The 144,179-nt window shown below is 43.6% G+C and overlaps 1 protein-coding gene and 1 pseudogene across 1 annotated transcript; both read right to left on the bottom strand.

The window, feature by feature from the left end:
* Positions 1-41,211: 41,211 nt before the first annotated feature.
* On the bottom strand, positions 41,212-119,200 carry RYBP (RING1 and YY1 binding protein). The gene is made up of 5 exons (XM_049776955.1): positions 119,167-119,200; positions 117,698-117,823; positions 42,518-42,694; positions 42,324-42,422; positions 41,212-41,780 (listed from the first exon to the last, which is right to left on the bottom strand). Exons 1-5 carry the CDS (start codon positions 119,196-119,198, stop codon positions 41,528-41,530), a joined length of 687 nt encoding a protein of 228 aa, XP_049632912.1. The 5' UTR covers positions 119,199-119,200; the 3' UTR covers positions 41,212-41,527.
* Positions 119,201-125,127: 5,927 nt separating this feature from the next.
* Positions 125,128-125,259, bottom strand: LOC126014669 (uncharacterized; annotated as a pseudogene).
* Between the last annotated feature and the right edge of the window lie 18,920 nt (positions 125,260-144,179).

Genomic DNA, 144,179 nt, shown 5'->3' with positions numbered 1-144,179 from the left:
CTCTACCTCCCACCACCCACCTTCTCCCAAGGAGCCATGTCAGAGAAGAGAAAATAATTAGTCATTAAAACAAGTGCTCCAGGAACATGACAAACGTCAAGTCTGATCTCACAGCTGGGAGTCGTCCTGACATTTAAAACATTCACAGCCCCTCCTGATGCTCTGATGCATCCACTCTCTGCTTTCCTAAGTCATAGTTGGTGGCATAGAGAACCCTCAGGCGACCCAGCCAGAGCAGACACCATGTGCCCCCAGAGAGCAGTGTCATCTGTCATCTGTCTGGTAGAACTGGCATCACACAAAAAGTGTCCCATTTAACAATGTCAAAGCCATGCCCCACTTTCCACCAGCTGCCCATTCACCTGCTTGTCTATCTACCTACAAGCCCAGCCATTCATCTCTTCATTTGTTCAGCCATCATCTATATATCAACCAATCTATCCAGGCCTCCATTTACCTAGTCTACCCATTATCGACCAATCCACCATCCATTCATCCATTCATCTACTTATCCATATATCCACCTACCAATCTATCTACCCATTTACCTATTTATCAACTACTCATCCATTCATTTACTTGTCCATTCTGCTACCTACTCATCTACCCATCGATCAATCCATCCATCCTTTCACTCACCATTTCTTTCATTTACCTATTCACTCATACATTTTTATACTAACCTAGCCAGCCATCCATTTCATCATCCAACCATCCATTCCAACCCATTCCATTCATTTGTCATTCAACCCAGGCAACAAATGAACATTTAATAGGTACCTACAAGCACTCATGAATTCATTAATTTATCCAACAAGCATGCTTTTGCAGTTACTATTGATTTATTCACTCAACCAACATATACAGAAAACTTCATACCAATTTTTTTCATCAATGAGCATATGCTGTTTATTCATTCACTTGGGCACTTATGACCAGGCAGCAATCATTTATTCATTCATCTAGTAAACATTTGAGCAACCTCCCTTTGGTACTTCAATCAGCAAACAGACCAACTGAACACTTCCTGCAAGAGCTTATTCTAGGCAGTTGGGACACAGAAATGGGAAAAGGCCATGCCGGTAAGCCACAAAGAGTCTAAGCAAGAACATACATCCATCACCAGCTCACTACTTCATGAAGTTGTCATCACATTCTGAAAGATAACGGTGGTATGGGAATGGAGAGATAGTATGATGTTTAAGGTGCTTGCTTTGCTCACACTGGCACAGGTTTGATCCCTTTATGGTCCCCTGAGTACCACCAGGAATGATCCCAGAGCATAGAGCCAGGAGTAAACCCTAAGAACTGCCCACTGTGGCCTAACTTCCCCCCACTCTGCAAACAGACTTTGAGGAGAGGCACAAAACTCAGCTGAGGATGCTTTCAAGGAATCCTGAAAGAATCAGGGTAGGGGTAGGGGTAGGGATGTGACTTCTCCATCAGCCTGAAAATCATTACCACCTAGCTGTCTTCCCACTTTGATTTCCACCTGAGCATCTTGCATAGAAAGGCAATGAGCAAAGGCTCATTGGGCAGAGTGCGATGCAGGCAGCATCAGTGGCGCCTGATCAAGGACGAGTGTTCTGTTATTTGTCCTTTTTTCTTGTATGCTATATTTTTATTGTCACAGTAGAAGCTTATTCATCTGTTTTTTAAATTGAATCACCATGAGATAAAGTGAAAAAGTTGCTGATGGTTGAATTTCAGTCATACAACGTCCTTCACCCATTCACCGTACCCATCCCTTCATCAGTGTTCATTTCCCACCAACAATTTCTTCAGTTTCCTCCCAATGTGTCCCTATCCCTACTTCCAGTCTGCCTTGAAGTTCCTTATAGCAGTTAGCCAGAAAGAGATGGGAGCGAGTTCCAGATCTAAGGCCAGCAGACCCAGTTCGTGGAGCTCATGAGCAGGACTGAGGAGCTAAGCAAAAAGTTCCTGCAAAAAGTGATAGCAGAGAAGGAAGGCTATGTACAGCAGTTCTCAAAGTTTGTTCCCCGGAGCAGAACATTCACAAAGGCATGATCTCACCATCTTGAGCCCAAGCCCAGTTTTGTGGGCCTCAAAAACCCAGGCTGGGTTAGCAGCCAGAGAATCCACCCACTCTGTGTGTCTGTGTGAGGTCAAAATGTGGACATGGGGCTGGAGAAATGGTACAGTGGGGAAGGTGCTTCCCCTGTGTACAGCCAACCTGAAGTAGATCTCTGGCACCATATATGATCCTCTGAGCACTGCCAAGAGGGATCACTGAGTATGAAGCCAGGAATAAGATAAATCCTGAGCACAGCCAGGTGTTATCCAAACCCCCCCACACACACACACACACACTACCACTTTAGAAAAAAGGATATGGGATCCTGAGGATTGTCTGGGGGCTGGGAGTTGTCTTCTACTGTAGGGAGGCGAGCAGAAGGAGACAAGTCAGGTTCCCATGGAGAGTGTTTGCCAACAGATTTGCTTTCCTTACCAAATAATAAAATGCCTTTCGCTGCAACTTGCTGACAGGGAAACAAGGGTCAGAGAAAACGTACTAGAAGAAGGGAGAGAAAATGCTTTCAGGCTTTGCTTGAGGGGTTGGGGAGGGCCGAAGGAGGGAGGGCCGAAGGAGGGAGGGCCCAGTGAAAGTCCAAAGGTGACAAAGCTTCGACTCCTAAAGGCAAGGGACAGTTTCTGTCTCAGATCCCAGGTCCCCAGGCCAGGGAGCTGCCTGATCTGGAGGTTGTGCCTCTCCCCCACGCCTGTCACACGTGGGATGTCACAGGAAACAATGTGGCTGCGGGGGCGGAGGCCTGGCGGCAGGCATCACAATGACTCTCATTTCCTAGGAAACTGGGAGTCGCACTTGTACCTTTGCTGGGAGCCTCCGCATTTGGAGCAGTCATGTGACTCCGGCAGCTATTTTTAGCCTCCCCAGCTCTGTGTTGTAGGAAGAGTGATTTGATGAAAATACTAAACTCATTAAAAGCCTGGGGGATGGGGAGGGGAGAAGGGGCCGCTGGTTCCCAGACTATGCAGCTGAGCAGCAGCAGCTCCTCCAAGGAGATGCCAAGGCTGCCACAGCTGGGCTTTGGTGTCTCCACCAGTCTGTGCTCTGGGGAGGGGGCAGGGGCAGGCAGGGGGGGGGGTGTAGGCGGTGGAGGCCTAGGCTCACCCAATCACTTGCATCATTTTACCTGTGGCCTTTTAGTCCCACATGGAAAAGAGATGATGCACCCAGAATGTGAGAGAGCAACATCCTTTTCACAGATGAGAAAAGTAAGACTGAGGGCCGGAGAGATAGCATGGAGTAGGGCGTTTGCCTTGCATGCAGAAGGACGGTGGTTCAAATCCCGGCATCCCATACAGTCCCCCAACCTGCCAGGAGCGATTTCTTTTTTTTTTTTCTTTTTTTTTTTTTCCGGCCTTACCTGGTGATGCTCAGATGTTACTCCTGGCTATGCACTCAGAAATCCCTCCTGGTTAGGGGGACCATATGGGACGCTGGGGATCAAACTACGGTCCGCCCTAGGCTAGTGCGCCCAAGGCAGACTCTTATGGCTTGCGCCACTCTCAGGCCCCTCCAGAAGCAATTTCTTTTTTTTTTTTTTTGGTTTTTGGGCCACACCCGTTTGACGCTCAGGGGTTACTCCTGGCTATGTGCTCAGAAATCGCCCCTGGCTTGGGGGGACCATATGGGACGCCGGGGGATCGAACCGCGGTCCTTCCTTGGCTAGCGCTTGCAAGGCAGACACCTTACCTCCAGCGCCACCTACCCGGCCCCCAGAAGCAATTTCTGAGCGTAGAGCCAGGAGTAACCTCTGAGCGCTGCCGGGTGTGACCCCCCCCCAAAAGAAACCCCCAAGACTGAGATAAGAACTTGTTTCAGGCACTCTGGGGGAAGCTGTGGTATCAGTACTGTGTATGAAACCTTATCACTCAGTATTGTCAGTCACAGTGCCTACCATTAAGACCTATCAAAAGAGGCTGGAGAGGGACCGGAGAGATAGCATGGAGGTAGGGCGTTTGCCTTGCAAGCAGAAGGTTCGTGGTTCAAATCCCAGCATCCCATATGGTCCCCTGAGTCTGCCAGGAGCGATTTCTGAGCATAGAGCCAGGAGGAACCCCTGAGCATTGCCGGGTGTGACCCAAAAACAAAAAAAAAACAAAAACAAAAAGAGGCAGGAGAAATTGTACTGTGGGTAAAGAGCTTGCCTTGCATGCAGCCAACTCGGGTTTGATCCCCAGCACCAATTCCGATCCCAAGCATTGTCAGAAGTAATTCCTGAGCACAGAGCCAGGAGTAACCTCTGAGCGCTGCCGGGTGTGACCCCCAAACTTAAATAAATAAATAATATCTTGTTTCAAAGGGACCAGAAGATAATACAAGGGATGGAGTGCTTGGGTCATGCAAATGCAGACAACCCCTGTTTACTCCCCTGTACCATATAGATCCCTTCAAGCACTGCTAGGAATGATCCCTGAGCACAGAGCCAAGAATGAGCCTGAGTACTATCAGGTACTTGTTTTGGGTCATTAGAGTAAAATGTGGAAATCCAAGACTCAATCTCTAGGCCCTCTAGCCTGGAATTTGCCCCTTACCCATCCAGACAGAGGGAACCCCACCTGGATTAACCTGCTGTGGACCCAGAGAAATGTAGATGAGAGGGCAAGTTTATGGGCTTATGACATTCAGCCAGCTCCTCCCGCTCAACATAATGCTCTACTGTCATTATCAACTGTGTTCGATACTTGAATGTCCTATATTTTCCCTCTACACTGGAACTCGGAGTAAGTCTTGTTGAAAATTTGGCCCTTTTCACCAGTAAAGCTCTCCCTGAGCCATGAACCTACTTTCCCCCATTGCCTTTTCTTGCTCCAGTTTAGGACAAAAAAAAAAAAAAAAGACCTTCTTTAGAATGTGGTCAGTGGGAAAGATGCAGTCTCTGCCTCTTGCCAGTTGTATGCCCTGCCCCTCCTTTCTGAGCCCTCGTTTCCTCTTCTGTAAAATGAAGACAGTAGTTCTCAAACTGCCAAGATGAAATATGACTGACTCTGTGGCTAGTTCCTGGCACGGAGCCAGGCATGCAGTAGTTGTCAAGGTTTGCTGGGGAGAAGAAAGATAGTCAGTACTCCCGGGTTCAGCCCCTTTTCCTGGAGACCTCTGCCACCTGCCCAGCTTTCTTGCCTGACTTGACTTCCCCAAGCAAGAGTCGCAGGGGTTATGAAGTCGCCTGCAGCATGGTCATAGGTTCTTCTGTGGTTCCTCCATTTGCACTGTTGGAGTCTACTCTGCTCTGACTGTCTTGGGGCTACATTCAGAAGTGCTCAGGATTACTCTGAGCTTGGCTCTGAGTTTAGAAATCATTCCTGGCAGAGCTTGGGGGATCAAATGCAGTGCTGGAAATCAAATAGGTTGACTTCATGCAAGGCAAGTGCCTTCCCCACTGTACTATCACTCCAGCCCTGTCATTGGAGTCTTTAAGGCAGATCCCCAGGATCCTTGAGGCTCCCATCTTGCAAGAACTCTTACCATGAAGCCGGTGTTTCAGCTGATGCAAAAGACATCACTAACTCCACCACTGATCAAACACATCCATGTTCAATGTTACATGTGCGCTTGCCCTATGAAGTCAGTAGGAAGAAAAGTCTCTTCTACGATTGCAGAAGAACAGAAGAATGAGCATGAGTAAGAAAATAACCCTGGGGGCTGGAGAGATAGCATGGAGGTACGGCATATGCCTTGCATGCAGAAGGACAATGGTTCGAATCCCGGCATCCCATATGGTCCTTCAAACCTGCCAGGAGTGATTTCTGAGCATAAAGTCAGGAGTGACCCCTGAGCGCTGCTGGGTGTGACCCAAAAACCAAAAAATAAAAAGGAAAGATAAAAGAAAATAACCCTGAGGACTGGAGAGACAGCATGGAGGTAGGGCGTTTGCCTTGCATGCAGAAGGGCGGTGGTTCGAATCCTGGCATCCCATATGGTCCCCCGAGCCTGCCAGGAGCAATTTCTGAGCATAGAGCCAGGAGTAACTCCTTAGTGCTGCCGGGTGTGGACCCCCCCCCCCAAAAAAAAAGAATCCTGGGTGAGAAATGGACAAAGCCTCCCTGCAAGTCATGGGAGTGTGGGGAACTGTGAGTTTTCAAGGAAGCCACTTCTGCCCAAAGACTCCTAACCCCACACTAAGATGCCGGAGTGAGGAACATTGGGGAAGGGCCTTGGACCCAGCCCACCTCTACACTCAGGTCAAGAACCTCCTCCAGTCCAACACGGTGAATGTCCTACAAGCCTCTGCTCCCCTCTTTCCTCCTATGGCTCAACCAGCCCAGACAAACCTTCCCATAGCTCAAACAATTGGTAAGAAAAAGCTAAAGGGACTGTCAGAGCAAAGACAGTTTTTCTGGAGACATCAATCCATGCTTCTAGGAGATGCTGTAGGCATGAGGGATTCAGGAGATGGCAGAAGACCACCAGGAGACCTAGGCAGAATTGCATTTTACCTCTGAAGTATGCCCTGAATCAGAGCCATCCCAATTGCAGTGCTCCCCACAAGTCTGTAGTCCTCAAGATCCCTTAGAACAGCACCCATCACACTCTGTTCCCAAGCCCTGAATGTGGGGCAAATGTCTTCAGAGGAGGAACAGATTGCTAAATTGGCTGAGGCGCAAGTCTGAGCTGTGACAGATGCAGGAGGTCAAAGCCAGTCTTCCCATATCGAGCAGGCAGATTAGAAGGATATTCCACAAGTCTCACAGGCCCCACCTCCTAGGGCATTAATCTGTGGCTTGACACACCATCTTGGCTGTCTTCCATACCTTGTCTCATACCACACCCTCAGGACTTCCCGAGGCCCTTCACATCCTTGCTTCAGAGTCTGCTATTGAGGTAACCCAGCTCCCACCTCCAACATGCCTGCAGCCAGCCACTCACTGCTGTTGGCCTGCATCAGGGCCTCCCTAAATTTCTGCCTGTGAGAATACAGTGACTTCCACAGCTTCTAGAAATGAAGGTTGTCTCAATCCTCTCTTCTACCTTTACAGGGTGGCTCAGAGCCAGACCCTGGACAGATACCAGCCTCTCCTTCACACATGAGGGACGCCCCCTCAGGGAAGGTCAGCATTTCCCAGTAACAATCATCAAAGTTGGAGTGTTGGAAGACTTAAGTCTACAAGCCTTGAACTCATCATAGTGTGGCTTGTAGCCCTTCCAGCCAACTGGCTCACTTCCCTACCCAGGGCTATTTTACTAGTTGTTTGCTTTTGGTTTTCTGGTTTGGGGACCACACCCATCTCAATACTCAGGGGTTACTTCTGGCTCTGTATTCGGGAATTCTTCCTGGTGGTGTTAGAGGGGCCAAATGGAATGCCTGGGATCAAACCCAGGTAGACCACCAGGACTGATCCATGAGCCTAGAGACAAGAGAAAGCCCTCAGCACTTCCAGGTGTAGCCCAAAAGCCAAAAATTTAAAAATAAACTAAAGGACTCGGTCTCCACCATTTCTCATTCCTCTGTTACCTCCTCTGGCTTTAGGAACTTCAGCCCTCATCCCTGCACTCCAGACTACTATTATCTGTAACAAGGGAGGTGTTTAGGTTTGGCATTCTGTGTGATATAATCAGCGGGTGTTGTGTCAGGACTTGGACCCCATTTGTCAGTTTCTAAACCTACAGAAAAGACTCCTAAACCCCCCAATATAATAGTCACTACAAACCCATCCACAGGAAATTGTTGGTAGAAGGCAGTTTCTAACTTTGTTTCTAGAAATTTCCAGAAGTGTCAGAAAAGGTGTGAGCTGAGTTCCAGATGCTTCTCCCACACAGCTGTTCTCAGTTACCAAGAGACTCTTTAAATCACCTGTGCTTAGTTGCTTCAAGAGCCCCACGCCTGCCTCTTTCTCCCACCAGCAGGACCTCGATGCAGGAAGAAGCACAGGATCACACAAGTAGAATTCACAAAGCCAAAAGCACTAGCATGCCATGAGGTCTGGGCTACCTAGGCCAGGATGGGGAAGGTCAGTAGGATCCTCCAAGAGCAGTGACAGAGGATGAATTATAGCAGACTTTGAAGACAGAAGCTAACTCTGCTCCCTGCCTAGCTGGATGGCATTGGGCAAGTCACCTCTCTCCACCTCGGTTTTCTCATCTGTGAAATGGGAGAATAATGGCATCATCAGTATAGATTCACTGTGAAGATGGAATGAGAGAGACCAGACCAGCTCATTCGCTGCCTTGCTCAAAGGCAACTCCAGACAGACAGAGCAATGAAGCAGGTAGCAAATCTAACTTTTCAAGCATGCCCACCTGGGTCTCGATTTGTCAGGCTTTCCTCACAGTGTGATTTGACAACTATCTCACTGAGAGGAGGATCCCTGTTCCCTCCCTAAGAATCTGGGAAGATCTGGGATTTCCAACGTGAAAACCCCCCTGAGTCTACTGGATCACAATCTCCATGCTATAAGGAAGCCCACACAGACCCACTGAGAGACTCAGTTGGAGAAGAAAGGAAGTACTGAGCCGAAAGCCCAGCTGGGCTTCCAGTCACCAGGCAGCACCCACCACTGGCCACAAGCACGCATCATCCTTGAAAGTGTTTCTTATATTCTCCGTGTCGCTGCCTCTGCTTCTGCCATTTAGAACTGAGACAAAGTTCCCTCACCAACCCCAGTTCAACTGCAAACTTATGAGGAAAATATGCAAAGGCTATTTTTATAAATGTGTTTGTTCTGAGGCCACTACCAGCTTCCTACCCCCTAACCCCATCCCATCCACCCCAGCAGTGCTTAGGGCTGGACTTTTGGCCCTGACTCAGGGATCACTCCCTGTGGGGCTCAGCGGTTATGCTTAGGTCAATGCATTTGGAGGCTGCTTTGTTTATAGCACTTAATAACTCATTCAAAGAGTCGGAGGAACTCATTCCAGGTCACACAGCTGGTCAGTAGAACCGAAGCCACCAGCATCTGGGGCAGTTCTCTCCCTTTCACATTCCTCACCCAATGGATGAAAGCAGGACTCTGAAAATGGAAGAAACCTGCTCAAAATCTCACACAGCAGGTGTTAGAGGGTGACATGTTTCTTCTGCTTTCTCTTCCAGATAACGACATATTGAACCATGAACACCGGTACTTAAAGATGTCATCTCTTTGGAAATAAAGCTTTTTCAGAGTAACCAATCTTGTTAACAAAAGGTCATTGGACCCTCATGCATTTTGGTGCCCTGATAAGAAGGGGACATTAGATCCCATGATAGGACACAGAGAGGCTGCCATCTATTAGCTTGAAGCCACAAATCAGGAGAAGTTGGTTCTCCCTCAGAGCTTTAGACAAAGCCAACTATGTAAGCATGTGGCAATAAATTTCAGTTGCTTGAGTTACCTCATCTATGGTATTCTGTTATGGTAGCCCTAGGAAACTAGTACAGCTAGTAAGTGGGAACACAGCACAAGTTAACCTGGGTTAACAATTTTGTTCTATTGCCTTTATCTCAGGCGTCTGGGAAGACTTCCTGGAAGGAGTGACATCTAAAATCTTAAGGAATGGGGCCTGAGTGATATAGCACAGTCGTAGGGCATTTATTTGCCTTGCACACTGCTGACCCGGGACGAACCCGGGTTTGATACCCAGCATCTCATATGGTCCCCTGAGCCTGCCAGGAGCGATTTCTGAGTGCAGAGCCAGGAGTAACCCCTGAGCACTGCTGGGTGTGCCCCTCCCCCCACCCAAAAACAATATCTTAAGGAATGCACCGGAATTGACAAAGAGTTGATGGGAGGGAAAAGTGCTCTTTGTAGAGGGGAAAGTATATACTGTGGGGTGCCAGGAAATTGTCTCAGGGATTGCAGAAGCTAGTGGATGGAACCGGCTCTAGAGAGGGCCCAGGCTGGAGCTGTGCCCAGAGGCGGGTGCCCGAGGCCTTTGTTAATCCAGCAGGCAGGCTGCTTGGATGTCATCCCAAGGGCAGTGGGGAGCCATCTGCCTTTTTCTTTGAGTCTTGTCGCCCTGCTGGAGGCCACACTGGGCCAGCTCCTCCGGAGCAGGAAGAGGGAAATGGTGGGTTTGTGCAGAGCACAGCAAGGGAGGAACTGTCTCCTCAGAGTCCCTGGGCTCCCAGCAGGCTCTGAGGGCCTCATCACAGCCTAGTGTGACAGAGTCCCACAGAGCTGCTGGGGCGGAAGCCTCAAGGGGCCTTGACAGGAAAGGCCTAAGGACAACCCCACAGGAGGCAGGCGACCACATGGAGGGGGTGGCAGATGGAGACCCCCGCCCCTGTGTCCAGGCCTCTTCTCTCTGAGCTAAGCCCCAGCCTCTCTACCCCTCAGACAACTTGAGTTTCTGAAGCATCCAGGGAGCTGCAGTCCTGAGTCTGCCACCCCATCTGATGGCTGCCCAGACACCCGCTGTCCCAGCTCTACTCCCTCTTGTCAGCACACTTCCTATTCCTATCAGGTGAGAAAGAAACCAAGTGGGGAGTGATTCCACACACAAGAAAATATCTAAATATACCCTCTCCCCTACCCAAAGGAAAAGAATCCACAAAAGAGTGAAAACTCCTGGACTGGAGCCATTGGATAGTGGATCAGGTGTTGTGTTTGCCTTGCAAGCGGGTGACTTGAGTCCCATTCTCATCATCCCATATGGTCCCATGAGCATGCCAGAAGTGATTCTTGAGAGCAGAGCCAGGTGTGACCCAAAAACAAAAGCAGATTTTACAAAGAGTGAAAACTCCTATCTGTTTGTAGGGGGAGAAGAGGTCGAAAAATACAGGGGGATGTTCAGAGATAGAGCCCAGCAGATGGGGCTGATAAGCCCCCATTCTCTCGGGCACCATCCTGGTATACCATAGGCATGGAGGGGTCCCCAACAGGAGTAGGAGAATGAGGATGTGGGTGGTTATGGGGATGCAAAGAGGGAACTGCCTATAGGTTCCTGAGAAGCAGCCTGAATGCCTGGGAATGCTGGAGAGTCTGTCCCCTTAGGGCCAGAAGAGTCTTGGGGAGAAGGAAGTGGCCCCCAGATCTCCATCCCTAGGGAGGCTGATTAGCCCCACTTCTGTGATCCAGATACAAAGGTACAGGTCTGGCCCACCCACCCCAGGGGCCTGGAGCATTAGGCTAATCTGAAAAAAGCAAGTCTGCTAAAGGAAGAGGAAGAAGGAACAGGAACGAGAAATAAGAAGCAGGGAGGGAGAAACAAACCTGTAGGCAAAGACAGACCTACTGGCTGAAGGAGGCCAGTCTTGAATACCCACCCCTCCGGGAGAAGGAGAAAGAGACCTGGTAGAAAAGAGAGGGAGAAGTGAGGGAAAGAGCGAGAACAGATCCAAGGAAGGGAGATGAGTCCAGGGAGAGGTGCAAGGAGAGAAGGGGAGAGGCGAGGAGAGCTGCAGACAGGAAGCCAATGAGGTCACAGAGCTCTCCCTTGTTCCCTCACTGCCCGACTGTGCAGGTGTACAGGGGCAAACCCCATCCCCAGTTTGCCCCACCCTGTCTCTCCACACCACACCCCTGCCCACAGGTCTGCAGATGTCAGAGGCGAGAGCCACCATTCACCAGGCTCCCCACCCAACTGAAACCCCAGCAGGGGCGAATACCCTATCTCAGACCTACTGTGGCCTCAGGAAGACTTTCTGCACCCAGGGAGTGGAGAAGATTTGCATGCAACATCCCATGGCTGAGCCTACATCTCAGACAGTCTGGCCCATGAGAAACCCTCTGGACTCGGGGTCCACATGCCCCCCACCATGTTTGGAGCTTGGATTTCTAAAGAAAGTGGAAACCACAGGTGGCAGCAGCTCCCTGTGAGGAGGAACAAGAAGTCATGGGGGTGGGAAGGGAGGCAGCAGGCTAAAAGTGAGGGTCTGTCTCTCTGAAGGGGAAGGGCCTAGGAAATCGGGGTTGGGAACAGAGACAGGAGGCACTGGGCTCTCTCTCCAGATTAAGGAAAGGCCCATGTCACCCCCATGGGCCAGGGCTCAGTCATTTCTGGCACTGCTCCTTCCAGCCTGTGACTGAGCAAACTCCTCCTGCTCCTAAAACCTCTTTCTCTCTGTGAAACAGGAAAGGAAGAGCCACTCTCAGGGTTGGCAGGGGGAGGAGAGACTTTGTCATGCTAGAGAGTCCTAAGCCTTAGGGCTGGAAGCTAGGTCATGGGGTAGGATATTCCTTGCAGGAGTTTTCCCCCAAAACCCTTCTTTCTGGGCCCGGAGAGATAGCACAGCGGCGTTTGCCTTGCAAGCAGCCGATCCAGGACCAAAGGTGGTTGGTTCGAATCCCGGTGTCCCATAGGGTCCCCCGTGCCTGCCAGGAGCTATTTCTGAGCAGACAGCCAGGAGTAACCCCTGAGCACCACTGGGTGTGGCCCAAAAACAACAACAACAACAACAACAACAACAAAACCCTTCTTTCAGAGGACTTGCTTAAAAAAACTTGGTCCGAAGTCAGTAAAGGCAAACTGCCCCGAGCCCTCTCCAACCAGCATGGTTTCCCAGGCCTTCATTTGACCAGAAAGGTGGGGGAAACCTCAGCTAAAGTGCCTGGTGTGAAAAAAAAGGACAGAACTCGGGCTAGGAGGACACAGAGCACCCTTCTGCTGAGCAGCACCTCCACTCAGCAGGAGACAGCCTGTCTCTCAGGCTCCAGTGCTTCTCCCTCACTTCTCCCTCGGGCTGAGAACGCCTGGCTGGCTCCCAAGCTGGACACCTGCCAGTATTTGCCAGGGAATGAGCACCATGGGGAGTCCTGTCAGCTCCCTCGTGGGATGGCCCCTGGAGGGAGGGCACAGGAAAGCCGTGAGCGAAACGTCTTTGTTCCAGACACTTGTGAAGGAAAAGCTGCTGCAGGAAGATGCCAGTCAGTCTGGGTCATGAAACTTCTGCCAGCAGATTGTCCTTCAGGGCCCTTCTGCTCAATGTAGGTGCTATGGGGGGGGGGAGGGCCAAGATGTAGGGGCCTGAGCAGTTCTTCAGAGGAACTGTTTGCAACAGGATGTTCTGAAAGGAAGAGACAGGCAACGAGGCAGGGTGTGTGTGTGTGTGTGTGTGTGTGTGTGTGTGTGTGTGTGCGCGCGCGCGCGCGCACGCGCGCGCGCATGCCCACTCCAGTAATGCCAGTAGCACTGGGAGATGTCCTGGGCAGGATTTGAGCCAACGGGGCCAGATTAGCTGTGTATCCAAGAAGAGGAAGTTGGAGCAGAGTTGGAGTTGGGAATAGAATTATAAGGGGAGTGGGAAGGGGCTGTCCCCCAACATGGTCCTATGCTTTCATGCACCCCACCCCACCACTGGATAAAGCACTGGGAGTCTCTGCTCGGAGAAGTTCTTCAGGATCACCAGATAGAAACCTCCTCACATACACACTGTGTATGTCCTCTGTGGTCCTTCAGACTGTGGATGTTCCACGGGACACCTGCCAGTTTATTCTCTAGCATTTCCCTGAAGGCCCAGGAGTGTGTGATCAGGACTGTGCAGGCCACATGGGGGAAAGCATGGTACTGACTAGGACTAACCAGTACCTAACCAGGACTGACTGTTAGAACTCATTAGTCCTTGGGGCCAGAGAGATAGCATGGAGGTAAGGTGTTTGCCTTGTATGCAGAAGGATGATGATTCGAATCCTGGCATCCGATATGGGTCCCCTGAGCCTGCCAGGAGTGATTTCTGAGCGTAGAGCCAGGAGTAACCCCTGAGCACTGCCAGGTGTGACCCAAAAACCAAAAAAGAAAAAAAAATTCACTAGTACTTAACTAGGACTGGCTATAATGACCAACCCTCTAGCCCCTAATCAGGACTGCCTAGGCCAGGCCCTGGAAGGCAGCCAGAAGGATTGGCACTCACTGCCTGCTGACCTGTTAGCTACTTGATGTCATGGCCTTGGCAGGCTGCTGACTGAGGGGTGCCTGACTCACTAACACACTTACTCCACAACAAGGTGACTTCCTGTGACTTCGCTTTGCTCTGACTGAGGTTCCATGAGGCTGGTGGTCCTGATTAGACTCACCGATGATGAATAACAGTCCTGACAGATGCTTTGTGAAGGTCTCAGTGGAATTCTGGGGGCAGGGACAAGGAGTCCCTCTCACACTGACCAGGTGCCTCAGGTCTGGAGAGGGCTCCCAACCTCTACCGTGTACTGACTATGAGCTTCGCCCACCGGCTGGATAGAGAGTGTTTCCAGGGGGCTGTGGCTGAGTGTTGGCAACCATCCAACTATTATAAATGGCCTGTGCCCAACTGACAGTCCTGCCTGGCTAGAACAGGTACCAGCCTATATCACCAACTGTCCATCTGCCTCAGCCACTGCATAGGATTCAGTGGACACAGGTGTTGGCTGCCTGCTCGCTGGGCCCTGGAGGTTACATCTGACGTGTTGGGCGGTGTCGCAGAGTCTGACCGTGACACAGTATCTGCTTGGCTGGTTGGCAGATGGAGATGAGCCCTGACTGTGAGACAGTGGCTGACTGACTAAATCACTGACTCACTGACTGAAGGGGGCTTGTCACATTATGGTGGTGGCTGCATAAGCCTGACTGATTTCATTAAATCCAACCAGGAGCTGACGCCCACTGCCAGGCTGGCTCACCATGTGGCTGCAGCGGCCATGGCTCCTGGCCTGCTTTCACTCTGACCCTGGCTGCCTTGGAGTCTGACTGTGAGACGAGGCCAGACTGGCGGCTTTTCCTGTAAACACAGCCGCCTGTCCCAGAACCATTAAGAGGCCCTTTGGGGAGCTGCTGCTGCCTGAGGGACAGAGCAGCTTCTGTGGAGCAGCTGGGACAGGAAGGGGGGCAGGGCTGGCCCACATGAAAAGTTCTCCACCTTGCCCCTGCTAGGGCTGGCGCTCTGGCACATTCTCTTCGAGCCCTATTTCTGGCTCCAGTCTTATAGCTGCTTTATTGGGGGGAGACAGAGTTGGGAGCCTATAAAACAGTGAGCTAATAACTCAGTGACAGGGCTCCAATTAGGGTGGCCTGGGGGTGGATGGAGGTGCACAGGCCATGGAGGTGGGGCACCATGTCTGCTGTTATGGGGTTTGGGCAGGGGCCAGAGAGCCCAAGGAAGGAGCTCCCCCTTAGCCACCCTTTGTTGTCTCCTCCATTTTACAGTGTAGGGCATGTCCCCATACCATCAAATGGTGACCCAGACAAGCAGTGGCCTTACTATTGTAAAGGCATAACAGCAGCTGTATTGTGTGTACATATATATGAGCATGGATATATATATATACACATGTGTATGCTTGCATTTGCTTTCTCTGCCTCTGAGTCACCTCCCCAGCCCTGGTGATAACTCTCCAGGAAGCAGAGGTGACCTTTGCCCTAGAGCCCCACATCTCAGAGCCTCAGTTCATTCAAGGTCTGGTGCCTTTTCCACTTGCTGAATCAGGAATCACATCACTATGGTCAGTGCTCCTTGAGCTTGTAGGGCAAGAAATGAAACATAATCCACAGAGACCACAGCTCCGCGCCTTACACCAAGTACAGAAGCAAGAGCTGTGAACTTTCATGAGTCTCATGGGGAGCTGAGGATCACTCTGTACTTCAAAACCAGTGTACCTTAAAGCCATGAAGCTCAGTCCAGAGTGAAGGGAGGCAGTGGTGCATCAGGCAATGCTCTCTCAGAGCCCAGCCGGGCCTTTCCCGAAGTCCCATTCCCAAAAAATCAGACACACCCTCAGGCTCCAGAGACTCCTGGGAGTCCCTGTGTCTGAGCCCCCAGGACCAGAGACGAAAAACAAGAGGAATGCTCTGTGAAGAGCCAAGGACCTGCTGGTCAAGGAAAGTCCCAGGAAGACCCAGACCCTCCTGTGAGCCCAGAAAAATCTCTTCTGTGGGGCTGGAATATTAATATTCCACTATAAGTACAGTGTATTGTGTTGTGCCCAACATCCCACCAGTGTCTTTGCCAAATGTGGTACTAAAAATCAAACAAAAACTCCACTTCCAGGGCTGGAGCAATAGCACAGCAGGTAGGGTTTGACCCCCAGCATCCCATTGCTAGAAGGAAATAGTAAAATGTAAGTTTAGAATTAACTGCTGTTTTGCCTCTGTAATCTTGCTTTGCTTTAGACATGGGACATAAAGGCTGTTGCATTCCAAGAAATACCAGGATGGTCAGATAGTTTAAGTAAACCAGCAGTAAACTAAGGAGACTAATTGTACCCGGGACAAATTATATTCGGGGAACTGAGGACATCCAAATAAAATGTGGGTCACCTGTGGGCACTCAAATGGTCTCTAAGCCCACCAGTGTGCAGTATCCTGAGTACAGAACCAGGAGTAAGCCCTGAGCATCGCTGAGTGTGGCCCAAAACCAAACAACCAAAACTGAGGTTTTGGACTCTGTCCTGCCCTACCCTTCCTGGGTCTTTTTATTCCTGACCAGCTTTTCCTGTCCCCATGGACTCCAGTCCCATGAGTTGGTAGGGTGCCCTCGACTGCTTATTCTCCGAGCTCTTGAACTTCGAACAGTACCCCGCCTACATTCAGCTCTAGCTCTACAGCTGGCTAAGTCCCAAATGTCTCAGCCCCACCTCTTCCTTCTCTCCTGCCCCTCTGGACTATTCAGCACATGCTATGCTCTTTCACTACATGGGTCCTTTTCTGCTTTCCTGTCAGAAGAGCTACAGCTCCTACTCCCTGAGCCCTCAATGAGAATTCCCTGAGAATGCAGAGAGGCTGGGCCCACCCACTATGAGGGGAATAGCATTGCTGGAGATGTGCTTGCGGGTGCAACTGTGTCTGGGGCCAGGTAGCAGGTCTGCAGAGAGGGTGCATGATAGGAACACTTGCCCCCCTGAACCTTCTTCTGGAGCTGAAAACATGGAGGATGACCCCAAGATCAGTGCTACCATAAACCCCTGGTGGAAATGGGAAGACTGAGGCCCAGAGGACAGAGGTCACTGGTCTAAGGGTTAGTCCCGTTGACTGACTCCTGATTCTGACGAGGATAGAGGAGGCCCTACTGCTCCTTGAGGAATGACCTCTCTGGGAACCTTCATGACCCCTGTTGCCATCTATGCTGGGAGGTTGGGAAGGGCCAACAGCCTTTGTTCTCTCTGGAGAACTGGTTGCAGTTTTCCTGTGAGGCAGAGTTTTTGTTTTGGAGCTAGACCTGGAGACGCTCAGCGGTTACTCCTATTCCTTCACTCAGGAATCACTCCTGTTAGACTCGGGGGACCATATGGTGCTAGCTCCGAACTCTAGATCCATCCCACAAAGACCTTGAGGAGACAAACCAGTACTGCAAAAAGACAGAGAGGAGTTTTCTTTAAATACCAGCATGCTAGGGCCGCATGCACCTCTCATAGGTCTCACAGGTGAGACCCAGGTCCATCTTACATTCTTGTTTTTCTATAATTTTAGAATGTATTGACTTGGGGCCAGAGGATGGCATAGCAGTGGCGCATTTGACTTGCACATGGCTGACACAGGATGGGACCACGGTTCAATTCCCTGGTTTCCCATATGGTCCCCCAAGCCAGGAGGGATTCCTGAGTGCATAGCCAGAAATAACCCCTGAGTATCACCGGATGTGGCCCAAAATCCACCCCCCCCAAAAAAAAAAGTATTGACCCATTGCTTAGGGGTAAACTGGTTAGTAAAAGAAGAACTCAGGTGCCAGCTAGATAGATTTTATAGATTTCGCTGACTAGATAAATTTAAGGCCCAGTTGGGGCTCTACCTCTGTGTGTCAGAGTATGAAGCTTACTCTCCAAAGCCTGCTGTACCCTTGGCTTGGAAAGCTCCCATCCCTTCCTTCCTTCCTCTCTCCCTAACATTTCACCTCTCCCTCCTTCTAGCTTCCCTCCCTTCCATTCACCTTCCTTCCCTCTCTTTCTTACTTCCTTTCTTACTTCTTTCCTTCCTTTCATTCATCCATCTTTCCTTCTTTCCTTCCTTCCTCTCTCCCTTTCTTTCTTCTTTCCTTTTCCTTCCTTCCTTCCTACCTTCCTTCCTTCTTTCCTTTCTTTCCTTCCTTCCTAGTATGGTACCCTTGGGGGAGTCTGTCAGGGGGGGCCCCCTCTCTGCTTTAGGATCTCCTGATTCCTCTCTGCTGCTGGCTTTTGGTTGGAATTTGTCTCCTCCAGCACAAATGTAAGCAGAGTCCAACTGCCTTCCCACTTTCTCAGAAACCTGCAGCCATGCTAGGTACAGGCACCTGCAGTTCAGCTCCCAAGAAGGGACTGAGCCTGGCCACAGAGCCAGCAAGAGGCACTGTTGGTTATAGCTATGCCTGATAGCTGAGAAAGCTGAGGACCACCCTGTGATAGCCTAGGAAACAGGCAAGAGTAAAGAGTCCCTGTGCTAGACAGTAGGTGTCACAGCTGACAGCCACCCTGGGAAGAGGCCCCTTCACTCTTGCTCAACTGCAGACCCAAAATGGACAGAGCCAGGCACAGTGAAGGGGGTTCAGACAGCTTGTGTTGAGAGAGGAACCAGCCTGCCCTCAATTGCACTAGGAGCACAGCTCTGCATCCACATACTTGCTAGCCCCATCCTCCCTCTCCCATTCCCTCCCTGCCTTTCTTCCTGCTCACCTCCTCTCTTCTTTTCTTCCCTCTTCCTCTCTCTTCTCTCTTCTTCCCTCTCTTCTCTTCTTTCTTGGTCTCCTTTCTCTCTCTTTCACCCCTTCCCCTTCCTCCCCCTTTCCTCTTTCTCTCTCCTCTCTCCCACTCTCACTTCTCTTTCTCCTGCACATCCATGCAATACATAAAGCACTTTATCTCCAAAGCCAAGAAAGAAAGAAAGAAAGAAAGAAAGGAAGGAAGGAAGGAAGGAAGGAAGGAAGGAAGGAAGGAAGGAAGGAAGGAAGGAAGGAAGGAAGGAAGGAAGGAAGGAAGGAAGAAAGAAAGAAAGAAAGAAAGAAAGAAAGAAAGAAAGAAAGAAAGAAAGAAAGAAAGAAAGAAAGAAAGAAAGAAAGAAAGAAAGAAAGAAAGAAAGAAAGAAGAAAGAAAGAAAGAAAGAAAGAAAGAAAGAAAGAAAGAAAGAAAGAAAGAAAGAAAGAAAGAAAGAAAGAAAGAAAGAGAAAGAAAGAAAGAAAGAAAGAAAGAAAAAGAAAGAAAGAAAGAAAGAAAGAAAGAAAGAAAGAAAGAAAGAAAGAAAGAAAGAAAGAAAGAAAGAAAGAAAGAAAGAAAGAAAGAAAGAAAGAAAGAAAGAAAGAAAGAAAGAAAGAAAGAAAGAAAGAAAAAGGGTGCTAACCCCTGCCTTGCCATCTCTTCTCTACCTGCTCTCCACAGGGAACCTTTGTCATATAACAAAATATAACAAAAATCTAATCGCTTCCCACTACCAACAGGGTCAGTAGGAGCCTGTACCTACAAGTCACATTCTCACCACCGGAAACTACATCAGGGAACACTGGCCTGATTTCCATGTATCTGATGTGCTGAGCAATTTCCAACCTCAGGACTTTTGCATGTGCAGTGCCATTTCTAGAATATTTTCTCCACCCTATTTTTTCACCCCAATTTTAGGTCTTAGTTCAAACATCATTTTCTCCAAGAACCCTCCCTGTCATTTTTCTCTGTTCTCACATCCAGCTGATTTCCTCTTGATCAGTAAGTATCTACAATCAAGGCTGTTCCTTCTTTGGTTATTGATTTGGGGGTCACCTCTGGTGATGCTACAAGGCTATCTGGACAGTGCTCAGGGGACCACAAGATGCTGGAGATAGAACCTGGGCATCCGGCTTGCAAAGTATGGGCTACAGCTCTCGTGCCATCTCCTCACCCTATCATTGACTTTGAATCTCTATTCTGCTCTGTGCCACATGCCCCATGAGAGCAGAGGCAGTGCTGCTCCATTGCCTAGTGCTAATGGGTAATGGTGGGTATTTGTTGGGCACAGTCCTGGTCAATAAGACTCCTGAATCTTATTCCCCTTTCTTCTCTTCCTGCCTGTAAGCATTCAGAAAACAGTACTCTGAAAGTCTGATAAAGATCCAGACAACCTTACAGAGACAAGCACTCAGCCCAGCACTCAGTGAGGTTGTGGGGCCCATCCCTCAGCTCAAGTCCTTTCCTTAAGGGTGAGAAATGGCGATCAGTGAAGAGGTGCCTCTGTGCTTGTGGTATAGGAACTGTCCCCTAAGAAGTATTTGCTTTGCATGCTGGAGGCCTGGGTTCAATTCCTCACACTCTGTATAGGTCCTGGAGTAACTCTAGGATTGACCTTGTTTCTAAGGTCTTCTGCCATACCTTCCCTTACAGGGAGGCAAGAGCAATGGAAGCGACACCACATGACTTCACCTTTGGTTTTGGATGCCTTCCACCCTCCTTCTACGAAAGCAGGAATTTTGGGCCTATGAGAGTGGGGTTGGGGGAATAGTTTGTACAGGCACGACAAAACTTTTCCACCCTCTAGCCCCTAGTGAGAGGAGTCAGAGCCTGCCAGAGCAAAGCTGGTGCCAGGGCAGCAGGAAGGGGTGTCATGTGTCGTGTGACTTGTGGGCTCTGTGGGCAAACAAGCTGTGACTCTGGGCCCTTGCCCAGGAGGACAGGAAGCTTGCTTCAGAGCCTGGGTTCCACTCACCCACCCCTCATGGACAGCTGCACCCCCACCCCCCAAGCTTAGCTTGACCTACTTTCTCCCTCTACCAGGGAAAATCGCTGCTTCTATGTCACAGCCCAGGACATCTGCAGCTCCCAGAGACTGTCCTCTCACCTCTCCGGAATAAATAAGCTGCTATCAGAGGCGAGAGCTCAGTTTATTCAGGTGTACACCCACCCCGCCCCCAAAGGAGCCTGGGCTCTAGACATAGCTAGATCCAACACTGAAATAGCTTCCTCCCTCTGTCTACCTCCTCCTCCCTCAGCCTCTGTCCTCCTTCCTCTCTCTGTCTTTCTCCTCTCCCTTGCTCCCCCTTCCTTCTTCCCTCTCCCTTCCCCTCTTCCCTGCTACCTCCTCCCTCTTTCCTCCCTCTCCTTAATCTGCCCACCTCTGGGGTCTCCTGGGAACATAAGGATGCATCTAAAAACTGTCTTTCTGAACCTTGGGAATTGTGGAGTAAATTGTGTTGTGAGGACTGCAAAGAAGTCCTCAGGGCCCTAGGCCTGAATGAAGGGGAATCTGAAGCATTAGCAAGGCAGATTTTTTTTATTTTTTCCTCCCTTTATTTATTTTTTTGTTTTTTTGTTTTGGCTTTTGGACCACACCCAGTGGTGCTCAGGAATTACTCCTGGCTCGACGGACCATATGGGATGCCAGGGATTGAACCTGGGTCCATCCCAGGTCGACCACATGCAAGGCAAAGACCTTACCGCTATGCTACCACTACTCTTTCTTTCTTTCTTTCTTTCTTTCTTTCTTTCTTTCTTTCTTTCTTTCTTTCTTTCTTTCTTTCTTTCGTTCTTTCTTTCTTTCTTTCTTTCTTTCTTTCTTTCTTTCTTTCTTTCTTTCTTTCTTTCTTCTTTCTTTCTTTTTCTTTCTTTCTTCCTTTCTTTCTTTCTTTCTTCCTTTCTTTTTCTTTCTTTCTTTCTTTCTTTCCTTCCTTTACTTTCTTTCTTTCTTTCTTTCTTTCTTCCTTTCTTTCCTTCTTTCTTTCTTTATCTTTCTTTCTTTTTCTTTCTTTCTTTCTTTCTTTCCTTCCTTTTCTTTCTTTCTTTCTTTCTTTTCTTCATTCTTTTTCTTTCTTTCTTTCTTTCTTTTCCTTCCTCTTCTTCTTTCCTTCTTCCTCCTCCTTCCTTTCTTTCTTTCTTTCTTTCTTTCTTTCTTTCTTTCTTTCTTTCTTTCTTATCTTTCTTTCTTTCTTTCTTTCTTCCTTCCTTCCTTCCTTCCTTCCTTCCTTCCTTCCTTCCTTCCTTTCTTTCTTTCTTTCTTTTCTTCCTTCTTTTTCTTTCTTTCTTTCTTTCCTTCCTTCCTTCCTTCCTTCCTTCCTTCCTTTCTTTCTTTCTTTCTTTCTTTCTTTCTTTCTTTCTTTCTTTCTTTCTTTCTTTCTTTCTTTCTTTCTTTCTTTCTTTCTTTCTTTCTTTCTTTCTTTCCTTTCTTTCTTCCTTCCTTCCTTCCTTCCTTCCTTCCTTCCTTCCTTCCTTCCTTCCTTCCTTCCTTCCTTCCTTCCTTTCTTTCTTTCTTTCTTTCTTTCTTTCTTTCCTTCCTTCCTTCCTTTCTTTCCTTCCTTTCTTTGTCTCTCTTCCTTTCCTTCCTTCCTTCTGGTTTGTTACTTGCATCCTACAACCAGTTTATTTATTTTGATTGTCCATCACACAAATGCAAATAAAACTAAGATGTGTGAATAGTGACAGCATTTGCTACAACTTTAATTCAGAAGGAAGAGACATACATGACGAGGGGGTGGGGGTGAAAGCCACTATTCTATTCAATCGGTGACACTGAGTATCCACGCTTCATTTCCTTTGGAAACAAACATACAGTGAGCAGGGATTTCAGGGTCGACTGACAAGCAGCCTCTGCAGCCTTCTGCACTCTATTTCACAGCCTTCAGATCTAACACGCATTGTGCACCTTGGCTCAAAGTCACAACCATCATTTAGTGCATCAGAGCCATGACCAGTGGGTGCATCTCTGCGACGCAGAGACTAAACCATGCACCCACACCCACATCCCAGACTAGAACTAAGCCCTAATCCCAAAGCTTGTGCTTTAAATCATCACTTGAGGTAATCCTGGCAGTGTCCAGTGCTGGGGTTATCCTGGGTCAGTGAAAGTCATCTCCTTCTGAATGCACACCCCACTTCCCAGAAAGCTCAGAATATATCCTTCTCTTTCTACACTTACTGTTGGATCCTGTGAGTGGGGGTCCTCCAGCTCCTCCTTCCTTGCCTGGGGAGAATGAATCTTGTAGCCCCCTCCTCTCTGCAAGAATGGCCCCCTCAAAGTGCAAATTATCTTCCCTGAGCACAGAGTTGGGCCTGGGAACTGCAAAGGGCACTGAATTGGCACCTGGCAAACTTCAGGTATCATGGTGTAGCCTCTTCCTAGCCATGTGGTCTCAGTATTTGCCCTGGACCTCTGTTTCCCCAGTTGAGAGAAGGACACTAACTTCATAGTTTCCCTACACTTTCTCATAAGACACAGAATGAGAGCACAGACCTGAGGTTGTTAAATGACTCCCAACTGACCATCAGGGAGGAGAGTTCTAGGTCTCAGGTTCCTGCCTTCAGCTGGGGCACAATCCAACCTTGACAACTCAGCTCAGCCAGATGCCCTCTCCAGCACAAACATTATTGGATCTAAATAGCCACAAGTGCAAAGGACTTTTTTTTTTTTCAAAAAGCCTCAAAATGTAAGTTGCAAAGACTCTGTTTGACCAAATTAAAAACAAAAGTTTTCAATCAAGCTGGAGTGCTTGCCTTGCATGTGGCCAACCTGAGTTCAATCCCCAACATCCATATGGTCCTGTGAGCACCACAGGAGTGATTCCTAAATACAGAACCAGGAGTAACCTATGAGCATGAGCCTCCAAACACAAAAAAAATATTCTAATAAACATAACTCATTTCAAGTCATGGTCAGAAATGAGTGAATTGATTGTAGAAGTTTCCAGACTCCCACTTCCAATGACCTGGGCTTGGGAAACAGGTCACACAGGGGGGCCCCTGTGTGTCCTGGACCCTATTTCTCATGTCACCCTCATCTTGAGCCTCCAGGGGCCTTAGCATGTGCTGTGTCATTCACCCAAATGCTTTATCCAAACTGTCTATACCCATTGCAAACTCTTCAGCTTGTTGCCTCTTGAAAGACACTTTCCTGCTGTGCCAAGTCAAGGTGCCCAGAGACATGCTTTCTCTCCTACTATTTCCTTCCCTGAGGAGCTTGTCTGTGCATCTAACTGCACACTGTCACAGCCCCACTGTATAGCTGGGAGCCCCATGACAGCCTCCCCCCATACCTGTCAAGTACTAGTGCTCTATAAATATCTGCACCACTAACTCTTTAGGCTTTATCAAGTCCAGTCTCCACAATCTCAAATCCAGCACAACCCAATGAACCAGTTCTTTGTGCTTCTCTCCTGAGGTGGCTGAATTCTCTCTACCAAGTACAGAGTAACATGGAAATCCTTGATCTCACTTCACCTGCTCAGCACTCTTACCCCCACTTCCCTTCTCTAACAGCTGTGCCCATTGAGGGGAAAGTTTGCATACACAGTTGTGATGTTCAAACACTTGCTGCCATGCTCTCTGGGAGCTGCAGTCTTTAAGCTGGGACACTCACACGCCTGAGTGTGAGAACAGTCACTTTGGTGAGTGTTTGGAGTTTGGGGCTACTCTAACAGCAGAGTGGCAGGGACTATAGTCAGTACAAGTGGGTGGCATCAGGGATCAAATTCATGGTCTCACACTTCCAGGGCAGATGCTTTTGCCCCTAAGCATTCTTTGTCATGATTCTTAGAAAGTAGAATCTATCATATGTAGTTGATTGGACACATAAGTGAATGAATGAATGAATGAATGATTGATCTTCAAAATGAAGGCACAGTCACAATCTAGAAGGCTTAGAGGCCAGGAAGGAATAAACTCAGTGAAGAAGGTAAAAGGCCCCAGCACTGCTGAGGAGGAAGTCATGGCAAAATGAAGCCTGGTAGCATTTAATATAGGCAGAACTGAAATCCTTTGAAAACCCATATGCTAAAGTCTCAACTCCAGCACCACAGAATAAGGCCCTCTTAAGGACAGGGTCTTTGCAGATGATTAAGTTCAGATAAGGAAGATCATTAGGGTCTAGTAAGATAGCTCAGCAGTCAGAGGCACATGCCTGGCATTTATAGGGACATGATTTCAAGTCCCCTATATTAAAAGGTCCCCCAGAAACACCCCAGTATAATTCTGGTGGCCTCCAACACTGGCAATGCCTGAATATTGAACCAGCCTGCCAGGTTGGTTATGTCTAGAGTTGGCTCCAAGACTCCCTGAGCACCCCCTTTCGCCTGACAAAAACTAAAGATGAGGTCTTTAGGGGGCCTAGCCCATTGGAGCTGTGTCCTCATGAAGAGGGAAACTGGACACAAAGACAGGCATGATTGATCGAATATGCTGCTAAGAGAGACCCAAGGAGAGGATGACTATCTCAAGCCAAGGAAAAAAGCCTGGAACATGTCCTTCCCACGGAGGACCTCAGGTGAAACCAATCTTGTTAACAAATTGGCCAAAACTCCATCCCCCCAGAACAGAGATGAGCAATTTTTGTTATTTAAAGCCGGACTATGACTCAACCATAAAGTACATGCTTTGCATATGTGAGGCCCTGAATCTGATGACCAACCACCACAAAAAAAACAGACCAGACCAAACCCCAAAAGCCTTGATTATTTAAATTACCCCGTCAGTGGAGTTTTTGCTGTAGCCCCAGCAAAATAACAGTGCCATGAGAAATTCACACTTCAAAATGTGTTTCAGCCCCACCGAACAAATATGACCTTCTGTATTCTGCCCGGGGAATTCCCTGAACGCAGCATTATAAGCCTCAAGAGTTCCCCAAACATGTTCTGTCCATGGGGCCCCAACTCTGCAGGAGGCAGAGATCTTGCAGATCAAGCAGAACTTCAATTATGGATTGCAGACCAATCTGTGGGGTCATGGATAAAATGAGAGGAAGAGCCAGGGCCAGAGCAGCAGGGTGATGAAACCTCAGGCAGCAGAGGCCATAAAGCTCCACTCTCTGTCCCCTCACAGCCCCACAGATTCAGTCTCAGGAAATGACAGAGAAAAGAGAAACCCTTTAGACCTGGAGTACCCCGAAATATGGCAGTCAATACTCAGTCAGAACACATTGGAACAGTTGTGACAAGTATCTGTTCATTATCAAAATCAAATATTTCCCCCTGCCTATGTATTTAGTTGAGAAATCTCATGTTACATAGAGCAGCTAATTATAAGCTGCCTTTTCAAGAACTCTCTGTTGGAAGCTTCTGGTTCATTTTGTCAGAGATGACTCTTGAGTTCGATGTTTGAGGATGCAGATTTAGATGGGCTTAGTGAAATCGTTTCCTCATTTATCCAGAGGTGAACCACGCCGAGGGCCGGATAGAGCTGGGATTAAACCAGAAACCACTTCAAACCACCCCAGCCCATCTAAACTGTGGTTTTGTTCTATTTTTTTTTCTTCTCTTTCTTTTTTTTTTAAATTTATTTAGACAGAGGATCATCATCTTTTCAACATGTTGTCCCAGTTGCAAAAGTAAGAGGGTCTCCAGTTCTGGGACCCACAATATGAGACAGGACTATATTCCAGTGGCTACACCATAAATTAGGTCTGTTTGCTTCCAGTTTTGGGGAAGGTAAATGGTTTATTACATGGAGGGGGCAGGTTAATGCATTCCACATGGCCATTCCTCAGAGAAAGAATGAATCCTGAGAGGCCATGTTTCTGGAGTGATAACTGTGGTGGCCTGGTGCCAACGCTGCCCCTTGCCCCCATGCCAAGCTATTTATCCCTCTCTATTAGCCCTGCCAATGACCTTCTTGGCCTGTGCATTGCAAGCCTTCCCAGAATCCCCTTTTCTCCAGCCTGATGGGAAACTTTCTCTTTACAAGTGGGGTGGTACTGGCTCTTTTCTGCTCATTTGCTTTCCTCTTGCTTCTTCAGGTCTGTGAGTTTCTATATGTTCTTCCAAGCTGTCAGGTCCCATCCCTAGGTCTCAATCATTAGCCAGTATCTGTCTGGGTCATAAGTATAGCAGATCATCCTCTTCTAAACATTTTTTGCTAATTCTGTGTTACAAGAATAAATATTTGACTTTCAAAAACATACTACCTCTCCCAGTGGACTGTTCCCAGCTATAGCTAGGTGACAAGTAAATAGAGTAGTTGCTTTTATGTGACAAGCTCCATTTTAAAAACATTACAACTGTTTTTCAATTGAATTCCACAACTGGGTTCTGAGGTGGACCCTCATATCATCACTCCCATTTTATAATAGTCAGAAACTGGGGCCGGGCGGTGGCGCTAGATGGTAAGGTGCGCTGCCTTTGCCTGCGCTAGCCTTGGACGGACCCGCGGTTCTATCCCCACGGCGTCCCATATGGTCCCCCAAGCCAGGAGCGACTTTCTGAGCGCATAGCCAGGAGTAACCCTCTGAGCGTCACCGGGTGTTGGCCCAAAAACCAAAAATAATAATAATAATAGTCAGAAACTGAAGCACAGAAAGCTTAAAGGGCAGCTTAAGTAACTTGCTGAGAATCTAAATAATAAATAAGATAGAAACCTAAGGGGCTGGAGGAGAGAGTATAGAAGTTAAGGTGCTTCCCTTACTCTAGAACAATCCCAGTTCAACCTCCAGTACCATATAGAGACCCTGAGTACCACCAGAAGTTGGGTGTCAGAAGTAAATCAAAGATGAAAGCCTAAACCTTCTATCCAGTCTTCCCTTAAACCTGCCATGAGAGCGCTGGCTCCCAAAGCTCTGCTTGTGGGCTCTGAGTTTGGTGGCCTAGGTCAGATGAGGATAAAATAGAATTCAAATGAGGGTCCCCAGAATTGCCCTCTGGGCCCACCTCTTTCTACAGGCTCTCCCTCACTCCCATGCTCCGCCGAACAGAGATGGGTTGTCCTTGCCTCCTCCCTGTAGGCTTCCTCCTCTGGGACAAGATGGAAGAGATCAGACTAAGCAACTAGTGACAATTTTACATTTGGGGTCTCCCAAAAGTTCCTTGTCACAGCCCCCTAAGCTCTACTCTGACCTTGAGGTCTTCTGAGTTCTTTCGTTATTATGTTTTCGATCTGAGAAATTTAGGAAGATTATAGAGATCCTGTAAAAACCTTTCACGGGCTAGACAACAAACAAGAAAACTTCCAAATAAGATACTTTGTTTTGGAGTCATATCTGACATCTTCAGGACTCACTTCTAACTATGCGCTCATGAATCACTCCTGGTGGCTTGGGGGACCATATCGGGTACCAGAGATTGAACATGGGTTGGCTTTCCTCACTGCACTCCAGAAGCCCCAGACATATTTAAAATTTGTTTTTTATTTGTTATTTGGGTCACACCCAAGGTGCTCAGGACTTACTCCTGATTTCAAGGGAGACCATAAAGGATAGCTAAGATTGAACCTGGGTCTACTGCATGCAAGACAAAAGTTGTAAGGTTGGTACTGTTCTGGCCCCAGGACTCACTTTATTATGATCATTTATTTCTTGGGACATCTGCAGACACTAAGGTTAAAACATCAACATTTAGAATGATGTGGTAGTGGTTGGGGACACAAGTTCAACTCTCAAGCATGATGTTACTCTTAAGTTAAAACCAGAAAGAAATAGAACACAAAAGATACATCATTGATAACATGGAAGGAAACTCAGTGTCCAAACAGCAGGACTTCCAGAGGGGAAAAAGTAGAGAAAGTGAAGGGAACAAAATCTCTCAAGGGCATTTCCCAGCCAAAAAAATGACTTGAATAGACTCATAGCTGAAAAGCAAAATTATGAAATAGCCAGCACTCTAGGGATCCAGAAAAAAGGTTCTTTACATGCCCAGAGAGAAAAAACTCAGACAGGATCAGTAGCCAGAATACTTGGGGCTTTTCCCTAGTATCAGCAGCTGGAAGGGAAAAAATAACTTTCCAGGACAAGCCCCACCAAAATGAGGAGGTAAGGCAGGATAGAGATGCAAAAAATAGAAAATAACAGGAAAGAAGAGCAGGCCAGCAAGGTGTGTGGGGAGGCCGCATAGTAATGCTGGGCTCTCTGAGGAGACTGATTAGGGGGAATCTGGGGAACAAGTCTTCAAGAAGCTGAAATGGGGCATGGAAGATACCCAAATTCTTTGAGGAAAAACAGGTCTTCTAGACTGGACCATTTACCTGTCCTTGGCCAACCCCCTATCTTGTCCGCCGCCGGCCCCCCCCCCCCCCCCCCCATCTACTGCTGTTAAAATGACAGCTACAGCTGGGCTGCTCACACTTAGGCAATAGTGATCATCAACGCACATGTACAAGACAGTTGGTGCACACATATAGGCTTACTGGTCACACCTGAGATACACATATGCATGATCGCCAAGGGAACACCCCTCCTAGCTATGGGGCTCATGTCTGTAATCATGATGCTCACTCTCAAGTGGTGTTCAAAGTTTCTATGTGGTGGCAACCCCTATGGGGACTGAATCATACGAGGTGTCTAAAGGTATTGAACTTACAGCCTCAGATCTGTAAGGCAGGTGCTTTTAGGTGCTTTTAGCCACTGAGCCCATCTTCCTGCCCTTTCCCAAGCCCCATCCCTCCCTCATTTTCTTCCGCTTTTGGTCAGTCTTCTGGCACCCTTCTCCCTGCGAATCCTGCTAGATTTGGCTCTTGGAGGGTACTGCAGGAGATGAGGCAGGAAGAGAGGGCAAGTATATTTCATGTTCCTCTCTGTTCACTTGGATGGTTCCACTTTGGCAGCAGCTGCATTATCTTCTGCCCATAAACCCAATGAGCCTGACCTTCCTGCACTGCTCTAGTCTCTGGGCACAACTCACATCTTACTGTCTCTCCCCTTTCGTTCTCCAACCCTTCAGCCTTCCCCTCTACTTCCAGCTTTCTCGCCCATCCTCTCCCTTCCCCAAATCATGCAGAGAAAAAAAAGAAAAAGGAACAGATGGAAGTTAGAGACAGATTCCCTAGGGCTGATCTATGTCTCTTAAGAACCCTCAGGACTATGTGACTCGAGCAACTGCCAAATATCCATTTACTCTCTTCCCCTATTTCCCCACAGTAGGGCTTCTTGCTTGTGGGGAGAGTATCAGGGTCTCCTGGAGCTTCTTTGCTGAAGACCAAGCAGGCAAAGTTTATGCATCCCTTTGTCTGTTCTGCCTGAGATGGTGTGGCTGCTCCTGACCCCTCTGGAAAGTGGTGTATTTGCATATGCAAACCTGGAAGGCCCTCAAGTAATAATACTTCAAATAATCTCTCCTTGCAGCAATATCCAATGCAACGCAAAGGCTATGTAAATAGTTGTTATGCATTATTGTTTAGGGAATAATGACCAGGAAGAAAGTCAGCAGGTTCATTCTGTACAGATGCACTCTCTTTCTTCCCCAGATTTCATTATGCAGGAGAGATGTTTTGATCTGTAGCTGGTTGAATTGCTGATACAGATGGGCCAGGCTGTATTAAAAGAGTGAAATTTCTTTGAGGTCTTACATTGTGTTCTTAAAATGCATTTGAGATTGTATTTTCACCACATGCTCCAGGCCAGGAGGTCCTGCCCCCTAGCTTGGCTCCTTTGCTTGCCAGGTGGCCTTCTCCCTCCCTCTCCCTAGGGGAGTGGCAGCTCATCCTGACAAACCTGTCCCACCCTCCTGCCACTTGGCTCCCAGCCCTCCAGGCCTCTGTGGGCAGTGAACTATTAAGCTGGAGCTTCAGGTGCTTGGCCTTGGATGTGGTGAGGATTTTCACAGGCACTGAAGTGAATGATCACATCCAGAGCTTCCCTGCTTCTCACCCCTTAGGAGAAAGGCTTCTGTATCCAGGGAGTTAGACAGAGGCTCCTTTAGGCAGGAGCATGCTCTCTCTCTCTCTCTCTCTCTTCTCTCTCTCTCTCTCTCTCCCTCCCCTCCTCTTTTTTTCTTTTGTGTAGTGTGATAAATGTGTTATTTTTCCCTTTTTTTCTTTTTCTTTTTTTTCGGCCACACCCATTTGATGCTCAAGGGGTTACTCCCAGCTAAGCGCTCAGAAATTGCCTCTGGCTTGGGGGGGACCATATGGGACGCTGGGGGATCAAACCGCGGTCCTTCCTTGGCTAGCGCTTGCAAGGCAGACACCTTACCTCTAGCGCCACCTCACCGGCCCCTATTTTTCCTTTTAATTGAATCACCATTGAGATTTTGAGTTAAGAAGTTATTGATGTTTGATGTTTGTGGGCCTGGGGCAGCAGCACAGCGGGTAGGGCATTTACCTTGCATGCAGTCATTCTGGGTTTAATCCTCGGCATCCCCTGTGATCTGAGCCGCCAGGGGTGATTTCTGAGTGCAGAGCCAGGAGTAACTCCTCAGTGCTACTGGGTGTGGCCCTCCCCACAAAAAAGTTATTGGTGTTTGAGTTTTGGTCATACATGAGTTTTTCAGGTAGAAACCCACTTCAAGGGGGTCACAGAAAGATGCCTTCTTCTTAGAGACTGAGCCTGAGTGGACAGGGTTTGGTATTACCTGGCCCGGATATATCATGACTTCTGTCTCAGCTCATTTGTCCATGGAGACTGACCACAGCCTCTGGCCCTGGTATCTACTCCCTGGGTGGACAAACAGGCAGACTGGCTGCAGTCTGAGCCACTAGGGCTGACAATCACTGTTCAGCTGAAGGTCCAGGTGGGTAGGGGGCAACACAGCCAGAAACCCGGGACCCTTTACCAGTCACCTGCCACCAATGTTCCAAGTTTCACTCCCGTGCCTCCTGCTCCAAGCTTCCCTCAGTGGCAGACACCACCCCGTTTTTTTTACCTTTTAGGCATAGTGATTTGCAATAGTGTTAACTGTGTTAAGTGTAACTTCACTTTACCTCCTTTCAAACACCCAGTTCTTATTCATTTCCAATTATCAAAAATCTGGGATTCTCTTTTATGCCTTTGAGTGGTACCACAGAAGGTGAAGTAAGTGGTCTTTTTGCAAAGTGACCATGGAACCAATGTGGCTGATCTGGGGGAATGTGTATGTAGTTCTTAAGACCCCGCCCCCTACCCCCTAAGCCCACCTCACCTTCCCCAGGGCAAGGCAGGGAACAAGCATAATGTGAGTACTGACCAGCCAGGACTTTATTGCTCACTCAGTCCCATGTCTTCCTCAACTTTCCACAGAGAAACCAAGATTCAAAGAGGCTTGACAACTTGCAAGTGATCAGAGACAAACTGCAGGACTAATGAGCTACTGGTATGTAGATCAGATATATTATGAAACCTATTAGAGGAGTTTCTTTTCTAAGGCACTTCACAGTTTTTGACATGTTGCCCAGCCCTGTAATACCTCAAAAGGCTTGCATATTATATGCTACCTACCTGATTCACTTGACCTCAGCCAACTATCTAAGTTCTTGATGTTCCAAGGAACATTTTTGGGATAAGGCACCCACTTTACCTTTTTCAGGGTATGAGGGGAACAGTAATGGTCCTCAGAGGTGCTCAGGGGACCATGCAGTGCCAAAGATAAAATCCAGGGCTCTTATCCAGTCTTTGAAACTATCCTGACTCCATTTTTTAGTCCCTCTTATTTTACTTCTTGAAAAATAAAAGCTGGATTCAATGGTTCTACTCTTGAATCTTGCAATTATAATAGCTGGGGGTCTGGGGCCAATTGCTTGTTTGTACAAAACCTGTGCAGTGCTTTCTTCCTCCTATCCCCATTTATGGAATGAAAATGGCCAGGTTAGGAACCACCTGCCTCAGTGTTGAGGTGACACAGTGTGCTAAGGCTCAGTATACCCTGCCTCTAGGGGGCCAGAAAATAGGTTGCATGGTTTCTATTATCAGATCCTTTACTACCTCTATTATAACTATTCTATTACCAGCTCTTTGTGAGAGCTTTAAAATATACAGTGGGGGAAGCAGAGATATTACAGCAAGTAAGGTACTTGTCTTGCATGTGGCCAACCTGGGTTCAGTCCCAGCACCTCCTATGGTGTAAGTTCTGACCAATGTCAGGTGTATCCCGCCCCCAAAAGAAACCCCAAATATATGAGGAAATAAAGAGGCATAACTAGGTTCCAATAAAACATGTATTTATTGACACTAAAACACGATTTTATAAAACTCTCAGGTCACAAATAATTTAAAAAATTTTTAGAAATACTTTTTGTCGGGGCCAGAGTGGTGGTTCAAGCAGTAGGGCACTTGCCTTGACCGTGCTAATCTAGGAAGAACCGCAGTTTGATCCCCCGGCGTCCCATATGGTCCCCCAAACCAGGAGCAAAATCTGAGTACATAGCCTGGAGAAACCCCTGAGCGTCACTGGGTGTGGCTCTCACTCCCCAAAAAAACAAAACCAAAAAAACCCCCAAAACCCTTTTTATTATATGCTGTGATTTACCAAGTTGTTCATAATACAATTGTTTCATGCATTAATTATTCAAACACTTCTCCTTCCTGGGTGGTCTCTACCAGTGTTTCTGATTCCATACCCCCCACCTTAGCCTGCACCCTTACAGGTATAAATTTACTTCATGTTGTTTATTACAAAGACAAATGGAAATAACAAAACTTAGATCAATAGGGGTCAGTTTGAAATGACTGTTATATATCTTTCAATGGTGTAACTAAAGTCAGTGTTTAAGGATTTACTGGACTGTGATTGGTGAGGTTGAATGTTCTGTGTTACTGTTTAGGCTCCTTGAAATTGGTAGTTTTCTATGTAACTTCCCATTAGATTTGCTGTGATCCCACTGAGCTTACACTATTATGAAATCTGAGGTCTTGTACAATCACTTGCAGTCATGCAACCCAGAATCTATAGATCTGGAACAAATTTGGTGGCTTGGTAATTGGATAAGATTAAGCTGTGGAGCTGGGAGGTTTCTGTTGGAGGGTGTCAGGTGTGGAGTGGGCTGCTGCGCCTTCAGACAGAAAAGGAAATCTGCCCCCACTCATTCTGTGAATGACCCCGAGTGATTCCTGGGAAGTTAGCGGCCATCATTTTCTTTTGAAGCTTAGAGGAGCTGGACTGTTTTGTTTTTACACAGGAAAGTGGCAGGTGAAGGTAACGGCTGTTGGGCTTTCAGGTGTATGTTGGGGGACACACTTTTCCAGCCCCCATTCTGAGATCACCTCAAAATTGAACATTTTTCCACCATTTAAAAGCCTAAAACCCATTCTGAACTCATGGGCTATATGTACAAAGGTAGGCAGTGGGGATGGATTTGGAGGTGGATGCTGCTAGTCCACAAGGTGTGACTGCTCTCAGAATCTATGAGCAGCTTCCAGTGTATCTTCACTAGCCACTTCTATTCCCATCTTACGCAGTTACCCCTGCATTCAAGCTTGATACTAGGTACCATTGGCAGCCTCACCCCTACAGTCTCCCTTTGGTACTGGGAAACTGGACAGATAGGTCATTAAGAACTCATGATTTTACACTACCAGTGGCTGCTGTTTTCAGATCAATGTTTCTTCCCATTTGCTGTGGTCTTGCATAGTCTTTTGTTGGCAGGAGGTATCTACATCTTGACTATATCATGGTTTAGAGGTCTTGCTTCTGGGAATACCTCAAATGCACCCATTTCCCACTCTGGCAGATTGCAAGTATTCCAGCCAATAAGATAACTCTACTAGAGACATCTCCAAAAGGGCACAATTGCCTTTTCATTCAAGAGTTGAGTACAATGAGTGCACAGAATTAGCCTCTGTGGGGTGGGTGATGGCTGAATTCCTTAGGCTAGAAAAAAATGGATCTTATCTAGAGCTCACTCTCTAGTGTTATTTGTGGCTGATGTAGTTTTCTGAAGAGCCAACCACTCTGCTAGGAGCTAGGGACATTTATGCATGAATGAAAAAAAATCCAGTAAGTCTCAATTGTTAAGGACTGTCTAATACATATACTACTCTGTCAATGTGCATCTCTGTGTTTGTGTATATATCAGAAACTTACACTTACTAAACTCCCCAATCTTCCATTCCTGCCATGATAATGTACTTACTCTGCAAATGTCTATCCCATTTATTTCAAACTTTCATCTTTTTTTTTGGGGGGGGGTTGGCATACCCAGCAGTGCTCAGGATTCACACCTGACTCTTCACTCAAGGTTCACTCCTGGTGAAACCGAGAAATATGGGGTGCAAGGGACTGAATTGGGGTCGGCAATATGCAAGCAAGTGCCTTACCTGTTGTACTATCACTACAGCTCACAACTTTTTTTTGGTTTGGGGGCCATATTCGGCAGTGTTCAGGGGTTACTCCTGGCTCTTCGCTCAGAAATTGTTCCTGGCAGGCTTGGGGGACCATATGGGATGCCAGAAATCGAACACAGGTCTGTCCAAGGTTGGCCATGTGCAAGGCCCTACCGCTGTGCTAACACTCCAGCTCCCTCTCAACTATTTTTAATACTGGTCCAGGAAAACTTTTTTTTTTTTTTTAAATGAAGACATACCCACATTCATGATAACAGTTTGCAGACACAGACTTATCAGATTGCTGTCAAAAATAATGCTGATAGGGCTGGAGAGATAATACAGTGGGTAAGGTGCTTGCTTGCTTTGCAGACTACCAACTAGGGTTCAACCTCAGCACCACATCCAGTACTTCAAACCCCACCAATAGTGATCCCTAAACAGAGAGTCACTCTTTAGGACAGTTTCATAACAAAAACTTTTCATCCACTCTTGGAGCTATTATGTGAAAAGCAGCAGAATGAGTTTGGTAGTGGTATCTGCATTCCATTATGAAAAATATTGTAAAACATAAGCAGCCAAAGTGGAGTGGGGTGGGGAAGGGACACTAGCCCTGTCCCTGGGAATTGAGAACAGGACAGAAGAAGGTTTGTGTCCTGGATAAAGAATGCAAGAGGCCAGCTTGGCCCAGGTCACTGTCAGGAGGTGGTAGTCCATTCAATCCCAAAGCACATCTGTTGTTTTCCAAGAATCACAGCCCTTTTGTTTCCTGCTGTGTTAAGAGCCCCTGAAGTTGACAGAACTGGCAGCACAACCCAAGCAGGTTGCCTGGCCTATATGACATCATTCGAGGATAGCAGGCAGCCCTTTGCCTGAGTTAGAAGCTGCATTTAAAGCCTTGGTGGGCTGGGCCCGGAGAGATAGCACAGCGGCGTTTGCCTTGCAAGCAGCCGATCCAGGATCAAAGGTTCGAATCCCGGTGTCCCATATGGTCCCCCGTGCCTGCCAGGAGCTATTTCTGAGCAGACAGCCAGGAGTAATCCCTGAGCACCGCCGGGTGTGGCCCAAAAACCAAAAAAATAAAAAATAAAAAAAAAAAGCCTTGGTGGGGATCACCAAGGAAGCAGTCTTATGCAACACTGGATAGTAGATAACTTATTTCTCTTCCTAATTCCTCCAAATTTCATTGCCAGCCTTCCTCTTGAAATGACTCCAGGGAGAGGCCCATCATCGATGAAAAACTGGTTTGTAGAGTCCCCCAAAGGCTTTGGTGGCTTTTGTCCAGAGCAGAGATGGTGTACATGGTTTCAATCATAGAAACAAAGAGTTATATTTGTTGAGTGGTGCAGACTCAGTTGGAGTGCAGTGATTATTTCATGAGGATTCACACTAACTCACAGTGTTGAGGGTGGGCAGCATCTCTGCTGGGTCAAGGCCAAAAGCACCTGCAGGAATGGGCGCTCACCACTCACAATGATGTGATGGTTGTTTGGTTTGGGGCACAGTACTGATGTACAGCTAATGAGAAGGTAGATACGCTCAAGCACAATTGGACACACTACAGTTTTATCTCCTTGCACTCCAGAATCTGCCCGAGTCCTTTCTATCTTTTCATACATCCCCAAACCCTTTCCTAAGAAAAAAAGCACCTTTCTATAAATATTTTGTTGTTTCTCCTATATGTAATACATTCCAAGCTGCTGGGACCAAGACTGCATTTTATTGATGAATACTGTACAGGTACCTAGCTTTTGATGATCAATAAACAGAACCTTGATCATCTTCTATCCTAAATCTGAGATCTGTTCTAAACCCTTCAGAGCAGCTCTTCAGAACTGCTGGGACATTGCTTCAACCAAGCATAGTTAGTTGGCCAGAACAACAGGCACTGCAGCAATAGTACAGTGGGAGGGGCATTTGCCTCACATGCAGCCAACCCGGGTTTGCTTCCTGGCATGCCATGTGGTCCCCTGAGCCTTCCAGGAACGATTTCTGAGTGCAGAGCTAGGACTAATCTCTAGGCACCGCTGGGTGTGGCCCCAAAACAAAACGTTAACTTGAGGACAAGTCTGAAGGGAGCCACTCTTCTTCCTACAAGTCATCTTCTTATTTTCAGTAACAGGCCAACCTCTTGTGGGAGGTGAGGCCTTCATCTGGTATGGTAGGCAACTGCCATCATTCCCCAATGGTGCTATCCCTGAGGTATCAAGAGTCGTCTAGGAATAGTAGAGCAGATTGCCTATTTGCATCTTGTGAGATGTCAAAACACTATTAGATTTCTGCCCTGCACCCTTTTAGTAGATCCTTTAGCTCTGCCTCATGTAAGGACCCAAGACAAAAAAAGACCAAGGATGGGTCTTTTTTTCTTTTTTTTTTTTGGGGGGCGGGCCACACCCAGCAGTGCTCAGGGCTTACTCCTGGCTGTCTGCTCAGAAATAGCTCCTGGCAGGCACGGGGACCACATGGGACACCGGGATTCGAACCAACCACCTTTGGTCCTGAATCGGCTGCTTGCAAGGCAAACGCCGCTGTGCTATCTCTCTGGGCCCAAGGATGGGTCTTAAAGCAATTCCTTCAGCCATGGCTGAAGCCATGGTTTCCTTAGCATGAAGGCAATAAGTTTCACCTGTTTAGCTTTTACACCAAACACCCCATCTCCACTACACTGGTCTGAGCCACAATTTACCCTCTGCAACTGGCCAGATGTTTCTAATTAAATTAGTTATGCTAGTTTCTTCTTGAAAGCACTGCAGGCTGTCTTGAGGGGGGCACTCAGACACAACCTGGGTTTTGGCCAAAATTTTACCATTTCCTAATTGCACATTATCTCCTGCTATAGCTTTTTGAGTCGAGAGATCTGCAACTCAACTTCAGTTTCTGACAACTTAAGTTCTTAAAAATAAACCTCATTTACAGAAAGCAATTTTCTAGCAGAAATGAATAAAAGTGTGGGTAAGAAAAGTAATTATTTTCCTAAGAGCACAGACAAAAAAATAAAGATTTCAGTGTAAATTTTACTATTTTATTTGTGAAAAAACTACAAGCAAAATTCATAAATAGACATTTCTATTTAAAGCAGGAAAATGATAAAGTGGCTTCTAATCACATAGTCGTGCACATGCCAGTAACAGGAATATATTAACATCTTTTATTTGCTAGACAAAGAGCAGTGTCCAATATAAATTTCCCCAAAACATTTAAGACCTGTGAATTTCTGACCAGTTCACAAAACCACCAACTGACACTTTAGCATGAAGAGAAAACAAAAAATAAAAAAAAAACAAAATAAAACAAAAACAAACCTAACAGACTGTCAGCTCTAAGGACGTTACAGAGCAGAAATTTCCAAAAGCGTTATACAAGCTGTCTTTTTTTGGGCAAATGAAAAATATAGCTCGTATAATACATTAACAAAAATTCACAAGATTATGTTTTGACATACTTAACAAGCATTCTCTATTTGTCTCCAACAAACAAAGCTAAGGAAATAATGTAACCATCTTTACACAGTAAATTAAGGTTACAAGTCATACACAAGAACAGAACTGCTTGCGCATTAAAAACTGTTCAGCTCCATTGTCATACTCTAAATGTTGGCTCTTAAACCATTTTCGGTTACATACAAGCAAAGGTTATTATATATTCAGCAATTAATAAATTTTCAATAATTTAAGATACGGTAGCTTAAAAAAGTAGACTGAGAATGGTCTTGATAAGGCAGGTGATATACATCTTAGTGGAACTAAACTCACAGAAGCTTCTGCCAATGTTTTTAAATATCCAGGTTGAAACTGAAAGGTTTTGATTAAAATATTTTGTGGGTATCAGGATGTCTTCACTTTTTTTCCAACTGCATGACTCAAGCAGAGCAAGTCAACTAAGCTGTGTGTGCACACACAAGTGTGAGCAACCGTAGGGTAGTAAAACAAATGGAAAATTGCAAGCGTTAACACTGTGCTTTTGTTTTGATTTTTATAACCTGCTATCTGTGCCACTGAATACCAAGTATTTCTGGTCCTCTTTTAATATATATCTTTATAATCTACACTAGTGTCTTTAAGCGCTGCCTACTAATTGCTGGGCAAACTGCAAATACAGAAGTTAAAGGAATTCCATTTCCAGAATACATGCCTGAGGGATGTCATCAATTTCAAAAATTAAAAGTCTAAGGTTTCTGCCATCTCACTACCTCATCAGAATACACAGGCAGCTGTAGGTCAAGCCTGGTAATATCTGACTGCTGAGAGAAGTCCCATGCTAGCTGCAGTTCCTATCAAAATGGCAATTTCATCCCATCTATTCTAAGGCAATCCTCCCTTCCTTCACCCCTCCCCATCCTCTAATTTATTTTTTTTTACGGAGGCAAAACTGAAAAACCAAGACATTGGCAATGGATTAATTAGCAGCCTATGAGTAGCTGGTTGATCAGCTTTTTCCACTAGTCTGGGGGTCCAATCACTTTACATGAAACTAATTTCGAAAAAGTACACAGTGTTTCTGAACAAAGTGCATACCAACACTTAATGGTTCAAAAAGCAGTGCAACCCACGTTGAGTTTGGTGGCATCTTAAAATTTTTTTAAAAAGTTAATTAAAAAACTTAGCAATTCCTTACATCTCTGGAAAATAAATATGGCTGACTAATTTACCCTCCCTGAGACCCTTAATAAAAGGAATAGTAAAACTTTAGAAGGAATGTCTTTGCAATAGCCCACTAATATTAAAATGTGGATTTAAAATTCATAGTCAAATCACTATGTATTATATATCCTGATGCTTACACAAAGCATCGAATCTCCTTTGGTTCATTAATAAATACTTTAAAAATGTATTTAAAAAGACAAGTATAGCTTGCATCCCAGATACAAGCATTATTTTAAAAAGAGGGGAACATTGTCCATGCATTTGAGAATAGGACCACAAATGGCACTGCTTTATAATCTAAACCTTTGAGAACAGAATTTAAATTATGGTACATTAGTGACTACAGAATAGTTTTAATGTAAATGTGAAAGGAACCTTTCCTGTTGGCTACTCAAATCAAGCTGTTAATTTTCAATTTTACTCGTTGCCTCCACAGACAGAAGTTACTTCTTAAGCAAACCACCTTTTTCACACCAAATATGGTGCACTCCAATACAGATCAGTTTCCCTCCTGCAAGTCCCCTAAAGAACGATCAAATAGAGGAAGGTGATGTCACATTCCTGTGCTGGAAAGGACTCTCAAGTCTGTGGATATGAAGGTTAAGTGTCAAATAGAAGAGACCTTAAATCCAAAATAAAATGAAACAAAGGATTTTTTTTTTTGAAATGAGGAGAGGTGAAATTATATTAGTGGTCTATGTTTTTGTAAGACAGCAACCCCTCCCCCCAAAAAAGACAAGCCCGAATGAAAAAAAATAAAAAACAACTTTGGAAGAGAGTTTATTCAAGCTATCAAGGAAGGAAAAGATCACTCCCTCGCTGGGCTGTAAGGAAGTATAAGCTTTCCCAGGGACTCAGCGCTCAAGCCATTCTCCACTGTGCTCCTTCTCACAGCAGGGAACTGAGTAATGTCTCCAAACACTCAAAAGCTCCATGTCAGGATTGGATGTGTGGTTGATAACCTTTGTTCAGTAAAACAAATGAGTAGAATCTAAACAAACAAGTAGATTTTTTTTTAAAAGGAAAATTAATTCTAACAACGGAATCAGGGTAAGGGCTCAGGGAAACAAGACAAGAAGAGGCAAACAAATCTCAATTACAAAAACCACCACTGCAATGTCACGTGCAAAATGGAAACAGGGATTTGCTTCTTGAATGGTCTGAAAAGTACAGTTTAGACAGTTTAATCCTAAAACTAAGAAGCAATTTATAGATTTACCTCAGACATGAGTAGAGGTCTGGAAAATGGATGAAATTTGAGTTACAGAATACCATATTTTCATGTAAGTAAAAAAGCAATGTTAACATGTAACCATAATTTACACTGAATACTTGGCATTCTGGAGCTAGTTTAGTTACTTTTGAATCATCAAAGCTGTCCCAACTAAACATTTGTGATTTGTCAGTTATTCCATTGCAAAAAATGCAGGCTATCTGGAGCAGTCTTTAAATTTGAGATCACATTGTTTAAAAAATATATATTTTTTATATCTTCCAGTACTCTTCAAACAGATGAGAACCGAGTTCCCACTTGGGTTGGAACACACTTCATGTAAGACTGATTTTAATTTAATTTCAGCACTTTCATGGAAGGGACTGTTCCAGATCTGTAACTGTTCAATGCTGTATTCACTTCACAGTGTATCAAGCACCAGCGTTTCCATGGATTGGTTTCAATAACCCTTTATATATAATTTTATATTTATATATAGTTATATCAAAACTGATAGTACATAGTATAACTGGAAGAAAGAACTAAACTTAAAGGATATGCTGAAAAGATGGAGTTTGTGAACACAATAAATAAAAGTTCCCTCCCCCTCCCAACCCTCCCAACAACAAAACAAAAACCAGTTGTAATGTACATGGAAAATTGTGCACAGCAGATTTTTTTTTTATAAAAAGTAGATTCAGGAGCACATCCAATTATAAATGATTGTTAGGAAAATCATATAAAACAATGGAATACATAAAAGTGTCAAGAGTAATCGTCAGGGTGAGAAATTCCTTGGTGGCCAAATGCCCATCGCAAGCAGAAATTATCCTGGCAGCATCACTAAGATGTCGATGTCCGCAGAAGACTCTCCAGGGGTGCAAGCAGCACGGGCAGGTGGAGGATTTGAATTTCATACCCTGATTCATAGTTTTCACAATTCCATGTGCAATTTCAGAAAGATTCGTCATTGATGGCTGACATATCGCCCTTGGGCGTGGAGGACCGGGAGGAGCCCTTGTCTGTGCTCTCGGAGCCTGAGCTGCTCTGATTCTGCTGTTCTGACCCTGCACTGGAGGTCACTGTGGAAGAGGAGGTTGATGAGGAACGAGTCTTTTCCTTAAAGTCTGTGATAATGACGGTGACGTTGCCCACAGTTACTGCTAACTGTTGTGCAGTGCTTCTGTCCACGTTTTTCAGCCGGGGCCTGAAAGCAACACCACAGGGGAAAAAGTCCATTAAATCAGCTATAGACTTAAAGCATCTTCTTGGGGAAAGTCAGGAACACACATAGACTTCAAGACACTGGGGTACCCAATCTAATGCTCACCACACACACCAAAGCTTGCCAACAAAAGTTCAGCAATAATAGTTTCAAAAGCTTTGGAGCACTGCAGAATGCAGAATGATCAATAGTCTTTTCCCCTGTTCTCTCTGTTTTTGGGTCACAGGGATCTAACTATAAAAATCACATACATCGGGGCTGGAGAGATAGCACGGAGGTAAGGCTTTGCACGCATCCCATCTGGTCCCCCGAGCCTGCCAGGAGCTGTTTCTGAGTACAGAGTAACCCCTGGGCGATGCCGGGTATGACCCAACCCTCCCCCCCAAAAAAAAGATCCACATCCACAACTCAATTCTTCACTCTAGCCCTTCTTCACCTATAAACCCAATAGACAGGAACTCTTGGTTCCTGATTATAACCAGGTAAATTTACTGCAATTTACTATTTTATTCAGGTTTCAAATACCTTGAGGTGTGATTCGTTTCACTGGCCTTTGTTGTCGTATTTGCAGACTGTATACTGTTTGCTTCACTAGGTGGATCTTTCAGAATATCAGACTTTGGTCTAAATTGGGGAAGAGAGATATAAGAAAAAGGCATTTAAAGAAGCTTCAATTCAGCTGCAAAATAATTCTGTACAAATAAAGCAGGAAAACGCACTTTGTTTTCTTGTTGGTGTTTTTCTTGGTTACACTAGGACTAATTTCCTTATCTTTCTCAGGTTTCTCTTTGTCTTGCTTTTCAACTTTCTCCTTCTTTTCCTTTTTAGGGGGTGGTGGAGTGGCATACTGTTGGGCCACTTGCTGTGCCACAAGCTGAGAATTGATCCGAGGTTTTCTAAAACATTCAAGAAAAGATGTATCATTACTTGCCTTATATACATTGCCTTATAACTTCACATTTATTTTTACTTCCAACTTCACAATTTCTTAGGTAATTTTTATTACAGTTTAACTGGCAGGTAAATAAAATCTTCCTGTACATATCTTAGTATGGATATATTACAAAAACATTTTTCTTTTCTCTTCTGTCTGCCTCTCCCTCTCCCTCCTTCCCTCCCATACCCCCACACTCCACCCCCTGTCCAGATTCTACTGACAGTTTTCAAATATTCCTGTTGCAGAGGGTTAATCTTATTTTATTACACGGACACTTGTAATCCCTTGGAAAGAAAATGGAATTCAAGTGTGCCATTCACTCATCAATCTAATTATTCTGAGCTGGTGCCCCCCGCAGCTCTGTGACTGGCACGGACAACACACAGAGAGCAATGAAAGGCAACTGTGGTTCGGAGTAGCTCCCAAGAGGGTCAAGACTGAAAGTCATTATAAAAAAAAAAACCTTAGACAAGCGACATATTCATTGTGCCATTAACCAGTATGCTTGAGCCAATCTCCAACTGACACAGACTCTTCATTTTATTGTTTATGAATTCCAAGTGATGCCAAATACTTTTCACAATACATTATTATCCTGATCCAAAGGAAAGTGAGAAGGGAAAGCTTGTGCACACTATCCATTTAAAATTGAAAAACTGTTCCAATGTAGTCTCATTTAGAGACTACATTTACAATACAATAGTTCCAAATACCCCAAATGAGTTAAAATCACCTTCCTATCTCATAGCTCCCCTCAGTTTTCTCCAGGATGAAGTAGTCTAGAGAAAATAAACTGGACAGCCTAAATCTGGCTGATACACAAAAACCAGTGAAACAGCACTGAAGAATGTCTAAAAACACACCTAGGAAAGTCAAACAAAGGAAACCTCTCGATATGTATCTATCCTTTCAAGAAAACAAAGACGTTGCCAGATTGGGTTACCTAGAGCACCAGCTCTGGGGAACAGATGTGATGGGGGTGAGCAGGCTGCAGACAGGTGACACTCATCAATGTGCCATTTCATCAATGGGGGCCTCCTACAGGCCTCTCCCAACTCAAGCCCTGTGGTCACTAGGATGACACGTCAGCCACTGAGGGATAATGCCTCAGGAAATACAACTACCTCAAAGTCTCCCTTGGTGTGAGCTAGCAGCCCCATTTATCGTGGTTAAGGGATCAAACACAGCCTAAAAGGAGGAAATGACCTTAATCTGACTCTGATCAGAAAACAGGTAACTCTCTCTGCATGGGCTTTAATGAAAGGCAATGGCGGCAGCAACATCTATCCTAAAGTGTTCTCTTCCTTGATTAATGTTCATCTAAAACCACCTACAGAACAAAACACTGCACTCACTAGGACACAAACAGATCAGCTGGTCAGGGCTTCCTAAATGAATACAGTCAAAAAAGAAACAATAAAGTCAGCACAAAAGCAAAGTAAGAAAAAATTACTTGAGGAAGTATTGCAATTAAGCAATTATTTGTGCTCTACTGCTGGGGCAAACTGGCCCCTAAGAACATTGCTGGCTGCCAAACAATCCAAGTTCACTCTAGATACCGTGCCAAGCTTGTTTTACCACACTGTACTTTGATGCCAAAACAACCCAATCTACCATCTTTATTTATTTGTCACTATGGCATATTGGCACAGTACAAAGTGAAAGCCATGACCATTCAATAAAAATTACTTAGTGGGTGGATAAAGAATAATATGAACACTGCAGAAAAAATACAAAGCTAGGTGAAGAATGAGAAAAGGGTCAATCTTAGATGAGCATGAGACATCATTGTCACTTCTAGGCAACAGAACTAAACACGATCAGGGCCCTTTCGAGCATGAAGATGAGCACACCCAGATTCTAACTTTGCACATCCCAACAAACTATCTTTGTTCACTAAAAACTAAAAGGCCCTTGGCAGTGTGGACTAGAACAGAATCCTAAAAAGACCACTTGTTTTCTGTTCATTTCACCTTCTCCTTAAGATCCATATGGACGTCAGTGACAGAAAACTAGTATAAAATATGCAGAAATGTACAGAACTGCTTTTAAAGTAAATAGGCTAAGTTTTAAAGCCCCAACGTGGCTTTTAAAAAGATAAATAAAAGTGGCCAGAGTGGACCCCGGAATGATTGCACAGCATCGTTTGCCTCTGCAAGCAGCCGATCCAGGACCAAAGGTGGTTGGTTCGAATCCCTGTGTCCCATATGGTCCCCCGTGCCTGCCAGGAGCTATTTCTGAGCAGACAGCCAGAAGTAACCCCTAAGGACCCCACCGGGTATGGGCCCCCCCCCCCAAAAAAAGTGGCCCAGGTGATTGCAACGAGGTAGGGCGTTTGCCTTAACTTGGCAACCCAGGTTCGATCCAGGGCAACTCAAATAGTACCGAGCTGCAAGCTCATGGAACATGTGGAATGCTAGGGATCAAACTCAGATGGGCCACGTACCAAAGCAAACACCCATGCCAGCTGCACTATCACTCCATCCCCACCCCCACGCCCCCCGTTTTATATTAACTTCTCAAAACATTTCTAGACTAGGGCTAACCAGTAAGGTGCTTGCCTTGCATACAAGCCATCCCAAGTACTGAGGTATCACCCAGCCCAATGAAGAGTAACTTAGAAAAGAAAATATGACTGGTAATAGTTTATCATTAAATTCCCAAAGCCTTAAATGTACAGGATCTTTTTTTGTGTGTGTGGTTTTTGGGTCACACCCGGCAGTGCTCAGGGGTTATTCCTGGCTCCAGGCTCAGAAATTGCTCCTGGCAGGCACGGGGGATCATATGGGACACCAGGATTCAAACCAATGACCTCCTGCATGAAAGGCAACCACCTTACCTCCATGCTATCTCTCCGGCCCCAAATGTACAGGATCTTTTAACAGAAAACTACACAAATATTCCTCTGTTCAGATTTAGAAGATGAAATAGCTTTAGTCTATGTCCCTGATGCAGGAGACCCAAGATTTTGCTGTACAATGTTTCCTGATAACAAGGATATTCTTTAAACTTGCTGGTTAACACTTGAGGGCCTTCCCCAGGGCTATTCTTTTGAGCAATTTCAGGAATTCTATAATCAGGACAAAAGAAGTCCCTATAACCTTTGTGACATTTATTGAAGGCAATCATTTTTTCTATAACACAGATAATTAAGAGTCTACTATCACTTTATTTTGCCAAGATCATTTACTGCACTACATTCTTAATTTCCTTATACACTCCTAACAATCTCTCCCCGCCCCCAACCTGGGGTTGCTCAGGGGTTATTCATGGCTCTGCACTGCAGGATCCTCTGTGGTGGAGCTTAGGGAACCTATATAGGTACTGGGAAACAAACCAGGGTCTGCTGTGTGCATGGCCTATTGCTATACCCACCCCCTCCTCTAGCCCCAGATTCCAAATATTAAAGTACAAAAGGCTATGGCCCCTCTTTCTGCACTTTCTACTGCTGCTAAATACAAGCAAATTAATCTTACACACACACACACACACACAACACACACACACACACACCACACACACACACCGTTTCCCAAGAACCGGGTCTTATACATACAAGGTGTGTGCTTTGCAGCAAGTACTAAGCTTAAATTAATTTCTTGAAATTAAAATGGGGAAATACCATTATCTTAATCCATAATTAAAGTCAATAAATGAAACAAAGTTCACCTTGTATGTCACGAGTAATATATTAACACAGACCATGCAGATTTTACAAACAGAATTTCCCCTTACAAATAATATACTTAGAACATTACATTTTCCATCTTAGGAATGCCTACAATTATCCTTCCTCAGACACTGAAGGAAAAAAAAATGGAAAGATCTGTAACTAAAAAAGCTGACAGGGCCAGAGCCTAAGTACAACATGCAGGGTATTATTACCCTTGCATACACATATACAGAACCTTTTTTGGTCTGCTGAGGCTCTCAGGGAGTGGTTCCTGAGTCCAGAGCCCTCAGAAAAACTAGTGAGACCAAAAACCCAGGGAAAAAAGTTGATAATCTTTGCCCTAGGAAATAATATTAAAGTCCTAAGTGTTTCACATATTCACATATTGGTGTCCCTAATGTAATCCTAGCAGGCAAAGAAACACTAATTTTGCCTCATGGGAATAGATGAAATCCCCCAACCCCCGACATTTTAGAGCATTGTTTTGGAGGATGCCTCGGATTACACTGAAAATCTACAAAAAACTTGTCACAGAGGGGACACTTATACTAGAAGCCTGAGGGGTAAGGGAAGGGGGTAGGGGAGTATGATGGGAATAGGGGTGGAGGGAGGCCAAACTCTTGGTGGTGGGAATTCCCCTGATTTAATGTCAATATGTACCTAAAATATTACTCTGAAAGATTTGTAATCCCACTTTGGTCAAAAAAAAATTAATATTAAGGAAAAAAAGTCTAAGTTGATCAGGAACACCAACTTCCAAGAGCAATTCCTCTACCTAATGGAAGCAAAACCTGAAATGTCTCAACTCCAATTTCCAAATTGGCATTTTGGGGGTTGCAGAGAGTATCTGGATACTTCTGGGTAATTCCCAGCACCCTCAGGGTCCTCAAGCAACACATCACTCAAGAATTCCCTCCCAATGAATCAAAGGGAAATGCTGGGGGAGGGCGTCTTACTTTGGATTCCTTAGGACCAATGACTAGGGAAATAATTTCGAAGAAAAAAAAAAAAACTTCAAGGTTTGGTGTGGGTATCCTCTCCCCCAACATCATTAATCCCACCTGAATCAGAACTGCCCACACCTGGAATGGGCAGGTAGAGAAGTCTGCTGAGGGGGAGAGAGAGGGGATAAGAAGGAGAGTTAAAGAGAAGAGGAGAGAGAGCAGGAGTCAGATTTATATAGTCTGTTTGGAATACTTTATTCCCTCCTCTTTGTTGTTTCTTAATGACCCACAACTCTTGTTTGTGTGTTGGAAGACTTTAAGGAGCTATTTCTGACCAGATAGCAGGAGTAATCCCTGAGGGTTAACAGGTGTGGGTCCAAAAACAAACAAACAAAAATTATCTCTGGGCCAGGGGGGATAGCATGGAGGTAAGGTGTTTGCCCTTGCATGCAGAAGGCTGGTGGTTCGAATCCCGGCGTCCCATATGGTGGTTCCCCAAGCCTGCCAGGTGTGACCCAAAAACCAAAAAAAAGAAAAAAAATTTTTATCTCTATATGATAAGTTAATTCTGTTGGAGGTCCACACTATGATACTTTTTGTGCCTATACAAAATTCTCCTAAGAAGCTTCCCAGCAAATGTGTTTCTCATGTTTCCCAACATTTATGACTACAATTCTCAAAACAACTTGATGAGGAACACTCTCTCCTCTATATATTCTCCCTGGTCTCATTCTTCACATACACAGGAACCCTCTAACACTACCTCAGAAAAACAAACTCAAATCTACCTTTCCTCCACTAGAACAGTGTTATTTTTCTTCCTTTTCAGTTAAGGACCCATATACCTGTTCCACAACATCCATCTGGTTGGGGGGGGGGGGGGAGAAGAGTCCCACACCCTGATGGTGCGGGAGACCAACCAGTGAGCACAAGTAAGGCAAGCACTCACTGTACTATCATTACTCAGCCCTATCCCCCACCCCCCCCCCCCCCGCCCCCCTCCCCCCAGGGCTTACAGAAATAAATCTGATCTCCCTAGTTTGATACTTAGGGCTACACAGGATCTAACTTCCAAAAGCAGTCCTTCCCTCTACTTCTACCCAGGAGATCCTAGTTCTAAGTTCAGCCACACAGGATATTCTTTTTCAGAAGACACCCTTTACTATCCCATGTATTTGCAGATCTTACCCTCTTGGCTTTCCTTAACTTTATTTGCGAAATCTATAGCTACTTTCAGAACCAGTTCAAATGCCACTATCTCCCTGCATTCTCCACAAAGTAACAGCTTTGTGACCAGATTTTTACCAAATTACCCAAACATACCGCTACCACCCCTTTCCAAATTAAGAGCACCACTGATTTAAGAATGTAGGTTTTCTGTACAATGTGAAAACAGGCAGCAGTGCTGCATTAGCGTGTAAACACAGCATTATATCATAAAGATGCATCTTGGCACAGTCTCTAATGGGCTTTGCAATGAGGCTATACTCACGGTATAGCTTATTAAACAGGAACAACTCCTCTATGATTCCTGATCCACTGGTATGAAACTCAGGGCTTCAGGTACTAAAGATGGTATAGGGTTAATAAAGCTCTAGCCTTGCATGCAGCTTACCCTGATTCGATCCCAGCACTGCCATAAGTAATCCCCAAACTCAGATATAGCAGTAGCCCACAGCAATGCCCACATCTTCCCCTTCCATTAAAAAAAAAAAAAACTCAAGGCCTCACACAGGTTGTATTACCATTTAAGTTTATCTCCCTGATCCCTGTGTAATTTACTTTTTTTATTCTGTGTTATCAAGAATGCCATTCTGGGGGCCGGAGAAGATAGCATGGAGGTAAGGCGTTTGCCTTTCATGCAGGAGGTCATCGGTTCGAAATCCCGGCGCCCCATATGGTCCCTGTGCCTGCCAGGAGCAATTTCTGAGCTGGAGCCAGGAATAACCCCTGAGCACTGCCAGGTGTGACCCAAAAACCAAAAAAAAAAAAAAAAAAAGAATGCCATTCTGGTGTACACAGATTCGAATAAAATACCTAGCCCACGTGGTAACTTCATACCTTTGGTTCCACCCTCTGGCACTGGATGTGTTGAACCCAAAGCCCCAAGTACCACGGGAAATAACTCCTTTTAAAGCAGAATTTGGGGCCTGGAGAGATAGCACAGTGGCGTTTGCCTTGCAAGCAGCTGATCAGGACCAAAGGTGGTTGGTTCGAATCCCGGGTGTCCCCATATGGTCCCCCGTGCCTGCCAGGAGCTATTTGCTGAGCAGACAGCCAGGAGTAACCCCTGAGCATCACTGGGTGTGGCCCAAAAACCAAAAACCAAAATAAAATAAAATAAAATAAAATAAAAATAAAGCAGAATTTGACCAAGTTAATGCTCTTTCACTAACCCGCACTGTCTAACAAATGAACAAGGATGGGAAACCACTTAAAGTCAATGAAATGGATCTGAGCGGTTAGAGTGTTTAGAGAGATCTTCAGGAAAGAGTCAGCAAAGATTACAGCAAATGAACTAGATACACATACCTCTGAACAAACTCTATTCCTTTTCTCCTATCTCAAATCTTACAGTCGCTTAAAGCCTGTTTACTTAACCTTAGACAAACCACATTACAACAAGAGCAGGTACTGTGGCATCAAACAGGATCATCATATTTCCAATGAACTTTTCCAGTAACACTGACTTACCTAGTGCTTGGTTTGTAAAAAGGATAACTGGATACCCTAACTGGGATAGTTCATCATTTTGGTACAAGAACTATCCAAGTAAGTTAGTATTTCATCCCAAACTAAGAATTCACCACAAGGTAAGGATCTCATCTGTTCCAAGAAGACCTTTAAATGTAATCCCTCTTAAATTCCGTTTCTTCAAAAGATTAGCTGAAAACTAGACTCATAAGAATTACAGCTGCATTAAAAAATATGTTACGGGGCCCGGAGAGATACGCACAGCAGTGTTTGCCTTGTAAGCAGCTGATCCAGGACCTAAGGTGGTTGGTTTTGAATCCCGGTGTCCCAATATGGTCCCCCGTGCCTGCCAGGAGCTATTTCTGAGCAGACAGCCAGGAGTAACCCTGAGCACCGCCGGGTTTCCGGGTGTGGCCCAAAAACCAAAATTAAAAAAAAAAATCTTTTATGGGGCCAGAGAAAATAGCATGATGGTAGGTTGTTTTTCATGGAGAAGGACGGTGGTTTGAATCCTGACATCCCATATGATCCCCTGTGTCTGCCAGGAGCAATTTCTGAGTCGTGGAGCCAGGAGCGACCCCCTGATTGCTGCTGGGTGTGACCCAAAACCCAAAACCCAAAACAAAACAAAAAAACTTTTACAAATAAAGAATGTATTTTTATTCCCCTCCAGAGACTGTACATATACATGTCTGGCTATGGTGTGCACATGTTTAGATGTGGTGCTTACCAATCAAAGATAAGGTTACAGTGCCTATGGAAGCTCACACACACGGAAGTTGGGTAGACAACAGAAGGTAAAGACACTTTTCTTGCAGTAACCTGCCTAGGTATGATACCTGGCACCACATATGGTCTCCCCCCAAGTCTCCCTGAGAGTGATCCCTGAGTACCAGAGCCAGGAATGATAAATGATAAAATAAAAATAAACAAAAATAAAAAAATTCATATTGCTTTAGTTGAGGTGTTTTGAACACATACTTGCCAAAGGTTACTCTCTTAGTTAACTCATAAAAATTAGTTTTGGGGGGGCCCAGAAGCGGTGGCGGCTAGAGGTAAGGCATCTGCCTTGCAAGCGCTAGCTAGCCTAGGACGGACCGCAGTTTGATCCCCCAGCGTCCAATATGATCCCCCAAGCCAGGAGCGATTTCTGAGCACATAGCCAGGAGCGTCAATGGGTATGCCCCCCCCCCCCAAAAAAAACAAAACAACAACAAAAAAATTAGTTTGGGGCTGGGTATAGTGGGAGGTTTGTTACTGAAGGCAACTCACACATGTACTGTCCAAGGATTACATTTTACATTTCTGGCCTTGGTGCTCACACATCTTTTATGAGTTGCACACCTTCTGTGGCAGACTGCCAGTATAAAAGAAGAGAGCTTATAAATCATGCTTGATACACGTAGAGCACCGAGAAAGAGTTCATGACCATAAGTTTGCAACGTAGATATTCTACATCCACTGTGTGATTTTCCCTGGTTCTCCTGGTGGAAGAGTGGAGATGTCTCCCAAGTAGTACTTCAGGTGGCAGAAGGGGCAGAGAGTGGAGGGCACGTGCATTTTTCAGCAGTTCTCACTAAGTGGTTAAATGTGCCAGGCAGAAGATGTGTGGCAGCTCAACCTGTGGTGCTGTGAATTACACAGGCTAATCCTACTAATGCTCAGGGAGCTACAGGGTTGCACCGATAATGTGATGTTTGGGTATAGAGTCTGGGTCAGTCACATGCAGGAACACACCCTGAAACCCTGAACTAGCACCAGCACCCAGGCCCTTTGAACTAATGTTAGGGCTACAAAAGAAATGCAGTGTTCTTACATACTTCAACCATCTCCTCAATATGAACAGTAGTACAATAATGTTAATAAAACACTGAAAGTACCCGTCTGGCACCCTACCTAAACTCTATCACATATTCTTTCAAATTTTTTATTTCCTTCCAGCTATGATACCTTCTCAGTTTGTCCTTTCTTAAATACTTTTAAGGAGTACTGGGGAAAATAAAGTCAGTCTTTTTGTACCACTATTCCTGTATCTCAGTCTGATGGTTTCTTGTCTGGGGTCACACCTGGCAGGTTTAGGGACCATACAGGATACCAAGAATCAAACTAGTTAGGCCATATGCTATACTACTGTTCCGGCCTCTATCATTTTCATATTAATATTAGCATGAGGTTATTGCTTTGCTTTTGCTTTATAATGGTTATCTTGTTTCCTCATCCCTTCTATATTTATTACCCAACTGGATTTATGTACAAGTAATAATTCTGTCTCATCTACCATGTATTTAAGCTCATTCATTTAGTTGTATTTGTGAAAATTCAGAGCTGTTTATTCACAAGGTTAAAATTAAAATTTAACACCATTTTGTTACTCAAAACTTCTGGTTTCAGCTTTGGCCCAAGGGAGCTCTTCTTTAGGTTATTTTTATAAATCCCTATTCTCTGAACCCTTCAAGAGTCCAGATGTTTTTAGGATCAAATGTTCTTTAGAGTATTTTACACTCTAAACATTGTATTCAAAGAAAACTATTAGATCAGCTGTACATGATGAAAATTCTAACTTGAAAGGCATACAAGGTGACAAATATACATCATTTCATCTTACCAAATTATATTTCAGGGCCCGGAGATATAGCACAGCAGCGTTTGCCTTGCAAGCAGCTGATCCAGGACCAAAGGTGGTTGGTTCGAATCCCGGTGTCCCATATGGTCCCCCCGTGCCTGCCAGGAGCTATTTCTGAGCAGACAGCCAGGAGTAATCCCTGAGCGCCGCCGGGTGTGGCCCCAAAACCAAAATATATATATATTTCAGACAGTATAACCATTGACATAGCTGAGTGATCTCTAAGCAAGTGGGGGCTCTCAATAACACAGTAAATATATTTTCTTCCTTTTGTTTTTTGTTTCTGGGCCACACCTGGCAGTGCTTCAGGATGTACTCCTGGCTCTGTGCTCAGGGCACTACTAGCAGTCCTTGGGAAATCAAATCAGGTCAGCCATGCAGAGGGCAAATACCTTAACCCCTGTACTCTCCCTTCAACCCATCTTATATTTTCTCAGAATATCAAACTGTTGTGCTCTTACTGAACACATTCTATTGTAAAAACTAAAAATGGCAAGAGAAATGGATGATACATTCCCATTATACTAAGTATTCTCTAAAGCAAAATAAGGTTTTGCTCCCCTTTCTGGCATTCCAGGGGAAAGGGCAGGAGTTTCAGACTGAAAGAAATCGGAGATATTTTACCCAGAAATAAAGTATAAGGGCCAAGGTTGAGAGCATATTTCCCCAAAAGAGAAAATAGTCTATGGTAAAAGAAGGCACCAAAGAGAACTGCCTGATCTCTGGCTTTATCCCTCTCCACAAAACTCAGAGGTGAAAGTGGCTAGTGGCACTTTCAAGATCACTAATTACTATAAAATGAAAAGAAATAGATGCTGAGGTTTGTTGACTTGACCAATTTTGCCAAGAATTTTAAGAGATAGAATCTATGTACATCATTTATAAAGTACAAAGAGTTTTTCTATCCCCAAGCACAGCTGTGTGTGGTCCCCAAGTCAAAAAAGTGCCTATTAATTTTGATAATGGTCTGTGCAGCAATGAAGTCAGTACTCCCATTGGGGCTCCTCTGCTCCCAGGCCCAGATAATCCCCACACCCAGCTCCAGTGGACTACTTGCTCTTTTTATTGGGGGGGGGCTGGGGGGCCACAACCAGTGACACTTAGGTTACTTCTGGCTATATGCTCAGAAATCGCTCCTGGCTTAGGTGACCATATAGGATGCCGAGGGTTCGAACAGAGGTCCGTTCTGGAGCAGCCACGTACAAGGCAAACACCCTACTGCTACGCTATTGCTCCAGCCACTACTTGCTCATTTTGGTGAAAATGGATTCAATTGGTCTTTCCTTGAGTTTTGCATAAATGGAATTATGTGGTACATGTTCCTTTGGGGTATGGTTGCCTTCTCTGAGCATATTTTTGAGATTCATTCATGTTGTGTAAAAACTGTTTGCCAAGACTCCTGATGGGCATTTTGGTTACTTCCAACTATCGTGAATAAGCTGCTATGAAAATTCACAAATAAATGTATTGTTTGTTGGGGGTGGAAGTATACATATCTGGCACTGCTGGGCACTACTTCTGGATCAATGTTCAACAGGCTTTGTGGGGTCAGAAATCAAGACCCGGGCTCCTACATATAAGCATGAACTCTAGCCCACTGAGTCATCTCTCTGATCCCAGTAAACGTTTCATTTACCTACAATAGCATACATTATCAATTTTATTTTAAAAACTGCCAAATTCTTTTTCTAAGTGATCAAACTATTTTGCATTCCTCCAGCAAAGGCATCTCAACAAAATGCTCAGATCCTCCATAACACTTGGTACTGTCACTCCTTTCCATTTGAGTCACTCCAACAGATACATAGTAAAACCATATGGTGAAGATTCTCCACTGAGAATCTGGGCCAGATTTTGAGATTAGCCAACAAAAATGCTGGGTGAGCATTTTGCTTAAGATACACTTTTAAAAGAGTGCTTTCAGTTATCAAGTAAGATAAGCTTTCAGTTATCAAGTAAATGCTATGTACCTCTCTCTAATCCAGGGGTCTCAAACTCAATTTACCTGGGGGCTGCAGGAGACAAAGTCAGGGTGATCCTTGAGTGCAAAGTAGTAAGCCCTGAACATTGTGGGGTGTGACCCAAACAACTAAAACAAAACAAAACAAAAAAAGATTCCTCTAGGGCAGGGCCACAAAATGTTCATGGAGGGCCGTTTGCTGCTCTACACTTAACTTCAAGTACCACAACCTAGTGTATGATTCCTGCTCACCACAATAACAACAAAAAGAGTTAAGTAAAACTTTTTCCCTTGTTGGGGAGAGCAACTGGGACATAGCAGTGTTGAGGGGTTACTCCTCACTCTTCACTCACGACCACCTATGGAGGTGACTGGGGGACCATATGTGCTAACAGGATCAAACCTGGGAGTAAATCTGCTGCATGTGTGGCATGCACCCAACCCACTGTACTATCTTTCAGCCCATAAAACTTTAAAAAGTAGCCACTGGTCCTGATGAGTAGAAATATATTTATGATGTATAATAGTTTGTAAATTCAGCACATTAGAGTGCACAGGTGACCAATATGGGAAAGATGCTATAGATATCCAGCACTCTGCATGAAATGGAATAATTTAGGCGTTCACTGAACTAGAACGATGAATTTGAGATCAAGCGTGGGAGTAGAGTGGGGCCGGAGAGATAGCACAGTGGCAGGGCGTTTGCCTCGCAAGTGGCCGACCCAGGACCAATGGTGGTTTGAAACTCAGCATCCCATATGGTTGTGCCCCCACCCCAACCCCATGCATGCCAGGAGCGATTTCTGAGCAGAGCCAGGAGTAACCCCTAAGCGCTGCCAGCCAGGTGTGACCCAGAACACACACACACACACACACACACACACACACACACACACACACACACACACACACACACCACACCACACTACCCCACCCCACACACACCACATGGGAGTAGAGAGATAGTAAAGTGAACAGGGTACTTGCCTTGCATACAGGTCACCTGGGTTTGATCCCTGGCACCCCCAATGGTTCCTCCAGCAACACCACCATTCCTGAGCAAGCACTAATGTATGCCTCCAAAACCAAACCAAAAACTAACAAAAACATTATCACAAGATGTCAATAACTATGAAGCTACTTGGATGTATTTCTTAAACTGAATGCAATTTGCTTAATAAAAAGAACCAGGTGCTGGGGCCAAAGATAGCATGGAGGTAAGGTCATTTGTTTGCCTTTGACGTTGGTTCGAATTCCAGCATCCCATAGGGTCCCTGAGCCTGCCAGAAGAGATTTCTGAACGTAGAGCCAGGAGTAGCTCCTGAGCGCTGCCAGGTATGACCCAAAAAAAATTAAATAAATAAATAAATAAATAAATAAATAAATAAATAAATAAATAAATAAAAAAGCCAGATGTTGAGAAAGTGAGATTTTGGCTCTGGCTCTATGGATTTGCAAAACAAACTTGTAATAATCAGTATTCAATCTCAGTATATTTTATTTTTAATATTATTTATTGTACCACCATATGTGGTTGCTGGGAACAGAACCTGGCTTGGCTGTGTGCAAGGCAAACATTACCAGGATGAAACAATGAAATCAGCAAGGTAATGTGATTGTACTAAAAGATGGAGGAGGTCCAGGAAGTGGAGAGGTGGGAGAGGTGGGAGCTAGGTGGGAGAGGTGGGGGAGGTGGGGGTGGTAAAGGGTAGAGAAGAGCTACAAATATTCTTTGAAATTTTATTATCTGATCACATCTATTATTCATCATCATTCAAACACCTTTTCCCATCTTGTCATCTTTGTTCTTGCCGCTAATGCACTGATTTTACAAAATACATCATATATCTTTTTTTACTCCTCTGGATCAGGTGGTTCATTTTTTTTCACATATGCATATATAATCATCAGGGAAATTCAGGGGGGAGGGAAAACGACCAAACTGGCCACATCCACCAGTGCTCAAGGCTTATTCCTGGCTCTGCACTCAGTAATTACACCTAGTAGAGCTATAGGTTGGCCAGAAATTGAACATTGGCTGCCCATGTGCAAAGTCTTATCTGATGTACACTCCAGCCCCAGGAAAATTCAAAGTTTTTCAAAAAATATCTCTTCTTTCAGAGTATATGCCTAAAGAGAACTAATGCTATCTAAATCCAACAAGAAAATATATCAACCTTTTATTATCACAGATAATCCTTAGTAACAATACTCTCCTGGGGCGGAACTGAATTTCCCAATTAATAGACTTGTCAATGCCAAATAGCAGTAGTTTAGGGCCACAGTAACAATACAGTGGATAGGACTTTTGCCCTGTGGGAACATATCAAGTCTAGCCATCAAAATTCTTGATTTGTTGGATGAGGTACTGTCCATCCAATGAATGACTAAACTCCTGAAAGAATTAGAAAATTCAACCCCTAATTTTCACAAAAGTACGAAGATTAAAATTATTCACTGTCTATTGAACCTTTTGTTTTAAGAGAATTCACTTCAACAAACCTATTCAACTGAGAATTATAAAGAATCCCCTGCAGCCCAGGTGTCAGAAAAATTGAATACCCCCTAAATTGAAAACAAAAACATGTTTATAAAACAAAGGAGGGCTGGTGCAACAGAACAGTAGGTAATGTGTTTGCCTTATACGCAGCCCAGTGGGATTCGATCCCTGGCATTCGATGTGATCCTGCACGCAGAGCTAGGAATAACCATGGCATTACTGGGTGTGGTCCCAAAACCTAAATAAATAAATGGATGAACAAATAAATGAGGAAGTAATAAGAACAAGTGAGTCGACTGTGTGTGTGGAGAGTAAATATAGCATTATGACTCTCAACCATTTTAATTTTTTGACTTGTGACAAATGTGGCGAAAAGAGACTATAGTCAGCCAACTCTGACAAATAGACAGCTATTTCCTTCTCCTGATCAACAGAATCTTGCCTAAGCCTTAATTGTCTGTACAGAGCTGCACTGCTTAAAGAATACACTTCTACTATAGGAAACAAATGAACCTCCTATATTCCTTACCAAGGATGGATGGAATTCATATTTTACATGTAAAAATGCAAAATATAAAAGCATAATAGACAATGCAAGAAAGCAGAAGGTAAGATAGGGACTATTATATGAATAACTGAATAAACACCAAAATATGTATAAAGTATCAGAGTTTGCTGCAAAAATAAAACACACCCACTGTTAATGTAAAAAAGAAATTATGGGAGTCATAGAAATACTCAAAAGGCTAGAGCACATGCTTTGAATGAGGGAGTTCAGTAACTGGCACCTCATCAAACTCCAGCACCAAGTAAGGTGGCCACCCGGGTGCACTACCAGACATACACCCTCCCACCCTAAAAAAGAAAAACCATGGATAATAAGGAATACACAAACGCCGCTGTGCTATCTCTCCGGGCCCCTCTCTGCAGTCTTATACTAGCCAATGGAAAGGCAAATTCTTGAATAATGTTGTATTTCTGGTGGAAGCTAAGATCATAAATCATAAAAATACATAAAAGCCATACAAATCAGTGAATGGGTTTAGAGAGAAACAGCAGCTATTTTCTGAAGAATCTGGGCTTAATTTCTATGTTTATTCATAAAATAAAAAAAAAAACAGGCCAAATTAACTGAACATTTCCCCCCAGATTATAACAAAATGATAAAAGTATTAACTGAAACACTTATTATCTACATTAATTTTTTTTTTTGGTTTTTGGGTCACACCCGGCAGCGCTCAGGGGTTACCACTGGGTTTATGCTCAGAAATCGCCCCTGGCAGGCACAGGGGACCATATGGGATGCCGGGATTCGAACCATCATCCTTCTGCATGCAAGGCAAAAGCCTTACCTCCATACTATCTCTCCGGCCCCTATCTACATTAAAATTTAACTGATGCCATATTCTCTTGGTCTTGTTAAACACCAAAGAAATCTTCTAATACAGTTTTGCAATACAAATTGATATTATCGGGGCCGGGCGGTGGCGCTGGAGGTAAGGTGCCTGCCTTGCCTGCGCTAGCCTAGGACGGACCGCGGTTCGATCCCCCGGCGTCCCATATGGTCCCCCAAGAAGCCAGGAGCAACTTCTGAGCGCATAGCCAGGAGTAACCCCTGAGCGTCACAGGGTGTGGCCCAAAAACCAAAAAAAAAAAAAAAAAAAAAAAAACAAATTGATATTATCAATAATTTTAGTATATCAGAAAAGCTAAAATTAGAAGGCGATATAACAGAACAAAAAGCCATGATTTTTTGTATGACTTGTATGGATACTAAACTACTGAAATAGTGCTTAAAATTAAAACTTTTTTTTTTTTTAAATATTCTAGTCTGAGTCGAAGGGATAGTCTAACACTTGCCTTGTATGCTGCTAACCCAGGTATGATCCCCTCCCTAAGCCTGCAAGGAGTGACCCATGAGTGCATAGTTAAAAGTAAGCCCTGAGGGGCCGGAGAGATAGCATGGAGGTAAGGTGTTTGCCTTTCATGCAGAAGGTCATCGGTTCGAATCCCAGCGTCCCTCCCATATGGTCCCCTGTGCCTGCCAGGAGCAATTTCTGAGCATGGAGCCAGGAGTAACCCCTGAGCACTGCCGGGTGTGACCCAAAAACCACAAAAAAAAAAAAAAAAAAAAAAAAAAAGTAAGCCCTGAGGGGCCTGAGAGATTGCACATCAGTAGGGCTTTTTGCATTACAGGAGGCTAACACAGGACAGACACTGGTTCGAGTCCCAGCAACCCATTTGGTCCCCCAAACCTGTCAGGAGTGATTTCTTGAGCGCAGAGCCAGGAGTAACCCAAGCGCCACCAGATGTGAGCCCAAAACAAACAAAAGTAAGCCCATAAACACTTGAGTGTGCCCTCCAAAATCTGTACATGTTTATGTGTGCATATATACAATACCTATGTCTATTTATATTCTAGTTCAGTATATATTTAAGTTACACCAATTTAAGCCAAAAGGGCTGATTTTTACTAATACTTAACCTAAGATTTCAGGAAGGTTGCTGAAAATACCCAATGTATCAACCAACAATTCTTTTTAATGTGTAAAAAATTAGGGGCTATAGTAATATTACAGTCGATAGGGAATTTGCATTGCACACAGCCAAACTGGGTTTGATCCCTAGAATCCCATATGGTACCCTGAGCCCTACCAGGAATGATCCCTGAGCAGTCAAATATTTGCCTTATCCACCCTACCCAGTCCCTTACCAGTAAACAAAATGTCTGCAAAAGAGAAATCCTGAAAATGATACAAGAGAAGTGGAAAGATTGCATTTGATTCTCCTCTCTGGGACCCAAGGAGGAAAGAGAAGCAAGAGTGTTGATTAGTGAGAGGAATTCTGGAATGTCCTACAAATAACAAATTCATTGAACATTACAGACACTAGTTAAATCAGAATAATTGAAATTATGTTCTTGAACATTTATATACAGGAAGCAAAGAAACAGTTAGACACATCTGACACATTTTTTGGACATATAAATGTTACAGTACTTTATTTTCCCTTGGTTTTGGGTCACAACCAGCAGCGCTCAGGATTCGAACCACCGTCCTTCAGCATCTAAAGCAAAGGCCCTACTACTGTATTATCTCTCCAGCCCCAGTTACGGTATTTTTTTTAATGTGTGTAGGATCTTTGAAGCTTTTGTGAATGAGAATCACAAACCTAGTCATAAAGAACACACACAAGTAATTGTCAGCATGCAATTTCAGAAAATTCGTAGATCCCATTCTAATAACTGGTCCAACAAATACTAGTTTACATAAACACAAGCAAGAAAATAGATTCTATGCACTTAAGGACTACGTATTTGGGGTGTGTGTATCTAAGATAAAATCTAAATAGGTAACACTGACATGTGGCATTAGCTGAATAAAGATCTTATAAACACCTCAGCTTGTGGACTAGTACTATATATACTTATATATATATATATACACATATATATGCTTATATACTATAAGCAGTATGTGGTTTCTTGCACTAAGGCAAATTCAAGTCTTCAGTTTCTATACTTCAGAAGATTTCCCCACAGATTTGAATTACCGCTTAAATCTTAAAGCAACAACAAAACTAAAATAGTTACTTTTAAAATGAGAGCAAGACTTGCATTTCAAATTAACACTATCTAGATGACTGTGTCCTAAGAACAAAAACATACAATTCTGGCAAAATGGAAAAGAAATGCAAATTCATTTCAGCCAGTTTATTAGGGGCAAAAGGTTGTGATGTTCCCAAAAGTAAAATGAGTAGCAAAATCACATGCAGGCAATACAGAAACACAGTATGGTTCTCCTTTCACTACCATTCACCTATTACTACATCTGATTTTAAAGCTCATGCTTTTCACCTAACACACTTCACCTTTGACTACTGTTCACCTTTTGCTACTATTATACCTTCATTCTCTGATTTTAAAATCACACATTTTTCACATGCAGATAATTAACATAAACCAACACCCCAGGATGTCTAAGATGAGACTGATAATGTTAAATTGGGGCCAGAACAGTAATTTAGCAGGTAAACACTTGTCTTGCAAGTGGCCTAGCCAAGTTTGGTCTCTTGAGCCCACCAGAAGTGACCCCTGAGAAGAGAAAGGAGTGATCTGAGCACTGCCAGGTGTGGCCAAATATCATGTTAAACTAGCCTTCATAATAAAATAAGACAAATGGGCAGGAGTTGATGCAGACTGCCCTGTAAGAATTTGACCACACATGGGGCCGGAGAGATAGCATGGAGGTAAGGCGTTTGCCTCTCATGCAGGAGGTCATCGGTTCGAATCCCGGCGTCCCATATGGTCCTCCCGTGCCTGCCAGGAGCAATTTCTGAGCCTGGAGCCAGGAATAACCCCTGAGCACTGCCAGGTGTGACCCAAAAACCACAAAAAAAAAAAAAAAAAAAAAAGAATTTGACCACACAGGAAGGCTTGTTTAAAAAAAAAAAACAAAAAAACATTTCTGATATCTAGCCCCAAACCCTGAAACTCAAGCTTTATAAGACATTTATTTCCTCTGAAACTCAAATACATGATGAAGCTAAATTTTACTAAATATATTGGTATTTTTGGGTCACACCCTGCAGCGCTCGGGGTTCCTCCTGGCTCTAGGCTCAGAAATCACTCCTGGCAGCTCGGGGACCATATGATTTGAACCATCGTCCTTCTGCATGCAAGGCAAATGCCCTACCTCCATGATATCTCTCCAGCCCAATTTTACAATATTTTAATCCTTCAAACAGCAAAGTTCATTACTCCAGGCATGAACAAAATTCAATGATGGGCAGAATTTGGATTGAACATTTAGTTCTTGGAGGCTGCTCTCAGTTGACAGTGGTGTTCAAGGAACTGTGAGATAACTTAGATTGAACTGAGTAAAGCAAAGTGCTCACTCAGCCTTCTGAGCTTGCTCTCTGGCCCTCAATTTAACCCTAACCGGTATTCAGAGGCAAGCAGGTGTTCTACATATGAAACTGAGAAAGGAGGAATTAAGTTCTCAAACTTGAATTCTTGCTTCAAGAAGTCAGTGTTAACTTTTCTAAAAGGAACAACAATTTTTTGGTCCCTTGGTCTCTTTAATTTGCCTTGACAGTATTTTGCCTGTCTTTATGTATTTGTCTGTTTATAGGTCTATTAATCTCAGTAGAATCCTTTTCTAATAAAACATCCTATTCAATGTCTTCTCTCAAGTGAAAATATTACTGAAAGCACTTGAAATCAGCTTATTGTTTGTTTTGGGGTCAAACCTATTTATGCTCTGGGGTTACTCCTGGCAGGCTTTCGGGGATGCCAAGGGTGCTGGGGATTAAACCACACATGCAGAATGCAAAATACCTTATCTGGTGTACTATTGCCACAGCTCAGTTTGATGAGTAAATCAGGGACCCTGAAAATCAACCATAGGAAAAATAATGTGCTCAAGCTACATTTGCCACCAAGAGATAGTTGCCCTACATTAAGCTACACAATTTCCTACTTGGTGACTGAACGCAGTAAGGGAAGAACTCACTGTCCAACCACTGGCATCCAGTAGCAATTAAGGACCCAATCTGAATTCAAGTGAACTGTGTGCTAAAAAACATCAGTTACTGATGTTTCAAATGTATTTATTATAAGATTGTTAATAAATCTGAGCCCACACAGAAGTAAAATTATTAAAAAATATTTAAAAATAATATTACAAATAAAAAGTATAATTGTATTAAATATCACATTATTTGAAAATAATGTAAAAAATAACATCCTGGGAACATTGATGTAGGTAAGTTGATGATAGTGGTGGGACTGGGGCTGAAACATAGTACGTCTAAACTCAACTATGAAAAACTATAAATCAGTGTCAAACAAATTCAGTACTATATACTTCACATTAATGGAACAGAGGAACATTAAGTCAACAATATAACCAGTAGGGACTATTTTGAGGCAGATCTGGGTTCAATCCTATATAAACCATATGGTCCACCGAGACTGCCAGGAGTGATCCTTGAGCACAGAGCCAGGAGCAATCCCTGAGCATCACCAAGTGTGCCCCCCTCCAAATACACACACATGCACATACAAATTTAAAAGGGGGAGCTTATTTGGGACTTAGATTTTAACAATTCATTATCTTCCCTCCACTGTGTTCTTTGAAGGGTTAAGGCTGTCCATGTTTTTCCTTTAATCACAAATCTATCAACATAAAAACAAAATAAAATACTCTTAATTTTGAAAAAGAGGTTTTTGGGAAAAGTAATTGATAACAACATAGTTGCAATAGTTAAAAGGAAAGTCATATTTGGACATACATGTACTATTATATTATATGTTATGTTACTATATTATGTTATGTTAGTTTACCTCAATATGTTAATCAATTTTGTCTCTTGAATAAATTCTCAAATAAAAAAAAGGAAGTTTCCCAGGTCTCTGAGATAAGTTTGAAAACCAATGCATAATAAGTCTCTGGTTAGGGGCAGATGTACTATGAAGTGTTTTGTTTTGTTTGTTTGGTTGGTTGGTTGGTTTTGGGACTGGGGGAGTTGGGGTGTAGTCACACCTGGTGACTTATGGGATATTGGGGATTAAGCACTCTGCAGGCTCTAATCTAACATAAATAATATTTTTGCCCATTTTTACAAGTTAAAATCAGAGAATTTTCTGATAAGAGCTAGATAATAGAAAGCAGATATAGATAAAAATCAGTTAAACCAAACCATCCATCCATCCCTAAGTAGAGAGTGAAATGGCAGAGCCAGCTAGTCAAAGCATTTCTTCCCCAAAATTTGTCGAGTCCACTTCAGCACAGATACAAGTACTAAATCAACCCCTTGAAGTTCTTCTATATGACATACTATGAGAGGGCATCCTGATTTGAAAAAATTTGTCACTAGATAGGCCTACTAAGATCTGGTTTTCAGAAACTGTAATAGATATTCACTCCAATTTTTACCAATGTTTTCCAGAAAGGTTCACCACTAAATAGACTTGGGCTACCAGGAAGGTGCAAACTCCACCTTTTTATAAGAAGAGGAAGGAGGTAGATATACCCAATCACTATTATTTCCCCCTTTGGTTTATTAGAATATGCCCTCTTTTAAGCGGTGGGTGATGTCCAGACAAAAAAAGAATGGTAAGCAACCATTTGTTTTGTTACTTTCTGCAACACAGAAAATACTTCAAACAATTTCCTCTATTTTACAGATGACAAAATTAAAATGCTGAAGGAATTTGCCAAAAGTATTGTTAGAATCTTAAGTATGGTGGGCCTTTTTTACTTCCATAACAGCGTTATAAAATTTTCAAAAATAGGGCCTGGAGAGATAGCACAGCGGCGTTTGCCTTGCAAGCAGCCGATCCAGGACCAAAGGTGGTTGGTTCGAATCCCGGTGTCCCATAGGGTCCCACGTGCCTGCCAGGAGCTGTTTCTGAGCAGACAGCCAGGAGTAACCCCTGAGCACCACCGGGTGTGGCCCCCCAAAAAAAAATCCTCAAAAATACTCTGAAAATATTGGATGTGTGAAATTATAATCCTAAGTATTACAAATGTGTCTATATTATAAATGTGTCCTACGACTATCAGCTAGTAATATCAAGCATTTTGCAAATACTGATCTTCACGTCCATTTTAAAGGTACAGGGTACTGATAACCAGGTCTCTTTCACGGACTGATTGCAGTGCCAGGGATTGAATCCAGAGCCACACACATATGGTTCATACACATATGAATGTATTCCTATGGTCAACACACATTCCTATTCCATCCTTTTTTAAAAATTAAACAGGGGGCCAGACAGTACAGTAGGTAAAGAGCTTGCCTTGCAATGTGACTGACCTGGGTTCGATTCCCAGCGTCTCATATGGTCCCTAGAGAAGCCAGGAGTGATCCATAATAAACAACAAAAAGTTGGGCTGGAGCTATGGTACATCACGTAGGGTGTTTGCTTTGCAAGTGGACAATCTGGGTTAGATCCCTGGCATCCCATATGGTCCCCTAAGCACTATTTTTAATGCAGAAGCAGGAGTATCCCCCCAGAGATTTGTCAAATGTGACCCCAAAACAAAAACAAACTACAAAGAAAAAATCACAACTACTTCATCAATGCTAACAAATTCTGCTATCATTGGATAACAATTTCTCGGGGGTGGGGGGGGAGACTTTTTATAAACAACCATTTTTCAAGGTTTCTTATATTGACTTTACTACATATAGGCAATGTAAAGTCATGACAAATATCCAGCACAATTCTCTTCCTTCAGACCTGTAGGAGAGGAGGCAAAAGACAGCAGAAGTCAAGAATCTGGTGAAGTTTCTCCACCAATTCAGCAATGGCTATCCAGCAGGATCCTTCAGCCCCAGCTTTATATACTCTAGGGTAAGCAGCAGTTACAAGGGGTAAGCATCTGATAACTGACATCTTCACCCTTAAAGGGATAGTAGAGGCTTATGGCTAACCTTGGGGCCACAAGAGTGTTTCCTTATATACACGGAAGATATGGTCCAGGTAATGAGTACCTTGCTTTTTCTGTCCTCACAACTAATTTTCCCCATTCTTCTTATTCATCTACTTTAACCCTAATACCAATTTTTTTTCTATTTGCTTTTATATTCCAATTACTATATTTGATATATGCCAACTGCTTTGATATTCCTCTTTGTACCTATTAAATAAAGTCCATCGTCTACAATGTATTGTGATTCAGTTTTTCCCTCATTTGACTTAAACCAAATGTGTCGCATTCCCAAACCTGATTTTTCTTTCCTTTCCCTTCTTTGATTGCTCCAGTCTGTAACAGCATCCATCTCCAGACTCTGAAGTCAGAGTTCCTATTAGCTCTACTTACTATTTGATTCTTAGACAGTGGTAATAATGGTATTTAAAAATAAGTCAATTCTTGCTCCTAAAAATTGATCCTTATAAGGATTCGTGGGACCTATCAGGTGTCTGGCATTCAAAGCATGTCCTCAGTCCATTAAGGTAGCTCTCTAGTCCACCAAATTTATCTTTAAAAGTGGTCCCCAAGTTAAGGGAAGTAACTCGGGATAGGACAACTATTCAAGGACAGATAGGGAGGGGGAACATGAAACAGCCCCATGAAGGAAGGAAAATCATATAGTGGCTTTTCAACCTTTTCACACCTGTGGACAGGTAACTGAAAACACTGGTATAAGTAAACACCAAGAAAATCAAGATAGCTGTTTTGCAACATAAAGAAACCAGAGTCACATGATTACTTAGGAACCACATAGTAAGTTTTATAATTCCTTAGAATGCCTATCTCAATTCTATATAGTTGAAATTTTACTTGGCTAAATGTAGACAGAAAAGTGCTGAAATAATCATTTAAAAAAACCATATACAGGTTGCTAAAGAAATTTGATGTCTAAGGGACAATCTTATTAGATTCCAATCACTGATTCTCCAATCTGTCTCCACATTAAAATGAATAAGGAAATCTTTTTAAAATGACTGCCTATGCAGGGGCTCCTGCCCACTTTTTTTCTTGTGGACAGAACCAAAGAACATGAATCATCTTGTTCTGCCTCATATTCCTATGCTCTTCTACAAATTGAGGTAACTGATATGAAACTTACCGCAAAGAATGGGAGTTCAGTAAGAAAAAATAATAAAACAAATAAATAATGGGATTGAGGTGCCCACCCAAAGGTATAAGAAATGAAATATCAAGTTTAGGAGAAAATCATAGCTTTCACTTCCCTCTCACAGACCTTCCTTAAAGCATTATCCACCTGATTCTTAGATTAACCCAAAAGTTGGGATACTAGTAGCACTAAGTAGCTAAGCAAACCTTAAGGATCACACTCAATCTTTTCATACCCTTCCCAAACTAGCAAGATGGTAAGTGAAAGGCTATAGGATTGCTACTTGTTCCATAGGCATAAAGCTTTGAGATAGTAACAGAGCATGAAGTTGGAAGTTTCCCCTAAAAGAGTAGAAGAGAAATGCATTAAAAAATCAAGTTGTTTGGGGCCAGAGAGACAGCACGGAGGTAGAGCGTTTGCCTTGCATGCAGAGGGATGGTGATTCGAATCCCGGTATCCCATACAGTGCCCGGAGCCTGCCAGGAGCAATTTCTGAGCGTAGAGCCAGGAGGAACCCCTGAGCGCTGCTGGGTGTGACCCAAAAGCAAACAAACAAACAAAAAAATCAAGTTGGAGGAATATAGTAGCAGTTATAAAATCTCAAATGTGAGAGACTCTACAGTTGGGCCAACCAAGGTAGTCATGATCTCTGGAGCCTTCTTTGGAAGAGAACAGGCTTAGTTCCCCTCTTCAGTTGGAAGGCTCAGCATTCCACCTACACCCAATTTTCACCAACATCTAAGTGACCCAATTGAGTTGCCATACATTATCCAGTTCTTGGACTGTACATATGGCTGAGCAATATCTCAAAAATTCACAGTACTGATAGGGCAGTAGGAACACAAAAATTAAATGGAAAACCTTCGTAGAAGCCCACTAAGCTCATCTGGTGAAAATAGTAGCACAGGAAACTCAACAAGCACCTAGTAGCTTAGTATATCAGGTGACTTTAGTATACCATTATGAGACATGTTTCAATAAGCAATATAAAATAAATTATTTTGTGTCAGCTAAGGGGGTAGGCAGAGATGGGGAGATGAGACTGGAGACATTGATGAAAAGTTACACTGGTGGCACTGATGTTGGAGCACTGAATACCTAAAACTATATATTATCAACAATTTTGTATATAATGGTGTTTAAATAAAGTTTCTAACATTTTCAGGCTGGAGCAATAGCACAGCAGTTGGGCACTTGCCTTGCACGTGGCTGAACTAGGACAGACCTGGGTTTGATTCCTGGCATCCCATATGGTCCTCCAAGCCAGGAGCGATTTCTGAGCTAAGAGTCAGGAGTAGCCCCTGAGCATCAACAACCCCCCCACAAAGTTTCAAACAATTAAAAGCCTCACATGAAAGACAAATATAGGGACCATTCTTAAACTGCTAAAATAGCCTGATATTTTATAAGCACTAGCAACAGTTTGTGTTTTCTTTCTTTTTGTCCAACAGAGGGGTGTATGTGGAGGTAGGGATTGGGGAATACCCACCTGTGCTTAAGGCTTGCTCCTGGTCAGGCACAAAAAAGGCACAAATAGTACTGTGTACTATCTATTTGGTCTACTTTGTTTTCTCATATTAGAACACTTCTGGTCAATATTTTTAAAAACAAGTTAAGAATTATCTGTCCAGGTCAGAGAGATAGCATGGAGGTAGTTATTTGCCTTGCACGCAGAAGGATGGTGGTTCAAATCCTGGCATCCCATATGGTCCCCCGAGCCTGCCAGGAACAATTTCTGGGCATAGGACCAGGAGTAACCCGACTGCTGCCGGGTGGGACCCAAAACCCAAAACCAAACCAAAGAATTATCTGTCCATATTTCTACAATAGAATGATATGCTAATAAAATAAGAATATTTTATCATTAAATAGCCGATTTCAATCTGAGAATATTAACTATACCCAATTTCTTTTTCTTTTTTTTGGGGGGGGGGTGGGTTTTTGGGCCATACCCAGCAGTGCTTAGGAGTTACTCCTGGCCGTCTGCTCAGAAATAGCTCCTGGCAGGCACGGGGGACCATATGGGACACCGGGATTCGAACCAACCATCTTAGGTCCTGGATCGGCTGCTTGCAAGGCAAACACCACTGTGCTATCTCTCCGGGCCCAACTATACCCAATTTATCTAAAAAGTTGCAATGCCGTTTCACCATCTCTGTTTTTTTGTTTTGTTTTGTTTTTGGGCCACACCCGGCATTGCTCAGGGTTACTCCTGGCTGTCTGCTCAGAAATAGCTCCTGGCAGGCACGGGGGACCATATGGGACACCGGGACTCGAACCAACCACCTTTGGTCCTGGATCAGCTGCTTGCAAGGCAAACACCGCTGTGCTATCTCTCCGGGCCCCTCACCATCTCTGTTTTAAAAGTCCAGTAGTTATGCAACTTTTCACGCTTGTGGTCAATTCTGGTTCAAATTTCGAGCACCACAGATGGTCCTGGAGCATCTCAACAAAGCCAGTAACAACCCAAGTACTACCAGTAGTGGCTCAAACCCCACCCCACCCCCTTATAAGTTTTAGGCCACAGTGATAGCACAATGGGCTTGCACACAAGTGACCTGGGATTGATCACCAACATCCCATTTGGTCATCCACACCTGCCAGGAGTAATTTTTGAGCAGAGCCAGAGTGCCACCAGATGTGGCCCCAAAACAATCCCGGTCCAAAATTAACATCTATTTTAACGATAAGTGACATGATGATATTTTTAAAATACAAAATAAAAGTACATCTCCAAGTTCTTTTACTTCTAAAATGAACCTGGTTCAACTGTAAATCATGCTATCCCGATGCTAATATTTGAAGTTTATTTTCCATCTGAAGGTTCATAATATAGCAGAAGTGCCTTTCATTATCCATCCCACTTAATGCCCAGAATTTGACCAGGGAACAAAGAGAAAGAATTACTGGGCTTCATAAGGCCTTTATTTCCTGTTAAAGGTTGAACACTTGGCTTTGTGCCTGACTAGGGCTGCGGAGCTGGAGTCGGATCATTTATCTACCTGCTCGACAGCCCTGGCCTGAACTATGTAACTGGGAACTATCAAACTTGAAGTATTTTAAGTAGAGGCTTGAATGAACAAAAGTAAAAACAATGCTCAGCAATGCCTCTGATCTAGAAACTCCTAATCTTCAATATAAAATATTTAAATATTTCTTTGAATCTGGGAACAAAAGTATTCTATTGCACCTTTTGATATAATTTAAAACACACATAATTTGCATCTTATTTCCTTCCTGAAACAGCCAAACTTAAAAAAAAAATGTTAAAATGTCATCCAATAGAAATCATCCTTTTCTCAAAAGGCTGCATTCTTGGAAGTGTTCTAAGATCAATCACTACCATCAAAGGCAACACTACATCTTTTGTGTTTAAAACACTATGTTAGGACTGGCAGATCTTTTCAAATATTTTCAAATAATTCTTCCTTTTCTGTACTTGTTATTTCTGGGGCCAGAGAGATAATACAGTGGCTAAATATACCACTTGCTTACACACTGCAGATCAAGCTCAATCCCTGGCACCTTGATATGATATCCCAATCCCCAAAAAGAATGACCCCTTCTTGTAGAGCCACCATCACCACCACAGCAAATGAGGTTGAGAGAAGTGACTCAAAGGGCTGAATGCTTTGCACACAGGAGCCCCTGATTTGACTGAATCGCTAGCACCATATGCCTCCCTGAGTAAGACCAGGGGCAAACAAGTAAGTTACTTTTCTAAATTAGCATTTATTTCATATTATTTCATATTCCCCAATCCATTCTCAGTATCTTTAGTATTTCATCCAATTGAAGTAGCTAAATAATATCTTAAAGTACCACTTCCTTTTTTGTTGTTTTTGGGGCACAGGGGCATGGCTCAGAACTCCTGGCTCTACACTCAGGGATCACTCCTGGAAGGCTCAGGGGACCATATGGTATACTGGAGAGTCCAGCCTAGATCAGTTGCATGTAAGCAAGCACCTTCCCTATTGTTCGTCCTATCTTTCTAGACCCTAAACTATCTTTTTGTGGTTTGGTTTTTTTGGTTTTGGTGACGCTCAGGGGTTACTCCTGGCTATGCACTCAGAAATGGGTCCTGAATTTGGAGACCATATGGGATGCTGGGGGATCGAACCGCAGTCATCCTGGCTTAGCACGTGCAAGTGTGCCACCACTCCAGCCCCAAACTACCTTTTTTTGTTTTTGGTTTTGGGCCACACCCGGCAGTGCTCAGGGGTCACTCCTGGCAGGCACGGGGGACCATATGGGACAACCGGTATTCGAACCAATCACCTTTGGTCCTGGATCGGCTGCTTGCAAGGCAAACGTTGCTGTGCTATCTCTCTGGGCCCAACTACCTTTTTTTTTTTTTTTTTTGGTTTTTCAGGCCACACCCATTTGATGCTCAGGAGTTACTCCTGGCTAAGCGCTCAGAAATTGCCCCTTACCTCTAGCGCCACAAAAATATCAATTAAATTGGGGATATTAATCTTCTGGATCATTGCAAGTAAGAAGGTGTCTGGGATGCAAGTAGGTATCACTCAGACCTACCACTCACTCAACATGCTTTGAGAAACACCGATTTAAACTGTAAACTCACAAAAATATTCTTCAGGACATACAATACAAAATGAAATACAATACTTGATGCAAACTAAATAGTAGATTCCACATAGTGTCTAAGAATACCAGAAAAAAATAAGATCTGCTCAAGAAAGGGAGCTCTAGAGTACAAAGTAACACACACATTATGTATCACCGAAGACTTCAATAATAAAACTTTCACAAGTCTTATGTTGCTACCACCATTCACGTATCAGATCTTTTTTATACACCTATCATACTTAACTACCCACTTTTATCCTTCAATGCAACTCTAACTCACATCATTCTGACTATATATTCTGGAAAGGTTATGTCTATTGTTATCTTTAAAATGGGAGTAATGCTAGGCTGTCTTCTGCTATAAAAAAAGTCATCTTATAAAATGCCCATTATAAGGTCTAGAATGGTCACTCAATAGTTATTATCTCACCTCCTGCTGTAGATCAAAGTACAGTTCACCTAAACTACTTAACTACCAACCTCCTTGTGTCCAGTATTATACTTTATTACAAAGAAATGTCAAAGCTCATTTTTTCTACTGTCACTGAACTACTTACTCCCTTCCTCAAAACTATCAAGGGGAGTATCCACGTACACTGTCAATAATACCTGATTTTTTTTTTTTTTTTTTTTTGGTTTTTTGGGCCACACCCGGCGTTGCTCAGGGTTTACTCCTGGCTGTCTGCTCAGAAATAGCTCCTGGCAGGCACGGGGGACCATATGGGACACCGGGATTTGAACCAACCACCTTTGGTCCTGGATCGGCTGCTTGCAAGGCAAACACCGCTGTGCTATCTCTCCGGGCCCACCTGATTTCTTTTTTTGAAGTTTCAATTTTTAATTATTTATATAGAGGAAAGGAGAAGAGAGGTGGGGGAGAGAGAGGGGAAAGAAAAGAGAAGATGATAATATAAATGCATTCAGAGAACACTGGCTTCTTAGTGTTGACAGACCCTAAAGTAGATGTCGCAAGCAGAAATGGGGAAGTATGCCTTCAAATGTAAAAAAAGTATACATCTGGGCCCAGAGAGATAGCACAGCGGCGTTTGCCTTGCAAGCAGCCAATCCAGGACCAAAGGTGGTTGGTTCGAATCCTGGTGTACCATATGGTCCCCCATGCCTGCCCCTGAGCACCGCTGGGTGTGGCCCAAAAAAAAAAAAAAAAAACCACAAAAAAAAAGTATATATCTGGACCCAGAGAGATAGCACAGCGGTGTTTGCCTTGCAAGCAGCTGATCCAGGACCTAAGGTGGTTGGTTAGAATCCCGGTGTTCCATACAGTCCCCGTGCCTGCCAGGAGCTATTTCTGAGCAGATAGCCAGGAGTAATCCCTGAGCACAGCCAGGTGTGGCCCAAAAAACCAAAAAACCAATAAATAAATAAATAAATAAATAAATAGATAGATAGATAGATAGATAGATAGATAGATAGATAGATAGATAGATAGATAGATAGATAAAATAAAAATAAACACACACACATACATCTACATCTCAGGCATATGTAGACCTGTTTTATTAACTTAACAGTACATTCCTCAAGTGGCATGGAAAATTTTAGACTTTCAAGAGATACCTATCAGGATTAGACAACAGTTCTCAGTACACTCTAAAAATTACTGAAGCTTGGATCCCTCTCACAGATTATTCTGATAGATATTTTTTTTTTTTTTTGGTTTTTTGGGCCACACCCGGCGTTGCTCAGGGGTTACTCCTGGCTGTCTGCTCAGAAATAGCTCCTGGCAGGCATGGGGGACCATATGGGACACCGGGATTCGAACCAAACACCTTTGGTGCTGGATCGGCTGCTTGCAAGGCAAACGCCGCTGTGCTATCTCTCCGGGACCCTGATAGATGTTTTGTGGTTGTACCTGACCTTCAGTCATGTTTTTAGGAACAACAGAAGGCATACATTAGAAAGTTTTTTAAGTTCTTGGGGCCGGTGAGGTGGCGCCAGAGGTAAGGTGTCTGCCTTGCAAGCACTAGCCAAGGAAGGACCACGGTTCAAACCCCGCCCCCCCTGCGTCCCATATGGTCCCCCCAAGCCAGGGGCAATTTCTGAGCAATTAGCCAGGAGTAACCCCTGAGCATCAAATGGGTGTAGTCCAAAAAAAAAAAATAATAACAAAATAACAAAAAAAAATTTTTAAGTTCTCTGGTGATTACTACTCTTTCTCCACTCCAATTCACCATATCATTTTTGTTCATATATTACCTTCAGTTTCATACTTCCATAGAATCAACAGGTATTTACTGAGCGCCATTTAATATTCAAGGTCTTGCTTATTAATCTCAGATTAGCAAACGAGTGGTAGCTAGAAATCTAAGCAATTCAAACATTTTCTCAATGAGAAAACACCAATAGACCAAAGACGGTTAATAACTGAAAGCATATCAACTAATGATAATGCAAAAATTTTTGCTTAGGTCTTCTGAGCACATACCTCTATTTTTAAAAAATTCTATGCTGGCTTGTTCTCTGCCACAAATTATATCCTTGTATCTATCTGATATATTATAGGCTTACATCACTTAGGACAAGTTTTAATGTCTGTATGTTCCTGTCAGCAAGAGGAGTTCATATGGATGGAATGAAGTTAACTGAAAACCAAGGCTGTATTTCTATTACCACTTATAACCAAGGTCATAACACCAACCCTTACTTGGTGTCCAGGTAGTCTGCTGCTATTACTACTACACAATCTTACTAGTAAAGCACACAGCAAGAGAGCCTCAATGAATCATTCACTATCCAACCAACACATATTAGATGTAAACATTCCCTGCTCTGTGGGAATGGATAGAGCTAGATGTTTCAAGTGTATTCTGTAAAGCATTGTTTTTAAATAATGAGAATGATGGGGCTATGAGGTTTGATACTAATGCAAAAAAGAGTGAAAAAACTTACTGGGAATGGGAAGAGAGCAGTATCAGGTTTTGTGCATTTGCACTGAAAAGTCTAACTTGGTTCAATTCTCAGCATCCCATAGGCTCCCACGCCATCACCAGGAGTGACCCCTGTGTTGACAGGTAAGAGTAACCCCTAAGCAATGCCAGGTGTGGCCCCAAAACAAAAAAATAAATCAGTAACTAGAAAAAGTCTTCAATGAACAAAGGGAGCATCTGTAAGGAGAAAGTACAATAGGTCCTCAAATAATTTTCTATTCAGCCATTTCTCTAAATGTTGAAGAGAAAAAAGTAACCATTCAATAAACATCAAACAAGTTTGAAGTCCTATACTCATTCATCCTTTCACTTAAGTCAATTCCCAACTTATGAATCATGCTAAAAGAGCGCAAGCCTTTTTTACTGACATACATACACACCGCGATTAAACAAGTGCCCCGCATAATCTGGATAGTCAAAGCACATTATCACCATGATAAAAGGACTGTATGTGTTCAATAGGTGGATTATTGGAAAACGAAAACTAGTGTCTCAAATACAAAAAACATCTTTGCCACCACCTTTAGTTTGCATTTGTAAACTAAAATGAAAACTGAATGTATTATATAATAGTATTGATAAATACAAGGCTTTTAGGGGCAGAACCATTAAGTATGAACCACTGAACACAATGCCCTTATCAGTTATTTTAGAACTAGTATGATTCTGAATGAATAGCTGAGAAAGGAAGTAGTAGAATTTAATTGTCTGAAAACTGGTTAAAAAGGTTTGTTGGCGGAGAGATAGAACTGCGGCGTTTGCCTTGCAAGCAGCTGATCCAGGACCAAAGGTGGTTGGTTCGAATCCCGGTGTCCCATATGGTCCCCCGTGTCTGCCAGGAGCTATTTCTGAGCAGCCAGCCAGGAGTAACCCTTGAGCACTGCCCGGTGTGGCCCAAAAACCATCTCTAACAGAGATGGGAACACACAAATCTTGTAGTGCAATGGAACCTTACACCCTGAACATTGACATAAAGACCTGGCACAGGCCTCAGAAGAACGGGCATTCTCCATTCACCCCTGATCTAGAGAAGACATCTACAAAACATCCAAGGTTGTATATAACATCACCTGGAGGTATTCCTCTACCAGGGAAGACCCTACAGCTGCTCTGACATCGATCTACTCAAAAGAGACTTCCCTTAACACTGAGAAGACTTAACAAGAACAATGACCTGCTTACTGGACAGGGCTTGCTGTAGTGCCCTTTCATGGTGAGGTGAAATGAGAAGACCCTCCACATCATGAATTCAATGTAGGATATGCAGATTCCAGAATCCTTAATACAGAAACATGATAACAACAACAGAGACTGTGTGAAAAGTGTGTTGGCACTACGGACAATGTCATGGATCGGATGATAACTTGCCTGAAGCCTAGAGTTGGTCTTATGACAGGAAACTTCAGGGGTAGGATCTCTTTGTATTTGCCAAGGTTATTCCTTTCCATGCCTCTCATATTTTGGTGGGCCTATGCAAACAACAATTGCCACTCTAACACCGTTTTTACTGTGCTCCTTTGACTCTAATCCTTAAAATGCACCCACTTAAAATTTGAGGTTAACTTAAGCTAATATGCATGCACATGGAAATGTAAAAAATACTATGCCTCTAAAGTTTAAGGAGTTACGTAAGTTTTATGGCTTTAGATTGCCTTATGTGCTGTTAAGAAATATTATAATGTGCTACAATCTGGGGACTTGAGGGACAAAGTAACATGGATTCTGTTTTATCTTAACGTTCTTTGGCTGAAAGTTCAAAGTTAAGATATCAGCAAGGGAACTTCTTCTGAGAATTATGTTATGGGTGATTGTCCTTCCACTGTAACTTTACCTTGTCCTCTTTCTTTGCATCTTTTGTTCTCATAATTCAAAATTAAAAGAATTAAAAAAAAAGTTTTTTTGAATTTTTAGAACTGTTGCTTAGCACTTATTTCAGACAAAAAAAATAGAAAACAGAAAATAACATAATGTCATTGATAGCGAATATAAACTCTCTCTCTCTTTTTTTTTTTTTTTTGGTTTTTGGGTCACACCCGGCGGTGCTCAGGGTTTACTCCTGGCTGTCTGCTCAGAATAGCTCCTGGCAGGCACGGGGGACCATATGGGACACCGGGATTCAAACCAACCACCTTTGGTCCTGGATCGGCCGCTTGCAAGGCAAAAGCCGCTGTGCTATCTCTCTGGGCCCATAAACTCACTTTCTATGGCATATATTTTTTTGTTTGTTTGTTTTTGGGCCACACCCGTTTGATGCTCAGGGGTTACTCCTGGGTAAGCGCTCAGAAATCGCCCCTGGCTTGGGGGGACCATATGGGACGCTGGGGGATCGAATTGCGGTCCTTCCTTGGCTAGCGCTTGCAAGGCAGACACCTCACCTCTAGTGCCACCTTCCCGGCCCCCTATGACATATAATTACATATATCCACACTCAGAAATCGCTCCTGGCAGGCTCGGGGGACCATATGGGATGCCGGGATTCAAACCACCGTCCTTCAGAATGACCTTCTGCATGAAAGGCAAAGGCCTTACCTCCATGCTATCTCTCCGGTCCCCCCCCCTTTTTTTAAATCATTATCTGAAGCTACTAAAGACTTTTCACTATTGCTTTTTGTTCCTCAGAAGTGAAAGGGAGTGGTGAGAAGCATAATTTTGCATGTGAACCCATCATAAGTGTCTCCAACTCTGTATTATTTAAACCACATTTAGGGCTGGAAAGCACTACACTTTGATCTATTTTCATTTGGTAGAATAGAACGTAAATAAGGTGACTTGCCCAGAGTTTCCCCTACTGCTCAAGCAACCTATACCTGATAAAGTTTTCCCAGGCACCTTCCATTTTGGTTCAAAACTCCTATTTTCAAATAATACCCCACTTAAATTTTTTAAGAGACTTTAACATATTTTTAAAAGCATTTTTTCATTTTTTATATACTTGCAATGAAATTACAAAGTTATTCGTGGTTGAATTTCAGGCATACAATGTTTCAACACCAATCCATTCACTGTGTCCACTTCCCTCCACCAATGCTCCCCAATCCCATTTGTCTTCCACTAACTCTGCTTCTTATAAGACACATTACATGTGAATTTTTGCACAATAGTTTACAGTATTGTTGATACCGTTTTTCCCTGAAAATGAGACCTACTTACTTATTTCCTTCTGGGTGACATATAAGGCATCCCCCGAAAATAAGGACCCCCTAGGCTCTGTCTTGGAATGAAAATTAATTTACAATAAACTGGTTGCTAGGGTAGTCCCAATCTGTAGGATTCACAATGTGTCTGGTTTGTGTTGACAACTACCATATTACCAACCATATACAAGTAATAAATTTCCTTTATTTCCATTTAACAATAAATGTGTACCATATTCTTCTTCGTGATAAATAACATCCCCTGAAAATAAGACCTATTGGGAGCAAAAATTAATATAAGACCATCTTATTTTTGGGGAAACAGGGTATATAACACTTCAAGCATCACCTCCTCTTGTTGAAATCTGATGTCAACTTTTGGAGAGCGTAGGTTTGAGGGCTGAGTTACCTCTAGAGGTACTCAGGGGAACCATATGCAGTGCTGTGCTGGGGAATGTTGTCAACTTAAACTAACATTGAAAACCATTATTCAACGGAATGAATAATATTCGAATGGTCACAGATGGCAATACTCGGGTAGCTCCCAGCAATACTCCAAGATTTTGGGGGAATGGAATTGGGAAGAGGTGTGCAAGTGCCCATGTATAAAACACAGAGATTACACGGGGTTGGCCACGTGCAAGACAAACACTTTAATCTCTACCTATCTCTCAGGTCCTGAAAATCTTTTTAAATGGTACTAAGTGTCAGTGAGATACTTTCATCAGGAGAAATACTGTCTAATGTGCTAAGAATGTCTAACTTATTGAACAGCTATTCAATCTCTTAATGTGTTAAGTATATAAAAGTAAATTATGTTTCAGCTTTTTTTTTAATAATTTTTATGTGACCAAAGTGAATTACCAATCTTTCACAGTAATGTGTGTATATGTATATGTATACGTATACGTATACGTATACGTATACGTATACGTATACGTATATGTATATATATATATTTGATTTTTGGGCCACACCCGGCAGTGCTCAGGGGTTACTCCCGGCTGTCTGCTCAGAAATAGCTCCTGGCAGGCACGGGGGACCATATGGGACACTGGGATTCAAATCAACCACCTTTGGTCCTGGATTGGCTGCTTGCAAGGCAAGCGCTGCTGTGCTATCTCTCCGGGCCCCTTACACAGTAATATTTAAGGTACATAGTGACAATGAATCAGGGTCATTCCCACCACCAGTGCTGTCCTCCCTCCACCCATTTCTAGTATGCATCCTATACCTCGTCCCATTGCATCAGGGACTGCTAGTTTAACTGGTCCCCTCTGTGTACAGCTTGTTGTAGATTGGGTATTGATTCTGTTGACGTTGACTTTGGGTTTGGTGTTTAAGTCTGATCGTTTTTATTTCCACGCAGTGTTCATACTACTTACTAATGTTTGGTCCTGGTACCATCCATTCTCCACCCCCACCCTCATGAGACAAACATGATGATTCAAGTCTGTGGTACTGTTGGAAAGGGGGGGGGGGGTGTTGGGAAGAGTCCATCTAAGAGGCTTATTATCTTCTTTTTATCTCTGCTTTACATATCAAATGAATTAAGCAAAGATTGGATTTACTTATTCAAGCCAAAACAATCTATTTTCACTATCCTAGAAAAAAAGCTTAATAGAATTGTATTAGCTTTTGATGTTTTTGAATCTTTGCACACCTGCAGACTGGTACCTGTCCTGCATACAGGTCCACAGACTAACAAATTGTAATCCAAACAGTAGACCAGTGGTTGAAAACCACTGCTCAAAGTTACACTGGCCCTTTAGAACACAAATTTAAGTATATTTTATATGAAAGAAGAGAATGAGCAATCAATCTTAGCCTAGGTAACAAATTCTACACCATGGTCGGAAAGATAGTTCAATGGGTTAAGGCAGCTACCATGTAACTAACCTAAGTTCATCCTCTAACATCCATATGGTCTCCAGAACTCACCAGGAATGATTTCTCAGTACAGAGCTAGGAGTAACCCCTGAGCATCACCAGGTATCCCTATCCACCCCCGACCACAACAAATTCTAAGCCACAAACCTGAAAAAAACTAGAATTTCAATGTGTTGGCCAGAGAGATGGTACAGATATATCTACAATAAGCCAGCCTTGGTTTAAGCATTTGCACCAAATTTTAAAAAATAAATCAATTTATATGCCAGCATCCACCTCAATATTTATCTCTAAGTTCATTAATTTAGCTATTTCTCGTTCACATATTTTAAATTGGTTTAAAGTAGAGGCCTCATGCAACATGGAAACCATTTCCAAACCCCAAGATCTGTAGGAAAGTAAATAAATCCTGGTCACTTCTGGTTCTCAATACTAATAATGCATGTAGAAAAAGCTAATTGGGGGCCGGAGAGATAGCATGGAGGTAAGGTGTTTGCCTTTCATGCAGGAGGTCATCAGTTCGAATCCCGGCGTCCCATATGGTCCCCCATGTCTGCCAGGAGCAATTTCTGAGCCTGGAGCCAGGAATAATCCCTGCGCACTGCCGCGTGTGAACCCAAAAACCACAAACAAAAACAAAAAAAGAAAAGAAAAAGCTAATTGTTTTTCTATATTAAACCAAAGAGATTATTATTTATTGTCAAAAGCACCTTTTATGCGTATTCATGTTTTAAATGAAGTAAATCCCTGTTATTCAACCTGAGGTTCAGAAAGGAATTTCCTAAAAATCCCTCCTCCTCCTCCTCCCCAATCGCATTGTTGCTAAAACATTATGAAACTACTTTGTTGCAAAGTGGACTGGATTCTGAATTGGTTGTCTATTATGTCTTAGACATAAAGCTTGATTGTAAAATATTTCTTCTTCTGAGTCTGCCAGTGTAAAAGCCAGGGATTCACTGCACAGCACACTATCAAGGTGGTTGATAAAAAAAAAAAAAAATGGATTAAGTACTCAAACAATCTAACTTGTACCAAAAATCTTGAAATTCACCTGACAAGTTTACTTCAAATATTGTCACTGTGCTGCCTTTTCAAATGAAAAACAAGTGTATGCCCAAATGCATAATTAGATATATATTTGCAATCCTTCATCAAAATTTCTCCTTCTGAAAAGCAATTTATTGAACTGGCCAGAAATAATTCAGTGTATGGAGCTGAAGCAATAGCACAGCAGTATGATAACATAGCAATAGGGTGTTTGCTTTGCATGCGGCCAACACGGAGCGAACCCCGGTTCGATTCCCAGCATCCCAGATGGTCCCCCAAGCCTGCAGGAGTGATTCTGAGCACAGAGCCAGGAGTAACCCATGAGCGCTGCCAGGTATGACCCAAAAACAAACAAAATAATAATTCAGTGTAGAACACTAGCTCTGCAATGTATCAGGCCCTGGGTGTTTATGCCCCCACCACCCCCACCCAAAAAATTGATATTTATCTTGTACTTTGATAATTTATTGTTACAGTGGCAACTAAACAAAACTGAGATATGTAAGGATGAAACAAGAAAAAAAAATGACATAATCTTGACACCTTTCAAGTCAGAATAATCATGCTATACATGACAACCCATAACCATTAATTTTAACATATATACAATGTATCATGTAATAAAGTTTAATTATCCAAGAAAATGTCCTGAACAAGCCCAGAGCAAAGGCGTTCACTACTTTCTCTAAAATAAAGTAGCATGATGAAAATCAAACTTCTCACTTTAGATTTATAATACAATCAGAAGACTCTGAGGCAAAAATATAGATAGCATGGTTGTTTTCATTGCTAGCTAAGAAAAACCCAGCAATGCTCACAGCTTACTTTTGGCTCTGCACTCAGGGATCACACCTGAGTCGGCCACATACAGGGTAGGGACTCTAGCTATTGTACTCTTTCCAGCCCATTATTCATCACATTTTAAGAAAACAAGAGTCAAGAGGCTGGAGAGATGGCATGGGAGGGCCTTGCATGCAGAAGGACGGTGGTTCTAATCCTGGCATCCCATATGGTCCCCCCAAGCCTAGACAGTAGATAAAAAAAAATACTACTATTCTTACAGAAAATTTCTATAGTTATCAGACAAGAATAAACTATAATTTTAGCCAATGCAATCTCATCAAACCCCCAGTGAGTTTCATAGAGGTGAGCTAGAGATAGAAGAGGGATTGAGAACATTCATGGGCCACCAGCACTGCTGGAATGGCCAAGATTGTGATCTCCAATCATGGCAGGACCCAAGAAGCACTTCCTTCAGAACCTCAAAATCTCTGCGCCACAGAGCTTCCAGAAATGGCGAGATGGGGGTTCCTATAAACAGTACAAGTAATATACTTGGTTTGTATCTAGTAGACAACTAATTCAAGCCCTAGCACGACACACATAAGGTTTCTGAGCACTACCTAGAGCAGTGATAGCTAACCTTTTTGAGCCCAAGTGCCCAAACTGCCACAAAATGCCCAGTCTTCCCAATGGCCAGTCCAGCCCTGTTATCAGGTGAGCTGCAAAGTAGACACGGCCACACTCGCCTCCCGCCGTGCCTCATAGGACCCCTTCCCACATGCCATAGGTTCGCCATTGAGGCTCAACCCGAGTACAAATCTAGGAGCAAGACATGAGCTCTATGAGCTGTAGCCCAAAAGTTTTAAATTAAGACATTGGCGATATTAGATTTATATAGGAAAACCAAGGACCTAGTATATTCAAAATCACTTTGAAAAAAAAGCAGCACTAAATTTCAGGATTGATTATTTCATGGTTCACAGGGAGTATTTACAGTTTTAAAGACTACAGTATAGACAAAAAGGCACAATGGATCAATGCAACAAGCATTCAAAAATCTCTCACACAAACAAGGATATTCTGATATTTTAAATTATGATCTTTATTTAAGCACCATGATTACAAACAGGTTTGTAGTTGGGGATATTCTGATTTTCAATTAAGATACCAATATAAATACAGAAACAAGTCAACAAATAGCATAGAAAAAGAATGACTTCCTATGTAAAACTTAAGAACTTCCATCTAAATATCCAAATACTAGAATGAATTCATACCCATCACACACCTAATTGCAAAACCTCAGATGTATTACAAAACTTCTGAAACAGGGCCCGGAGAGATAGCACAGCGGCGTTTGCCTTGCAAGCAGCCGATCCAGGACCAAAGGTGGTTGGTTCGAATCCCGGTGTCCCATATGGTCCCCCGTGCCTGCCCGGAGCAATTTCTGAGCAGACAGCCAGGAGTAACCCCTGAGCACTGCCGGGTGTGGCCCAAAAACCAAAAAAAAAAAAAAAAACAAACTTCTGAAACAAACCCAGGTTCGATTCCCGGCATCCCATATGGTCCCCTAAAGCCTGCCAGGTGCAATTTCTGAGTGCAGAGCCAGCAGTAATCCATGAGCACCTCCAGGTGTGGCCCAAAAACAAAAAAACAACAACAACAACAAAAAAAAAGAGGGGCAGACAGCTAAAGGATTACTCAATTTGGAAGAATTTCTCCCCAATTATATATATATATATATGTCACTTTCCAGATGGGAATACAGCAGTATAAAGTACTTGCTTTGCATGCTCGAAGTCCTGGATTTAATTCCTGGCACTGGAAGGAGAAAATGCTAAAATACTTTAACTTTCCTTAAAATTTATTTTGTTATTTGGGGGAGGGGAGGTCACAACCTGCAGTGTTCTTGGGTGCTATTCCTAGGCACCATGCATGAGGGAACCTGAGGTGCCAAAGATTGAATCCAGGGCTCTTGCAAAGTATGCACTTCAGCTTTTTGAGCTGGCTCGCTTTAAAATATTTTAGCTCAGTTTTCTATTTAAAAAATTCCTCTTCTCATCAACTACTAAATGGCCACATATAACCAGTTTTATCAACATTCTACAAGGTAAGGTGATGTTCCATTATTATTAAACAACCTGTTTCTAATGAATTTACTACCAATCAAGTAAGACTTCAAAAGGATAAAGAAATGTAAAGCATTTCACCTCTGCCACTGTACACCAGGTGCTTCAAAATTAACTACAAAGAAAACCATCAAAAATAACGAATAAGGGCCGGGCGGTGGCGCTGGAGGTAAGGTGCCTGCCTTGCCTGCGCTAGCCTAGGACGGACTGCGGTTCGATCCCCCGGTGTCCCATATGGTCCCCTAAGAAGCCAGGAGCAACTTCTGAGCGCATAGCCAGGAGTAACCCCTGAGCGTCACAGGGTGTGGCCCAAAAACCAAAAAAAAAAAAAAAAAATAACGAATAAGCAATATGAAAGGATTCTAAAAACATAGAAAATTATGCATCTAATAATACAAATGGTAATAGAAAAACTTTTTCTCAGCCAGGTCTCTCTCCATTGGGAGAAATTAAGAGGGCAGAAGACAGAATATGTCAAGAGAAATCAAATTTCTATCCTGAAGCTCTTAGACTTAGTCTACCTGGTCAAGCAAACCAAATCAGACTTCCAAGACAACAGTGTAAATCTAAATTAGCTATAATTTACAAATAGACTATTTCTCATATTTGTATTAGAGAAAAATAGAAATATGAAAAAGGCTATTTTATTATCAGAAATACATATGCTTGATATAGTTCTGACTCATAAGAAAAATAAACTAGGGCTGGAGTGATAGCATTTGCCTTTGTCTTGCACACAGCCAACCTAGGTTCAATCCTTGACATCCCATATTGTCCACTGGGCCAGGCAGGAGTGATTTCTGAGTGCAGAGCCGGGAGGAATTCCTGAGCACCACTGAGTGTGGCCCAAAATCCAAAAAGATTTAAAAAAAAAAAAAAAAAAAAAAGAAACCCTGAAAACAACAGGTAGCATAGTAGTTGCCATACTGAAGAGTTCACAGAGAAACTCAAAATGCCCATCAACAGGAATGGAACAGACAAATGTAGTCTATTTGACTATAAACAGGAATAAAGTACTGGTACCTATTTATAACACAGTTATAAGTGAGCCTTGAGGGGCTGAAGAGACAGCAATAGGGCCCTTGTCTTGCATGCAGCCAATTCAGGACGGCCTATGGTTCAAATCCCGGCATTCCATATGGCACCTTGTGCCTACCAGGAGCAATTTCTGAGTGCAGAGCCAGAAGTAACCCCTGAGCGCTGGCAGGTGTGACAAACCCCCCCCCCGCCCCCGCCAAAAAAAAAAAAGTGAGCCTTGGAAACACTGTAGAAATCAAGAAGCCACTGATACAACAATTCAACTTACAACTTCATTTATAAAAAATAATCTGAGGACTGGGGAGAGAACAGTTTTCATGCTGGAGCCCAGAATTAAATGTATAGCATGGTTCCTGAGTACTACTAGAAGTAAGCCTGGGAACCATGCCAGGAGTAACCTACCTCTGAGTCTGCTGAGTGTTTGCTTTCACCTCCCTGGCACCACGCAGCATACGATTTTAAATAAAATCTTAAAAGAAAAACTCTCAGATTTTTAAGTATGAGTTGTGGGGACCAGAGTGATAGCACAGCGGTAGTGTTTGCCTTGCACACGGTACAGACCCAGGTTCAATCCCTGGCATCCCATATGGTCCCCAGAGTATGCCAAGAGGAATTTCTAAGCACAGAGCCAGAAGTAACCCAAGTGCCACCTTGTGTGAACCAAATACCAAAAACAAACGAAACGACTAGAAAATCAAAACCCAAAACTGCCTATAATAGTAATAGCTTTTAATAGCCTAGTAAAGGACTGAGCAATAGTACAACAGCTAAGATGTTCGTCTTGCACTTTATCAACCCAATCTTATCCCTCGCACCCGCTATAGTGCCCAAGTCCAGGAGGAGTGATCCCTAAGCACAGAGACAGAAGCCCTGAGTACAATGAAGTGTGGGTCCCCCAAAAACAAAATAAGCTTTAAAATAAAAAAGATCAGACAGAAACAAATAAAGCAGAAATAAATCAAAACTCGGTGATATTAAAACCGTGTTAATTAACTTCAATAAAACCTTGTAGGGGGCTGGAGAGAATACAGCAGGAGGGCACTTGCCTTGTAAATATCTGACCAAGTTTGATCACTTGTATACCATATGGTCCCCCAAGCAGCCAGGAGTAATTCCTGAGCGCAGAGCCAGGAGTAAGCCCCAAGCACCACCTCCAAAACTCCTCCAACCCTCCCACCACCCTGATTCATAAATTAGACCCTTCCGAAGACAAAAGTTACCAAGGAAGAAAACCACTGTACAAATACTACAGCTATTTGATACAGGAACAGTATCAACTCTCTCTAAATGAATCCGATGAATTCCTAAATTTGTTGGAAGGCCAAAACTCTACTCAGAAATTTACTTGAATATTTCTATATATTTTAAGTAATTCCATTTGTAGTTAAAAGCTACCTATTATTAGGGGCCGGGCGGTGGCGCCGGTTGTAAGGTGCCTGCCTTGCCTGCGCTAGCCTAGGACGGACCGCGGTTCGATCCCCCGGCATCCCATATGGTCCCCCAAGCCAGGAGCAACTTCTGAGCGCATAGCCAGGAGTAACCCCTGAGCGTCAAATGGGTGTGGCCCAAAAACCAAAAAAAAAAAAAAAGCTACCTATTAAAAAAAATAAACAGATGACTTTACTGAAGATTTCTGCTGAACTTTTAACCCAAGAGTGAACTCTTGTGATTGTTTTAAGTAAGTGAAAAAAATAAAATGTCCTACCATTCTGAGACCCACATTGGCCTAAATACAAAACAAACACATTACAAGATAGGAAGAAACAGATCAAATCCCTTCATGAATAAAGCAACAAATTAATCCTTCACAAAATACTCAACATGGATTACTGCCTTGAGAGTGTATAATGACAATGTGAGGATATTTTGCAGTAATGTAATGCTATTTTAAACTATTTTTCCTTGTTTGTTTGGTTTTTTTGGCCACACCCGGTGACGCTTGGGGGTTACTCCTGGCTATTCATTCGATCAGAAATGGCTCCTGGCTTGGGGGACCATATGGGACGCTGGGGTTCCGTCCTAGGCTAGCACACTCAAGGCAGAAGACTTAAGGCTTGCGCCACCACTCCAGCCCGATTTAAACTTAAAAAAAAAAAAAAAATCAACTAGTGGGGGCTGGAGAGAGAGATGGAGGTAAGGCGTTTGCCTTGCATGCAGAAGGTCGGTGGTTGGAATCCTGGCATTTCATATGGTCCCCTGAGCCTGCCAGGAGCAATTTCTGAGGATAGAGCCAGGAGTAACCCCTGAGCTCTGACAGGTGTGACCCCCCCAAAAAAAAAAACCAAACAAACAAAATCAACTAATGGAGGGCTGGAGCAAAAGCACAGTGGATAGGGCTTGTATGTGACTGACCTGGACTCGATTCCCAGCATCCAATATGGTTCCCTGAGCCTGCCAGGAATGATTTATGAGCACAGAGCCAAGAGTAACCCCTGAGCTCTGACAGGTTTGGCCCCAAAACACACATACAAATTCAACTATTTCAATAATAGACATGAAAAAACAGCTGTCTTAATAGGTGAAGCAGGGAAACACCTCAGACTAAATCCAACATCTGTTCCTAAATAAATTCAGCAAACTAATATATGAAGTTCCTCGAACTAAAAACAAAACATGTAACTAACATTAAACAATGCTTGCCAAAGACCAAATCCTTATAAGTCAACAGATGAACTACAAAGATTACTCAAAGGGCTGTATAGCTTAGTCTAGAACCACAGGTTTGATCCCCATCACTACAAGGTACAGCCCCAAAATAAGCAAAATGTATAAAGAAATGCAGAAACAGAATAGTTAAAAGAATTGTGAAAACCAATAAATTCCAAGATTTTATATAAAGCTCTAATAACTGAGACAATATTGTCAGTGTAAGGCAGTGCTTCTCAAATAGTGGGGCACAAGGCAAACACTGCCATAACAAGCTAAACCCCGTGTTTATGTCTCTGTATGTCCCTGGAGCTGAGAGGTGCTGTGTCCTGCTTCAAACCCAGTTTCAAAAAGCTATGCATTGCAAAACGTGCTCATTGTAGCCATTAATCCAGACATCACCTCTGATTTAAAAAAAATCAGCTCAAATTATTTTATATATTTTTGTTTTGCAGGTTAAAGTTTTTTTTAATATAGATACTATTTACAGTCACGCGGGGGGGGGGGGTCATGACCAAAAATATTTGAAAAGCACAGGTATAAGGGAAGACAGATTAATAGATGAGTCCAGAAATGAAGCAATAGACAATCCACTTATTTTCATCAACAATACCACAGCAATTTAATGAGAAAAGAATCATCTTGTCATTAAATAGCACTACAACTAAATAACCATAGGGAAAAAAATTTGCTTCACCTTTACATTTTATGTACAAACATTAATAACTTAAAGATCTATGGGGCTGAAGCAATAGTACAACAGGTAGAGGGCTTGCTTGCACAGAGCTGCCCCAGATTCAATCCCTGGCATCCCATATAGTCGTTACCCCCCCCCCCCCCCCGCATCCTACCAGGAGTGATTCCTGAGCTCAGAACCAGGATTAACCCCTGAGCATCACCAGGTGTGGGCCTGCCCCCCCCCCAAAAAAAAAACCCTTAAGACTATAAAGCCAAATGCACTAAGTTCAAACTATAAAACTTGCAGTAGTATAGGTTTGGGAAAGATATATTTAGTTTGCAAATATTCTAAACATGAAAAAGTAAAAACTATCAAAGAAAAAAATGCCAATTCACCAATTAGTAAATTTGTTCTTCAAAGCTAACTTTTAAAACAGTTCTGAACCTACCATAAATGAGCACAATTCAGTAGGTCAAGCAAAAATTTTATATGGGTAAAAAACTAAAAAGAAATAAAAAGAAGGCCAGATAGGTGGTTCAGTAGCGAAGTGCATGGTTTACATTAGTGAGATCCTGGGTTCAACTCCTCCCTCCTGCAAACCACCATCACCACAAAACCATACAGAAAATAAAAAGCATTTCAAATAAGAATAAAAACGTTATCAATAACTAGGGCAACCCATTAAAACCATGTAATAACATTAGTAATAACATGTAATAACATTAATATACAACCTGAAACGAAATCTGACAATGAACTAAAAATTATCAACAATATTATTTAAATCATACAACTTTAAAGCCAACTTTGAAAAAAGCCATGTCAAAAGATTTAAAACGTTAAACCTGGGAGGCCAGAGAGATAGCACAGTGATAGGGCATTTGCCTTGCACTCGATCAACATAGGACAGACCTGAGTTCGATTCCCAGCATCCCATATGGTCCCATGAGCCTGCCAGGAGTGATTTCTGAGCACAAAGCCACCAGGTGTGGCCCAAAAACAAAAGTTAAACATGGCTGTTGAAGCAATGATATAATGGGTATCTGTGCCTTGCAGAGGTCGATCCAGGTTTGATCCTGGGTATCCCTAAGTTTGCCAGGAGTAATTCGAGTGCCAGAGCCAGAAGTGACCTCTGAGTACTGTAAGGTGTGACTGAAAAACCAAACTAATATAAAATTGAAACAAATCTACCAATTCCACTAGTTCAAGAAGTTTTCTTTAAAAAAAGAATTTAGGGTCAGGGGCCAGAGCAGTGGTGCAAGCAGTAGGGCAACTGCCTTGCACACGCTAACATAGGACAGCAGTTTTATCCCCCTGCGTCCCATATGGTCCACCAAGCTAGGAGCGATTTCTGAGCACATAGCCAGGAGTAACCCCTGAGTGTCACACCAGGTGTGGCTCAAAAAGCCAAAAAAAAAAAAAAAAAAAAAAAAAGGAAGAAGTAGTAGTTAGAGTCAGAGTACAGAAGGTACTACATAGTTAGGATGCTTGCCTTGAATGTAGCCAGTCCAGGCTGGATTCACCAACAAACCCTGGGAAGCACGGAAGAGTCAGGAATAAATGCTGAACACAAAAGAGTGAGAAGTAGACCTCAGCACCACTGGGTCTTTTTGTTTTTTGTTTTGTTTTGTTGTTGTTGTTGTTGTTGTTTTTTGGTGGCTTTTGGGTCACACCTGGCTCCATGCTCAGAAATTGCTCCTGGCAGGCACGGGGGACCATATGGGATGCCGGGATTCGAACCGATGACCTTCTGCATGAAAGGCAAACGCCTTACCTTCATGCTATATTTCCAGCCCCAGCACCACTGTTTTGTAATCTTATGTGTACATCAACTGGTAAATGAAATATAATAGCAAAATATACATGTAAGAAATAATTTTAGCAATAAAAAGAGAATAAGCGTATGAGTATGCCGCAGAGATTTGTTTATGATTCAAATCCCATAACTGTACAGGGAATCTTTTTTTGTTCCTTTGTTTTGGGGCCAGATCCAATGGTGCTAGGGACTACTCTATGGTGCAGTGCTTGGAGGAGGACCACAAGGTGCCAGATAGAGCAGGGTTAAGTATTCTGTCCAGCATTTCAGAGGATTTACTAAGCCAATAAACCATCTCTTCCAAATCCTGCTTCCCTACATTACTATTAAAACATGATGCCAATTATACTTTGATAAAGTTGGAGAAGAAAAAAAAAAGACAAAACTGGCTATTTTCACCTCTCAACAATATAGAGAGAGACAGAGAGATTGCCCAAAAAAGTTTGAGTGTGGGTCGGAAAGATAGCGTGGAGGTAAGGCGTTTGCCTTGCATGCAGGACCGTGGTTCGAATCCCAGCATCCCATATAGTCCCGCCTTGAGCCTGCCAGGAGTGATTTCTGAGTCAGGAGTAACCCTTGAGAGTTTGGGTGTGACCCAAAAACAAAAACAAAAACAAAAAAAAATCAATAAAAGTATGAGTGTATGCCCACCACCATCCATGCTGGAGCAGGACTGGGTTTACTCCCTAGCTACCTCATGCACTAAACACCTTAGCACTACCACAATCAAGCTCATGTCAAGAACTAAGACAGAGTACAACAGGGTATATTCCAAAAAACAAAAGGGGGGTAAGTTTGGAGAGCATCTACAGAATTTGCTTTAAACAGGTTGGATTATAATCTTTTAAAATCAGAGAATATAATGTTTTGATTACTTAAAATGTAGTTAAGAAATTCATATCCTTATGAACAGAATAGTATTTCTTCATTGCTTGTATTTTCAATACACTTTATCTTCATTCCTAAATAATTTTAATTGGCAATAAAGCCTCATATTTAACTGTAAATTGAGTATCAGTAGGATTATTACCAATATACCCATTAACACCCTATAAAAAGTAACATGTATCATATGGTCTCACACTGCAGCCCTTCCCCACACCTTTACTAGTGATCCTTTTTAACTGGCTACATGGCCCCCAGTTAATCCAGACTAACTACACCAGTCATTGGTTTTCAAACTTCATAATATAGAGAGTTCTATAAGCCAACCCAGGAAACACCATACAAAGTGAAATTTAAGAGAAGGCATTCTTTAAGAATTCTCTTGAGAGGAAATAATTTCAAACACTCCAATTTCAGAAGAATTCCATTTTGCAAACAACTGTCTGAGCTCTGAGTAGAAAAGGCAGGGATAACAGACTGTATGCAAAGAGATCAGAAACTAGAGAGGAAAAGAGTAATGTGGCAGTATTTCATGCACTTAAATTTTTGTTTTGTTTTGGGTCCACACCCTGCATCGCTCAGGGGTTACTCCTGGCTTTGTACTCAGAAATGACCCCTGGCAGGCTCGGGGGACCATATGGGATGCCGGGATTCGAACCACCATCCATCCTGTGTTGGTTGTATGCACGGCAAATGCCTTACCGCTGTGCTATCACTTCAGCTCCTAAAGGTTTGTTGTTGTTGTTTTTAAGAGCATGCTCATTCACTGGGCAGGACAGCTAGCCAAAGAACCCCCAGACTGCCAGTCAGTCCAGGGTCCCAGACTCCCCCACGCCAGAGGATCTTCATGGCCTGATCTGGTAACCTGGGCCTTGGGGATGGGATGGGTGGAGCAAAACTCGGAACCATCCGTTTACTCGCAAGCAACAGAGGCAGAGCTGGGCCTGGAGAAGCTGCATGCCAAGAGTTTGGTTCCTTGCACTGGCATGTGGTGAGCACTGGGCTGGACAGCTAGCTAAAGATCCCCTGGACAGCTAGCCAAAGCAGATTTATCTCAACCTTTTTTAAAAAAGTTTTTTTAACATAGTCCAAAAATATTCTTATTCTTGACTATTTGTAGGTAAGGAAATGGAATATACTATGTATGGAGGATAGCATTCAAATAGATCTCTGAAGTCAGTGTCTCAGTAAACATTAATTTCTATACAGTTGTCCTATCTGACTACAGAGCCTTAGCCTTAAACATTTTATCTATACAATGTATAGAGCCCTTCTTCTATATTGCCTTTCCACACCGAGACCTCTCTACCCCCCCCATAGCCCAACCTAGATTTATTATCTCCCCCTTATTTAACCCTGTTTACCCTCAGTTTTTAACTCGTTAGGCACCAAGACCGACCTCCTCAACAGACCACCATCCAGCTCCTCAATGAAAGACACCCTCTTGATCCCTCATCTGGTGTCTCAGCAAGAAACCACAACCAATAAGCCTCCTGTCTCAAGCTTGTGACCCCTCTCACCCTCTTCAAATCGTGGATCGTTGCATGATACCGGATTCAGCTGCAGCAAAACCCCTAGCTCAAGGACACTATAGGACTCTGAAATGCCGCAAATCATATATTAAACTCTAGACCAAAGTCTGTGATATAAAAAAGTACCTTGGCTTTCGCTCCCCACAAGAATATGTAAGAAGACCTAATTGGGAGGCCTATATTGCCTACGTTAAGTTAATACCTTTTTAAAAATGTATCTTAAGATATGTATTCCTAAACATACAGATAGCCTTCCCAATCACTTTCTTCTTTCAAATACCTTTTCTCCTTTTTCTCAATTTCCTTTTTTTATATATCTCAATTTTATCTTTATAATCTATTTTTTATATATACATATTATCTCTACCCTCACCAATTTTGGTGCTGCTTGGTCAAAAACCAAGAAAACGTCTTGCCTGGGATAAAAGCTCAGACCACACCACAGATACTGTACGTGTGGTCTGTCATCCTTACTGGAATAGCACCAGCAATACAAAAGGACACCACAGTTTTGTATAGGCACAGTAAATAAGGGGAAATCATGGACTCAGACACAAGATCTTATCTTCTAGGATTAAGAACTCACACTTTTTATACAAGGGTGCCTCCCATCCTGGACGTATGTCATGTGGATACAACTCAGTCTCCACGAGATTGGACAGTGTTAGTTCATTCTCAAATCCCAGATCCCAGACGTAGAACTGAAACAAACTCATGCAACAACACCAGGAACTAAGCTGCGTTGGGAGATATACTTGTGCCAGTGTTAATATGACAACGAGAACAGCGAGGAAATGAAAACTTGACCTAAGAACAGGTGGTCCTATCACATCACCTAACACTAAGTGGAAATCAAAAGAAGTATCATCCTTTGAACTATGGAAAATAAGACCACTAACTACAGAAAACTGACTGACAACTGTGACTGAACAGAACCTACCTGGAGACCATTAAGGAAAACCCTACCCTATGCTATAGCCCAGGTCTTTTACAAAAATCAAGACTTCTTAGTACAGAGGCCCAATTCTGACAACAGAGATTGAGCAGAACCATTGGAACCATAATTTCCTAGACTTCAGCTTAAGGAACGAGCAAACACATGGAGCACATGATACAGAAAACTGAACACACCAACAATGGTGGAACAGTACCTCTATAACCTTAAAGACTCTATCTAGGCCCTATCCTAGGACCTGCACAAATACCAAGATTGCTTACTATAGTGGCCTTATTTTCTCATCCACAACAGAGAAGAAAGGTTCCTGACACCACAAAAACAAAAAACAACAACAAAACAAACAAACAAACAAAAAACAACCTTGGGATATGGCAATGAGAAGGTATGGAGCCAGTGGTTGTTCCCATGACAATATGCTTCAAGAATGGAGAAACACTGAATCTCTTAGGCCACGGGAATTTCCTTCCTTCCCCAATACTTGCTATGCCTATACAAAAAAAAAAAAGGTGGCGTAACACAAACCCTGCCACTGCAGCACTTTTTCTGGTGTTGTTTTAATTTTTTGTTTGTTTTTTGATATTATCTTCCTCCTCCTTTTTCTTCCACTTTTTTCTTTCTTTTCCACTTTTGTGGATATTATTAGGTGATATTTTTTTAGTAGTTGATTCCAAATTCTTTCTCCTCTTTTCCTTAACCTTTTAATCTCCAACAGAATAGCATAATTTGAATCATTCAGCCTCATAAATTGAGGGGGGGGAAAATGATACCAGGACCAGTCATATGAACATGTAGTGTAAATAAAAAATGACCAGAGTAGAACACCAAACAGAATAGATACCCAACCTATAACAAGCTGTAAGGCAGCGACCATTTGCAGTAGGATTCTGGGGGGTAAAGGAGTGAGATGTGGGAGACATGCTGGGAACGAATGGAGGGAGGATAACATTGGTGGTGGGAATGCCCTTCATTCATTGTCACTGTATCATAAATAATTCTATGTAAATGAACTTCAGTCACAATAAAAAAAATTGGAAGGAAAAAAAAGAACACGCTCATTTGCAGGGTTAAAGAGCATGAGTAATTTTTAATATTATTTTTTATATAAAAAAACCATAAGATTTTTAAATGAGGGGCCGGGCGGTGGCGCTAGAGGTAAGGTGCCTGCCTTGCCTGCGCTAGCCTTGGACGGACCGCGGTTCGATCCCCCGGTGTCCCATATGGTCCCCCAAGCCAGGAGCGACTTCTGAGCGCATAGCCAGGAGTAACCCCTGAGCATCACTGGGTGTGGCCCAAAAACCAAAAAAAAAATTTTTTTTAAATGAAATGGGAGTTTGTTTTCAGATTTTGACAACAGTTGAATAGTGTTACAATAAAAAAGAAATACAAATGTCTTTCTTTTGGGGCACCCGGGGTAGATGCTAAGAAATGAAATTGGTTGGTCATATGGGAGCTCTCAACCCCTAAGTCTTTTTTTTTTTTTTGGTTTTTGGTTTTTGGGCCACACCCGGCGATGCTCAGGTTACTCCTGGCTGTCTGTTCAGAAATAGCTCCTGGCAGGCACGGGGGACCATATGGGACACCAGGATTCGAACCAACCACCTTAGGTCCTGGATCGGCTGCTTGCAAGGCAAACACCACTGTGCTATCTCTCAGGACCCAACTCCTAAGTCTTTTGAGATGTGTCCAGTTTTTCCAAAGAGGTTAACCATTCAGTTAGCAATACCACCAGCAGCTAAGGAGGGTTCCTTTCCCCATATCTTCACCAATACTGGTTGTTTTTGTTCTTTTTTGTGTGTGTCAGTCTCACTGGTGTGAGGCAAATCCCACTGTTGTTTTGACTTGCATTTCATCTGGTATTTGATGCAGAGCACTTTTTCATATACCAACTATCTATATCAACAGTCATCAGAAACATCTATTCGTCTCTTTTCCTCTTTTTTTTTGAGTTATTTGATTAGGGAGCTCAACAAAAGAACTAGTAGTCAAAAGAACTCAATGACACAGTTTAATCTCCCCTGGCAGACTGATCTGGGCTAAAATTCTGCGGTCTTGCAGGAAAGGGTGGGGGGAGAACAGGCAGATTCCCCTTTTTGCATGAAGACACAGCAGAAGGAAGCCACACTAGACACCAAAAATGGGCCAGCTCCACAATCATATTTCAAGATACCAAACACCAAATCGTTCAAACCATGGCTACTGGAGCACAAAGCCACATGCATGGCCATGCAATACATCGAAATTTCATAGTACTATCAGCCCAGTAGGACCACAGTAAAACAGAGACTACCAAGCTCAATGAGAAAAATAATAAAGATGGTTTAACTAGAACCAACCAGCCCAGTAATCCTCAGACAATACCAGTGAGATAAAAAAAAATTATCACAAATTGAGCTTTATTAACTTTATCATTTCATTCGTCTTTGTGTTGTAACAAGAAATATGAAGTTAATTTGTGCCTACCAAGGAAGCAGGCTTGGAAGATGGGTGGGAAAATGGAGACACTGGTAGAGGTCACAGTAATGATGGGATTGGTGTTGGATGGGTGCCTAAAACAGGTGTATTATAAACTTGGTAAATCAAGGCATTATAAAAAAAAATTTTTTTAATTGTAAAAAAAAAAGGGGGGGGGGGGCGAGGTGGCGCTAGAAGTGTCTGCCTTGCAAGCCCTAACCAAAAATCAGGACTGCGGTTCGATCCCCCGGCGTCCCATATGGTCCCCCCAAGCCAGGGTTAATTTCTGAGCACTTAGCCAGGAGTAACCCCTGAGCATCAAATGGGTGTGGCCCGAAAAAAACAAAAAACATTTGTAGAAAAAAAAAAAGGGGGGGGGGCAGAGCAGTGGTGCTAGGTGTCTGCCTTGCAAGCACTAGCCTAGGACAAACCGCAGTTCAATCCCCCCCGGCCACCCATATGGTCCCCCAAGACAGGAGCGATTTCTGAGCCCATACCCAGGAGTCACCCGAGTGTCATCAGGTGTGGCCCAAAAACAAAAAAATAATAATGTAATAAAAGATGAAGATGATATCTACAAACATCAGTCCAACTTCTAAGAGTTGTACCGCTAACTTCAAGATTGCCAGGTTTCCCCTAATTGCCTCCAAAAGTGTGTCTGTACACTGCTAGAGTCACCACCAAGATAAAAAGAAGAAATATGCAAACAAGAGTTTGCATACAAGATTGGAAGAAAATGTCATGTGCATGCCCACTATTTAAAATAGGGTCAAAGAGCTATATAGAGGATAGGCATTTACCTTGCACTCATAACCTCTCCCAAACACACTATATAGTCTTGTGTGTACTGCCAGGAGTGATCCTGAGCACAGAACCAGAAATAAACTGAATATATCCAGGTGTAGCCCAAAAACCCGGGCCAAGGCAATAAGAGTTAAGGCACTCGCTTTACATAGCCCTGACAGGAGTTTGATCCCTAGCACCATCATTCAAGCAGCAAGGAATCTTCAGGCCCTAGCACTTAACCATCAGTCTGCCTGGCTGAGTAACTCCAAGAGTGACTACCAGATCACAAAAATACTATTAGGGAGATTAAAAAATTAATCAAAAGCTACAATGAAGAATTAAAAGAAAAGCACAGTAATAACCTACCTGAGTTAAATAATTGGCCCTTTCCCAACCCAAGGCTACACTGGATTAACAACTGTAAATTAGAAACTCCATAGGCTGGAGCAATAGTACAGTAGATAGGCCATTTGCCTTGTACATGTTCAATCTCCAGCATCCTATAAGAACCCTTGACCACCATCAGAAGTGATTCCCGAGTGCAGAGCAAAGAGTAACCTAATCCCTGACCACAGTACACAGGTGTAGCCTAAAATCAAAATCAAAAAAATTAGAAACTCCACAGCATGCTGTGCTATTATCAGAGATAGAAGCAAATGGTTCAATGAGCCCGAAAGAATCAAGGAAAGATTTCTAGGTGTTGAAATGAGCAGAAAGTAGAAAGTGGCACTTACCAGTACTAGTAAGTTAGTCTTTTAATTATTTAAGTCTTTAAGCAGCACAGTAAAAGTTAAAAACACATGTTCAGAGGCCAGAGAGATAGAACAGTGACACAGTGGTAGGGTGTTTGCCATGCACGCAGCTGAACCAGGAGGGGTGGTGGTTCAAATCCTGGCATCCCATATGGTCCTCGGTCCTCCTGTGCCTGCTAGGAATGATTTCTGAATGCAGAGCCAGGAGTAACCTCTGATCAGAGCCAGGTGTAAACACACACACACGCACACGCACACATGCACTCAGAAAAAACGAGTTTGACCAGAAAGTACATAAGTGGCAGAGATAAGCTGGTGTTTAAGACACAGAGAAAGAGGGATCGGAGAGATAGCATGGAGGTAAGGCGTTTGCCTTGCATGCAGAAGGACGGTGGTTTGAATCCCGGCATCCCATGTGGTCCCCTGAGCCTGCCAGGAGCGATTTCTGAGCATAGAGCCAGGAGTAACCCCTCAGGACTGCTGGATGTGACCCAAAAACAAAAACAAGCAAGCAAACAAACAAAAATAAAGACAGAGAAAGTAAGTCTTATATATCATGTTTGTAGAACCATGACAAGAAACATTTTTTTGGGCAAGGAGGCAGCTACCTACCAGTCTGACCAAACAAGCTATAATAAATGAGGTTGTTTTTGTTTGTTTGTTTGTTTGTTTTTGGGCCACACCCAGTGACTCTAGAGGGTTACTCCTGGCTATGCGCTCAGAAGTTGCTCCAGGCTTGGGGGACCATATGGGGCACGGGGGGATCGAACCGCAGTCCATCCTAGGCTAGCGCAGGCAAGACAGGCACCTTGCTTCTAGTGCCACCACGGTGGCCCCAATAAATGAGTTTTTGTTTTCCTTTTAATTTTTTGTATTGAATAACCATGAGTTACAAAGTTAATTCATGATTTTCAGGCCATATTATTCCAATACCAATCCCTTCATCAGTGTCCAGTTTCCTTCCTCAGTGTCCCGTTTCCTTCTTTTTTTATTATAATTTTTTTGGGGGGCCACACCCGGCGGTGCTCAGGGGTTACTCCTGGCTGTCTGCTCAGAAATAGCTCCTGGGCCTGGTGGTGGCGCTAAAGGTAAGGTGCCTGCCTTGCCTGCGCTAGCCTTGGATGGACCGCGGTTCGATCCCCCGGTGTCCCATATGGTCCCCCAAGCCAGGAGCAACTTCTGAGCACATAGCCAGGAGTAACCCCTGAGTGTTACTGGGTGTGACCCAAAAACCGAAGAAAAAAAAAAAAAAAAAAAGAAATAGCTCCTGGCAGGCATGGGGGACCATATGGGACACCGGGATTCAAACCAACCACCTTGGGTCCTGGATCAGCTGCTTGCCAGGCAAACACCGCTGTGCTATCTCTCCGGGCCCCCGTTTCCTTCTTATCCCCCAGTCTGCCTCTGTAGCAGATACCTTTTTCTTTATCCCTTCCTGCCCTCCCACCGTCTTTAGGCACCATGGTTTAATATTCTGTTACTGATAAAGTATCAATGGATGCCACTTTACCTATTTTCAACGCCTGGTCCAGAGAGATCACTTCCCTTGACCTATCCCCCAAGCTTATGTTTTCTAAGCAACATCACTAAAAATTTGGCACAATTCAGCTTCAAAACACTCAACAGTTCAGGTATAGGCTTTCAATTAAATTCATTCTTAAATTTAAGAAAGAAAAATGTAAAAGCAAATCAAGGAATTAGCAATATGAATACAGGAGATTAGATTGATAGTAATTCCTTTATCAATAATTAAAACAGAGATATAACCAGCAACCTTACAGAGTTGGGAAGAATTCCTGTCAATGGCACCTCTGCTCTATAACACTTGAATTTAAGACCTGAACATTATTTCATTACATAAAATGGTAACTTAACTTGCCTTGCATGCAGCTGACCTGAGTTCTATACCCAACATCCCATGTAGCTGGAGCATTCACCTGCAGTGATTCCTGACTACAATCAGGAGTAGCCCCTGAACACTTCTGGGTGTGCCCACGCAAAAAAGAAACACAACAAAAAATAAAACAAAAGCAAACAAAAAAATTTTCCATGCCAGGTCTTACGACAGAAGACCTTTTCTATCTTTTAAACAATTTTATAATAGTGTTAATATTGTACCCTCTTCCTTCTATCCCATTCCCACTCCTCAGCTTTGTAGTTGTCACACTACAAGTGTTTATTCTATCCTCCACCACTGTCTATCCCCCCCCTTTTTTTTGGTTTTTGGGTCACACCCAGCTGCGCTCAGAAATCACTCCTGGCTGACTCCGGGACCATATGGGATGCTGGGAGTTGAACGACATACATCCTTCTGCATGCAAGGCAAATGCCCTACCTCCATGCTATCTCTCCGGCCCCTCCATTCCCTTTCTTTATATACCATACCACATCAACATTGAGATTGGGTATTTATCCTTTTATCTGACTTATTTCACTGAACAGAAAGACCTTTTCTTAAAAATCTGAAGAAAACCTATGCCTCCCCCCAAAATATGATGAAAAAAAAAAACATGGTTAAAATTTGGGGCCTCCTTCCTGCATGAACTACAGCAACCCAATGCCACTTCCTATATTGAGGTCTTTAAACTGCAGCCCACCTGCAACCCACCAAGATTTATCCAGCCCACTGGTTTTTGTTTTGTTTTTTTCTGGTTTTGGGTCATACCCGGCTGCACTCAAGGGTTTCTCCTGGCTCTGTGCTCAGAAATTACCCCTGACAGGCTTGGAGGACCACATGAGATGCCAGGAATCAAACCTGGTCATCCTTGTGCAAGTCAAACCCACTGTGCTATCACTCTACTGCCCTTCCCACCCCCATGGTTTTACCTCCTCTGCCTGTCCTGCTTAGTCAATAGTCCCAGGCCACAGTGCTCATGTGTGGAATATGAGCAGCACTGTCCAATTCCCCTGCTTTTCTCTAGCTCTTCACTCCTCCTCTTAAGACTCAGGCAGGAGTCCTCAAACCATGGCTCGCCAAAAGAAAACCCATAGTTCCCATTGAAATACTGGAAAGTTTGTTGATTTAACTTTACTTAGTCTTCATTTTAAATATTATCTTTGGCCCCCCCCCCTTTTTTTAACTTCAAAAAAAGGTATATGCACTGTGTATAGGAACATGTTTATAGTTTTCTTAAAACTATAGTCCAGCCCTCCATCAGTATGAGGGACAGTGAACTGGCCACCTGTTTAAAAAGTTTGAGGACCCCTGGCCCTACCCCCCCTGACAGAAATAGCCCAGCTCCATGACCGACTTTATTAAACTTCCAAGCTCCAAATTTGTTTTCTATCTATAAAACCTGAACCTCTCAGCACTACAGTAGTGTCAAACCAATAATGTGCCAGAATGTTTGATAGAAAAATTACATAATAATCTGCCAACCTCAGTGAGCCTCAACAGTGACACAGAAGACTCAACAAGCACCAACCAGGGGCCAGGGTGATAGCAAAGCATTTGGGCATTTGTGCCTTTCACGAAGCCGACCCAGCATCCCATATGGTCCCCTGAGCCTGCCAGGAGTGATTTCTGAGTGCAGAATGATCCTGAGTGCTGCCGGGTGTGGCCCAAAAATCAAAAAACCAACCCTCCCAAACCACCAATCACACAGCTCAGTAAATCCTTAGTGACTTTAGTAACACCAAGAAGAGATGTAACAATCGTTTCAAATTGACCGGTGTTGATCTAACTTATGATAAATTCCTTTCACTTTGTTTTGTAACAAGCAATATGAAGAAAATTTGTGCCTGCATGGTGGCAGACTATAGTAGTGGGTAAGAAATTGGGTACATTACTGAAGGGACAGTCACACACTGTGGAATTGGTACTTGACCATTTAATACCTGAAAAGGAATGTATTATGAACTTGGTATGTCATCACAATAAAAATTAGGGGGAAATTCTAGAAGGACAAGGCTGAAGAGAGAATACAATAATAGGTCAGTGTTTGCCTTTCATGCAGCTGGCCTGGGTTTGATTCCCAGCAAGTGTGTGCTCTACTACAGAACCACACTCCCGGGTCCTTACTCTTAGTCCTTCTTTCAGTATATTCAACCAAGAAAGAAGACTCAATTTGATAAAGAGAAACATCACAACATGCAAAATAAATCACCTAATCTATATAAGCAGGCTTATGTCAATTTTCTTACATCTCTGGTAAGTCTAACAATCAAGATCATTCAGAGCCAGAGTAGCTGTTTGTTCACCTTACAGTACCACTCTTTTCTAATTTAAATGATTTTGGGAAAGGGTGTGCTATTCTCAAGATGACAAAGGTAGGTAGGAACAGAAGAATGCAGTTGAAACACTATGGTGCCACATTAATGTTGGTGCCACTGTCATTTGTTCATTTAATTAAGTAACTATGAAATCTAATAAATTATAGTCACTTCTCGGAACCTCTGCCTCTTCACTTTTAGAACTGGAATAACCACCATCTCTCAGGATTGCTTTGAGTACTACACTGGGAAAATCGACATAAAACTGGAGTGCAGGCTATAAAGAACTATGCAAATAAACATTATTTGAGAATATCCTCTTAAGACCTACAATCTAAATGCTGCAGTGCCTGTCGCAATATTTTGCACACAAATGTTCAAATATTTCTTTATAAATTTACTCGTGAAAACTGTAAGATCTCAATTCTTCTCAATTCTGAAAAATAAAGATTACTTCATGCACTGTTTATGTATTAATTCACTATTAAGATATCAGTCTTAGCTTCAAAATGTTTAGTCCCTCAACCCAAAATACCACATATTGGAAAAACCAAGATGTCTGCAGCAGTGGTTTACTAGTATTTTAAACCTGGGGACTAGTGCCAGTCTGTGAGCCAGCAGATGAGAACCAGTGATTTGCATTATATGTTCTGTGCCAAATCCTATGCAAAGTATACTACAAGCATTCTTTCACTTATTTAAGCCCGTATCCCAATGGAAAAGTTGATTACCTGTACTTTTAAATGAAAATCTAAAATCCATGAAGCATGCCCGAGATCACAAGATTAGAAAAATGACAGAACAGGTAGTACTCAATTTCAGATCTAACACCAAAACCCTGGCTTCTCAATTACTAAGATTTCCCATACGGTAGCCTCACAAGTCATATATACTGAGCATTTGAATTAATATTTAGTCTACATGTGTTTTAAGAGGTATTCCAGATTTTACAGAATTATGATATAATAGGGGCCTGAGAGATAGCATGGAGATAAGGCGTTTGTCGTTCATGCAGAAAGACGGTGGTTAGAATCCCGGCATCCCATATGGTCCCCTGTGCCTGCCAGGGGCGATTTCTGAGCATGAAGCCAGGAGTAAACCCTGAGCGCTGCAGGGTGTGACCCAAAAACCAAAAAAAAAAAAAAAATTTTTTTAATGTAGATAATAAGGGTTTCAGTTAATACTTCTATCATTTTGTTATAATCTGGGGGAATTTTTCAGTTAATTTGGCCAGGTTGAGGGCCTGCTCTGCATGCACCTTATCCACTATAGTACTTCCTCCTGGGCCCTCTCACTGTAATTTTATGATTACACACTTAAATATTTTGGATAAAATAAAAATATATGCACATGTATTTTTTCTTTTTTGGACCAAACCCAGAAGTCTTCAAGAAATTTCAGGAAAGCCTAGTCAGTGCTAGGGATCAAACCTAGGTGTCTCACATACAAAGTATATGCTCAGTCAGCCGAGGTCTCTCTCCAGTCCAAATATAAAGTTAGGGAATCAGAATGATAGTACAGCAGGTACAGCCTCTGCCTTATATTTGATCTCTGGCACCCCATGGGTTTCCCCAAGCACCACCAGGAATACTCCTGAGCAGAACCAGGAGAAATCCCTGAGCCACACCAAGTGTGGGCCAAAATCAAAACAAAAAATTAAATTAATTCATCTGCTTGTAATTTTCTTACCTTACTATGACTACTATTTTAAAATTACATGTGATGTGGAATATGTTACCTATCTCAATAATGTAGAATAGCATTTAGGATAAAATCAAAGAACATGAAATAACTTTGTAAACACTATAGGTTTTTTATTAGTAGTATAACAAATATAAATTCAAAAACAAAAAAATAAAAAAAAGGGGTGGAGAAAAAAACAAATATAAATTCAAAAAAGTAAACCTCTTAATCTATGCAAGCAGTTTTTCACTTTGTTAAATTTAATGCTTCAAGGAGCTGGGGGAGATAGTACAACAGGTACTTATATTTGCAAACGCATTGCATTGCACATGGCCAAGTTCAACCCCTGAAATACCTTAAAGTTCACTGAGTCCCGCCAGGAGTGATCCCTAAATGCAGAACCAGAAGTAAGCCTAAGCACCCACTGGTCTGGCCCAAAATATAATAAACTATTTTTAATTTTCAAGCATTAAAATTATTTTCCCCAATGCCAAAGTTGGGGGAAACTGGTTTTCTTTCAATAATTCCCTGATCCCTGGCTGGGTATTATTTTCAACTTTTTGTCATAATCATAAATATACTTAGGAATTGTTCATGGAAGTCACAAATTTCTAGAAGTTAACTCTTGAGTCTTTTTGTTTTGTTTTGTTTTTGCTGGGGGTCAAACCTGACAGCACTCAGGGGTTACTCCTGGCTCTATGCTCAGAAATCGCTCCTGGCAGGCTCAGGGGACCATATGGGATGCCGGGATTCGAACCACCATCCTTCTGCATGCAAGGCAAATGTTTTACCTCCATGCTATCTCTCCAGCCCCTAACTCTTGAGTCTCAAGGCATCTAATACCAAAATATCATAATGGCTCCAGAAAATTTACTTACTACTAGTCTGAAAATACCAATTTCGTTGGCTTTCTATTTTTATTTATTTAGAGAGCGACACCCTGCTTCTGCTGAGGGTTTACTCATAGCTCTGAACTCAGGGATCATTCCAGGTAGTGATAGGGTAGCTTATGAGGTACAGGGATGGAATCCTGGGTCAGCTGCATGCCTTACTTGCTGTACTATTCTCTCCAGACTGATTAGTTGCATTTTTTTTTATCTTTATGCCACTGACTTGCCAAAAAAGTTTTTTGTCAGGGCCGGGCGGTGGCGCTAAAGGTAAGGTGCCTGCCTTGCCTGCGCTAGCCTTGGACGGACAGCGGTTCGATCCCCCGGTGTCCCATATGGTCCCCCAAGCCAGGAGCAACTTCTGAGCACATAGCCAGGAGTAACCCCTGAGCGTTACCGGGTGTGACCCAAAAAAAAAAAAAGTTTTTTGTCTTTGAGTAATATAAAAAATATATTTTTGATATTTAGCCTTAATTTACAAATCTTTTTTTTAATTTACAAATCTTTTATTCATTACCAGTCTGAGTTCTTTGCTAACGTTTCTCTAGAATGCTGGTTTACTAATTAAGACCTGGTTCCATCTAACAGTGTTTCCCAAAGTGGAGACAGACTTCCAGGTAAAGCAAAGGATCTATCAAAGAGAGTAAATTGAGGTGGTTTTCAGTATGTAAAGGTAGATTCACAGGGCTGGAGCAATAGCACAGTGGGTAGAGTTAGCCTTGCATGTACCCAATCTGAGTTCAATCCCTGGCATCCCATGTGATCCCCCTAGAACTGCCAAAGTGATCTCTGAGCACAGAGCCAGGAGTAAGCCCCTGAGCACCACCAGGTATGGCTACAAAAACAAAAAGAGAAGATAGATCCAGGAGGGCACTGAATAATTTTTTTCCTCAAAAGGAATCAATTAAGTTTGGGAATCTCTATTACATGTTGGAGAAATAAACGAATACATAAATCTAGTATACAAAGCAAAATCTGACTCCATATGCCAGGAATACAGGATATAGCTGATTCTAGAATGTAAAAACTGATTATGGGTAAAAGATGCATACTGGAGTGCATGCTTTACTAGCTGGTATTCAAATACAGCCCAAGGTGGAAGCAGACCTTGCCAACACGTGGTGATAGCCTCAAGACATTATGCCATACTAAAGCATTATCATGAAATCACTTTTTTTGGGTCACACCTGGTGGTGCTCAGGGGTTACTCCTGGCTGTCTGCTCAGAAATAGCTCCTAGCAGGCACGGGGGACCATATGGGACACCGGGATTCGAACCAACCACCTTTGGTCCTGGATCGGCTGCTTGCAAGGCAAACACCGCTGTGCTATCTCTCCGGGCCCATGAAATCACTTTTAATAACCACTCTAGGATAAAAAACATAGTTCCTGCATATAATCTCTTATTTCATTTTAAAAAGTAAAGAAACGGGGCCGGGATGGTGGCACTTGAGGTAAGGTGCCTGCCTTGCAAGCGCTAGCCAAGGAAGGACCGCGGTTCGATCCCCCGGCATCCCATATGGTCCCCCCAAGCCAGGGGCAATTTCTGAGTGCTTAGCCAGGAGTAACCCCCTGAGCATCAAACGGGTGTGCCCCCCCCCAAAAAAAAATACTGGATTAGGGCCCGGAGAGATAGCACAGCGGTGTTTGCCTTGCAAGCAGCCGATCCAGGACCAAAGGTGGTTGGTTCAAATCCCGGTGTCCCATATGGACCTTCTGTGCCTGCCAGGAGCTATTTCTGAGCAGACAGCCAGGAGTAACCCCTGAGCACCGCCCAAAAAGATACTGGATTAATACCACCCCACGTAAGGGGTTATTATACATTAAAATTAAAACTGAGCTATTATAGAAGTATCAGCACACTAACATAGCTAATATGAAACTATGATAGCTAGTTTCTACTCATTAGGAAGTTACCAATTCCCCGCAGATGTGTAAGAACTGGCATAACTTCAAGTATTCCAATCTTCATGCAACAAAGAATGGTCCAGGCACTGAGCAAGGAAGGGATCCTGATTTCTTTCAATTCAAATGGTATCCTCACTGACTATGAGTGGCAGTAAATACATATTTTGTTTTTTCATTAAAATAGCATTAACTGGGGCTGGAGAGATAGCATGGAGGTAAGGCATTTTGCCTTTCATGCAGGAGGTCATCGGTTCGAATCCCGGCGTCCCATATGGTCCCCCGTGCCTGCCAGGAGCAATTTCTGAGCCTGGAGCCAGGAATAACCCCTGAGCACTGCCGGGTGTGACCCAAAAAAAACCAAAAAAAAAAAATAAATAAATAAATAAAATAGCATTAACTAAATTCCTATTTCCTGTGAAATAGTGTGTCTTGTAGAACACATTACATTTTTATTCTTATAAATGGGTGAAGACCTCTAACCCACCATGAAATCTGATCTATTTTCAGAAAGCACTTATCAAATTTGATTTCTCCCTTCGAGACCTAAGTCCTGAAGAAAATGATATCCTACATCATCTTTAATTTCTAGTACCACAGCGGCTGGCAAGATTAACCTCCAGAGGGACTTGCCTTGCACACAGTAGACCCTAGTTTGACTCCCAGCACAGATGATTGGTCCCTGATTACTGAAATGATCTAATCCCTCTGAAAGAGTACCAAATTATCCTAAATTATACTATTAATGCTCTTAAAGTTGAGAGGGAAATATTTGGGGTGGAGTGGGTACAGTGGGTAGGGCACTTTCCTGGCAAGCAGCTAAATGGTGCTCAAGATGATCCTCTGAGCTCACCAGGAGTGATTCCTGAGCAGTAATGAATCACTAAGCAGCATGTATTGCCCCACCCTACTCTCACCCCCCCAAAATAAAATAATAATCCAAGGCTTTAGTGACTAGAAAAAGAGTACAGTAGGCAGGGCACTTGCTTTGCAGGCAGCCAACCTGGGGTTGATATCAGGCATCCCACAAGATTGCTTCAACACCGCCAGGAATAATTGATTGCTAGGTGTGGTCCAAAAATGAGAAAGAGAGGTTTGAACATAGTAAGATGCTTTTGAGGACATGAGGAGTGTAGAGTGTCAGTCCTTGTTTTAGAAATAAATCCAGGCTATGCACAGGGCTTATCCTGGTTCTCCCTTCAGGGATCACTCCTAGTGGGGGCTCAAGGTACCACCACATCCAGGTCAGCAGCTTGCAAAAGAAACTTCGCCTGCTACCATTTCTTTGGCTAGGACATATTTTCTAAAAATAACTTTCACTTCTTTTCCCAACTAAAGTATAATTTAAATAAATTTCCTAAATTGGGGGGGGCACAATAACTAACTTTTACATTTAAAAGTAAAACTCTGGAGGTAGGAAAAATAGAGTTAGTACAGAGATTCAGTTTAAGAACTAATCTTGCACTCAAGTCAATCCAATTCAGTCATTAGCACTATATATGGTTCCTTCCCAGAACACCACCAGGTGTGATCCCTGACCACAGAGCCAAGAATAATAAACCTTGAATATCGCCAGGTATGGCAACAACAAAAAAAATTAATGAAGTAGGGGCCGGAGAGATAGCACAGCAGTAAGGCCTTGCATGCAGAAAGATGATGGTTCAAATCCAGCATCCCTTATGGTCTCCCGAGCCTGCTGGGGGCGATTTCTGAGCATAGAGCCAGGAGTAGCCCCTGAGCGCTGCCAGGTGTGACCCCCCCCCCAAAAAAAAAAGTAAAGATTTGAACTGGGAAGATAGCACAAAGAATAGGAACATTACCTTTGCATGCAGAGGCCCTCAGTTTCAACCCTAGCACTATGATCCTGAGAACAAGGAGAAACCCCTGAGAAATGCCAGGAGTAGGAGTCCTTAACACCAAAAAGCAACAATAAGTTTCACCTGTTTACCTTGTTATTTCAACTAAGTTTACCTGCATAGCCTTTACTGGGAATTCACTTTCGGCACTAGACTGTGCAAATAACTGTATAGATTTTGAATAGAGTTAAACAGGTGAAAGTGGATAAATGAAGATGACCTTAACAGAAGTAATAAATCCAAATTACTCAACAGAAAAGTAATGTGCCCCAAGTAATAAACAGCATTTCCAACATTACTCAAATGTCCTACCATTTGAAGCTGGAGGAGGCTTGTCCTGGACAACACCCAGTAGTGCTCAGGGCTTACACCTGACTGTGCTCAAGGATCACTCCTGGTGGCAATTGGAGGTTATATATGGTGCCAGGAATGGAACAAGGTTGGCCACATTCAAAGAAAGTGCCTTAACCCCAGTACTATCTCTCAAGCGCCTACCAGATTCAAAATGATTTTAAGTTACTAAAATCATCAAATGGTCATCAAAAATATTAATAATCGTTCATTTTTGCTACTTAAGAAGGTGTAGTAAAGCACTTTAGTTCAAAAGCACTCCAGGAAGTACTTTAAATGCATTGCCCATAACCTCCAAGTTCTGTGTTTAATTTGTAGTATACTTCAAAAACAAACCAGTAAAACAGGAATAGTACTTTAAAGAACACACTTCACAAAGTCAACTTTCCCCTAACCTAGTAACATTACATACACACAAGTCACAGGCTCTAATAAGGAGGAATCTTTATTGGATCTCTTAACTAGAAGTTTAAAGGGAACTCATAACTGATAACCGTCTTCATGTGTTCAATATACATTTTTCCCTACAAATAACAGCATTCTTAAGAGCTGTATAAGGCTGGAGCAATAGCACAGTGAGTAGGGTGTTTGGCTTGCAAACAGCAGGCCTGGGTTCGATCCCTAGCATCCCATATGATCCCGAGCCTGCCAGGAGTGGTTTCTGAGTGCAGGTTCAGGCATAAACCCAAAATAAAGAGAAAACAGCTGTAGAAAATATGGGACCAGAGCAATGGCGCAGCAGTAGGGTGTTTGCTTTGTTGTTGGCTGACCTAGGACGAAAATTTGATCCCTGGCAACCCATATGGTCCCCCAAGCCAGGTGCTATTTCTGAGTGCCTAGCCAAGAGTAACCCCTGAGTGTCACCGGGTGTGGCCGGAGGGGAGAGGTAGGGAGGGGAAGAGATGGAAGAGGAGGGGGAGGTAGGAGGGTGGAGGGGAGGGGAAAGCTACTTATAAAAAAGTTCTGACCACAAAAAAAAGTGAAACCATGAAAGTGATATCAAATGTTATGATGAAGTAAGATGGATGACAATGATAACTTCCAAGATAACTAGGAAAGCCAATCAAGTTAGCCAGGATACAAAAGGAAGAGAAAGAAAACTGAGAGGAAAGGCATGTGGTCAAGTTAACAAAAAAATTTTTTGATTCATACTTGGAAAACTTCAAGCAAAAAAAAAAAAAAAAAAAAAAGAAAAGAAAAGAAAAAGAAAAGGAAAGAAAACATCAAGCAATTTGATGAAACACACATGCCACTGTGGAAGAGGGTAGATGGGGAAGTGAGAAAAATTCTACAGAAACAGTAAAGGGCCTAGCTAGTCAAGAGGCCCTACATGCTAAGAATCTGAAATTTATCCTCAAGGCTACAGGAATAATTAAACTGTACAAGAGGTAATATCCAACAGCCAGTTGGATTTGTTATGTGACTGCACTTAAAAGGACTTAACAGTTTTAAAGATAATAGCTAGAAATACTTAACCCATTACAAAAAGTAGTGAAATATGGCTACCATTATTTGAGACAGCCAAAGCAGAGTAGGAAGAGGGCAAAGATAACTTCTTCTATGGACCAGAGCAATATAAGGAGTAGGGTGTTTGCCTTGCACGTAGCCTATAAGAATTCGATCCCAGTATCCCAATATGATGCACTGCCAGGAGTAATTCCGAGGTAACCCCTCAGCATTGCAGGTGTGCCCCAAAACCAAAAAACTTCTAATCTGTACCACGTGTTCATTCATTCCATTTCACCAGGAAGCTCAGGTCGCTGAGTATTGTTTGTGTCTTTATCTTTAAAGGTCTCACTTTTCTTTTTTTGTTGTTTTTTGTTTTTTTGGTTTTTTTTTTTTTTTTTTTTTGGTTTTTCAGGCCACACCCGTTTGATGCTCAGGGGTTACTGCTGGCTAAGCGCTCAGAAATTGCCCCTGGCTTGGGGGGGACCATATGGGGCGCCAGGGGATCGAACCACGGCCCTTACTTGGCTAGGGCTCGCAAGGCAGACACCTTACCTCTAGCGCCACCTTGCCGGCCCCAGGTCTCACCTTTCAACAAGATTTTTGGGTTCTTGAAAGACATTTTTTATTTAAACAATGCCTTGAAATACAGTTTACTCACTCCATTTACGTGCACCCTACAAAACTGTTTCAGGAATTAGTTTTATCCTTTTCACATGTGATCAATTACACTATTGCATGAAGAATGACTGTACCGAAGAATTCAATGAATAGCACCAAATAGACAACAATCCTAACCTATCTCTAAAACATTAAGGATCTACATGCAAAGAACTGAACAACACTGCTGAAATACGCCATCATATACAACATGAATAAGGCTCATAAATGAAAATGGCCAGGTTCAACAAATATGAACTATTTAAAACTACACTTTTTACAAAGGTCAAAACAGCCAAAATTCATCTCATGTTAGGGTAGGGGCTAGTGACATGAAGGCCTTAGAGATAGCAGAGGAGTTTGCCTTGCACACAGCTGGTCCGAGATCTATACCAGATGGGAAGAAAGTGAGAGCAAACAAGGATTTTCTAGGGAAAATTTTCTAGAGAAACAAAGATTTCTCTTTCTTAACCAGGGTGTGCTGATTAGAGTTTGCTCATTTTATGAAGTTCATCAAGCCTTAAAATTAAAATTCACGTGTTTTCCCATATGGTGCAAAGAAAGAATGAGAATCAGAAGCAGTGTTTAAAGAATGCTTTAAAGAAATACCTGGTCATCCATTATTAACTGAAATACTAACAGAATCATTGCTGATAACTATCTTGGTAAATTACAGCCACTTGAAGTTCTTTTTAATCAATCTTAGAATTTCTTCACCTACTGAAGCACACAATAAATGTATACCACATGAATAACCACATCACTGAATCATATCAAACTTTAGATCTTAACAAGAACAAAGTTTTCTGGACTGGGTTTGTCTGGTCTATGACATGCAACTAAAAATGGTCTAAATAGCTTGTACACCAAGATCCCAACTCTAAGTTTTCCCCAACCAAAGTAACTAGAAAACCCAAGCAAGCTTGCAGATAAATCTCCCCTTGCTCCAAAAGAAAGCATCATTACTGTTTCCTATAAGCTCCCAACATCCTCTAGAAAGCAGATCTCAACACTCATAATTCTCTATCTAGCTCATACTTCACAAGCAGTGCCAGTTGAAATTATCTGTTTTTGTTTATTTTCTCTAACTTTATGCTCCATGAGAATAAATTCTATCTTCACACCAACATACATATCCAGAACCCAGAAGCCTGTGTATACACGCAATAAAAACTTGTCAAATTACCACAACTATCCAGGTAATTTTCTTTAAGGTCACCAAATACAAGATCAAGTTAGTACCAATAAATCACAAAGTCCAATATAATAGCAAATACAAAATAAATTATCACTCTTTCTGAGTAAGGGCAATCTTTAAAACTACCAGCTTTTATTCCAGCTTTGAGGTTGAAAAGTTTGATAAGGTTTAATGATTTGAAAAACAGGTAATTCTCAATGTTTTATGGAGACATTTTCATGAAAGATGAATACTACATATGATAAAAAACTATTGTGACCTAAGGAAACAAACCTCCATATTGTGGGCAACCAAAAATCACAGGTAAGAAGTCTGGCTCTGCTCCAGGTAAAGTACCTACTGTTTCTTCTGTATTCCTGCCAGAAAAGTATCTCAGGATGATATGATTTTGTTGTTTCAAGCAGAGGAAAACTTCCATGTGTCACAATGCTGTTTTCCACAAAAACTTCTATAAGAACTTCATTACTGACTTAATAATAGATTTTAAAGTGGCCAGAGAGATAGCGTGGAGGTAGGGCATTTGCCTTGCATGCAGAAGGGCGGTGATTCAAATCCTGGCATCCCATATGGTTCCCCCAAGCCTGCCAGGAATGATGTCTGAGCGTAGAGCCAGGAGTAACCCCTGACCCAAAAACAAAAACGAAAACAAAAACAAAAAAAAAGATGTTGAGTTGTCAGAATTTATTAAGAAAAAGTCCATGGTAAAAAAATAAAAAAAGAAAAGAAAAGAAAAGAAAAGAAAAGAAAAGAAAAGAAAAGAAAAGAAAAGAAAAGAAAAAGTCCAAAGCTAGGGGCCAGAGAGATGGTGCAACAGGTAGGTCATTTGCCTTGCACACACTGACCTGGGTTCCATCTCCGGTGTCCTATATGGTTCCTGGAGCATTGACATGAGTGATTCCTGAACACAGAGCCAAGAGTAACCCCTGAGCAATGCCAGGTGTGGCCCCAAAACAAAACAAACAAAAAAATTCCAAAGTTGAAACTAAAGATTCATAAGTTTCTCAACAAGAATATTTTATACACAAAACTGAGTAGCAACTTCCAATACAATAGCCTGGCTAGGCTACCAACTTTTTGAAAGTTAGCTATTTCTACACAAACCTATTACACATTTAAAGTTAATTCCTCTTTTTCACATGTCTGTAAGAAACTTTTAAAAGCAATACACCAGGTTTCAGAGGGCTAGTATTCAAATTAACAATGACTACATAAAAGATCCACACCAGAAAAATTCTAAATCCATGTAATTACCCAAAACAAAAGTTGTTAAAGTCTGATTTAAGCAGTAACTTAAAGACAGAACACAGCACCATTACCAAACCATAACTAATCAACAAGTTAAAGTGATGTCCCATAAATTTTCATTTACAATAAAAACAGCCTTGCATTCCAAGAAATAACAAGATGAAAATTAAAATCAATTTTCACCAAGTCCAAGAAGATACTATGCTCAACACTCAAGAACTTCAATCTAAAAGAACAGCAGCAGTTAGGTAAGTGAATTTGTGAGATGTTTTTTTCCCTTTAAAAGCTGGTATCCTCTTTCATGAGAATGGCAGCCGTCTGGGAAATACTACTTTAGCTATCACCTAGGAAAGGGATAGTGTTTCTTCCCCACCCACCACCACCCCACATACAAGGTCCTTTATTTTCTACCTTGAAAGGAGTTTACAGGCACTAGGGGAGGCAACTTTTCCCAGCAGCAGTAATTCTTCAGCTGAAGTGTTAGAGGTAAAAGAAGTGAAGAAGATGAGGCACTAGTAAAAATCATTTTAACTGTGCACACTAGTTAAATTTACCAAACCATGAAATTTACCATGGTTTGGTAAATTATACCAAAGGGGGGGGGGCTATATGGATGAGAGTCCATAGAACACATGTCGCATACTTGAGAACCTAGGTCCCACCCTTGGCATCACAAAATAAAAAAGATTAATGGGAAAAATAGTAACCAGCAAGGGGCTAAGAGTGAGACGGTATAGTTGGAAAAAATAAATATGTAAGAACCAGAAAGACCAGGTGACACTGGGACTGAGAGTACAGTAGGGTAAGGCATCTATCTGCCTTGCCAATGCCAACCAAGTTGATTCCCCAGTACACTATGGCACCCCAAGCTCTAGGCAGAAGCAATCCCTGACTGAGGTTCTAAGTCCTGAACACAAACAGGTGTGACCCAAGACCAAAAAGAGCCTGATATATAATTGATTAGTACACCTAAAATAAATTATCTACTTCTCCAGAACCCCCAGGTAGAGAATTCCCCCTCCCTCACCACCACTTTCCTTATGAGTCTACAAATATTTTATTTCTGCTCTAGTAAGACAAGGGGCAGGGGGAAATGGGAGGGAAGCTTTCTCAATCATGATACCAACTGCAGAATTAAATATGTCTGGTACAACAGCAGGGTATAAAGTTGGCAAGTGATTTTTAGAAATCAGCTCTCCTTTTATAAAAAAAAAATCAAAAGGAGAAAGGGGATTTTTCAAGTGCTTTCCCCAAAAAAGTACGTAGTGCTTGACATTCCACAGCACATCATGGGCACCTCGAGTATATCTTCTAGAATTTGGATTATTATTTGGGTACTTCCCAATGTTCTAAGCATATTGTTTACATCCTAAGAATTTCAATGAAGGACAAAATTTTCGTAAGCAGACTGGAAGCATCAGTTCTACTTTCATAGGGCACTGTGTTTCCTACTTTCCTGCCTTCTTGGCTGATTAGTAAATGAAAACAGTATTAACAAGAGTGATAAATGCCAAAACAGCTAACCAACAAGGTTAATACAACAACAGTACAAAACATCAGCACATAGCAATAAAATTCAATTTGCATATCACAGATTCAAAGTCATTTTATTCACAAAAAGTATTTTAAAATTAGTTTTGACATGACTTCATCCAGAACCAAACATTCTATATAATCATCAAAACTAAATCTGGGGGCCTAAGAGAGAGCATGGAAGTAAAGCGTTTGCCTTGTATGCAGAAGGATGGTGGTTCGAATCCTGGCATCTCATATGCCCCCGGAGCCTGCCAGGAGCGATTTCTGAGCGTAGAGCCAGGAGTAACCCCAGAGCAGCACTGGGTATGACCCCAAAACAACAACAACAAACTAAATCTGACACTCGGTTGAAAATGTCAAACTTTGAGGCCAGGTAGGGCTTTTGCCTTGCACGCAGCTTACCTAGGACGAACCTCAACTTGATCGCCATAGACCCATCTGGTTCCCCCACCCAAAGCCAGGAGCAATTTCTGATTGCATAGCCAGAAGTAACCCCTGAGCATCATCAGGTGTGGCCCAAAAACCAAAAAAAAAAAAAAGAAAAGAAAAGGAAAATTACTGGAAAGAGGCATGCAGGTAAGGTGTTTGCCTTGCACACAGCCAATCCGGCTTCAATTCCTGGAATCCCATATGGTCCCCAGAGCACAACCAGGAATGATGACTGAGCACAGAGCCAGGAACCCTTGAGCACTGCCAGGTGTGTCCCAAAACCAAACAAACAAAAATACAAGCGAATCGAAGAAATAACTCAAAAGAGTTGCATGCAGAAAGCTCACGTGCACATCACGAACTTTTTTTGTTTGTTTTTGGGGTTTTTTTATGGGACACCTAGTCCTAGACTAGGGCACAAAAGGCTAGGCCTTACCACTTGTGCCACCGCTCCGGGCCCCTACATATCATGGTCTTGAACATTGCCAGGTGGGATACTTAGCACTGAGTCAAAAGTGGCCCCCAAACACTGACAAGTGTGCCCTCACCCCAACAGCCCACCCCTGAAAAAGTGTGAAAGAAGTCCAAAAGAATCAAAAACAAGAGCAAAAAACAATGGCAATTGGTATCACATTTGCGTTAACTGCACTTTCTAGATAGATCAGGATATACCTGTGAAATTCACCTTTCTACCTTAACGTTTATTAAGAAAATAGCAGCTTGGCTTTGAAAGCCTGTGGTGCAAGCTCCTGATCATGGATTCAAATTCCCAATGTTTCATTTTTGCTCAGGAGTTACTGCAACTCTGCAGTTTGAGGTCTTACAGCTATGCTGTCTGTAAATCCCAGCATCTAGGCACTTTCTGGCCACACCAGAAAGGTATAGAAGAGCACCACAATCAAAGAAGTACAACCCCAGAACATCAAAACTAAAAGCATCGTAAGCACCAGAGCCAGCAAAGGGAATGTCAGGTGATCACCACAATCATGCCCTGTGCACCTCAATTAAGAGTACCATCCTTGGCAAGCACTTGAGAAAACCAAACTACTGAAGGCTTGCAACCCTGAGTGAGCACAGCAAACTGAGGTCTGAACCCTAAAGAGAACCAGTTAAGGGAGGAGGGGGAGACATGGGGACACAGTGCAACCCACATGTTCTACCATTCATCAAAGAACAGCAATACAAACAATGACAGGAAGGGCAGGAGGGGAAAAATTAATGATTTTTAAAAGGCAATTAATGACTCTTGGATCTGAAACAATGACCAGTTGAAAAAAAAAAAAACAATTTTAGGCTATCAAAAAAGTTTAAATTCATATCTTGTGCAAATAAGACAGCAGACAGAAAAATAATTACATGAAGACCGTTAAGTATATTGAGACTCGTACTGCAGAAAAAAAATCTAAAACTTTCATTAATAGTTTAGTACATTTGTCTTAAAAAAGGAACTTGCTATTATCTACGGTGCTGAAAAAATAAACTTAGGGGCCAAAGAGAGCATGGAGGTAAGGCGTTTGCCTTTCCTGCAGGAGGTCATCAGTTCGAATCCCAGCGTCCCATATGGTCCCCCGTGCCTGCCAGGAGCGATTTCTGAGCAGACAGCCAGGAGTAACCCCTGAGCACTGCCGGGTGTGACCCAAAAACCACACACACACACACACACACACACACACACACACACACACACACACACACACACACACAAACTTAAACTGAACATTTATACGGTTTGGAGGTTTGGGTGTTTGGGGTTTTTTTTTCCCTTGCTTGTTTGGTTTTGTTGGCCACACCCAGTACTCAGGAGTTATTTATTCCTGGTGGTGCTGGGGAGCCATATGGGATGCCAGGTATGAGCCCTAGTTAATGGGGAGCAAGGCAAGAACCCTATTTGCTGTACTATGGGTCTAGCCCAACATCTATATTGTTTTTAAAAGTCGAAACCTTCCACGTGCTTCAAAAAAAAGCTGATGCATCAGATGAATTTCCTTATACATATAGAAACCAAAATGCATTTCACTTTGAGATAATTACTCCCAGCAAAGCATCAGAAGTAAAGTTTTGAATTTGGTTTAAGTTTCTCTTCACTAGTTAACTTCTCAAGTTCTTAGGAGTTTCCTAGTCATCTACTTGAACATCATCTACGGTAACACTCAAAAGCAAAACCACAATAAAGAGGTTTGGCCTCTGAGGGATTCTACATGTAAAAAAAAAAAACATTACTCAAATAAAATACAATCACTATTGCTTTAAATAACAAATACATTTCTAAACTTTCATGCCATTTGGTGGAATCCTGTTTTAGGTAACAAGACAAAAATCTACCAAGCTCAAAATGAATGTTAAACTAAATTCATTCTACAAAATCAAACAAAAGTGAACTTACTTTAGAACCACAGTAGTGTTCCAAGAGTAATTGGACCAACTACTCCCGGAGTTATATTCTTTTAAACTTCCCAATATCCTATTTAAACCCGACATAAATAATAAAAAAGTAACGACACATTCATTTTCAAACACCAGTAGGATGGATTTGGTCCGACTAGAACACCACCAATACTAGTACCTGAACACACACTGCATTAAATGACAGCAAGAACAGTCAAACTTCAGACTCTAACATCATTAAACAAATCCAAGACACAAGATGACCATAAGATCAAAAAATCAGCTTTGATAACCAAGTAGATGTAAATGCTAAACTTTTGACACCAAGTGCCATTCATCACCTTCAGCTAAATGAAAAGGAATTCTATCTTCCTTTTGTTAGAAAGCTTTAGGCACAGGCTCCAAAGTCATTGCTCGATTTTTACCACTTTGATAAAAACCATCCTCTATCACCACTCCCAATACTAGCTAACAGCTTAGTCCCCCCCCCCGCAAAAAAAAAAAAAAAAAAAAAAAAAAAAAAAACCATTTACCAAACCCCAACAATTTGCAAGAAAACCAAGACATTCGCAGCTCGAGGAAATCAGCACTGCCACATTTCTCAGACAAGCGGAAAAATAATCCAAGACAGGCAAATTAAAAACACTCAGCACATGGCCAGAAAGAAAAAAAAAATGAAGTCTAATAGCCTACCATCTATAGCAAAAGCACGGTTTCCTTATTATTTTTTTTTTGAGCCAATACCAATAAACCGATGGAATACAAGTGTCAAATAAATCCAGGGTCTGTTTGAGAAATAAGACGAAAAACCTGGAGAAATTCCCTCCCCATAAATCATTTGGCTTTGCACCCAACGCGCAAGGCAAGGCAAGGCAATGCCATTAATGCCACGCCATGCACACCGCAGAGAGCGAGCAAGAGAGCGCATCACCCACCAAAACCCAGAGGCCGAAATGCCCCCCCAACCCCATCAACAAGTTGCCAAAGAGGGCAAGAAGAAAAGTACAGCTCGCCGACCTCCGGGCTGCACTGTTTTGAGAATAAAAAATAAAATAAAATAAGGAGAGAGTCCCCTCCACAACAAAGCCTACACCAGCGATCTGGCCTTCTTTCCCCGGGCCTACCTGGTGGAGGTGCCTTTCCTCACGTCGCAGATGCTGCATTTGAAGGCTTCGGCGCTGTTCCGGAAGGTGCAGACGCTACAATCCCAAAAGCCTTCGTCGGCGGCGGGTTTCGCTTGTCTTTTTGGCCTTGGTAGGGAGGAGTCGGGGGGGGGGGGGTGAAGAGAGAGCCGGGGAACAGGGAAAAGGGGAAGGGGGGGGTGGGAAACAAGAGAGAAAGAGAGAGAGCAAAACACAGGGCGCTGGTGAGCTGGGGCAAATCAATCGCTCGGAGAAGCGGGCGCTGCAAAAACTTCGCCCGGGTGGGTGGGTGAGTGACCGACCCACAGATTGACCGACCCCCCCCCCCACCCGCACACACTCTTCCCCGGGGATCCCAGTTCAAGAAGGGGAGAGGGCTCAGGGTGCCTTCTTAGCCCCCACCCTCCCAGACATGCAAAGCACTGGCAGGCCAGGTTAGGTAGGCCATGTATGCCATGCCACATGCCAACTCTTGGGCCGGGCCGGGCGCCTTCTTGCAAGCAGGCTGGGGCAAAAAGCTGAAGCAAAACTGAAGCAAAAGCTGAGGCCATGGCTGAGGCAGGGGCACAGGCTGAGGCTGAGGCAAAAGCTGGAGCAAAAGCTGGAGCAAAAACTGGAGCAAAAACTGAGGCCATGGCTGAGGCAGGGGCACAGGCTGAGGCTGAAGCTGAGGCAAAAGCTGGAGCACAAACTGAGGCCATGGCTGAAGCAAAAGCTGGAGCAAAAGCTGAGGCCATGGCTGAGGCACAACCTGAAGCCAAAGCCTCTGAAGGCTGGAGCTGAAGCCGAGGCCGGGAAGGGCCGCGCGGGCGCAGGAAGCAGCGGGCGGGCGGCGGACTTGCGGAGTGGGGCGCGCGGGCTGGGGGTGTGTGTGTGGGGTGCGGGGTGTGTGTGTGTGTGTGTGTGTGTGTGTGTGTGTGTGTGTGTGTGTGTGTGTGTGTGTGTGTGTGTGTGTGTGTGTGTGTGTGTGTGTGGGAGGGAGGGAGGCCGGCTGCGGAGTGGGGTGGGGGGCCCGGCCCAAGAGTGCGTGGCTCCTGCCCTCTCCTCTCCTCTCCGCTCCGCTCCTCGCGTGCGTCCGTCCTGCCACCGTCTCTCTCTCCCTCTCTCCCTCCCTCCCACCTGGTTAAATCTCCCTTTGTCTGGGAGGAGCGGCGGCGGCGGCGGCGGCGGCGGCGGAGGGCGCTCGCCGAGGAGGAGCCGCCATGGCTGCTGCTGCTCCTGCCGCCGCTGCCGCTATTGCTGCGGCGCAGCAGCGCGGCGCGCCGAGCGGGAGCGGGAGCGGGAGCGACACCGCCTCCGATCGCCTCCCGCCGCCGCCTCCCCCACGGCAGCCGCCCGCCCCCGGATCTCCATCTTAGCCGCGCCGCTCCCCCCGCACCCGCGCCCCGGCCGGCTCCGGGGCCTAGTCGGCGCCCGCCCCGCCCGCCCCCGCCGCCCCCGCCGGCAGGTACCTGGTGGGGCTCTTCTTGTCGCCCATGGTCATGGATGGCAAGGGAGGGGCCGCACCCCCGCCCCCCGCGCGGCCGAGCACCGGGCGCCGCGCCGCGCCGCTCCGGAGGGAGCCGTCTGTCCGCGAGGGAGGGAAGGAAGGAAGGAAGGAAGGAGGAAGGAAGGACGGAGGAGAAGAGTGTGTCGCCGCGGACCGGCCCCCTGCCCGCCCCCCGCTGTGCCCGCTCGCTCGCTCTCCCGCTCAGCCGCTGAGGGGGCTCGAGCTCCGGCCGCCGCCGCTGCCGCTGCCGCTGCCGCTGCCGCCGCTCGCCGCCGCCGCCAGTCTCCGGACGAGACTAGTCCCCGCCAGCGCCGCCTCCGCCGAGTGACTGACGAGGGGCGGGGCCGCGCGCCGACGTCACTCCCCCGCCGGCCAATCGGAGCGCGGTGCTGAGCGCTGCGTGGGCGTGGCTAGAGGGGAAGTGGGTGGGGTTAAGGAGTGGGCGTGGCTCTGAGAGGGCGGGGCGGGGCGTGGAGGACGTGGGCCGGGTCGTCGTCGGTGTGTGCGTGCCCCGGAGTGCGCGCGCGTGTGTGTGTGTCTGTGGGGGGGGATTGAGTGGGGTTTTGGGGGTGTTAGGGGGTGGATGGGGGGGACACGCGCGTGCCTGCTTGCCGGACCGTGGCCCCGGCGGCGGAGCGTGCGAGGCTTGAAGGAAAGGAAGGGAAGGGGCGCCCCGCACGTGGCCGCGCCCAGTCGGCGCTGTGTGCGGACCCCCCCCCCACTCCCCGCACAGCCCCCTTTGGGAAAGGCTTGCAGTCTTGATCGCTCCTTTGGGAAGTAGTAGTTTGGGCGATAAGCGGTTGGCTCTCAAGCGGGCCCCCCCACTCTGAGGCGGGACACACACACCGGCTGCCCCCCCCCCCAAATAGGGCTTCGTTTGGGCCGCCTTACCCTGGCTCTTTCTGCCACGCGGAGCTTTTATTTGCTTTGGGGGTCACACCCGGCTGCACTCAGGGGCTACTCCTGGCTCTACGCTCAGAAATCGCTCCTGTTAGGCTTTTGGGGGGGGGGGGGTCCTATGGGGTGCCGGGATTCGAACCACCGTCCTTCTGCATGCAAGGCAAACCTTCCCTCCATGCAATCTCTTTTTCTATCTGCCTCCCCTCCACTCCCTGCCTCCACCAGACTCTCTATAGACGTCAGCCCTCAGCCCCTTTTCTTTTCTTTTCTTTTCTTTCCCCAGGGCCCTGATGCTGAAGAGAATTGTGCTTTCAGACAGGGTGGGACACAACTCTGAGTCCCCCCACTTCACCCCAAGACCCAAGGCTGAAGGAAGCTCCTGTCAACTGACTCGCCCCATCCCAAATTGGGCAGCGTCTGTCTCTCTCCCTAGGGCAGTTGCTTGTTCACTTCCAGGTGATTGGTGACAGGCCAGCAGTCTTAAATAGCATGCCTCCTCGGCCCCTGGATCTCCTCAAAATTTAAAAAAAGAGGCTCCAAATCTTCTTCCTCGAGGTATTTGGAACATGGACAAGACAAGGCTGGGGGGAAAAAAGCACCGTTGGCCAGTGCTTGCCACTTAGGAAGTTACCAGTGCAAAGTAGCAGCGAGTGGAGAAATTTAACAACTTCTAGGTGGGCCTGAGTTAGGCACCATTTATGCAGTTTTAGAAAGATTGGTACCCATTTCTTGGATACCCCCAATGAATGCCTGCCAAATTTGAATTGAACCATTTGAGCCCCTCTTCACCACCACCATCCCCAGCAATGACCCCAGGTGATGAGATGAAAGTCTCAATTTACCTGGGGGCCACAGGAGGCAAAGTCGGGGTGATCCTTGAGTGCAAAGTCAGTAGTAAGCCTTGAACATTGGGGGGTGTGATCCAAACAACTAAAACAAAACAAAACAAAAAAAGATTCCTCTAGGGCAGGGTCACAAAATGTTGTACGGTGGGCCGGTTGCGGTTTGAGACCCCTGGCATGGCAGACATCCTGGATAGGAGTAGGGATAGGGTTAAGGAACACGCTACAAGTTGGGGTATGGGGCGGGGTGTAGAAAAAAGATAAGACTGGCGCTTTGTAGCAACACTGAGATAGGACCCCTTTAATAGGCAGACACAAAAGGGGTTGTTATCAGGTGGAAAGGAAACACTGTAGAGCTGGAAACCCCAGAGCTCTCTTCAGGATTGAGTACCCCAAGAGCAGACAAAATTTTCCAGGAATCAGAAGGGAGAGAATAATGCAGGAGGGAGTGTAACAACACAACCCTGATGGGCACATGCTGTTCTCTCTCTTTCTGAACCCGCAGTTATTTTGCAATGGTCAGCATCTCCTTCCAATTCAGTCCACAGCACAGCCGTCACCCCGGGATGAAAAGCATCCATGAGGATGGATCTTCAGGATGAGAGCAAAATAAGAGCTGGGGATGGGCAGCAAGGCCCCTGAGGGCTATAGGGACCAGAGTAGTGCAGGGGATTTAACACTGGCCGTGGCCCAGGGCCCACAGCCTTAATTCCAGGTTCGATTCTAGGACACTACACCTGGTTCGAAGGTACTGAGAGGAGACATTAAGAGATCTCAGCTGGGGCAAGAGAGACAGACCCACTTAAAAATCTCAAGTACCTGGCCCAGCAAGAGCCCTTGGGAGCATTCTCCACTCAGCACAAAGCCAGGTGGGTTGCAAAATGCAAAATAAGAAATCCCAGCTGAAGGTAAAGTGGGTCACTGGGAGCTACAGGTCCAATGAAGGGCAGGCACCAATTTCATTAATTACAGAATAAAATGCAAAGTCCTTTTACAACTCTGAATTACTATATCTATTGCACCTTTCTATCCATCTCCAAGAGAAAGGACATTTTCTTCTCCCAGTGAATTTCAGTGCTCTCAGAAAGTGATCACTATTCTGACTTGTAGCCCCATTAGATTAACTTTGCCTGTTTCTGAACCCATAAGCACTGGCCGCATGATCTAGCTAGCACCTTTTACCCGACACATCCTTATTTATTCCTATATATGTGGCTCAATTTTGTTGAAGTGTATAGACCTTCACTACAAATCCACTTTAACTTCCTGATGCCTGGACCTTTTTTTTTTTTTCACATATTTCCTGTATCTTTCTTCTTTCACCTTTTCAAAAAAAAAAAAAAAAAACAGTTTTGAAGTGTTTGTGAGAAAGAAAGAGCAAGAGCTGAACCTATCAGACCCAGACATCACCATGTGGTTGTAACTGTAGAGGCTCTAATTTCATTCAGATGTTGGAGGTAAATAACTGCTGAAATTCTCTCATAGTTAGCAGAGCTAGAGTAGAAGGCTTTGGAGCATGTGCTGCTGTGCACCATGGTTCCAGGTAGAACCACTCAGATTGTAAGAGTAGCATTTTCATGCTGAGCTGGGTGGGACAGATGCTTTGGTCCAGGGAGTGCTTTGGGCAGTGTGGGAAGAACGAAAGGGAAGAGGACTGGACAGAGCCCCTTTCCCCTGCTCCTTTGCTGTTTGAGCTGCTATTTAGAAGTACTTCCTAAGAAACATCTGGTGTAAATGATTCCATGAATACACGGCACAGATTAAAAGACATTTGGTCTCCTTTACCCTTACTGTCAATTCAATTCCCTTGGGTTCTTTGCTGTGCCGGAGATGATTAAACATTCTCCCACCACAGGGCCTTTGCACTTGTTCTGTCTGCCTAGAATGATTTTTCCCCCCAGAGAACCACATTTTCAGCAGTCACATTTCCTTCAACTCTTGCTTGCAAAAGTCACATTCTCTAGTTGAGCTTTTGCCCTGACTGCCCGATCTAAAAACATACACTAGTCCACAGCTGATGCCTCTTCTTTTCATTTTCTTCTTGGCACTTAGCATCATCTAGGATTCCATGTTATTTATCTTCTTCAGCCGCTCTTTAGCCCAGTAGATGTGTAGATAGTGTCAAGGAGTTTTCTTTTTCTTTTCCCTTCTTCTCCCTCCACTGATATATATCAAGTGCCTGGAACCGTGCCTGATAAATAGGAGTTGACGAGGAATTACTTTCATTTCACTGCTTTCTTTTAGCAATGACTTACTGAGCAGCAACTAGATGCCATGCACCATGCCAGGGAGTTGAAAGACAAGATAAGATAGACTTGATTCCCAATCTTTCCGAGTTTTTAGTCTGGTTGAGAAGCTAGATTCTAAACGATTAATGATATTGTAACAATTGCTGCAAAGGCCAAGTACAGAGTGTACTGAGAAGTACTGAGGGGGTGGGGAAAGGAGGAAAGTTGCAGCTGTGGAGGGGGATGGGCCCTGCAAAGTTTAAGAGTGACCAGAAGAAAAGAATTTTCAGGGGCCCAAGGCATTGCTGGAAGAAAGTAAGGCAGGCAGCTGTGATCAGAGATCTGTGGGAAGAGAGAGAGAGAGAGAGAGAGAGAGAGAGAGAGAGAGAGAGAGAGAGAGAGAGAGAGAGAGAGAGAGAGAGGGGAGAGGGGAGAGGGGAGAGGGGAGAGGGGAGAGGGGAGAGGGGAGAGGGGAGAGGGGAGAGGGGAGAGGGGAGAGAGGAGAGAGGAGAGAGGAGAGAGAGAGGCTGGACAGGTGGTCAGGGTAGGTTAGGTTGAGAGCTGTGTCTTAATTTTATTCTAAAATTGGAACCATAAATGAGTTTATTAAGCTACCTTAATGAGGAATTGCTGGGAGGGGCAGACCTTAGTGGGAGAGGGGAGGTATCTGGACTTTGGCATTTGAACTGATAGAGCCCATTTTGGTGGGGTTCCCCCCACCTTTTGCTTAAAGAAGGAGGAGCAAAAACAACTAGTGATGCCAAAGAAAGGGGCAGGAGCCTTATCTAATGAACTTCCTCCTTTCTTTAAATTCACTATTGCTCCTTCAGGTGGGAACTAAATATTCACCAAGACTGGGACTTTAACCTGTAAGGCAGAGCCAGTCAAGGCATTAATGACCTGGGAAACAGACTTTCTCCAAACACCTCAGGACTTAACCCCAAATACCAAACTGTTGTTCAGAGTGAGGTTTTCCCAAACTGCAATGATATGAGAAAAATAATGGGCACATATATGAATACTTTGCTACAATCAAGTAATTTAGCAATAATTGATTCTCAAGAAAGACTACCTTTTTATTCTGAGATTCTGTCCTTCCTAATTTTTTTCTTTTCCTGCATTTTTGTGTATTTTAAAACACTTTCCACTTTATATATATGTATATCTTTTTAAATTTACAATATATTTTATATTTAGACTTTTTACCTTTGTTTTGTTTGTTTGTTTGTTTGGTTTTTGGGTCACACCCGGCAGCGCTGGGAGTCTCTCCTGGCTCTACACTCAGAAATCGCTCGGGGGATCATATGGGATGCCGGGATTCGAACCACCGACCTTCTGCATACAAGGCAAACGCATTACATCCATGCTATCTCTCCGGCCCCTTTACCTTTGTTTTTATTTCTTTGATAATAATTTGAATTTTTTTTGGGGGGGGGTCATACCTGGCAGTACTCAGGGGCTACTCAGTACTCCTGGCTCTATGCTCAGAAATCCTAGCAAGCTCCTGGCAAGCTTGGGGAACCAAATGGGATGCCAGGATTCAAACACTGCCCTTCAGCATGCAAGGCAAATGCCCTGCCTCCATGCTATCTCTCCGGCCCCCTAATTTGAATATCTTTACCATTGCCGCTTATTGATTTTTTTATTGGTCATTTTGGCTTTCATCAATAATAAAAAAGTATATCAGTACTTCAAAAAACATCAGTATATACTCAGTTCAAAAATTGTAACTTAGCACAGTGATAGGACTTTTGCCTTGCACACACCTGCCCCAGGACGGACACAGATTTGATCTATGGCATCTTAAAAATAAATAATAAATAAAATAAATAACAATTATAATTCAATATCTATACTATGTATGAATCTCCTTTAAGGCTTAAGCCTTTAAAGTTTACTTCCAATTTAATTCTTTATTATACATTGGCTCTTTTTTAACTTTATTTTATTTATTTTATTTTTTCCATTCAGCCTTTTATATAAAGTGAGACACAAATAAGTCCTCCCTTTACATTATGATGATTTTGCTTTGTGCCCTAAGCACTGCCACTAAAACCTGTTATTAGAGAAACATAGTAGTCCAACTGACCCCTTTAATAGCATGTGTTAGTTTACTGGTCCTACCTTAATCAATAATCATACTCCACCCTAGGGTGTGATCTGGTGATAAGATATTGGATTATTCCCTACTTGGTATTCTCTCCCACCCTAGGGTGTGACCTGGTTCTTGTCAATAGAAGCAGGGTTCTGAGAAAGACAGGGGCTCCTTCTTCTGTCTTCTTTCTCTGAGCTGTATTCCTTCTTAGGAGCAGAAAGCTTAGGTGATTGAATTCCTTGCTTGAGAGCTGGATTCCCTAAGCCCATTCTTGTACATTTTCACTGTGTGGATTATTTTCTGCTTCTCACCCGATCCTCATTTCACCAGATCCTAGTTTTGGAGTTCTGGGTTCCACTAGCAACCATGTACCCAACTACTCTCTGTCCAAACCCCTTAGGTAACCACTGTTATCCAAATTGTCTAAGTTCATTTTTGTTTTCTCTACTCATTTACTGTAGTTGTAAATAATAGGATTTCACCCATTTTTTTTTTTTTTTTTTTTTTTTTTTTTTGGGCCACACCCGTTTGACGCTCAGGGGTTACTCCTGGCTATGTGCTCAGAAATCGCCCCTGGCATGGGGGGACCATATGGGACGCCGGGGGATCGAACCGCGGTCCTTCCTTGGCTAGCGCTTGCAAGGCAGACACCTTTACCTCCAGCGCCACCTACCCGGCCCCGATTTCACCCATTTTTATAGTTTAATAGTATTCCATGGTATATAAGTGCCTCATCTTTTTTTGTTCGTTTGTTTTTTGGGGGTTACTCCTGGCTAAGCGCTCAGAAATTGCCCCTAGCTTGGGGGGACCATATTGGTGGGACGCCAGGGGATCGAACCGTGGCCCTTCCTTGGCTAGCACTTGCAAGGCAGGCACCTTACCTCTAGCGCCACCTCTCCAGCCCCAAGTGCCACATCTTTATTCATCCATCTACTTGAGGGACTTAGATTTTTACCCAAATATTAGATATTATAAATAATGATGCTATGAATGTATGGATGAGGTGCATGAATCTCTCTTCAAATTAGTGTTTATGTTTTCTTCAGAGAACTACCTAGACTTGGTAATTCCACTAATTTTTAAAGACTGCCATTTTTTTTTCATAATAGCTACAATTTACATTCCCATCAATAGCATAAGAGGTTGTTTTTTTTTTCCCCACAACCTTGTCAACACTTGTTTCTTGTATTTGGGGAGGGTGGGTTTGTTTTTTGTTTGTTTGTTTTGTATTTTTGGGTCACACACAGCAGCTCAGAAATTGCTCCTGCCAGGCTCGAGGGACCATATGGGATGCCGAAATTAGAACCACCATCCTTCAGAATGCAAGGCAAATGCCCTACCTCCATCCTATCTCTCCAGCTCCCAAGATATAACATGGAGGGTGTTTTTTGTTTTGTGTGTTTGTGTGTGTGTGTGTGTGTGTGTGTGTGTGCGCGCGCGCGCGTGCCAGGGTCACTCCCAAGTGGTGCTCAGGGCTTGCTCAAGAATCACTCTTTATAATTTTGTTCTTGGGCCACACCCAGGATTGTTCAGGGTTGCTGTTGGTTCTCCACTAAGGAATTACTCCTAGCAGGGTTCAGGGAACTGTATGGAGTGTCCGGGATCCAACCAAGTTCCGCCTCATGTAAGGCAAGCACTCTATGCACTGTACTCTTCAACCCTTCAGAAATCACCCCCTGGTGATGCTCAGAAACCCATATAATGTCAGGGATCAATCCTGGGATCAAAATTTGGCCTTCCATGTCCAAGGCAAATGTCTTAACTCATGCTCTTTTTTTCCTAATCCCTAGATAATTTTTAATACAGTAATGGCAATAGTAGAGGGCAACTTCCTTTCTACAAAAAGATCCCCCACTATAAATTAGAGATGTGACAATGATGGAGAGTACATGCCTCACATATATTAGTTCCTGAGTTCAATCCATGTCATGGGAGAGAAGGAGGAAGGATGGAGAAAAGGAGAGAGAGAGAGAGAGAGAGAGAGAGAGAGAGAGAGAGAGAGAGAGAGAGAGAGAGAGAGGATATTCAGGAAGAAAATCTACAAGTAACCAAATTGCAAGCTGTCAATTTGCAATAGTCTCCTAAGCATCTCTCCTCGCAGATTTTTTTTTTGTTTTGTTTTTGTTTTTTGTTTTTTTGGGCCACACCCGACAGTGCTCAGGGGTTACTCCTGGCTGTCTGCTCAGAAATAGCTCCTGGCAGGCACGGGGGACCATATGGATCACCGGAATTCGAACCAACCACCTTTGGTCCTGGATCGGCTGCTTGCAAGGCAAACGCCGCTGTGCTATCTCTCCGGCCCGTCGCAGATTTTTATTTGTGATGTGTTAAATGATTTCAAGAAAATGTTCAAAGCTGGTGATATAAGGGAAGTAGAAAACAGCAGTACTTGGTGACAGAAAAGGCCACTCCAAGAGGAGAAAGCTAGGAAAGCAAAGATCCTATCCTACCCAAGAAGATTGAATGCTTTATTTTGCACTGAACATTCTTTGGTGCTTCTTTTTTGTTTGTTTGTTTTTTCGGGCCACAGGGGCTACTCCTGGCAAAGCTCTCACAAATTGCCCCTGGCTTGGGGGAACCATATGGGACGCCAGGGGATCGAACCACGGTCCTTCCTTGGCTAGGTCCTTCTTTGGCTAGGTCCTTCCTTGGCTAGCGCTTGCAAGGCAGACACCTTACCTCTAGTGCCACCTCACCGGCCCCTCTTTGGTTCTTCTTGAAACAACTAACCACCTGAAGTTTCTTAGAAACGGGGAAGCACTCAGATCATTTCATTTAAAGACTAAGGCTTGTGCAGGTATCACTGGGGACAACTGCAGAGCCACACTAAAGATAGGATTAACTTCTAAAGCAGCAGCTCTGAAGTAGAGAGGTCGAGTGTCCCTGACCATCTGCTTTTGAACCTTAACCAGATTTTGCAACCAGTTGCAATGTCACTTGTGCATGTGCTTATCAGAGATGTGAAGTTTTATTGATCTAACTTTCTTGCACAGTAGGAATTACTACAAGTCAAAATTGTCCAGGGTAATAACCTCACGTGATTCACAAAACAGATTCAAAGTAGAACTAGATCTAATGTAGCATCTAAAACAGGAGAGGCTTGCTCTTCAAACCCGTTTTTCTTCCTTAAACAAGTCTCTCACTTACTTGTCTCCTTGCTTGCTTTTTCCACTCCAGAGAAACCAGTGTTCTCTCTTGATCACATACTTCCTTTCTTTCTTTCTCTTCATGTCTTTCTTTCCTTTTTTCTTTCTTTTTTTTTTTTTTTTTTGGGGGGGGGTGGTTTGGGTCACACCCGTCATTGCTCAGGGGTTACTCCTGGCTGTCTGCTCAGAAATAGCTCCTGGCAGGCACGGGGGACCATATGGGACACCGGGATTCGAACCAACCACCTTAGGTCCTGGATCAGCTGCTTGCAAGGCAAATGCCACTGTGCTATCTCTCCGGGCCCCTCTCTTCATGTCTTTCAAAGCAAATTTCATTCCATGAAAACTATCTTGTTGGGGGTGAGTAACTATCTTGTTTTACACCCTTGCCTCCTCTTGAAATTTTTTTCTCTGAAGAAAAGACAGCAGACCCATAGTGCCTGAGCACTGTTTAAGACTAACTTTCCTTTCCTGCTAAAAGCTATTCCTCACTCCAGTCTAAGTCCATAGTTCCCTGGGTAATAATAGTGTGACAGGGATCGTCTCCCACACTCGGCTTGATGGCTGTCTAGCAGGACATGCAGACATGAGCATCTTGCAATAGAAGTGGTTATAGTTGACTGTATCAGTCCTGACCCAAGCCAGGCATTTCTTTGAGCACTGGGGTCTGAGGTGGGTTGAGCAGGGAAGTGAAACACTCTTTTCTGGAATCTACCTCCCTCACTCCCCATTTTATCTAGTCACTGGCAACAATTCCAATTGTTGTAGGGCAGATATATTTGGAGGGGGGTATACTCTTTTTGAAATATACTTTTGGGGAATAATAAAACTTAAGAAGAGATTCACTAGCCCTGAAGTAGCCAGGGGCATAGATCACATCTGCTTAAAATACAAATCTTGAGCTCTTTGAAGAGGAGAAACTGAGACCTCACCCAGAGAAGGGAGTATCCCTCAGAAGAGCAGATCCTACAGAAGAATCTATTAGATTATGAAGAAGAGATCATTAGCAGTGCAAGGGATGAGATTAGAAAATAATCATCAACAGTGTAAGGTTTTCCTGTAACAACACCCTCTGCACTGATTTTTTTTTTGGAGGGTGGGGGCACACCCCACAGTGCTCAGGGACTAGTCCTGGCTCTGAGTTCAGAATCATGTCTGGCAGTGCTCCGGGATCAAGAGGAGATGGAACCCAGTAGATCACTAGCAAGGCAAGCACCTTATCTGTTTCAGCCCCTGCATTAACTTTTATGTATGCAAAACTCTAGGGGAAAAGCCCATTTGGAAGAATTATATAAAAGCTCCTCCTGAAAGCTATTCAGGGCTTGCTCTTAGAGTCCATGTTCTCATTTGAAAACAATCTCTCTTGCTTGTCTCCATGTTTCTTTGCTTGTCTGTTTCCTCTCTGGAGAAACCTGTGCTCGCTCTCTCGCTCTTGCTCTTCTCTCTTTTTCTTCCTCTGGTCTCTCTTTCTCTCTCTCCACCTTCCCTCTCTTCTTCTCTCTCTCTATCTCACATAATTTTTCCCCCTCTCACATCTCTCTAAATAAATTTCAATAAAAATTATCTTTCATCACCAAAAAACAAAAACAATAGCAACAATAAAAAATTGCCAGAACATATAGGAGAAAAATTTTGTGGTCTTGTAGATACAAATATTTCTTAGATGGGTATTAAAATTAGGGGCCGGAGAGATAGCATGGAGGTAAGGCATTTGCCTTGCATGCAGAAGGACAGTGGTTCGAATCCCGCATTCCATATGGTCCCCCGAGCCTGCCAGGAGCGATTTCTGAGCATAGAGCCAGGAGTAACCCCTGAGTGCTGCCAGGTGTGACCCAAAAATCAAAAACAAAAAAATTTTTTTTAAAAAAACAGGTCATTATGGGGCCAGAGCAGTGGCACAAGTGGTAAAGTGTCTGCCTTGCCCACGCTAGCCATGGACGATCCCCTGAGTGTCCCATATGGTTCCCCCAAGCCAGGAGCGATTTCTAAGAGTTTAGCCAGCGATTTCTAAGAATTTAGCGTCACCAGCTGTGGCCTAAAACCAATATATATATATGTATATGTATATATATGTATATAATTAAAGAAAATGTGGAGAGATTAAATGTTAAAAGTACTTGCATAGTATGTGACCAGAGTTCAAATCTCCCAGGAATCCACCAAAAGGTGATGCGTCTTCCCTTACACAGAGGCAAGAGTGGCCTCTGAGTATTGCCCCCCACCCCAACAACAACAAAAACAAAAAGTGGATAGTTTGGACTTTTAAAAACCTCTGCTCTGGGGCTGGAGAGATGGCATGGAGGTAAGGCCTTCTTGCATGCAGAAGGACAGTGGTTTGAATCTTGGCATCCTATATGGTGCCCTGTGAGCATAGAGCCAGGAATAACCCCTGAGCACTGCTGGGTGTGACCAAAAAATCCAAAAATAAATAAATAAATAAATAAATAAAACTCTGCTCTTTGAAAGACACACAAATCAAGAGTAGAAGAAAAAATGTTGGGGCCGGTGAGGTGGCGCTAGAGGTAAGGTGTCTGCCTTGCAAGCGCTAACCTAGGAAGGACCGTGATTCCATCCCCCTGCGTCCCATATGGTCCCTCCAAGCTAGGGACAATTTCTGAGCACTTAGCCAGGAGTAACTCCTGAGCATCAAATGGGTGTGGCCCGAAAAACCAAAAAAAAAAAAAAAAAAAAAGTCTTGGAAAGAAAGTACGTAAAGGAAGATAGTTGTCTCACATGCAACCAAACCAATTGAGTTCCTAGCACTCATATTCCCCCACCCCAGTGGTGACTTCTGAGCACAGATTCAAGATAAGCCCCTGAGCACTGCTAGATGTGACTCTCTCCTGAAAAAGTGAAGAAAATTTTGGAAAGCTGAATATTTATAGGCTGGAGATAAATAGTTTACTGGCCTTAAGGCGGCTGATTCAGGGTTGGGTCCCCAGCACCCCATATGGTCCCCGGAGCTTGGCCAGGAATAATTCCTGAGTGCAGAGCCAAGAGTAAGCTCTTGAGTATAGAGGAGTCCCCTAACTCCCCTCCCAAAAGGCATATCTAATAAAGGAGTTCTATCCAGAACATACAGAAAGCTTTTACTCCACAAAAAACAACAAGAGTAATCTAATGAACATGTATGTAAAATATTTGAATAAATATTTCACATACAAAAAGATATGAGTTGGGAATTATAAGGTACTTGTGTTGCATGTGCCAGACCTGGGTTCAATCCCTGGTATCCCCTATAAAACCCAAACCACCCCAGGAGTGATTTCTGAGTGCAGAGCCAGAAGTAAGCCCTGAGCACAGCCAAGTGTGACCAAACCACACACACACACACACACACAGAGAGAGAGAGAGAGAGAGAGAGAGAGAGAGAGAGAGAGAGAGAGAGAGAGAGAGAGAGGATAAGCATTAAAAAAGATACTCAGGGCCCGGAGAGATAGCACAGCGGTGTTTGCCTTGCAAGCAGCCAATCCAGGACCAAAGGTGGTTGGTTCGAATCCTGGTGTCCCATATGGTCCCCCGTGCCTGCCAGGAGCTATTTCTGAGCAGACAGCCAGGAGTAACCCCTGAGCACCGCCGGGTGTGGCCCAAAAACCAAAAAAAAAAAAAAAGATACTCAATAGTTTTATATTACTGTGTGATAAACTGACTTAGATTAAAAAATAATCTTGACAATTCCAAGTGGTTGGGCGGGAAAAGAAAGTGTAATGCAGTAGAGTTTTTCTGGGAAGACAGTTTAGTGGTGTCTTATAAAGCAAAACTTACCTTCTTCAATGAACTGCCAATAGCATTTCTAGAGACTTACCAAAAAAAATAAAGACATATGTTCACATAAAAAAAAAAAGACCTGTACTCACTTTACTCATAGTCAACAAGATTAAGAAATAGTCCAAAAATACTTCCGCTGGTGAATTACAAAGCATGGATACCCTTACCGCATTATTCATGAGGAAAACAGGCTGATCATTGATGCACTGAGGGTGGAAATGTCTCTAGTGAGACATTGTCCTGGTGAAAGGGTATTAGTTATTATTAGATATTAGTATTAGATATTAGTATTAGGTATTAGATATTAGTTATTATCTAATATTCTAGAAAAGGCAAATTAGGGGGATGGGTTAAGTTAGGCCTTAGGAGAGGTGGGGAAGAAATGGCTACAAAGGGCGGGGCAACAAAAGGAAATTTGAAGGGTTGCTGATAAAAGAACTTTATATCATGATTGTGAAGGTGACTACAAAACAAAATGCATTTCTCCACATTTGGAACTCTGCTATGAGGGAAAAAAAAAAAAAAGGAAGAATGTCATACTGCATGTCAAGTATTCTACAATCAACCTGACTTTTGTTTGTAGGTTATACCTGGCAGTGCCTAGGGCTTCCTCCTGGCTCTGGACTCAGAGATCACTCCTGGCAGACTCTGGGGAACATATGGGGCTCAAATTCAAGTTAGCTATGTACAAGACAAGCAACCTACCTGCTGTACTTTCTCTTTGATCCCGCAACCTGACTTTTGATTATTTGGAATTGAAAAACACTAAGTAGACTCCATGCTGCTTGGGTGAGGGGATGGCTCAGCGGTCAATAGCAAACACCTGGCAAGCATGAGGCCATGAGTTTGAGCTGAGGTATTTCTTACAAGTACATCATTTAATCCTGCTGTTGAGGACCTCTAAAGCCCCAACAAAGTAAGCATCTCCTGGTGAGGATCTGAGTGAGCACCACAATATTTGCCACCACCTCTACCCCCATCATTACAGCCAGAATGTACATGAGCACAACACAAGTATGTAACTCTCAATGAGCACCATAATTGAATCTGTAAGTGTCATAACCAAGCATACCTGATTCCCAATCATTGCAAACAGCAGCAACAAAAAAAGAAAAGAGAAATTACATACATCCTCATATACGTTTGCTTCCCATTGGCCATCCCTTAAATAGTAATGATCACAGAATTCGCATCCTATTGTTTAGAGGGGTGCCCAGCACAAGGTAACCCTGTTTTTTTTTGTGTGTGTGTTTTTCCCCCCACAAACTCATGCAATGACTAAAGACCCTAATCTTTAGTGTCCCTTTCTCCTTTCTTTATTTTATACTCTGTACCGGTCCATCAGCAACTCTTTAACATTTTACTTTCAATATATACTGAATCTGACCATTTCTCATCCTTTCTCCATGCCAAGCTAGGATCTCCATTCTACCTCCTGTCTCCTATCAGCTTCTATTATTTTCCTTACCCGCAGAACAGTCAGGGGTCCTCAAACTTTTTAAACAGGGGGCCAGTTCACTGTCCCTCAGACCATTGGAGGGTCTGACTATAGTAAAAACAAACTTATGAATGAATTCTTATGCACACTGCATATATCTTATTTTGCAATGAAGAAACAAAACAGATACAAATACAATATGTGGCCCGCGGGCCATAGTTTAAGGACCACTGAAAGTGATGGCTGTTGCTTCTGGGTTCCAAGAGTTTTTTTTTTTTTTTTTTTTTTTTTTTTTTTTTTTTTTCGTTTTTGGGCCACACCCTGTGACGCTCAGGGGTTACTCCTGGCTATGCGCTCAGAAGTTGCTCCTGGCTTCTTGGGGGACCATATGGGACGCCGGGGGATCGAACCGCGGTCCGTCCAAGGCTAGCGAAGGCAAGGCAGGCACCTTACCTCCAGCGCCACCGCCCGGCCCCAAGTTCCAAGAGTTTTCCAACCATCAGCGGGCTTCCTCCAGAGATACCATGCTCAACTCCCCACAGCTCAGTAGCAGCTCCATCTCCCATGGACATCCAGACAATCCAAATCTGCTCCTTGGACATTGTGTGGCCCTGAATCACAGGCAAAGCTGTTCTAGAAGGCCTCACTCTGCAGTAATTGCTGGCCTTAGGGGTGAGCATGCATTCTGCAGACAGCCACTGATCAGTTATATGACCCCTCTTAGTGATAGGAATGCCATGTGCAGGAGGCTGATAGCAGAAGATACTGGGTCTGGTGATCAGCTTTGTGATGATCTCCATTCTTTTATTATTTTATTTTATTTTATTTTATTTTTGGTTTTGGGGTCATGCCCGGCAGTGCTCAGGGATTACTCCTGGCTCTGTGCTCAGAAATTGCCCCTGGCAGGCTTGGGGGACTAAATGGGATTCCCCATCCATCTTGGATTGGCTATGTTCAAGGCAAATGTCCTATCACTGTACTATTTCTCTGGCCCCCTCCATTCTGTTTTGTTTTGTTTTGGAAGCCACACCTGGTGGTGCTAGGGCTTACTCCTAACTGTGTTCAGGGATTACTCCTGGTGGTGTTTAGGGGACCATATATGACCACATATGACACAGTGGGTCTTTGGCTCCATTACCTGTTTAAAACTTAGTTGTCATTGAACAAGAGCCAATGTTTTTATGAGGGTACTAAAGAAAGAGGTCAGATACAGGGGTTAAAGTACAAACGGTTCTTTCAAAAGGATCATATTGGCAGGGATCCTGGTTCTGGCAGAAACTGCACCCAGTTTTGGGGCATAGGCTCTTGAAAGTTCATGCCCTAGAAGACCGGACAGGCATGCTAAAGTCTGGGAAAGAATGATGTGCTCAGACTGCTCCATTTGAGCTTTGGAACACACAGCAAGGGGTACCTGCCTTGGTGTCACTTGCTTTTTTGGTATAAATCCATGAATGTGACAGTAAAGATAAGAAAGGCTCTTGCCTCTACCTCTCATGTCCAGTCATTCTAAACACCTAGAGTGCCAGAAAGGAGCATCTAGAGAAAGGCAAAAAGCAAAATGTTGGCTCATGTATCTTTTATTCTCTCTCTCTTTTTTTTTTTTTAGCTACACATGGCAACACTTCAGGACTACTCCAGACTCAGTGCTCATGGGCTGCTCCTGGTGGTGCTCCAGGGACTATCAAGTGCAGGAGATAGAATCTGGGCTCCCTCATGCCCCAAGTCTGCCAATTGAGCATTGAATCTCTCTCTCTCTCTCTCTCTCTCTCTCTCTCTCTCTCTCTCTCTCTCTCTCTCTCTCTCTCTCTCTATCTCTCTGCCTTCATGTGTCTATGTAAAGGGGGAAAAATCTTTCCTAGGGATATCGAGTACTTTCCCTCATTGACTGTGAATTGCACAGTCATATGTCCACCCTTGCAACAACTGTCAACTTTGGCTGGTTTCATGTATGGAGCAGGGACATGTGTGCCAGTTGGAGAGAGCTTGGAACTAGCTGAAAAAAAGGATTAGAGGATAGACTTGGGCTGAAGATATCAGAGATGTGCCAATTGTAAGCAAAGTTGCAAGAGTGTCTTGGAGATGAAGAGCAGAGTGATAGTACAGTGGTATGGCCCTTGCTTTGCATGTGGCTAACCCAGGTTGGATCCCCAGCACCCTATAAATTTTTTAAGCCCTTCCAGGAGTAATCCTTTAGTGCAAAGTCAAGAGGAAGCCCTGAACACTGCTAAAACACACACACACACACACACACACACACACACACAATAAAAGAATGCCAACTGGGGCAGGCACAGGAAGGGAAGAGAAGAAAAACAGTGAGGGATATAACCTGTACATAAGGGCTTTGGCAAAGAAGGTAAATCACAGTAGAATAGTTGAGAAGTTGACCCGACGTTTGAGCCACTAAATGAAAATTCTAGACCTGGGGCCGGAGAGATAGCATTGAGGTAAGGCATTTGCCTTTCATGCAGAATGTCAGTAGTTCGAATCCCAGCATCCCATATGGTCCCCCAAGCCTACCAGGAGTGATTTCTGAGCGTAGAGCCAGGAGTAACCCCTGAGCGCTGCCAGTGTGACCCAAACAAACAAACAAACAAACAAAAAACAAACCAACAAAAAAGGAAAGAAAAGAAAATTCTAGACCTGCTGCTGCTTGTTACCTACCCATTGACCTTCTATGAGATTCTTTGATCACTAAGAACCATGATGGCCTTACCTGAGTAATGGAATAATGGATCTCTCTCTCCCTCCCAAAGCTGCCATCAGGAGTTAATAGGCAAATGTACCCCCTAAGCTCACAGCAGCTGTTCTGGGACTCTGGGGCAAGAAAAATACTGAAAGGATGTGAAAAGAAGAGATGGAGAAGGCAAGCCAAAAGCCAGCTGAAGATGGTGTCATTGAAGGCACAAGGGTAAGAGCATTTCAAGGAGGAAAGAGTGGGTAATTATGTCATCTGCAGAAGAGAGGTCAGGTCAAAAGAGTGGCATGAAAAGTGCCCTTTGGAGTTAGCAATTAGAAGGTCACTGCTACCCTTGACAGGAGCACTTTAAGTGGAGTGCGGGGTTGGAAGCCAGGAAGCCGGGGTCAGTTCTTCAGTCTGGAATGACAATTGCTGGCTGCCAATACCAGCTTACCCTCGCAGCCCGCCCACAGCGACTGCCTGTTGCAAATTCCCATTTTAAGTTATGCCTCAGCATCAAAAATTCTCATTTGAAGAGCAGATAACAGTAAAATTCTATAATCTGGGAATGAAACGGTTCCTCTGCAGTGGCTTTTATTTTTATTTTTATTTTTGTAGGGAAAGTGAAGGGGGTTGTTTCCTTTCATTAGAACTATGTTAGGGCCCAGAGAGATAGCACAGGGCGTTTGCCTTGCAAGCAGCAGATCCAGGACCAAAGGTGGTTGGTTCGAATCTCAGTGTCCCATATGGTCCCCCGTGCCTGCCAGGAGCTATTTCTGAGTAGACAGCCAGGAGTAACCCCTGAGCACTGCCGGTGTGGCCTGAAAAAACAACAACAACAAAAAAAAATATGTTAGCTCCTCAAGGGTTTGTGTTTACCTTCCCATCTTAGTGCTATGCGACTCTTTTTTTCATATAGCATATTTTGCAACCATAAAAACAAATAAACAAACTAAACCCAAACAACATATGTACTTGGTGTTAATTTCGGAAAATTTGAATCCCTCACTCTTAGCACTGTTTTTCTTTTTTTTTTTTTTTCGGGGGGTGGGTCACCCAGTAATGCTCAGGAGTTACTCTGGGCTCTTCACTCAGGAAGTACTCAGACAGGGATTGAGGAACTATATGGGATAATGGGGAATTGAACCCAGACTGGCCATGTGCAAGTCAAACGTTCTACCTCCTATACTAATGCTCTGGTCCTCTGTGCATGTTATTGAGGCCAAGTATTGGGTGAGGCAAACACTCAAAAAACCATGCAGTTAGGCAAATCTTTCCCTTTAAGAAATGAGAGCAGGAAAAAAAAATGAGAGCAGGGGCCAGAGAGATAGCATGGAGGTAAGGCGTTTGCCTTGCATGAGAAGGACAATGGTTTGAATCTCGGCATCCCGTATGGTTTCCCAAGCCAGCAGGAAGCGATTTCTGATTATAGAGCCAGGAGTAATTCCTGAGTTTCTTTTTTTTTGGTTTTTGGGTCACACCCGGTGACGCTCAGGGGTTACTCCTGGCTATGCGCTCAGAAGTCGCTCCTGGCTTGGGGGACCATATGTGACGCCTGGGGATCGAACCGTGGTCCGTCCAAGGCTAGTGCAGGCAAGGCAGGCACCTTACCTCTAGCGCCACCGCCCGGCCCCCTGAGTTTCTGATTATAGAGCCAGGAGTAATTCCTGAGTGCTGCCGGGTGTAACCCAAAAACAAAACAAACAAACAACAACAAAAAAAAAAGAAAAAGAAAAAGAAATGAGAGCAGTAGCATTTGAGAACCATTCAGTCGCATGGATCATGCTTGTCAGAGATGTCATCTAAAGTCTACCATGTTTCTCACTGGAGAAAGTAATGTGAACATGACAGTAGCTAAGCAGAGTCAATTCCGTGACCTCCTTTGTGGTACCCTTCCTTTCGCTTCCAAGTGCATGATCTCTCATCTGTAGCCACAACCACAAATTTTATTGTTTCTTGATTCTGGCAATGAAAGTGGGCTTGGGGACAAGTCTACTGTCTAGGTTCTTTGTGGGACATGCAAGAAAAGTACAACACATTCTCATTGCCAGTTACCCAACTTCATTACCTGAACATCTGGATTGCAACACACAGAGTTCAAAGGTCCATTATGTGTGTCTGTACCTGGCATCACTGTTTACATTCTTGGGTTTTGTTTTTTGTTTGTTTGTTTGTTTGCTTTTGCTTTTGGAGGGAAGGGGTCACACCCAGTGGTGATCAGAGCTTACTCTTGGCTCTGCATTCAGTGGCTACATTCAATGTTAGGAAACAAACTGTGGTTGACTGAGTGCAAGACATGTGTTTTGCCCCCTATCTCTCCAGACCAGTGGCATCACTGGGTAAATGGAAGTACCTCCAACCAACCACTTGGCTTCTGTACAGCTATTTATGCATAGGGTTACATCCCAAAATAAACATGAACTTCAGCATCTTCTCCCCAAGGGCTTTGTGACCAAAGGATGCATATAACCCCTCTGCCATACACTCAAGGTTATGCAATGCTTCCCTAAATATCACAGTCTCCCCCAAGCAGCCTGAGCAATGTGCCTGTGAGGATTTTCATTTGTTGGGATTTGTTTTTGTGCTTGAGGGCCACACTTGCGCTTGGTAGCATTTACAACTAAACTCAGGGAATCAGGTGGTGCTGGAGATTAAACCCACATACAAAGCATGTGCTCCAGCCTCAGCCAATAAGGACTTTGAATGTCGGTCTACTTTAATAATATCACAGCTCTCTTCCATGGAACCTGTGGTTGTAATTTATTAGGGGTGGGACATTGCAGGGAAGGTTTCCTCCTCCTAGGGAGGCCTGAGAGAACAGACCATATGGTTTTCAGACCTATGAGAATTCAGTTTTGGCACTGAGAGCAGCTAGGGAAGAGCACAGCAAAGTACATCTGGTTCCTAATTCTCCACAGCCCTCTTTGCAAGTGGCTAAAGAAGATGGATGAACCTGTGGGGAAGTGTGCTTGGGAGTAGCCAGTGCCAGACAGGTGCCATAGAAAAGGGAAAGGTTGATTATGAGATTCCTGGGGATGGGAAATGAACCTTCTTTTTCTAGAATCTAAAGGTATCTAAAGATAGATAGTGCTTTAATTTTCACAAACACTTATTATTAGATCGTTGTAATTAGCAGCTCATGTACTTGATGCCAGGGAACAGAGTACTGTGGAAGACAGTGCAGCTTGAAGAGGAGAAAAGGTTCTCACCATAATAAGGGCTTCAATCAAGCCTTCATATCAGAGCCAAGGAGACTATTTAGAGACTGGAAGCATTGCCCAGCAAGTACAAAGCCAGGGATTCAACATTTGATGCCACAAACAAGCATGGAGGTTAGCCTGACTACCCGCTGGTATGGAGCCCCAGTGAGAGGCTTCAAAGATGGCTAAGTTGGAGATGCCAGGGTGAGCATGAGGCCATGAGAGTGTCCTGATACCACATGTGCGTGGAGGTGATCCTCATTGCTTGACCCAGTGAGGAAAAAAGAAAATATGGAAGTTTCAGGGCTCAGTACAGAATCCTTGTGCAGGAGGCCCTGAGTGCCATCCCCAGTGCCACATGGTTCCCTGGGCTCCACTGACAGTGAACCCCTAGCACAGAACTCAAAGTAATATTAAGCACTGCCAGGTGTAGCACTCCCCCAAAACATCCATTTCATAGAGAAAATTCTTGTAAGGACATGAGTTATTTTTTCATTCAACCATGATGTGACTTTTTTCTTTTTTGGTTTTTGGGTCAGACCCGGCAGCACTCAGGGGATACTCCTGGCTCTATGCTCAGAAGTCACTCCTGGCAGGCACAGGGGACTATATGGGATGCCAGAATTTGAACCACAACCTTCCGCATGCAAAGCAAACGCTTTACCTTCATGCTATCTCTCCAGCCCTGCTTTTCAGTTTTTTGTTTGTTTGTTTGTTTGTTTGTTTTTGTTTGGGGGTCACACCCGGCAGTGCTCAGGGGTTACTCCTGGCTCTATGCTCAGAAGTTGCTCCTGGCAGGTTCGGAGGACCATATGGGATGCTGAGATTCAAAGCACCATCCTTCTGCATTCAAGGCAAACGCCTTGCCTCCATGCTATCTCTCCAGCCCCATGATGGGACTTTTGTTTTCAGTTTTACTCTGGACACCACCAGATGAAGCTTGCTGGGCCACGAAGCTCTCCCTTCCCCCAAACCAGACCACATTTCTACAAGGCCCTAAGAGATGCCCTGCTGGAGAGAACAGATGAGATAGACAGATCTCCTCAAAGATGTGCCAGAGAGATAATGCCTTGCATGCAGTTCATCTGGGTTCAATCTCCAGGACCACATATGATCCTTTTTGTCCTGCTAATAAAGATGCATAAGCAGAGAACCATGAGTAAGCCCTGAGCATTGCCAAATGGGGCCCCAGATCAATAAAAACAAAACACGTGTGTTAGATTTCACCTTGTTTTGCCCAAAATGAAGATCATCCTGGTTCCTTTGTATCTTTTTTTTTTTTTTTAACAACTTGGTTTTACCCCAAAACAGAGATTGTTTTACATATAAACCTGGGCAAGACTGGCTCAGGATAGTCTGAGCTATAGGTTTTTAATCTGGTTCTTACCTGGGGGCAGTCTCTGTACTCTATAAAAATGACCGTTCTTGCAGGCATCTCATTCTCCAGCTCTTAATACGAGGTAGAAGATTGACAGACTACACGTGTTTTACTCTCAGCCTGGTCTGGATTAGTTCGTGCAGCAACTCTGATTCAGATCCATTCACTTGGGATTGGAGATACTGTGCATAGTGTGATTTTACAACTGGTGCCTGAGGGAAGGAGGGTACTGTCCTCTTAGGGCTAGCTCAATGAATTAGCTGAGCACATGCTTTGCTTTTAGGAGGCCCAATTTTGATTCCCAGTATTCCTGGTCCCTCAATTTCTGCTGGCAATGGCCTCTGAGTACGAAACCAGCATGGTTATAGCCCCCACACAAAAAAATAAACAAGCCCTCAAAACACAAATATGTGCTGGAGGGTCCATGAACAGAAAAGAGCAGCAGAGAACAGAAATAACCCCTGAGCAGTGCCAAGTGTGCCCCCTCCAAAAAAATCCACTTTGACATCAAATTGGTGTGTTCCTACAAGGATGACAGTGTTGAAAAATTTGGAGTTGGGGCTGGAGAGATAGCATGGAGGTAAGGCATTTGCCTTGCATGCAGAAAGACGGTGGTTCGAAACCCAGCATTCCATAAGGTCCCTCGAACCTGCCAGGAGCAATTTCTGAGCATAGAGCCAGGAGTAATCCCTGAGCACTGCCGGGTGTGACTCAAAAACCAAAAAAAAAAAGGGGGGGGCAGAGAGGTGGCCCTAGAGGTAAGGTGTCTGCCTTGCAAGCACTAGCGTAGGAGGTAGGACGGACCGCGGTTCGAACCCCCAGCATCTCATATGGTTCCCTCAAGCCAGGGCCAATTCCTGAGCACTTAGCCAGGAGTAACCCCTGAGCATCAAACAGGTATGGCCCGAAAAACCAAAAAAATAATAATAATTTCAAACTCTTTTTTTTTTTTATTTGTTTTTGGGCCCACATCCAGCAGTTCTCAGGGGTTACTCCTGGCTCTGCACTCAGAAATCACTCCTGTCAGGGTCAGGGGACCATACGGGATGCTGGAGATGGAACCCAGGTCAGTCACATGCAAGGCAAATGCCCTACTCACTGTGCTATTACTACAGCCATGATAATATACTGTTCGTGGGACATGAATTCAGCTGAGAGACCTTTTGGATGTACAAGAAGGTATGGGGAGGATGCACTCACTCTGACAAAGTTGGTCCTGCAATTTTTTAATCTAATGATATGATTCTTTTTTTTTTTTTAAGCTCCACTCCAACAGCAACAGAGATGATTGGAAAAAGAAGAACATAGAGGCAAGTGGGAAGCATTTGCAATACAGACATGATCACAGGGGCCATGGCAGTGAGCATGGGGAAACTGCACCAAGTTTGAGAGCAGATATGCTCATATTTGGGGAAGAATTGTTTGCTAGAACAAGCAATTGCTCAAGAGGATTCTGAGGTTTTAGGACTGGTGTGAATGGTAAGATCAGTTATAGCAGAAAAGTAATTTGTAGGATGAATAATTCCATTTAGAAATAGGGTACTGGTGGGTCTGGGAGCTATTCAATAAGTAGCTCTTATTCACAGTAGATCCAGAGCTGAAAAATTGTTTGCACTGGAGAGGTGGATGTGGGGGATCTTGTGGGAGCCTCAGCAGGTACCAAGGTTTTGGAAGTGGAAAAGACATTCAATTCCGTAGTATCATCTGGTCCCAGAACACCCCAGTACCACATTGGGGAGTATACCTGAGCATCACTGGGTATGAATCTAAAATCCAAAATTAAATCAAACAAATCAATAAATACACTTGATTACCAAAAAATAGAGGGAAAAAACTCTACACTTGCCAAAATAGCAAAAAGCTTTTTTCCAGATCTGAAAAACAAAAAAGAATAAAGTGGAGCCGGGCGGTGGCGCTGGAGGTAAGGTGCCTGCCTTACCTGCGCTAGCCTAGGAGACGGACCGCGGTTCGATCCCCCGGCGTCCCATATGGTCCCCCAAGCCAGGAGCGACTTCTGAGCGCATAGCCAGGAGTAACCCCTGAGCGTCACAGGGTGTGGCCCAAAAACCAAAAAAAAAAAAAAAAGAATAAAGTAGCAGAAATAGATTAATACTTGGCCAGATCATAGAACAATGGTTATATATTAAAAGAGAGGTTTGGAAGAAAACAGCCCCTTTGTTTATTTGACAGCTCAGCAATGTCATTAAGAACCTGGACTCTAAAAAAAAAAGAACCTGGACGCTTTCCAGTTTCTGTCATCTTTAGCAAGTTGACATTTGTTCTCACACAGGTACTCACATGGTCACAAAATGGCAACCCCAAAACCAAGAATCCCTTTTGCCCCTGACAGCACATAAAGCAGGAAGAAAAACCAAAATGCAGCTCACCGCTCATTCTTTTCTACATATTGACCAGAGCTTCCTGCTCCATGCCCTCTGCTAGACCAATTAAAATAAAGGTAAATAAGGTGCCATGTATGGCTTATACCAATGAAGTGAGGTATGAAGTTGGTTGAACAGAACTGTTATTTTCTTCAAAAGGAGAAGGGTGCCTGGCAGATGGGTTGTCAACCAGTAGTGTCTGCCATCAGAAGCCATCTTTCATAGGGTACAGATGTGGCATAAATTGTGGGGTGGAGATTGGGGGAGGGCAATTTTATAAAATGGGACAGGTCCTGGGAGCATTTGGAAGAGAATGATTAACTTTTTTTTGGGGGGGTCACACCCGGCAGCACTCAGGTTACTCCTGGCTCTATGCTCAGAAATCGCTCCTGGCATGCTTGGGGGACCATATGGGATGCCGGGATTCGAACCACTGACCTTCTGCATGAAAGGCAAATGCCTTACCTCCATGCTATCTCTCTGCCCAAGAATGATTAACTTTTAGATTGGATACACAACAAAAACATTTTATAATAACCACTATTTATTGAGTTCCCAAGTTGCACAATAAACTTACTTTTGCAGGTAAAACTTTGCAGGTAAAGCTAAAAATTTAGCTTTGCAGATCTTATATCCATATGTTCAAAACCATCATGCTGTTGAAGCACTGGTGAGAAAAGTGAAACTTCTGAATATTTTTTACTATATGCCAAGTGCCTCCTGTTCATCCTCACTATGAAGCTTCAGAACAAGTGACATGGTTGCTCTTTCTATTTCCATTCTGGAGAGATGAAAACTGAGCAATAGAGTTATTTAATCATTTATCCAAGGACTCTCAGATAAGGGCATCCACTTAGGGGTTCATCATTCGTATATCATCATATACTGACTATAATTAGCACCACTTTAGGTAAAAAGA

The sequence above is a fragment of the Suncus etruscus genome, chromosome 7 (assembly GCF_024139225.1).
Source record: "Suncus etruscus isolate mSunEtr1 chromosome 7, mSunEtr1.pri.cur, whole genome shotgun sequence".
In the NCBI taxonomy this organism is placed as follows: domain Eukaryota; kingdom Metazoa; phylum Chordata; class Mammalia; order Eulipotyphla; family Soricidae; genus Suncus; species Suncus etruscus.
This window is presented reverse-complemented; position numbering and strand designations above follow the sequence as displayed.

Excerpts from the sequence above, each read along its gene's own strand:
- RYBP (XM_049776955.1), bottom strand. The coding sequence starts at position 119,198 with ATGACCATGGGCGACAAGAAGAGCCCCACCAG. Across the intron at positions 117,824-119,166 it reads GACAAGAAGAGCCCCACCAG|GCCAAAAAGACAAGCGAAAC; the intron begins GTACCTGCCGGC and ends CTCCCTACCAAG. Across the intron at positions 42,423-42,517 it reads AACACCAACAAGAAAACAAA|ACCAAAGTCTGATATTCTGA; the intron begins GTGCGTTTTCCT and ends TCCCCAATTTAG.